Source organism: Martes martes, assembly GCF_963455335.1.
Source record: "Martes martes genome assembly, chromosome: 4".
In the NCBI taxonomy this organism is placed as follows: domain Eukaryota; kingdom Metazoa; phylum Chordata; class Mammalia; order Carnivora; family Mustelidae; genus Martes; species Martes martes.
In genome coordinates this window covers 39,876,745-40,019,980 of record NC_137891.1, presented here as the reverse complement: position 1 = coordinate 40,019,980, position 143,236 = coordinate 39,876,745, and the positions used below count along the sequence as shown (strand labels likewise).

Genomic DNA, 143,236 nt, shown 5'->3' with positions numbered 1-143,236 from the left:
CCTCTTCTGTAGAAAGATTCTCTCACACTGTTTAGCTAGAATATAAGAAACGTCTTGCTAGAAAATAAGAAACCAGTGAGGAATAACAACCTCCTTAATTCTTTTGGAATAAATGGCTCCATCAGCAAAGGCCCTTTCTGTTCACCCCACAACAGCGTGTCCACCTCCCGCAGTGACGTCAGTCCCTCCCAGCGGAAGAACCGGGAGAAAGCTGGAGCAAAGGAACAGTGGCTGCAGGACAGGGTGCACTGGTTACATAATTGACGGCTGAAGAAATATGAAAGGCATCAGCTCAGATGGAAGAGAGATTAAAAGCTGAAGTCGATGGTTCCGATGGCAGAGCTCACGCAAGGAAGCCCGTTAAACACGCGGATGCTCCCTGAAAAGTTGTCTGCAAAATGTGCAAAGTGACAAAGTGTTTACAGAATCCCTAGTACCACCAGCTCGGTTTATCTTTAACAAATCACTCCGATTAGTCTATAATTACCACAGTCCTGTGGTTATCTTTCTTACATGGCTGGAGATTTAAAAAAAAAAAAAAAAAACCACTCTGAAACTGACCGCTTAATTCAAGCTGCCATTCTCCCCCACAAAGAGAACTTCACGGCCACTGTTCAGTGCAATTATTCCATTTGAGAACTCTCTTTCATGAAACTCAAATACATAGACAGCAAACTCAACTCGATGATTCCTCACCCTCTCCCTCGCTCCTGTCAGATCAGTTTTTGAAATTTATTAGTTTAGAAAAAACTCAATCCATGCCATTTATTCTCATGGGACACCAACGTGCTTCAGAACCAAGTAGTTGAATATTTATAAGGAAATGAATTAAAAAGCCCATAGGAAACCCTAGCAGAGAGTCTGAGAGATGGTGGGGGTGTGACTCACAGACCAGCCATCTGGGTGCTGGTTCACCTTGCAGCCGTGTGGGGACGTCCTTTCTTTTCTTTCTTTCTTTTTTAAGATTTTATTTTTTTGAGAATGAGAAGAGAGTGAGCACAAGCTAGGGGAGCAGCAGAAGGAAAGGGAGAAGCAGACTCCTCGCTGAGCAGAGAGCCTGATGTGGGGCTCAATCCCAGGACCGTGGGATCATGACCCGACCTGAAGGCAGACACTTAACCCACCGAGCCACCCAGGTGCCCCGGGCATCCTTTCTTTAGTAATTAACCTTAAAACATTTAGAACCTGCATCTTACATAGGAAAACCAGCACTGTTCCTGTTCCTGACATTTCTGGGGGTCTTGGAGGAGTATGTCACCCCCAGCTTTCTCTCGTTCCAATACCCTGTTTATGCTGAGGTCTCAGTTTTCTGGCGTCCTGTGACTGTCTCTTGCCATCTTGAGTTGAATAGTGTCCTGTGACCTCTGCTTCCCCACAGCACATAAGGATACCACATCTAGCAGCTGGTACTAAAGGTGCAGAGATGGCCCACGAGACAACCTATAAGGCATCAGATGTCTTTGTTCTTAAAGGGTCCTCTTTGGGGCTTACCTCGGAGATCTTCCTGCTGGCCCTCTCTCCTTGTCATCCCCCTGACTTCCTGCCACTTTCCTCACCCACCTTCCCCCTTTCCCCACAGACTGTCTTGGGAATCTCAGGATCCCACTTTATTATATAAATCAAATCACCTCCTGTTTCTTCCCTTCCTGGTGCTCGAAAGACATGAGGCCCATTACAATGCCTTGCAAACAAAGTCACCCATGATGGTCAGCCCCCATTCGTTACACAGAGAAGCCTGCAGACATGTGGACGCTGAAGCTTATGCTTTCTTTGAATCAGGCTACATTCCTGGGTGAGGCATCCTTACCCTGACCTGAAACACGCTGCCCAAACTTTAAAGGCAGAAATGATATAGATATCATACTGCAAAAATTGGCTTCTAATTGCATATTTCCTCTCCTCACTACTATGCAAGAAGAGGAATAAATTTCATCTATTAAATTTTCTTGACTCAGAAACTGATTTTTTAAAAAGATTTATCTATTTATTTATTTATCGTAGAAAGTGAGACAAAGATAGCAACAGAGATATCGAGGGAGAGCACGAGTGGAGAGGAGAGGGGGAAACAGACTCCCCGCTGAGCAGAGAGCCCAGTGAGGGGCTCCATCCCAGGACCATGGGATCATGACCTGAGCTGAAGGCAGACACTTAACCCACTGAGCCACCCCAGGCGCACCAGAAACTGGGTTTTAAAACATGTGACACTTAGAGTTTGTATAAACCGACCAGGCTGAAGGAGTTTGCTGAGCAAGGCAAAATGTGCTCAGAGTTCCAGGCCTCTTCTGAGCCGCATTTTGATGTTAATCCCATTGGTGGTACATAGAATCAGAGCGTGCCAGCTCCTGCAGGTGGAAAGAGTCTCCCAGAAGTTTCTCCTCGCTGTGAGCCTCATCCTACACAAGAGCCTTGGCTGCTTACTGTCCAGATTTCAGACCCCAATTGCTCCAGGCTATGGGAACCTTGTACTGGAAGACTTTGCATGTGCCTACAGTTCTTCGCTGCCTCACAGTGCCTGGCCGGTCCCTGGACGCCTCGTGATGAATCCGTGGGGAATGAACGGGTACACGGCCAGGTACGGAACTATCGGTAACTATCGAAGGAGAAACCACCTTGAAACCTCCTTAGGTTTGCTTCTTAGGTTCCTGGGACACTGTTAAATCCCAGTCCTTATCCATGAGACAGCAATGAACATTTACATGTATTTATCTCCCACAAGACAACAAACAGCCCCAGGGCAAAGGGCCACCCTGAATTTATCTCCCTGTGGGGCACCTGTGGGACCCGGTGGCAAATAGCTGTAACGAGCCCAACGATGAACGAATACACAGAGTCTGAATTATGATTTTTGTCTTTTCTCTTTTTTATTTTAGTTCCATTGTACTAAACGTACAATGTGATATTAGTTTCAAGTGTACAGTAGGGTGATTCAGCCCTTCCGTACATCACTCAGTGCTCATCAGGACAGGTGCACTTCTTACAATTCACACATTTTTGAAATTGCATTTTTATTATTTTCAAAACCATATTTGGTTTTGGTATTTTCAAAACCATAACCACTACCAGTGTTTCCAAGTGAATGCCCTGTTGAGACCAGCTTTTATGGCCCCATGAGACTCATTTTTAAGTTCAGTCTATTTACACACAGCAAAAAAAAGCCATGGACCAAAAGCTTTGATCACAAACACCCCCCCCCACCCCAAAATATTCAGTTTTCATTTGCTTACCAAGCACTTTCTCCATAAGCCTACTCTGGCTCAGGCCAGATTCAAAAAGGTGACAGACTGCCCGTGGAAGACCCAGATGGCTGTATACTGTCCCCGTATGATGGCTGCTTGCCCGTGGAAGCTCTGGGGAAAACACTGGACAAGGGGAGACCTGATGGGAGCTGTGGCTCTACCGAGTGAGAAAGGAAGATCTCCCGCTTGGTTTTAAGATGAATGAGTGCAGAACCTGGAAAGGCTTCTCACTGAAATTAGTTAAAAGATCTCTACTTATGCGGTCCACCTTCAGGTGTACAGTGACATACGCCGTGCTTTATGTCAATTATATGGCAATTAAATGGGAAAAAAAGCCTTTTTCATCCTTCATAGAATGCCCCATGCTTCTCATGCCCAGAATCACTATTACTTGCCCCTGTGCTTGGAATTATCATTCCCTTGGAAACCATTTAAACCATAACTTACACCATAGTTACTTACTCATCTTGAGGCTAGGCAGAAAGGAATGGAGGAGGTTCTGTCCTACTTTATTGTTGGTAATCTATTACTGGTTCTAAAATGAATCTAGAGTCGCCTTGGGTGGCTCAGTTGGTGAAGCGTCTGCCTTCGCCTCAGGTCATGATCTCCAGGTCCTGGGAGCCGGGCCGCCGTCTATCTCCCTGCTCAGCGAGGGAGTCCGCTTCCTCGTCTCCCTCTGCCCCCTCCTTCCGGCTTGGGCTCTCTCTCTTGCTCACTCACGCAAATAAATAAATAAAATCTAAAAAAATTGAGATGGAATAAAATGGATCTAAAATACTGGGTGTTACTTTACCACCACACACCGGTCAGGTCCTTACTCGGGTCCGCACAGCGACAGGAATCCAGAAACCGGGCTAATGGCGCCCTCTGGTGTCAGACAGCATCGTGAGCCTTTTGCATCCCGGGAGCTCCAGGGAGGGACAAGGGCACGTGACACCCCCCCCCCCCCCCGCCCCCAGAGCAACCGTCTTTGGTCGTTCTGTTCCTGCCTGGAGTGGGGAGGGCTCGCCCACTGCTGACCTGGAAACTCGGCCCGGTAGCCGTGGGACTCTGCCGGCTGTGAGGAGTCTGGTCAAACCAGCCTCCCCTTGTGTTTAAAAACAGAGACTGTCCCCCTCTTCTTCCCACTGGGCAGGCCAGTGCCGGCTGTCCCACACTCAGTGTGTCCCCCACACGCAGATGGAGCAGAAGGCGAAGAGAACGTGTGACGGGGCGCCACTCTGTTGGGTAGAAGACGGCCGAACATGGGGACACTGGGACCAGGGTGGGGTGGGGAGAGAAGACCGCACCACGGAGGTGCCACCACCGTGTTCCGGGCTCCGTGGGCTTGAACAGCCTGACTTCCTCCCACCCGGAGGGGATCCTACCCTCAGATGGATGGAAGATAACTTGTGCTTTCACCTCAGAGAGACCCAGCTACCAGCCAAGGCAGCCCAGGGGCTCGGCCCAGAGAGTGACTGTTACAGGGAGAACCGCCCACCCCAGTGAGCGCCTGGGCAGAGGGACTAGGACATCTCCATGGCAACCACAAGGGTTCTCCCCAGAGAATGGATGCCACCCTCAGTTTTTCTGAGAATATGACTCCTGGACTCTGGTGGTCGAAGAAATGAGAAAGGAGCCATGATCAGTAACTGACACTGAACTTCTCACAGACATTGGAAAATGGCGCCCCCTGCGGGTTTTCATTTACAAAAGCAAGGAAGTGAAAGGCTTCTTTCACCTTTTGGCCTGGATCAATTCACATCTATTTTATGTATTTATTGATATCCTCCTATCCCACTTTATTCCACAAAGGTTTTGAAGTATATGAGAAAAAAAATCATCCAAACAAAAACAAACTCTAGTGAATATTTATTGGGGGGGGGGCGCAGGGTAGTTATCTAAGATCTGAACCCCTCTGCCATGTTTGAGGAATCCCCTACTGTTGGAGTCTGGCAGGGAGGCAGGGCCATGCCTCATACAGATGCCTAGAAGGCCAGCGACTCACTTAGCCCTGCTCCCCTGGCTGTGAGCGTCTCCACCAGGGACTAATCTTGTCCAAGCAAGGGTTCCCACTCAGGATTCTGCATCCACAGTGGCAGAGACCCACATCTGGGGGCTCTGGCAGCAGTGTCCTCCCCAAGTTGTCCCTTTCTTATGTTTAGGCTGTAGTTCTGACAGCCCAGCCTCGTTGATACCTGCCCTTTTCTAAGCCAAATTTTTTCTCTTCTCAGAGATTAAACATAGGGAAGATGAATATAAAGCAAGAAGACAAGACTGAGGACAAAGAGAAAGGCAAATATGCAGACGAGGAAAGCTTACATAGCTGCTATAAAAGAGTTGAAAATTTGGCCCTGAGCTTCCTGGCAGCTGAAGTGAAAAGGGAAACCTGGCCTGCTACTCAACTCTTGAAGACAAAATACATACTAGTTCCCCAAAGGGTTGAAATTTGAAAGGAATTTCTCACACTGGGGTTTCTCATAGTGACTCCTAGGGCTGTAATGTATTCTCTCTCTTGTATTATTCAAACAGCTGATGATTCTTAAGGTAGTTTCTCAAAGCATTCTTCAGAGAAAGCCCTGGGCAGAGCATAAACATTTAACCCAGTTTAAACCACTCTTTTGAATGGGGCAAGTTTAGAGTTTTCCTGAGGGCGTAGCATCTGGAATATTTAGGAAAATAACAGAACAGCATGCCTCTAGAGGTAATTTTCATCCAAGATGGGTTTTTAGAAAGAATACGTAGTTTGAAGTTATTGTCCACAATAAAAACCTAGAGAATTTTGATTGTCAGAAATAAAACAAAAGAGAACGGTAGAACTGACGCCTTTTCCTGGGAAAATCAAGATAACAAGAATAACATCAGAGTTTTAGGTGCTGGATATACAGGTGCTTATAATAAATGATTTACCAATCTGGTGTACCCAGCATGTGGCCCACGGCAGTGAGTGTGCATTTGTGGGACTTAACACATTAGTCTGGGGAGACAGCTGCTAGCCCAGTAAGCAAACAAATGTAAATAATAAAGTGAAGTCATGATAAGGTTGTCAGGTCAGGGTCAGACATGATGAGGTTGTAGGTGCGATTATTATCATTTTGCATATTTTAGCTAACAAAAGGCTTATTCAGCACCATGTGCCAGAAACCATTCCAGTGCTTTCCACAGAATGACTCATTTAATCCTCAAAGCCCTTTTATGTGGCAGGCATTCTCAGTAACCCCATTTTGTGGATGTGAAAACTGAGGCCGGAAGTTGAGTAACTTGCCTGAGGCACAGGGCTAGTAATTAAGAGCAGCAGATTTAAGCCTAGGCCACCTCCAATGCCAACGTCATTCTCAGTCTGCTTACAGCCATTCTGAGGAGTCTCCCATTCAAGAGACTGCATGGGGGGGTGGTAGGGTAGGGCTGAGTGGGGAGGATTCTCATCTGCCATTCCTGTGGCCTTCAGCAGTCTGCCACACACAGGCGTGGGCAGGGCCTTGCCACAACCCTCCCATCTCCTCCCAGGGCAGGACAGCAAGAGTTCTCCCCCAGGGTCTCCCTTCCTCTGTCTCCCTTCCTCAGCCCAACCTTCCCGAAGCTTCCGGAGACTTTTTTCTGCTCTAACCCTCCAACCTTCTCACCACCGTGACTGACTCCCCTGATGCTCTGGGCGGAGCCCACACCCCTCGGAGCACCCCCAGGGATTGTCAAGGTCTGGCCCCACTTGTCTCTGCAGGCCAGTTCCCCATGCTCCCCCTACACATCTCAGGTCCCTGACTGCTGCCATGTCCTTTAGACCCGACCCCAGACACCCCATTCCCTTTCTGTACTTCTGCCTTCCCTTCATCGATGCCTAGAATGCTGTCCCAGCCTCTCCGCTCTTTCTGAAAACCCCCTCTTTATCGTTCAGTTAAGAATAAAAGATGAAGGCTGGCATTTCCTGTGTTCCAGTCACCATTCTGACCGTGTCGCCTGTATTATCTTACTTCTCACCTATGGGGACACACTATCAACATCCCCATTTGTCAGATGAAGTTCCAGTGCTCCACGGCTCGTGAGGAGCAGAGCCTTGGTTCAGGCTAGCTCTGCGACTCCAAAGCTCATGGCTCCCAAAGGCCAGACCGCACTGTTCCCAGCATCAGACTCTCCAGACATCCCATAGCTTTGTTGCAGGGCAGGGCTCACCTCCGGGAGGCTTCCGCGGCAGAGTTAGACATTTCCTGCACTCCTCGCCTGTGCACCCTTTTGCGTGTACCTCTACAAGAGCCTTGTGGCCGCCATTTGTCTCCCGCAGTAATGCTCTTCTCCTCGCAACCCTAAGCTTAGCTCCTCCCGCACTGGCACCAAGTGGGTCTTCGGTAAATGCTGGCCTTGCTAACTTCTCAAAGGCCTGGGAAGCTCAGGTGGGTCGCCTCGCTCCCACATTGTCAGTGCCCTAGTGTGAGCGCAGACTCACGCCGCCAATTCTCCATAGTATGTTTTTGCCACCTCCCTGGCCCAGCGGCTCTCCCCTCCTGGACCTCTGTATAGACCCGCATGTGGGGGGAAGACGGTTCCTGTCTCAGGGGCAGAGGGCAGTGTGCCCACGAGGATTTGTGAAATTCTAAAAAAATCTTCTTTTCTTAAAAAAGTATCTTCAATTGTTTGTGGTTGTCCTAATGACAGACACCTAAAATTCTAAATTTCTTTCCCGGGGCGCCTGGGTGGCTCAGTGGGTTAAGCCTCTGCCTTCGGCTCAGGTCATGATCTCGGGGTCCTGGGATCGAGCCCCGCATCAGGCTCTCTGCTCAGCGGGGAGCCTGCTTCCTCCTCTCTCTCTCTCTGCCTGCCTCTGCCTACTTGTGATCTCCCTCTCTTTCTGTCAAATAAATAAATAAAATCTTTAAAAAATTTTCTTTCCCTGTAATATACTTATTTCCCTGTAAAGTAAAAATTTCTTTCCCTGTAATATACTTCCACAAAATGCAAATGCTTTAAGGGGAAGAGGAACATGCTAAGCATTTCTAAGTTAGTTACACTGTGGAGTAAACGAGTTTATCCACCCTTTCCCAACAGGAAACCTGGATAACTTCTTGTATTTGATGGGCTGGAGGAGGGAGCAGGGAATCTTGAACAAGGGCACAGAGTGGACGGGGCAGCCCCTGGTCATGGGTCCTGACTGGGGCAAGGGCAAGAGTGGTTCATAAGAGGAAGGTGCACTGGGAAGGAAGAGAGGCGGGAAGTTGTAACTTAAACTCCAGAATGATCAAATGTCCATTGGCCAGACTCCAAGAGATCGAAGGACTGATAAAATCACCAGCTTCAGCTACCTGATGTGTCCAGGGTTTCAAGAGGCAAATAATTTGTAATAGATACATGGGCAATGATAATTGTCCACTTTCCTCTGGCCCCTGCTTCCCTTACAAACGAAGGCCTGTTGACCCATTTTATCAGAACTGCTCCAAGGCCCTTCCTGTTTCTCCAGCTCCTCTGACGCCCTGTTCCCTGTCTTTCTGGTATCACAATACCCTTTTTGGACTCCATACCTTGACTCTCGCTCCAGAAAGCCAGACTGGTTCTGCTGCCCCAGCTTCAGCTCCCCACTCCTCAAGGACACAAGGCTGAGTCTCTTTTCCCCAGCTGGACACATCACTTTGAGACATCCGCTCAACCTTGTGAGGTCTGGTCAAGCCAGGCTGGCCCTACCCAGCCCATGCTGTGCAACTCCCAGTAGAGAGGAGATCATGTTTTGATAAATAATGGCCATAAATCCTGAGGTAGACTCCACCAGCACTGTCAGACAGAAGGCCATTAGCTAGACGTGCGATGTGGGGCACCTGGTGGCTCAGAACAACCTCAAGGCTCTCTCAAGATCATGGTCATCTGGGGTGCCCGGGTGGCACAGTCGGTTAAGCGTCTGTCTTCAGGTCAGGTCATGATCTCAGGGTCCTGGGATTAAACCCATGTCAGGCTCCCTGCTCAGTAGGGGGTCCACTTCTCCCTCTCCCTCTGCCCCTTTCCCCACTCATGTGCATGCCCCCTTGCACCCTCTCTCTCTCCCCCTCTAAAATAAATAAACAAAATTGCCTTTAAAAAAAAAAGAGCATGATCATCCTCCTATGCAATATTCAAATGTGTTGAATATAATTACATACAGGAGAATCTGAAATTGATTGTAATGATTCCACTTACAAATACAGACACGCATGCATGCACGCACACACATTTTGAGATCTCGTGGCTATTCTAGGATAACATGCTTCTACGCATACAGGGGCCCACATGTAGGCACACTTTTTGCTTACGGGTTAGCCTCTGACAGTTGGGTGCAGGGAAAGGCCCCCACAGAGAGCACAAGGTTGGTGGATCCCAAGTGAAGAGGTAACCAGCTGCTTGTTTCCTTTCTAGATGCCCGGCAAGGGGAACTGAGTTCACATCCTCTCAGTCTTTTAACAGCAGGTAATTTGGAGGCCAGGTCTGCTGGCCTTCCTCTCTGGGGGCACCAGAGCCTGATCCTGGCTTGACCATTGCTACTGAAGTGCAAGCCACAAGAGGTTCCCCTGCACCAATGGTTCTTCAGCCTGGCTATACATGAAAATTCCCAGGAAGGGTTATTAAAAATCCCATCACCCGGGCTGCACTCCAAACCATTTAAACCAGAATCTTTGGGAGTGAAACGCAGGTCTTTTCTAAACTACTCAGATGATTCCAGTATGTGACCTAGGATGAGAACCACTACTCTAAAGAAAGCTGGGGTTCAAATGACCACCGTCATTGCTAGCATCATCATCATCATCATCATCTCCACCCTCGTTGAACTTCTTGCCCAATCTTTTCCCAAAGCTACATATTTTGACATAATAGAAAAAATCACTTGGCTGGAAATAAGGCAACTAGGGATTTTTAAGATTCCATTGCAAACTAGCTGGGCGATCTTAATACCACAATCACTAATGTTACCGATGGTGATGATGATAATGTTGACGACGTAACGGCTTCTATTTATCGCATGCCTGCTATGTACCAGAAACTGTGCTAAGAGCTTAACACCCTTTATTTCACTTAATCATTGCAACCACCCAGTAAAGCATTAGTTCACAGAAGAAGAGACTGAGGTTCAGGGAGGTAAAGTCGATAGTCCAAGATCAGAGAATAAGTAGCAGGAAAAAGATTTAAACTCAGGCTGTCAGACCTAGAAGCCCATCTTCGTAGCTCCTCTTCAATCCCACCTCTCTCAATAACTTGCCCTGATGGTGGAACTAGTGATGGAGAGAATACAAGATTTCCCTTCCCTGTCTGCCCAACTTCAAAGCTCACCCTAGGAAGTTGTATTGCCCTTGTCATCACCGCAAAAGTTATGTCAGGTTAGTATCCTTTCCTGACCTACTCGCTTTCCAGAAAGAAACCTGGAGGACCACGAAAAAAAATTTTCAAGGCTAGAGGGATTTAAACAATCTAATCCAGTGAAAAGGGTCTCTGCGTTGAACTGCAAGCCAAGGCACAAGCAAGTGAGTCCTCTATTTAAATGTTCAGGGATTTCCATTTGTAAGAAGAAAAACACGATTCATAGGTAAGATTTAAGACCAGAAACTGCACGTTTGCAGGCTGGTAAATTTTTCTCGCACTATATTCCATATGGCAATCGCAAATGGAGTCTCTGATTTCCTCCATTTCTTTAGGGACTGTAAAAAAAGTATGCATTTGCAAAATCAATATATGTTTCCTTTTCTGCCATTTCTTATGATAGACAAACACAAGCCCCGTCCCATAATAGAAATTACATTGTGCTTTCAGATCACCCCCAGCAATACGTACATTGCAATGTCTAAATTCATCAGGCAGTTTAATTTCAAGGTTCTCTGGTGTCCTGGGCCAGAATCTCATGGGAATGCACGTTCAGAGGGTTCCTGCGAAGTATCGAGGACATCTAAGGCAATGTCTGAAATTGATTAGAGCAATATATTCCAGGAGAAACGTTCTGCATGACCTTCCTGGAGGAGACTGTCATCACACAGGGATGAGACCTGTGAGCCCACAGTAACTCACACCTGACAGCAGGACCTGGTAGGCGGGAATGGGCGAGAGGCCCACCGTCATCCCAGTGGTGTGTGACCAAGTGATACAACCAGGTGAAGAAAGCGCTTTCAAAGGCTGTATGCGTAGGAAATTGCAGGAGGCTCGTTCTGAGCAGGGCAGAGGGAGAGAAGAGGTAGGAGGGACTCTCTCTGGAGATTTACCCCCTCAGCGTCCTGGACCATATCAGCTGTTGGTAACGTGAAAAGTGTGAAACAGAACAAGAGAGGGAAGGAGGGGGGTAGGAAAACACACGAGAGAAAGAGATGTCTGTTACCTCTGGGTGCTTCACTACCCCTCGCAAGTAGAAAGGTCGCCTAAAGCAGTGAATGAGACACGTTCAGGCTGTGCTCCACCTAAGCCACAGCTCTGTGATTTATCCATGTGTTCAATTACACATTCAACAAAAACCGAGTCTCTGTTTTGGAGATAAAGTAGTAAACAAGAGCACGTTTACAATCTAATGAGGGAGATGCACAGTAAACCAAGTAACCAAATATAAGTATAATGTTGGGGGGGGGGATAGGTATCACACATTAAAACAAAGGAAGAAGAGGGTTCAGAGTGTGGGGACGAGCCCGGTGTGCACTCTGACGACATGAACTCTGAGCAGAGCCTGAACCAAACGAGCGAGTGAGCCGGGTTCTCGCAGCCGGAGGGAACCCCGAGAGCAACAGCCTTGAGACGAGTACGTGCTTGGCTTGTTGAGGAACATGAGAAACATGGAAGCGAAGCACGGCCGTCAGGAATTCACGGGACCAGGTCACGAAAGCTGTGTCACACGAATCTGAGAGCCAAGCTCTGCCTACCACTTCGTACTCCCCCCATCTAAGGTACCATGTGGTTCTGCTGACCACAGCATAGACGCGGACCCAGTGTCACAACAACATGACTGACTTGCGGCCATCCTTTTTGACTGGCCTGTCCTGTGCACAATCAGAACGTGGTATTTCAACAACGCAGATACACGGTTTTCTGTATGTATATATTATACACAGTACACACATACTATAGCATATATGGCATATAATGCCATGTGTACATTGAAAAAGCACAAGCCTTTTTTTTTAATGGAATCCAAGCTTTAGGGGAATAAACAAATTGTTGAATTTTAAAGTGAAACTAAAAATTAAAGAGCTATTAATATTTAACAGACCTACACTTGCTCAGTAGCTTTTAATGTCATTTACTTAAGTAAACTTTAATGTATAAAATCACATATGTGAATCAGTGACTTGTATAAATATATAAAAATAATAGCAATGTAATCAAATTTTTAAAAAATTCCTCAATTATTCAAGATTCAACAAAATTATTTTCCAGCAAAAGAAACAACTGGGAAATTAAATTAATTTCTTTTTTTTAAGATTTTATTTATTTATTTATTTATTTATTTGTTTGTTTATTTTAGGGAGAGGGAGAGCAGGGTGAGGAGCAGAGGGGAGAGAATCTTAAGCAGACTCTGTGAGCTGAGTGCAAAGCTGGTCGTGGGGCTCGACCCCATGATCCTGAGATCATAACCTGAGCAAAATCAAGGGTCAGACACTTAAATGACTGAGCCGCCCAGGCACCCCAGGAAATTAAATTAATTTCTTAAATTATTTCTAGTGGGGGCGCCTGGGTAACTCAGTGGGTTAAGCCTCTGCCTTCGGCTCTGGTCATGGTCTCAGGGTCCTGGGATCGAGCCCCGCATCGGGCTCTCTGCTGAACAAGGAGCCTGCTTCCTCCTCTCTCTCTGCCTGCCTCTCAGCCTACTTGTGATCTCTGTCTGTCAAATAAATAAATAAAATATTTTAAAAAATTATTTCTAGTGAACTTAACTTTTCATTTTAATTTGATCTGAGAAGGTAGGTTTTGCTTTAACTAGGAGATGGATATTCATTTGATATTGTGGACATTTTTTTTTTCCAGCACCGGACATGATTATTGGTGGAATAGCTCTTGTAGAGTTTAACAGTAAACATACTTTTATTCTAGCAGTTATTTGTTAATTAATTAGTTTTACTTAATTCTCAAAGACAGAGGCTCTGAGGAGCAAATGCAAACAGCTCACAGAGCAGCTAATGTTAGCCTCCTCTCCAGACAGGACTCCAGGATTGCACAACCAATTGAGAGAAACACCTCTGATCACACTTACTTACCGTAGTTTTGTAGCATTTTGTGTATTTTCCATGAACTTAATGTCAGTGGTGAAATTATTGACAACAGTTAAATTTAGGGGAGGACGTGGGAGTAGGTAGCTAACAGGGCTTCAGGAAAGGGTCACCGGAAATGATGAGGTCAAGGGATTGAGTTCAGAGTGTTGGGGGAATTATCTGTGTGGCTGCCAAAGTTTCCACGTGTGGTGACAGGAGTGACAACTCACCAGCTTCAGAGCTGCTCTGAGACATCTTCTGCCTTCGTGTTTGTGATCCCTAAGATGTTCAGTGGCCTTCATTACAGGAATCCTCATTTCTGGAGATGAACAGGGAGAGTTTCCACTCCTTATAACTGTAAAGCCACAATCAGAGTTCACCAGGAGTTCTCCTATTTTCTATTTCAAAAATCAAGTTTCTATCTTATTTCCACTGAACTAGAATGAAAGACTCTGGGAGCTAGCAAGAGAGATGAAATGACTTTGGGTCCTGGGGCGGGTAAGAGGAGGGAAGACTGCATATACTTCGGTTGGTTTATTTTTTATAATAGACTGGCCAGGTTCCTCTAAAAGAGCCCTGGACTCTGCTGTTGCGGGACACATGAAACCTCCTTCTTTGCACCCTCTGCCCATGGTGGGTATTGACCTGCTCTCTACATGCAGGCCAGCCCCACTGTGCTTTGTAAATTCTACTTTTAAACTCTGATCCATGTCCCAGATTGCTAAACATCATCTTTTGTAGAGAAATGACAAAAATTTCTGATCAGATCATGCATTTTATTGGACATTCTTGACTCTGGGACACGACTTATGGTGAGTTAAAACTCGGTTGAATCACCTAGAAAGATTCATTTTTGAAAGAGAGAAGAGAGAAAGAAAGAAGGAAAGAAAGAAAAAGAGAGAGGGAGAGAGGAAGGATGGGAGGAGGGAGGGGAGGAAGGGAGGAAGGAAGGAAGGAAAAGGAGAGGAAAGGAGAAAAGAAAGGAAAGAAAAGAAAACAGGGAGAGGAAGGAAGGAAGGGAGAAGGAACAAATGAAAAAATATACACAATGATGCCACTGGACAGATCCTGCTTTATTAAAACTCATTGGCGCATCATTGAAAGTGATTGAAATTCTCAACAGCTCCCGAGTTTGGGCTGCCTTTGATAGACCCTAACTCGCAGGGAGACACAGCTCTAGCTGTCCTTCTAAAATGAAGAAAAATCATTCTCAGAAATGAGTCCCTAAAGCGTATTTAATATGTGGCAGATGTGCCCCCCAGTCTAGACTCTCATCAGAATGCTGGTTTTTTCCTTGTTTCTCTGCAGGAAAACCAGGTAACGCCAATGGATTTATCAGGTGTCTTATCACTAATGTCCTCTAGATACACAAGTGTCCCTGGGGGTTGGCCCAGATAACTTACAAACAGCTGCTGCCTGACCGTGAGAACGCATGGAACGGATGAACGAGGATAGCACATCACAAGAAAGAAAAAATCCTAAGGGAATCCCGCATCCCATCACAATCATCAAAAGGCACTTGGCATGTGGAATGCTCACCTCCCTCCCCAGTGACTGCACCAACCTTTGGGAGAACCCAAGGCCCCTATGAATTCATCTGCCTTTTCCTCACCAAGGAGCCATAAGGGGATTCTGGACACAAGCCAGAAGATTTGCTTACGGATTTCTACTCCTCAGCTCATGCTCTGACCTATAGCTCTGTGAGCCACAGCACCGCCAGTGCCAGCCCAGCGCGAATCTGGATGTGAGGAGGTTTTGTTTGTTATTTCCAGACTGTGTGCTTAATGCCACACCGTGTGTGTGTGTGTGTGTGTGTGTGTGTGTGTGTGTGTGTGTATTTAAGTTCTTTTAAGTCCAGAGACTTTCTGGGGAGAAAGGAAGGAAGGGAAGAAAACTAACCTCATTTCCTGAGTGAGAAACTGAAACATGAAACTAGAAATTTCTATCTGTAATTATCAGAAGAAACCTAGCACTTGGCAGAGAGTTCTTGAAGATGCAAACTGTGTCTTACTCATCTTTGAATCTTCAGTGCTCTGAGGATTCCGAAACAGTATATGACTTGAATACAGATGGCACGTTCGAGGAATGTTCGTTGAAATGAAATGTGTTCTACCTGCAATACTCCGGGCACATCTATGATCTTATGAGATCCTGGAAACTAGTCTGTTAAAGAGATGTCATTGTCCCCATGTCCCAGATAGGAAAATGAACTTGGAGAGGGTCAATAACTTTGTCAAGGTCACACAGAGCTCATAATACAGTGTATAAAATCAAGTCTTGGCTCCCCGTGGCCTTGCGACCTCTTTTTCAATTGCAAATTAGCGGCCTCCCCACCACCCTGCTCCCTGCAAACCTTGATGACTGTGCTGAAATCCTGTTTCCTCCTCTGTCTTTGCCACCAGAGCATGACTCACATGAGGCCAGGGACCCCTCTTCCGCCAGACCTTTCGAAGAAAACACTCCACACTTGGGCTGGTGTCTTATTTTTTTATCCTGAGTGTCTGGCTCAAGGCATGGCACATTGTAGGTAATAATGAAAGGAAGAAAAACTGAGAATATCAGTAAGCAAAGGGACAGTCAGTCTAAACTACACAGAAAACAAGCCCTTGCTATGAACCGTGTTCAGGAACTTCATGTCCATTGTTTAATGACTCTGTGAGTCTTACCATGTAAATGATTTCTCAGTGATTCATTCCTCCATTCCTCCCACAGTGTATTGTTATGTAGCCAGGACTGGAAGGAAACAGACTCTCTTTTGGGCCCTTGTTCACTTCTCAGCCGCATCTCCCCCACTGGCTGCCACCTACTTTGCCATTTTAGATACCCCAAAGGACCTGTAGCCCTCCACCCCACCTCTCAACCCCGTAGCGTCATTATCCTACCCCCTTGCCTCTTTACCTTTGCTCACAGTTGCCCTGGATTCCTTCTCCCTACTCCCCACTCTGCCTACCCACCCCTACTCCCAATTGTATCTTAGGACTCAATTTAGATGCCACCTTTTTTTTTTTTGGAGGCCTTCTGGGATTTCCTGCCAGGCTGAGATAGAACTTTATTTGGAGTTTCTGTGTATCTCTGAGCACCACGTTTCCACCTCCCCCCGGCTGGGTTTCTCAAGGACAAAAACTGTGTGGTTCATCTTTGTGTCGCCATTTCCATGGGAGCTTAAAAAAGGGGGGAAAAGAGGGAGAGATGTTTTCCATAGATGGAAAAAGAGGTTGGGACAGCAAAACGTAAGGAAAAAGGGTAGTGGTTCCCAAAATTGGGGGACAGCTTAATGAAAGACTAAGTTGGCTGGAACACTTTAAAATACCAGAGAAAAGGATATAATTGCAATAGGACCAACAGAGGGGAAAAGCAGGAGAGGACAGAATGAACTTCTTGGTATTCGCTGCCCACAGCAAGGGGACAGGCAACAGCAGAAGCAACCCAATTCTCTAGGTATATAGACATTGTCAGGGTTTGTGTTCTCACTACTTCAGTGATGCTTACAGTATGTGCTGGCCTTTTCTAAGCTTATATGTCTGGGCCAACTTTGCATAGTGTGCATATTCTGGAGAAATGAATATTTATGCTGAGTTAGTTGGACAAATACACACCTCGTTGTAGATTCTTTCCACAAAAGCTATCAAACGGAAAGAAAAGTCGAGCCCATGGTATAATGGGATTTGCTGAATGTTCATCCCAGGGCTGTGCCAGTGCGGGACCGGTAAGAAAGTAATTCTGTGTCTATTAGGTGGTTAAAAACCAGTTGCATAAAATCATTTACCAAGTATCATTTTCATAGGGCCCCAAATCACTCTCACCAAGTAATTCTAGAGTTAGGAACCTTTCCAAAGAATTCCTGCAGAGCTATACCGGGATAAAATCTGGCCCATTGTGAATATAAAATGGCAATTTTAATTTAAACAGTTGTAGCTCCTTGGGTCTCTTCTGGCTGACTCTAGTATTGCTCCTTGTCTATATACTTTGGACACATTTTCACTTTCTTCTAAAAAGAGTTTTACTGCTTCATCATCTTCCTCTTGCCCCCTCTCCCTTCCAGCGAGTTCTGTGTCAGGACAACGGAATAATTTATACTTGGCGGTGGTCTATTGATGAATTTCATCACTAGTGACCCTCCATACATGTCCCTGAATCTGGCACCTGACGGGGGCCACTTAACCTTGCTATGCCATCATTTTTCCAGCTGTAAAATTCAGCTGATGAGTCCTAATGCCTCCAGTTTCTCAGCAGCTGAGGGTTGCGTGGTGTCCCTATGGTTTCTTTGCCAGCCTGAGTCAAGACTTCCGATTTAAAAAGCTGACTTCCCTTATTAGTGTCACTTCTCTGGCAAACAGGGGCCAGTAAAATGGATGTGACCTGGAAAAGCTTTAGTGGTTTTTTTGGCAAGGTATTTCTAGTTTATGACCATACAACGGAATTGACTGTGCATGGGCACAAGAATCGCGTCATCAGACTTCGCCCCCAGGATGGCTTCGAGCTTCATCCAGTAACAGATTATTATTTAATGTTGGATTTGAGGGAAGCATAGATTGGTTGATGCACAAGAAGGAGTTATTTGATATGTAGTATGACCCAGGCGTGGTGAAGGATGGGGAGGGGGTGGGTGGGTTGGTTGGTTGGTTAGTTGGTTTTTTTACCCCCAGTGGTGGGAATGCGCTAACCGAAGAGTAAAAAGTCATATGCTTAGGGGTTATGGAAAGCAGTTTCCATAAGAACAGGGGTTGACAGAGGTGTTTATCAGTTCCTGACAGTGTCTGAGTAAGGGCTCTGTCCTGGTTCCATTCTGCCCATACCAGCTGGGTATGGCCATGACTTTATGCTTTTCTCTACCAACCCGGTGACCGGAGTAAAGGAACACATCCACCTCCGTGGGAGTGAATGATACCTGTGGTAGGGCGCAACCATCAGCTCTGAATCCGAGCCCTTCCCTAAAATCTATCCTAAAACCTATCCCTTCAGGTTATCAGTTTTCCTTTCCTTTGCAACCCAATGTCTTGAAAGAGACCCATCTTTGCTGTCTTATTATATTATTCTTTTTTATTCCACGTTGTCCCCTCTCCAGTTAATCTTCAGTACCACGTACATTGAATATACAATTGCGTGACAGCTGGAAGAGCTTTTCTGGCTCCCAGGTTCGTTTCTACCCTCTCATGAGATGTACTGCAATGAGAAAAATATTGGAACTATTTTTGGAATTATTTGGAATATATTGGAAATAAGGAAATATTCCTTATTGGAAACCCGATAGGTGCCAGGCATTGTGCTAAAAGTTTAAGAACTTGTTTTGTTCTCACAGCAGTGTGAAACTGATGCAAGCATTAGCCCAGTTTACGGATGAGCAAAATAAAGCCCAGAGAGGGTTAGTGACCAGCCCAAAGTCAGCTGCTCAGGGTGGGAGAGACTATCAGACCCAGATCCACCTGATTCACCTGGAGCCATCGATGCCTGCTGCTTCTCGTGACTTTCCCAGAGGCCCATTAAATAAGCCCTTCCTCCTCCCCATCTCCCATCTTCACAGGATGGCCCAGGGCAAGAGGACAAGTGGTCATCCCCTGAAACATTGTCCTTTTCCTTATATTTCCTTATAATTCTTGGGCCTGCTGACCAGCCTCCCAAGTGGAAGCCAGAATCACATGGGAACACAACTGTGGTTTAGAAAAGGAAGCCCTGGGTTTCTGGAAGACATCGACAGCCGCTCTCCTGCTACAAGACATGGCCTATGTATATTGTGTCATGTTGGCAAAGACCTTCTTCGGACAGAGGAGAAGAAGTATATCTTTGAATTAATTTCAGCAAATTTCTATATTTTTTACCCCACCTTGTCTTCTCTCCATCTTCAACATCACTATGAGATCCAAATACATTCCTGTTCCAAGAGCCTTCCAGACTCCCATAAGTCTGCCATCTGCTGTGACCCCATGTCCTACACACACCACACACCACCAATCTCTCCTTCAGTGGGGCTCTAATGTGCCATGTGCAGACTTCCAGGTCAAGTGTTTGCTTGTTTATGTTTTTTTTATTTGAGTATAATTGACACACAATGTAACATTCGTTTCGGGTGTGCAACATAGTGATTCAACAAGTGTATACCTTATGCCCACTGCAAGTGTCACTACCATCTGTCCCCATCAAGTCAAGCATTTTGTTTCATAATCTCAGTAGATTGCAAATCCCTTAAAGACAAATACCTTGTCTTGTTGTCTTTGTCCCTGGCATTCAACAGATGCTGAGCATGTGTTGAGTGGCTCAGCTCCATTTCTGGCTCTCTGAGAAGTGTTCCCTCACAAAGACCCCAGGCAATCTCTCATTCCTGAGCAGAATTAGCAGAGCCTTCTGTGTTCTCAAGGCACTACATTTGCACCCCAACAAACCACTTGTGTTACAGAGTCACATGTCTATCTGTTCCCTGCCACCTGACTCCTGGTGATCTCTCCAACCTCACCCCCTTGTCCCCTTGTTTCTCCTGCTCCTTCCGGAATGACCTTCTGCCCACTTCTCTGCCAAGGGCATTCCCACATCAGAGCTTTGTACTTTCTGGGAACTCACTCCCTCACTTCTTCCAGGTCTCTTTTCAAGGGTCACCTTCTCCGAGAGTCTGTCCCCAAACACACTACCAAAATATCCACCCTACCGTTATTTCTAGGCCACTCTTCTCAGAGCACTGATGCCAACCTGGTTGATATTATCTACTTCTTCACGTGAGTGATTACGGTCACCTACAGTAAAATGTAAGCTCCTCAAAGACAGGGACTTTGTCTCTTCTCTCTTAGGACAGAACCTGACACATAATAACCCCTTAATGACTATCTGCTGAATACATAAATTCCCTAGGGGACTGTGACACCTGCCCCCCCCCCACCCCAGGAGCCAGGATTGTGTCATTCTTCAACCTCTAGCATCTGGTAATGGTGGGCCTAGGACAAAACGTGAGCTTGTTACTTGATTTATGATACAAACAAGGGGTGTGTGCAGAAAAGCAACTACACAGTGTCTACCCAGGGACAGGAGTCTGCTGCGGGCTCAGGCGTATGCTTCATTCCATCCTCACAACTTTATGAGGTGGTTGCTACCGTCCCCACGTAGGAGGGGAGGAGACTTGGCATCAGAGAGCTGAGGTGACTTGTCTCGAGTCATGGATAGTGTAGGGCAGACTGGGATTCAAATCCACTTCTCCCACCAATGCCTGTTTCTCTCTTCCACCTTGTTGACTCTCCTGATGCCCTACCTACACTTAAACAAGTAGATATTTGATTCAGATACAGTCCTGTAATCAATGAAGTAAATCAAGATAGAAAATTTAGAAAAAAAATTTTCTAAGCAATTTAGTTTCCTTTCTGTGATTTCTAAATTTCTTTTCCCCCTAGGTCAGTGATATTTTCAGCTTCCTTTCCAGAGGAGGGAGAATGGGCCTGGATACAATAATGAACATGGCAGTCACTGAAACCCATTCTGAATACAAAGTGCTGTATAAAGCATACCAGTTAGAAGGCTAATCATCATCACTTTCAATTGAGCCACATCTCTCTCAGAAAAATTAAATAACTCATTCTTGCAGCTCTTCCAATTTAACCTAAAGAAATGCATAAACTTTTCATTAAAAAAATCCCAAGGGATTTGTAAATACACTCCACTCCCCGTGTCTCAAGGAAACACTCTGTTTTCTTATAGGTGAGCTGGTTGGGGGTCTGCCCTTCTTCGGTGGGAGGGAGAACCCAGCACCACGCAGAGGTCTTGTTCAAACTGTGTTCAGGGAGGACTGTCTGGAGACTGGGGGTGGGGGGATAGTATTTTGCAAGAGAACTGAAGCTTGGACTGATTTTATGAAATTACTGATTTTTAAATATTTTGCATTTTCCTAAGTCTGGAGGCAGTGGCTTTGCCAGATGACGCCATTATCCCGGTGTTGCGCTCCATGCGCTCGGAGTCGATTAAGGACACATCAAAAGCAACCGTTATGAGTTTAGACATCTAGAGGCGATCAAGGCTTTGCAGTGCGGGGATCCTGTCCGTTAAAACACAACACCACCAAATGGAACAAACACTTGCTCCCACTTGAACAGCTAACATGTCTAGGCTTTAACTACGCCCAGTGTGCTGTTGACGCCACGATTTACACTGCCAGCACAACCCCTCTCAGGGACTCTGTGCCATATAGTCCCCTGCTGGTCAGTGTCCGCGTCTGCAGGTCTCATAGGCATCTCAGAGGTAACACTGAGTCCCAGACCGAGCCCTTCACTGACCCTTCGCCTCACCCACCAAAACCAGGTCCTACTGCCAAGGGCCCATCAGAGCAGCAGCATCTCAACTCTTAGATCCTGTTGGCTTTACCTTTGAAATATATCCAGAACCCGAGCCTTCTCACCACCTTCACTCTGCCTTCCTGGTCCTAGCCCCCATCTTTGCTCACTTGAAGTCTAGCAGAGGTCTCCTAACTGGGGCCCTGACCTCTGCCCCCTTGGGCCCCGCACCCCAACACAGTCCCCAAGGCAATTTTTTTAAACAGAGCCAGATCATGCTGTTCCACTCCTCAGAACCCTCCAGTGGTCCTGCTGACACTCAAAAAATATCTCAAGTTCCTTAATATGAGCTCTCAGGCCTGTATTACCTTCCTAGGCCTTCTGTAACAAACTATCACAATCTTAGAAGCTGAAAACAATAGAAATGTATTATCTTGCAATTCTGGAGGTTAGATGTCTGAAATGAGGGTGTTGGCAGGGCCCCTCACCCTCTGGAAGCTCTGGGAGAGAAGGCACCCCTGGCCTCTTCCAGCTTCTGGTGCAGGCACTCTGGCTTATGGTGCACCTCTCTGTACCTCCCTGCTCCGTCTGCCCATCACCCTCCTCGCTGTGTGTCTACCTTAGAAGGATACATGGGACTGCATTTAGGAACCACCCAGATCATCCTCAATAAGCTCCACCTCTCATGATCCTTAATCGTATTTTTTGCCATATGAAGTACTAGTCACCATATGCCATATAAGGGAAACTTCACAAATGCCAGGGATTAGGGCATAGACATGTATTTTAGGGGCTACCATTCCATCACCACAGGGCCCTCCATGATCTGATCCTGTCACCTCTCTGGCCTCACCTCCTGCTCCTTTTACCTTTGTTCTCTTCATACTCACTGACTTCCTTGCTGTGCCTTATATAAACCAAGCTCATTCCTGCCACAGGCCCTTTGCATTTGCTGTTTCCTCTGCCAGAGTGCTGGCTCCTTCACTTCCTTCAGGTCTTAACTCAAAAACTACCTAGTCAGTGAGGTTTTCTCTGGTCACCTTATTTAAAATTTCAGTACCTCCTAGCATTTCACTTATCCCTTCCATGTTTTACTTTTCTCTTTACCCCTTATATTATAGATTTAACCATTTCATCTAACTTTCTGTAGATTTTACATAATTGTTTATTATCTGTCTTCCCCCACCAGAATAAAAGCCAGCAGAGGGCAGGGGTTTTTGTCTAATTCACGGATATGTCTCCAGCTCCTAGAACAATGCCTGGCACATAGTCTTTCAGTAAGCACTCATTGAAGGAATAAAGGCATCAAGCACTTAACTCCTTGCTAGACACTGTGCTAAGGGTCTTACATGCATTGCCGCATTTCAACCCTCACAACGATACAGGTGTAAACCATTACTCCCATTTTGCAGAGGGGAAAACTAAGGCTTCCAGGTTTACTAAATCCATCAAGATCCCACAGCCAGAAAGAAGACCAACCAGGACTCAAGCCCACACCGGCAGTCCCCAAAGCCTATACACACTGTGATTACAAATACCCATTGTATTGGTGAGCTAGAGCTGCCGTAACAAAGCACCCCTGACCAGGGGGCTTGCACAGCAGAAATTTGTGCTCCCATAATTCTGAAGGCTATGAGTCTGAAATCGAGCTGTCAGCAGAGCTGGTTTCTCCCGGGCCTCTCTCCTTGTCTTGTGGATGACTGTGTCCTCGCTCATCTTCCCATGGTCTTCCTGCTGGGCAGGCCCGTGCCAACCTGTTCTTACAAAGACACCAGTCATATTGAACTAGGGCCCACCCACATGGCCTCATTTTACCTTATTACCTCTTCAAAGAGCCTGTCTCCAAATACCGTGGCATTCGGAGGTACTGGGGGTTAGGACTTCACCACACGGCCACACGCGATTCAGCCCGTAACACTGCTTCATCAGACACCTGGCAACAGAAAGAAAGGGACATCCATATTAAATCTTTGGTTCATAGTTCCTCTTCCTATCTTTAGTGGTTCCTACTTCTCAGCCCACAAATACCTATAAATTTATCCAATTAAAAAAAAAGAAAACTCCTAAGTTTCCATCTCCTTCGGTTCCAGTACACTCTTTCCCTTCACGGCCAAATTCAACAGAACCTCTGCGGGTCTTGTTCCATCCCTTGAAATCATTGTCCCCCTCCCGACATCCGCTGGCATCACTCTTCCAAAAGTCACAAAGCCAAAGCCTGTGCCTTCCTCGCCATCTTCATCGTCTCTCTGCTCACCACTGCACGTCAACCGCCATCCCTTTGGACCTCGCTGCACACCACACGTTTATCTCTGACAACTATGACGCTCTCTACTTGACAAAAGGGAAAAGGAGATCGGTGGGTAATTTCTGCAGCTAGTGTAAGAACAGAGATGTCTGTTTAGGGTCTCAGTATGTAGGATTGCCAGGTGAAAGGCAGGTTACTGTGTACTAGTTGGGATGTGCGCATATTAAAACATTCCCCATTGTTTATCTGAAATTCAGGTTTAATTGAGAGTCTTCTATTTGCTAAATCTAGCAACCCTGTTGGTATTCAGTTTTGGTGAATGGGTTCTCCTCATCCTGAACTTTCAGTAAAGTCTGCTATTTCCAGTCAGGGGTGGTTTGGGGAGTAAGGGAACTAAGGTAGCATTCTAAAGAAGCAAAAGTTTGAGGAAGGGAGAACACTCACAAGAGACTGTAAATTAAGAGAGCAGGAGAGAGGTGAGCCCAGACATGTCCAGAGTCCTGGAAAGGTATATTAGTTACCAACTTTATGTGAAAAAAAAAACTCAAGCCAATTTTTCAACACTAAAGGAAACAACCGTTCATATTGTCTATAATGTCACTTAGAATACCTCAGCACTGTGCACCTGGATGGCTCAGTCTGTTAAGTGTCTGCCTGTGGCTTGAGTCATGATCCTGGGGTCCTGGGATCGAGGACCATGTCCAGCTCCCTGCTCAGCGGGGAGCCTGTTTCTGTCTCTCCTCCCTGCTCATGCTCTCTCTCACTATCTCTGTCTCTCTCTCTCTCTCTCTCTCTCTCAAATAAATAAATAAAGTATTTTTAAAAAGAGAACACGGGGACGCCTGGGTGGCTCAGTTGGTTAAGCGGCTGTCTTCGGCTAAGGTCATGATCCCAGCGTCCTGGGATCGAGTCCCACATCGGGCTCCTTGCTTGGCGGGGAGCCTGCTTCTCTCTCTGTCTCTGCCTGCCACTCTGTCTGCCTGTGCTCACTCTCTCTCTCTCTCTCTGACAAATAAATAAATAAAATCTTTAAAAAAATAAAAAAAAGAGAACACCTCAGCCTAGATAGAGTGGTACACGTGTCATCCACACCCTAGGCATACCCTATCAGAAATAGAGTTAGCATTTTGGAAGACACTATTAGGCACCCCTGCTCTAGAAACAGCAAGAGTTTCAGTGCCACAATCGGTTCTGTCAACTAGCACTAAGAGTGTTATAAAAATATCTTACAATGGAAGGGAGCGGTGCCAAAGGTACGGGTATTGGCTGGAAATGCTGTGTAGGTACTTTGCATGAACGGGATATTGGATCTGGTGAATCCGGCTACTTATTGCCTTTGGAGAGGTCTATTTTAATCATGTCCTATTCACCCTATTGGTGAAGGAAGCATTCCTGTCCTGGGGTTCTGGAGATGATCGAACATGTCTGTCCAGCATGGACAGGTAAATTGGACAGCCCTTGATACGTCATGTACACTCACAGCCTGAGGAAAGACGATCCAGAATGTCCCAGAGGGGCTGTCCTCAGGAACAGAGTACACAACCAGGGACTGTGGGAGGCAGTCTTTTTAGTACCAAGAGGGGGAAGTTGCCCTTGGCTCTTTTGGCAGGATGTGATCAGCTTGTTTGAATAATTCCGTGCACCGGCGGGAACAGAAGACTACTACTAGGGATAAGCAGGAACTGTGTCTGGTTCTTGTAATAAGGTTCGTTTTTTTCTTTCTTTCTTTTTTTTTAAGATTTTATTTACTTATTTGACAGATGGAGATCACAGAGAAGCAGGCAGAGAGAGAGGAGGAAGCAGGCTCCCTGCCGAGCAGAGAGCCCGATGCGGGGCTCGATCCCAGGACGCTGGGATCATGACCTGAGCCGAAGGCAGAGGCTTTAACCCGCTGAGCCACCCAGGCGCCCCGGGTTCTTGTAATAAGGTTTGTTTGGCCAGAGGACCTTATCTGCAGGAGCAGAGTGGGGAGAGTAATTTGTGGCTAGGCCATCTGTGGCCTTCCTGATGTTACAAGATGTCAAGGGAGCTTAAAATATCAGGCCTTGATTCTAGACCACATGGCGCTTGGTTTCAGGTTCCACTTGGTCCTGTGTGTCCCTACTTCAGAGAGGATTCATGCCATCAGCCTAGGACAAAAGCTGATCCTACCACTATTGTCACATTTGTGCAGAATCGAACTTCAGATACAGAGAACAAACTGATGTTTGCCAGAGTGGAGGAGAGTGAGAAACGGACAACATGGGTGAAGGTGAGTGGTAGATACCAGCTTTTAGTTATGGAAGGAATAAGTCATGGGAGTAAAAGATACAGCATAAGGAATATACTCAATTACATTGTAATAGCGTTGTACGGTGACAGTCGGTAGCTCCAATTACTATGTTGTACACCTGAAGTTAAGCTAACATTGTATGTCAACTAGACTTCAATAAAGAAAACCATATTTTTTTTTTTTAAAAAGAGAGAACATTGAATGCAAAGTGTTGCTGGACATCTAGGACCTCACCAAACCTAAAAGAAAAGGTCGGGTGAACGCCCTTTGCTGCACGTGCTGATCAATGTGTGTGGCATAAATCCTGTAAGACTTGCTTTTTCCATTGCAACATACCTCCCTCCTGATGGAGACATTTTGGGGGGAAGACCATATACTTCTCATGTCTGTCTAACCCTCAGACTTCTGCTCAAACCAGTCTGGTTATTGTGAAAGGCCAACAGAGACCTAGTAGTCTGGAAGGCTGCGGGGATGCCCAGGGAAACACAGGCCACCCCCCTGAACCTGGGTTCAGTGCCTTCTCTTCTCATTCATACTCTCCACTGTACCTGCTCCCAGAGCTGTCAATCACATTCTCTGCAGATTTTCCCAGGACAGTTAGACCCTGGTCTTCACCGGAGCACCAGATTTACTTTCCCACAGTACAGTGTACATCTCCGTATGCTGCCATTAACTCATCAGTTCAAGCACTTGTCAGTTATCCGTAGTAAGTGCTACCCATACAAAACACGTGACAGGTCCCGCTGTCTTCCTGGGGTTTATGGTTGGGTGGGAGACGTCATGCGGGCCCATAAGCTCAACACACCCAAGATATTGTTACTTTCTTCTATCCCTACATTGACTCCTTCTTTTTCAGCTAAAGACATCATCATCCCACCCCCTGCTAAAATTCACAGCTCCTCAGTCATGCCTGTTTTCTCTCGCCCTCCCTCATCCCACGATTCCCTGTTACCTTTCTGCCTGTGACCTGATTCCCTGCCCATTCGCTAGGCAAGCACATGGCAATATCATGGCCAGAAAGTTTGGTCAGGCCGAACCAAGTTTTACTGGGCCCCAAAGCCCCCACCTGCACACTCACTATGTTAATATTTTACGAAGTTATCACTCTTAAGGTCCCCCTTACCATAGACAGTTGCCTACAAAGAGTAGTGTTTTGTACATGGGTAGCACCTGCCTTATATCCTTACCACATATTTTTAAATCAAGGTTCTCATTACTTTTAAGGTAACATTTCTGAGACTCCAAAAAGTCTGAAAACTCCATTGTCTGAGCGACCCAAACCCACCAGCAGCCGCGGTCTGGTTTTTTAAGGCCAGATCCAAGGCACGGAGAGAAACATCTTCGCAGCTTGCAAAGATGCTGATGATGCTTTTCAGAAAAGGACCCCGAGGATTCCAGTTTTAAACAGACTCTAATAACAAAGCACTTCCAGCCAAAAGAGAAAGCTGAGCTCCTGACCCAAAGATGCCAGCAACACCACCTTCCCCCCTCGGTGGGGCCGCTGACGCATCTTCTATCCTGTTTGTGGGAGAGCCAATCAGTTCCCTTTGAATGAAATCTTTCTTCGGCTGTTGAAACAGTCCTGGGGGAAAGGAGGGAGAGGACAAGAGGAGCATTTCAGAAACAATCGGGGACCCAAACGCCAAGTTTCTGTTCTTGTTACTGTTCGGCTTTTGGCCCCGTCGAGACGGTCTCAATTCCATGTTTTTCGCTAAGCTGGTTTGTTTGGCAAAATCACTGATAAATACAGAACTCTGAGGTCAGTCTCACCTTACTCAGAAGGCTCGAGCTGGGAAGTTGAGCTTTCTGTGGTCGGGGAAACTTTGGAAGACGTGGATCTGCCGTTGACAACGGGAGGCCAAGATATGGGCCAGATAGTTTTTTCTTTACAAGTGTATGAATCTGGGACGTTTCACTCTTAAAAACCCAGCAGACAAGCAGCCCTTTGTTGATAGTTCAGAACTAGTTGCTGGGTGGGGGGTGGGGGCTGGGAGAAGGCAAGGGTGGGTGTTCGGATCCAGTAAGCACATGGCATTCACAGATAGGCCAAGATCTGTTCTTCAGGGGTTCCAAAGCACCACAACCAACCCGTGCCTCTTCCCCTGCTTTCTTATCCTCAGCTACTCAGGGACAATCACACCCCTACCAGGGCCAGACATTCAGGGTAAATGGGAGGGAGAGCAGGGCCTGGGCACGGAGAGGCGAGCTGGTCCACTTGGAGGAGGAGATGCTGACTCCCTGGGACCCCGATCTGTTTCCCCGGGCATTTCCCTCCAGGTTATGTGTCCCTAGGGGGCAACTTTTCTCCAGGTTTGTTAAAGAAGCCCTTTTTAGGGGCACCTGGGTGGCTCAGTGGGTTAAGCCTCTGCCTTCGGCTCAGGTCGTGATCCCAGAGTCCTGGGATCGAGCCCCACATCGGGCTCTCTGCTCAGCAGGGAGCCTGCTTCCCCCTCTCTCTTTGCCTGCCTCTCTGCCTACTTGTGATCTCTCTGTCTGTCCAATAAATAAATATGATCTTTTTTTAAAAATCCCTTTTTATAAATTCCTGCCACATCAGTACCTGTCACTTAAAAACAAAGGAGTCTAAACAGGAAGAAATAATCTGCTTTCGTGCTGGAAATACGAAGCCCAAGGCAAATGTTTCGACTTGTTCACAGCCTGTGAAATCATAATGGGCAACATGTAGTAAGTGCTTACTAAGTTCGAGGGGATGGGCTTCGTGCTGACCCCCTTCACCAAGCAATCTTGTGATCATCATCCCACTGTTTAGAGATGAGGGAATGGGGGCACAGAGAGGCTAAGTCACTGGTCTAAGGTCACACAGTTGGGATTTGAACCCAGGCAGTCTGACTTCAGATCCGTGGCTCTTAACCACCCCCACATGAACCTGGCCTGTCCCCTAAGTAAAGGTATGTGACCAACGGCCCAAGTGGCCAAGTGGCCTGGACAGCACTTCTCTCCTGCATTTATTTTCATAGGTAAAGGGCAGCAAATGAGGGTTGCTTGGAAGGGCAGGGAGAACCACACAGGGACAGGGCAGCAGCATCATGATTCCGTGTACTGGGCTCTTCCAAGAAGGCGGGTCTCACAGCGCGGAGCCAGGCGCGGCGTCCCTGTGGGCCAGCACGCCAGCCGACCAGGCAGGGAGAACTGAGAGGGGCCTCACCACCGCCTTGGTGTGGGTGGATGTACACCCTGATGGGAGAAAAGGCAGAGCCAGCAAACTGCCCCCTACTCTGGGGGAGACTGAAGAGCCATATACATATACATATACATATACAATACATATATAAGATATATGTATTTTATATGTATATAAAATACATATATATTTACATACATATGTATTTTTATATTATATTCTATTATTATAGCAAGTATAGAATGGTATATTATGTATTAGTCATTCAGTGATCCACCAAAAGTACGTAGCTTGGATTCAGTTTGTGGACTAGAAAATAAACACCTCAGTAATCATAATACAACCAAAAGATCTCTTAGTTGATGCCTTGGTCAGTTTGCACTGCTGTAACAGAATATGGCAACCCAGACTCTGTGGCTTAGTCAACAACTGACTCCTCACTGTTCTAAGGGAGGAGACGTCCACGATCAAGGAGGCAGCAGGATGGCGTCTGGCGAGGGAACACTTCCTGGTTGATGGACACTTGCTTTCTCGTACACTCACGTGGTGGAGAGCAGAGAGAGAGGAGGCAAGCTCTCCCGGGTCTGTTCTTTTTCTTTTTCTTTTCTTTTTTTTTTTAAGATTTTATTTATTTAGTTGACACAGAGAGATCACAAGTAGGCAGAGAGGCAGGCAAAGAGAGAGGGGGAAGCAGGCTCCTTTCTGAGCAGAGAGCTGGATGCGGGGCTCGATCCCAGGACCCTGGGATCATGACCTGAGCTGAAGGCAGAGGTTTTAACACACTGAGCCACCCAGGTGCCCCTCTCAGGTCTATTCTTACCCCCAATGGCTCCACCTTCATTACTGAATCACCTTCCAAAACTCCATCTCCAAATGCCTTCACACAAGGGTTTCAACATACGAATTTGGGGGGGGACACAAACGTCGGTCCATGGTGAACGCTATTCTATAAGACTTGGCAAACACCATAAAAAATCAGACACTCATGCACAAGAAACTGTGCAGGCCTGGACCAAGCTCAGAGATTTAATTGCCCCATTGTTCCCAAGTGGCTTATTTAATGTCACTGTGTCACTAGGGCAGAAAGCTTATCAGTTTTGCTCATCACGTACACCCAACATTCATCGCCTGGAACCCAGCTAGAATTATTGAATTCAGTTACTGAGATTTTCCCATTCCTCCATGTCATTATAGTCTGTCTATACTTTTATATCTTCTTCCCGAAGCTTCAGTTTCTTAAGATTCTGATGAGACTAATCTGTTGACTCACGGCAGAGATGGCCACACTTTGTAGTTATGGTCCATATTTTCATAACTAAAAGAAAGCAAAGATTCTAGGGTAAAGGAAATAGTGGGTCAAGATTAACTCAAAGATTTTCCAGACTATCAGAGAGAAACCTAAACACACTGGCTGTCTATTGTAGTTTAACTCGTGTACAACCCCTACGCTTAAAAAACAGATTTGTTTGTCCAGTGACAGATTCTCTTCAGACATTTGAACAGCTGCTGTCATCAGTCCCTATCCTCTAAGATCCCCTGTCTTAAATTTCTGAACCAAAGTCCACAGACCCTTCTCTCCCAGGAATGACGGAGTTATGGAATTGAGGTTATAAATTCAGTCAAGCCCCAAGACCACGTTCCAAGTTGGAGTGTTAGGGTCTAATGTTGATATTTTGCTTTTTTAAGTCAAAGTCATAATTTGAAACAGTTGTTCATCAGCAAATCAGTTTTCTTACTTTTTCCCAATCTTTAGATAACATCACAACAGTTAAAAGATTATAATATGGGTCAGTGAGCTAAGCTGTGTTTTTAGTTCTCAATACTCAAGTTAGTTAACTTACAACATCTTATACCAAAATTTCAATATGGATTGGAAAGAAAAGCAATTTGGCGAGAAAAAAGAAAAATGAACCATTGCCCCAAAATGTCTATTTCTTCTTTTGGCTCACCCATTTGTGCCATAAATATTTGAGTAAGGTAAAGACATGAGCCACTCTCTTTAACCCCAGGGACAATTTCCAGCACATGGATCAGCGTGTTCTTTGCCTTCTCACTCGGTTTCCAGTAAGAAGCTCACCCCTGGGGGGGAGAAAAAAAAAAAAAGACATCGTACTGTGTTGTTTTTAAACAAAGTTTTGCTCACTAAGTCAGTCAGTCTTGCAATTTTCCAGTTAAGGACATTAGGATTTGAGGGGCGCCTGGGTGGCTCAGTGGGTTAAGCCTCTTCTTTCGGCTCAGGTCATGCTCTCAGGGTTCTGGGATCGAGCCCCGCATTGGGCTCCCTGCTCAGCGGGGAGCCTGCTTCCCCCTCTCTCTCTGCCTGCCTCTCTGCCTACTTGTGATCTCTTTCTCTGTGTCAAATAAATAAATAAAATCTTAAAAAAAAAAAAAGGATGTTGGGGTTTGACCCTTGTTGTGTGGGCGATTTAGGACTTATTCTTTCTGCTGACTGCAAAGTGCTGTCCAACTTCAAAGGATGGGCTCGTAGCTGGGTATTTAACACAATTGAAATGGCAGCAAAGCAGCCATGGCTTGCTGTACCAGAGGGCTCTGCCAGCAAATTCAATCCACAACACTTTATAGATGATAATAGAGACACGAGACGTATCAAAGGGGACGGCATTTCCAAGGAATAAGTTAGAATAGTGCTTTCTGGTAAGATACACGCTATGAAGAAGACAGAGGGGGAGAAGTGAAGGAGGCTGAAGAACCAGCAAACGTCTTAGCAAGAAATGGAGAGAGAGAAGGCGTCTGTGCCCAGGAAGGTTGGATTTTGTTTTTCCGTATGAGAAATGCATACGTGTTTGGAATTGGAGATCCTTAACCAGGGGCACACAGATGAATCCAATAGGTCTTATTTTTTTCTTCTTCTGCACACCGAATCAGGATCTCTGGGGGGAGTGTATCATGGAAAAGGCCCCCAGGTGGTTCTAACATACACCCCTGGCAGAGAAAAGGTGTGCTGTGTGATATTTTTCTGTCTTTATTTTCTCGTAGTATCACAGCTTAATTTTTCAATGTCATTAATTTTTTTTAAATGCCCAGATGATAAAAACAATTCACTGAAAATCTGAAAAAGTACACCTAAAAAGGCTAAAACCATCTCTCAACTGATTAGCCAGACGTACCTTTCTTAGTCCAGGGAGTCTAAATTGAGAAGCCCTGATTGGATTTCAAGGGGGGGCACAGCCTAAACCTCTGAAAACTTACAGAGAATTCCTGTTGCCTTTTCCCCCCTTTATAATATTAACATCATCTGTTTTCATTTGAAACTGCTTTTGTTTCTTAGTTAACAAGACGTATCTTTAATATTGCTGTATCTTTAAGTACCTCTCACAAATACCACTTTTTAAGAGTGAGTATATTCCAGGGCGCCTGGGTGGCTCAGTTGGTTAAGCCTCTGCCTTCGGCTCAGGTCATGGTCTCAGGGTCCTGGTATCGAGACCTGCATCGGGCTCTCTGCTGAGCGGGGAGCCTGCTTCCTCCTCTCTCTCTGCCTGCCTCTCTGCCTGCTTGTGATCTCTGTCTGTCAAATAAATAAGTAAATAAAAATGAAAAAAAGAGTGAGTATATTCCAACCGCCACCCCCCCTCGTTGACAGTAAAATTACCCATGTGTGTCACAATAAACAATGCTGGGACAAACCACCAAGTACATAAATCTCTGCATTTTGGTTTGTTTTCTTCTTTCCCATTCCGACATGCAGAATTACTGGACCGGATGGTATGTCCTTTTAAAGACTCTTGGCATTTATTGCTTTTTTTTTCTTTTTAAGATTTTATTCATTTATTTATTCATGAGAGAGAGAAGAGGAGGAGGAGGCAGAGGGAGAAGCAGACTCCCCACTGAGCAGGGAGCCCGATGTAGGGCTCGATCCCAGGACCCTGAGATCATGACCTGAGCTAAAGACAGAGGCTTAACCAACTGAGCCACCCAGGCCTCCGGGCATTCACTGTTTTTGAGAGAGATCTTGCCAGTCTGCACACCCACCAGGGCCGTATTAAAGAGAGGGGCTCCCGTGTTCTGCCTGTGGCTTTTAGAACAGACTCTGGGTCTCAGATTTCTTTGCAGATACCTTTTATTCATATTAGAATTAGTCCTCTTTCTTGGGGAAATGACAGCCTGATACAGGGCCCAAGTGTCCTGAAATGAGCCACCCGAAGGAGGACAGACAAGCTCTCGTGAGTTACTCTAACAGTCTTCTTCAGGCCGCTGGCCCCAGCATCTCCGTCCAGGGTGACGCCCCTGGTGACTGTTCCTTCCTGGGGCGTAGATGTGTTCGTGTGTCCGCATCAGAGCTGCCAGCATCTGGACGTGCTCCTGGCAGGGCACGGGAGGGAAGTCTCCAGTATGAGTCCCGCGGGGAGGCAATCGCTCCCCTCTTGTTACCGGAGCTTGGGGAGCAGGACACCTTCTCCCAGAAGTCAGCATGGGTTTCCTGAGCCAGAGCCCCCACCTGGATGTTCCAGCTCACGATTCTGTTTCGTGGGAACAACACAGGTGCAGGGAGAGCTGGGAAATGACGCAGGCCGGTAGCGGGGGCCGGTAGCGGGGGCCAGCAGCTGCCACAGCCAGTACTGGGCTTTAGTCTGTCAGTCCTGGACAGGAACTTGGCAGGGCCTGAGCCCGTCCATCCCTTTCTGGGGGCCTCTCTTTTGCCTTCCATGGTAGGTGGAATAATGGCCTCCTGTCCCCAAAGAGGTCCTCACTTTAATCCTTGGCACCTGTGAGTATGTGACCTTACATGGCAAGAGGGACTTCGCAGATGGGACTTAGTGAAGAATCTTGAGATGAGGAAATTATCCTGGATCATCCGGGTGGTCCCAATGTACTCACAAGGGTTCTTAGAAGAGGGAAGCAGGGAGGTTGAAGATAGCAGTAAGCCCTGTGCTAATAGCACCAGAAATCAGAGAGCTGTGGCCACAAGCCAGGCGATGCTGGCAGCCTCTAGAAGCTGGAGAAGCAGAGGAACAGATTCTCCCTCAGAGCCTCCAGAAGGAACCAGCCCTGAAGACCCCTTGGTTTTAGCTCCATAAGACTTATTATGGGTTTCTGCCCTCCAGGACGGTCAGACAATAAATTTGCGTGGTTTTATGCTAAGTCTATGGTGACTTGTTACAGCAGCCATGCGAAATTAAAACGACTTGCCCTGATTCCACGATAGTCTCCCAGTACAGATGCCTGCTTAATGTAGCCACAATCTATTCCATTTGCTTATCACCAAATGAACATCACCCACCTCCAGCCCTCACCTGGCGTTGCTTGGTTCCTATCCTCCATGCTCCCTCCCCATCCCCTGCTTCGTGCAAAGAAACCCTGTGGATCCCAGGTTGTGGCTGCACGTTCCCGGGGCTAGCTCCCCTCCAGGCCACAGACCCAGGGAGGACAAGGATTCGGTGCAGCTCATCTTTGGAAGCCAGCTCACCTAGCACAATGCAGGAGTAAATATTAGTTAAGTTACACATTAAAACTGACTTGTGCACACACGGACACAGAAGGTGGACATGCCTTAAGAAAGAAAAAGCTTTTGAATAGATGGAGAAACACTCACATTAGGCACCTTTTCTTTAGACAATGGGAATTATTATTTTTTTAAAGTATACTTATCTACCTAAAAGGAAAATTCTGTCCTGATTTACGACAGGATTTTTAAAAGCTGACTTTTACGTGAACGTAAAATATTAAACATACGATATGTTCACGAAATCGCTTGGATAGAACTGGAAGTGAGCAAATGTAATCAATTTATGATATTATTAAAACCTAAGGGGAAATGCAGTGTCCGTTTCAGTAACACTGGGTGTGTCCATGTTCCTCACACTTCAGTGTCATTGTAGGACACTCGCAAAATGCCGATGGTCTGCTAAACCTGGCTTTATCCCGGCTGGTGTGGAACACACGTTTCAGACCCTTGGGCTTAAGAGATCTGTCTCTCTTGCATGACGGGGAGTTTTAAAGGATTTTCTCCCCTCCCCACCAACTATGTCCCCTGTCTAAATTTTTTAAGCCTCTGGACTCTCTCCTACAAAAATGCGAAAGCACAAGTGCAGAGGGATATCCACTGCTGCTCTGTTTTGTAATAGCATTCTGCTGGAAGCAGCCCAAATGTCAATCAATGAGCAAGTGGCTGAATAAATTATTAGACACCCATAAGCTGGAGAGCTCTGCTTTCCTGAAAAAGAATGAGGTAGTTTTATACAAACTGCTTGCTTTCAAATCAGAGTTCACTGCTCTGCTTAAAACCCTCCCGGGCTTATGGTTGCGTTTAAATAAAATTCAAACTCCTTCCCCTGGTCTAAAATGTCCTCCACTGGGTGACTGTGCCTGCCTCTCTGACTTCAGGTTTGCCTTCTCCCATCCTCTGTTCAGGGTCAGCAGGATGGCCTTCTCCATCAGCTCAGGGTCAGCAGGATGGCTTTCTCCATCAGCTTCTCCTCAGGGGCTCCCAGCCAGCTACTACCACAGGTCCTTTGCACTTGCTGTTTTCTCTGCCAGGAGTGTTCTTCCCCAAACCAGCGTTTCTCTGCCTTAGTTGTATATATATTTTTTTTAAAGATTTATTTATTTATTTATTTGTCAGAGAGAGAGAGAGAGAGGAGCGAGAGTGAGCAGAAGCAGACAGAGTGGCAGGCAGAGGGAGAAGCAGGCTCCCTGCCGAGCAAGGAGCCCGATGTGGGACTCGATCCCAGGACGCTGGGATCATGACCTGAGCCGAAGGCAGCTGCTTAACCAACTGAGCCACCCAGGTGTCCCACTGCCTTAGTTGTATATTAAACCCATCTGCATTACAGGCTGCATCCTAACCCAGTCAATTCAGAATCACAGGGGTGGCTCCCAGGCATTAGGTTGTTTTGGTTTGGGTTGCTTGTTTGTTTCTAAAGTTCCCTGGGGATTCTCTGCACAGCTCACTCAACTTGAGAATCAAGGCGGCTTCCCATGGGGGTTCCTCTCCAACAGGACGTAGTTCAAATGTCACCTCCTCAGAGAGAGTATGATTATGCTACTTTTAAAACTAAAGATTTCATTTGACAGGGAAGCTTTTTAAAAAGAAAAGCATAAGCAAAGAATGAAATAGAATTGAATTTGTAAATGTTGAGGTGGTAAACACAAGATGGCAGATATTGAAAAGACAGCATGCCATTTCAAGGCCTACAGAATTTAAATTTCAGTTTGCTCACTTGCCATGATCTTGGATCTGTTACCTAAGCTCTCTGAGCACTTAGGAAAATGTGCCCAGCTTGAAGTCTTTTTTTTAAGGAATAACAACACTGCTATTAGCACACAGTGGACACTAGGTAAATAGTATTAGCTAATTTTAAATAACAAATGATTGGCTGAAACAGTGCTTCAGAAATCAAAGAAAATAGACAAGTCAGGTACCTTGGGATCAGTGAGGACTTCTCTGAGTAGGTAGAATTTCATTTTTGTCCGAAAATAAAGCTAGAATGTGGGCAAGTGGAGACAATGGTGAGGGTTGCGAGTGGCACCCCAGGAGACAGAAGAGAAGAGACAAAGACTAGAGGCAGAATTTTAAAGTATGTTTGGGGAAGAGGGAGTTAAACAAGAAGAAAGAGCTTGCCCAGAAAGACAGCGCAGCAGTATGTCAGGTTGGGTGAACCTTCTGTTTTCTGTCATACAGCATCTTTTTAGCACTAGCATTTCCCTGAATTAAATTGTGTGGAAGAGTAAGTCTCTGATTGGAAGCAGATCCATCAGGCTTAGAGGCAGAGAGGTGGGAGTGGTAGGAGACAGAGTTTGGAAAGTCATTCCCTTCGACAGGAACTTGTGTGGTCTCTTGGAGGCTGACTCTGGGCCATAAGTTGGCCAACTTCAAAGAAGCAAGCTTGTAAAGTTTTCCAGTGATGGACCACAAACCACTTCCAAGGGGCAGCACTTGGTACTCTCATGGGGAAACCCAACGACTCTTGAGGGGAGCCCGACTCTGTATGAGTCAGGGTCCTTGGTTGCCAGTCAGATTCCCGCAAGCAAAGAACATCCAGTGAAGAAATCACTACCAAAGGGCAGACAGGGTTAAAGGAAACCAACAAAGGATGTGTGTGGAGAGGGGGAGAGCTGCAGGAATCCTGAGAGGGACTGCCAACCCATAGCCCAGCAGAAGGTGGACTGGGGAAGTACATCCTAGTCTGTCTTCTTGTCTGCCTTCTCCTACTGGTGACTTTCCATTGGCCAACCTCAAGCCAGAAGCCAGAGGTCAAGATGCCTATTGATGTAGTCCATGCAGGTCAGCCTCCCAAGTGCAAAGCAGGGTGGAGAAGTACTGAGAGTGGATCTGGAATATTCTGCAGGGCGAAAAATCCTACAGAATGACAAGCTCATAGATGGGGCTGATTACCACCTGCCTCCCCCCTAAAGCATTCCCTTTAGTGGATCCCCTCCATGCCTCCCTCTCTACCTCCCACCTCCATTCCCTGCATGTATAATTGATCATCCAGTCTTGCCAACCGAACCTCCTAGTATCTCTCAAAAACATACTCTGCTCATACCATATACCTAAATTCCTTGGAGACTAAAGATTCATGGTTTTACTTCTTCTAGCTAAAAGTACTGGATGAAAACCTCACTGGATATTTATATAACTTTGGAGTAAAGGGAGGACTTCTCAAAGCATGACCTCAAAGGCAAAACCACAGAGGAGAAGACTGATAGATAAATAAAATAGATTTTATTTCCAATAAAAATTGGAAACTTCCATTCAACAAAAACCACCATGAACAAAGTTGAAAAGGCATCAAAAATTACCAAAACAAAACTCAGACAATGAAGTAAGAAAATATCATCTCAGCAAATTTAAGTAAAAGGAGTACTGTCTAAATACATAAAGGTCTCATACAAATAGATAAGAAATGACCCTAATTTTGGGGGGGGGTAGTACTAAGAAGAAAACAAAACAAAACAAAAAACCCTGTAAAAATAAAAAATAGAGGCATAGGAAAAGGACATGAACAAGACTGACTAAGGAGGAAAAACAACTTGGGGCACCTGGGTGGCTCAGTGGGTTAAGCCTCTGCCTTCGGCTCAGGTCATGATCTCGGGGTCCTGGGATCGAGCCCCGCAATAGGCTCTCTGCTCAGCGGGGAGCCTGCTTCCTCCTCTCTCTCTCTCTGCCTGCCTCTCTGCCTACTTGTGTTCTCTCTGTCAAATAAATTAAAAAATGAAATCTTTTTTTAAAAAAGGAGGAAAAACAACTTAATAATAGCTTATGGAAGAATGTTTAACTACTCAATCCAAGAAATGCAAATTTAAACAAGAAACTATCCAACCAAGTTCACAAAGATTGTTCTTTTTTTTTTTTTTAAGATTTTATTTATTTATTTGACACAGAGAGAGAGAGAGAGAGATCACAAGTAGGCAGAGAGGCAGGCAGAGAGAGAGGGGGAAGCAGGCTCCCTGCTGAGCAGAGAACCCGATGCGGGGCTCGATCCAAGGACCCCAGGATCACAACCTGAGCCAAAGGCAAAGGCTTTAACCCACTGAGCCACCCAGGTGCCCCCACAAAGATTGTTCTTAAGGGGAGCACACAGTGCAGGCAGGGGTGTTAATGGATTGCTTAGAGGCATATAAATCATTACAAAGTTTTGAAAAGCAAATTGGCAGTTTGGTATTGAGAAACTTTAAAATTCATCCCCCTTGACCCAACTTGAAAATTCCGGGAATTCTGGGAAAGATTTTCAGAATCTTTTCAAAGACTTTTCCTGCTCACAAAGTCCAAGCAGGTCAATATGAAGTGCCCTTCCGAGTTTCATCTCGCACGTCTCCCAGCTGACATCTGCCACTCCATTAAAGCAAGACTGTTCTTCCCAAGACATACGCCTTGCACTTTGTGCGTCCTCTTTGTTTCCCTCCGCTTACAAAGTCCTCCACCACCTTCTTGGCTTGGCTGACTTCGCCTACTCTTCTGGAATCAGCTAAGTTGTCGGAAGGTCTTCCCTGAATATCCTCCAGGCTGAGTGAGTTTGCCTTTTCCATGTTTCCATAACACCCGGTACATACATTTTTACAGATAATTTACATATTCGTGAATCTACTTACATATCTGTCTCCACCCTCTTGGTTTCTCTCTTTGTATCCCTATCCTGAAGGTTTTCAGCTGGGGGGCAGTTCTGTCTCCCACGGGACATTGGGCGAGGTGTGGGGACATTTTTGGTAGCCACAACTGGGGGGAAACCAGGGATGCTACTAAACACCTACAATGTACAGGAAAGCCCCCACAACGAAGAATTATCCAGCCCCAAATGTCAGTAGTGCCGATATTGAGGAAACCCTGTCCTATCCCTAGTTCCCACCTAGTATAAAGCACATAAAAAGCATATACCAAAAAAAAATTTTTAACTATGTAATGAACAATAGTTAAATGACCTTCTCAAGCTCAACTTCTTCTTCCATACAGTAGATGTAATAATATCTATCTCAGAGGGTTGAAGGGAGGATAAAAAGAGGCAATGTACGAACAATGCCTAGGACAAAGCTGACGCTCCATCGATGACAGTTTATCCTAACAATAAAGTGCATAGATTAAATCACAGACCCAGATTGTGTTGGTGCTGAAATGAGTCTTACAGACTTGGCAGCTAAGCCCCTCATCTCATGGCTGAGAAACCCCAATCAATAAAGGCTAATGGCTTGCCTAAATTGTTGGCTTCAGATCTGAGTTTCCAGTTTAGTAGCAAACCACATTTTAAATGCATGCATAAGAAAGGAATTATAAACTGACTCTTTTGTAAACCAAACAATTATCTTTGGGGGGGGTGGCTTGTAAATATAGTTTTCATATATATGTATAAAACTTTCTTTAAGATAGTTAGAATACTAACAGAGCAATGACTCAACTGAATACTGTTACCAGAAGTTTCACAGGGATTTATTTTGAAATTACATTTTTGGCATTTATGCAAAAATAGGCAAGTGTATTAAAATACAAAGTAAAACAAATAATACATACTTTTGACTGTAGGAGAGATACAGTCAGAATCCAGAATAACAATTTAAATAGTTTGTCATAATACATAAACCCCTCAAATATTAACAGACTTTCTGGAATCTATGCTAAAAATTAACTGCCTTGTAATGATTCCATTCTTCTTCCCTGCTCAATTGCTAGTACATACAATGACATTTCTTAGCAAAATATAATTCAGAGGCACCGTCCAATCTGAGATCTCAGATTCTAACATGTTATGACTTTTAATATGAACACCGGTATAACCAGAATTTAAACAAATTATGGCAAATAAATTAAAACATTTATACTTTAACATCTATAGACTTTATTAGGTGTTCCTTATACAGTCATCTGGTATGTTTAAAGAGTGAGCAATCATATAAAAGGAAATATGGTCATAACTGATTGAAGTAATAAAATCCTGAAACTAAATAACATCTCATAATTCATTGCACAGCATATATTAGATTTCATTACATCAGTATATAGCTTAGTTGTAAATTCTCCTGATGGCCATAAACCTCTAAGGTGCTGTCATCCTGAAAAATGAAGGGAAGGGAGTTGGTGGGGCACAGAATGGATAAATCTTCAATCACACTGGTGTGGTGTACCTTGAAGTTGTAAAGTTGTAGTGCATCGCCACCTAGTGGCAGAATTTAGTACCTTATTCTAACAAGGGACCCTTTCCTTGTACTTTGTAAAATAACGTGATTCAGTTCACCCTTCAACTCTGTTCATCTCTGATACCATAGTTCCTAAAATTCCTGTCACCCATACAGAGTAAACTCAATTCCCTCCATCCTCCAGGTTGTCCCGGATTGGCTTCGTACAGTTTTTATGTTCGCCTAACTTTGAAATTCCTAGTACTTTGGTTATTTTCAAAGCCACGCACAGGATGTCTATAGTACCAAACCCCAACATGTTTGTGAATATAAGAGGATTATGATGGCTGTAGGAACTTTGGGCTTTGGCCCAGTCTTTATTCTTATTAATGAGTCTTTTAGAAAGTCAGAATTAGTAAAGAATTAATGCCTTAAAAGGGAGTCCTTAAAGTAAACATAAAATCTTTATCAAAATCTACACTTGGGATTTTATTAAGATATTAAGATTTTATTAAGATCCTCGAGTTTTAAAACAGGCAATGGTGCTTCTGGTGAAGAGTCCTTCACTAACACGTTGGCCCCATTTGTAGAGCTGTGAGGTTGTGAGAACTCCGTTTGGGAACGTTACCAACATTGCTGCGCAGTTTGGGAATACCAGAATCAGAATCTGGGGTCCTAAGACCCCACCATACCTTACTCTGTTTCCTACACCTGGACACCGTGAAGGCTGAGTGATCCATGACAACAGGGAGCATAAGCCAAGTGTTGGACGGAATTGCAAAGAAATGAAAAACAAAGTAGGCCACTTGAGAGTAAGCAAATCTATCTTTCTTCAAGGTCTAGGAAGCCATATACTCAAAACCTAAATCAGCCTCAAACTTTGAACAATAAAAGCTATCAAACATTTTACACTGTACAAAGTAAACTAGCAGGATGTGAAATATTGAAAGTTTGAAAAACACTGCCAATCCAAAAAGCAAAACAAGGAGACAGGAAAGTCTTGGCTGGGCTCCTTCCTAATTAAGCTATCATACGGGTCTGATTCCACCTGTCCTCATCTTGGGCAATGGGTACTTCATTCAAGGCCAGACATCCCATGGAGGCAGATGGGCCAGAAATGAGAGTGTCACATAGGAGGTAGAAGAAAGGAGCCCAGGACCTGGGCCTCCACTCGGCCACTACCAGACTTAATGGCCCTCAGCATTTCCCCAGAATATTTATTCCCCCTTCTATTCACGTAAAGGAGCACAGAAGCTGACTCTCTTAGTGTTTGCCATGTCCAGGAACTATTCTAGGTATTTGGCATGTAACGAAGTCAGGCAATTTTCACAATAACCCTGTAAAGTGGGTCCTACCATGACCCCCACTTTAGAGCTGAGAAAACCAAGGTATGGAGCCGTTAGATCAGAGTCCTATAGTCACAGAGTAAGTGGATTCATGTCTGGGCATCTCTGAATCTTACTATTCCATGAGCCTGTATTTCAGATTTTCCCATGCTGATTTTTCAAATTTTTCATAGTACGCTTTTGGTAACAAAATGACCCTCTCTTCAAATGAAAGGATTTCATGGGCCAATTAACAAAATTCTCACCCCTTCAACTATTCTTCCAGTGGGCCAAATACGGTTCCTATTTCCTGTCTTATTCTGCATAACAAGCAGAACAATACTGATAATTATGATTAATAGTAAAAACATTGATACAGTGTTCTATGGTTTTCAAAGAACTTTTGCATACTTTTTCCATTTAGAAGAATAAGGTCACTAAGTGATGTGGGAAATCCTTACAGTTTGGCTAGAAAGAGCTCTCACAAAGTAACAGACCAGACTACCGTCATGCCTCATTTTCTGCTTGGAGCAGGTGGATGACCCAGCTCCTCCCGTTACACCTTAACCTTGGTCAGCGGATTGCCCCGTCTTTCAGTGGAGCCCTTAGGCTTGCTTTAAATGTCAAGAGCATTTACAAGCATAGTTCCCAAGTTTAGTGCCCCGGCCTCCCTCCACCCCACCCTTCACCCCACACACCTTTGTAGGAGTCCAGTTGGAGGTGCTTCAGCTCTGGTCTCCTTATAAAGATGCGCACTGGATGCTTAGTTGAATGACTATCAGACTCCTGCAAGAGTGATCTGGAAGTTAAAGGAGCCTCTGGAGAGTCCTGGTCAAGGAAATTCTCTGAGGATACAAACGCTTTTTTGGGGGGGCACGTGCACCCAAATGTTTACAGCAGCAATGTCCACAATAGCCAAACTATGGAAAAAACCTAGATGTCCATCCACAGATGAATGGATAAAGAAGATGTGGTATATACATACAATGGAATACTATGCAGCCATCAAAAGAAATGAAATCTTCCCATTTGCGACGCCGTGGATGGAACTAGAGGGTATGATGCTTAGCGAAATAAGTCAATTGGAGAAAGACAACTATCATATGATCTCCCTGATATGAGGAAGTAGAGATACAATGTGGGGGGCTTGGGGGGTAGGAAAAGAATAAATGAAACAAGATGGAATCAGGAGGGAGACAAACCATGAGACTCTTAATCTCACAAAACAAAGTGAGGGTTGCCGGGGGGAGGGGGGACGGAAGAGGGTGGTGGGGTTATGGACATTGGGGAAGGTATGTGCTATGGTGAGTGCTGTGAAGTTTGTAAACCTGGCGATTCACAGACCTGTACCCCTGGGGCTAATAATACATTATATGTTAACAAAAAAATTTTTTTTTAATTTTAAAAATGGGGGTTCTGGACAGTCCATTTCCTCAACCTTCTTCTGCCAAGCAGGACTATGTTGAAACCTCCTCCAGTGTGACCTGATCTTTTTGTTAAGAACCTCCAGGGAGCCTTGCTCTTCCCTGGTTGGTTTTCAGTCCTCACCACAGTAGCGAATTCACTGGTAACAAGGGAAATACAAGGGCACAGCCTGCTCACTGTTCTTCAGTCCGGTCTTCTTTATTTAGTCTGAACATGTTTTAGAAAAATTGTTCATTCTTATTGCTGGTTACCGTTTCACCCATAAGATCCCCTGGGGCAGGGGGCTCAAGCAAGGCGAGAGATCCTACCACCTACAGCTTTTGTGCCAAGAACACAAATATCTGCTATTGCCTTTTCTACTGTAAAAGTGATTGCTATTCAATTATAAAAAATTAACTGTCAGAGAAAAGGGAGAATATTAAACCACCCTTACTCACAAAAAGAAAACTTCCGCTATCACCTTACTGTTTCCCATCTTTCCTTAACAAACGGTTGGGGATTTTGTTTCACCTGGTTACATCTTTCTTCATAATATCACAAGAAGTTTCTGAGTTTTAAAACTATCTTCATAAATATACTTTCCCCACTCAGTACAGCTTACATAAGCATGTCCTATTATTGAAAACTTGCAATTGCTTGGTTTTTCACTCTGATAAGCAGCACTGCAGCACAGTTCTGGAGTCACATACTATTTCTGCAGATGCATGACTTTGGGCAGGGTGCTTGACCTCTGTAAAATAAGCCTTAGTTTGCTTATTTGCAAAGGTGTAATAATCTGATCTCATCGCATTATTGTGAGACCAATGATTGTAAAGGACACAGTGCCTCACGTAAAACAATCATAATCATCAATCATAATCATAATCATCAATATAATGACTGCTATTGGAATCACTTAGATTTTGTAATTCTTGATTCATATTGCCAAAATGCTATCCAAAGGGTCATAGGCTTATAACACCCATCAGCCACGTATGAGATTCAAATTTATTCGAGAAAACATGAGAGGAAAGAAAATGAATCACTGAAACACTGGGTGGTTCTTGGTTGTCTGAGAATTTATCTTAGTTGCCTCATTATCCCTCTATTAGGAAGCATCTTGACACAAAAAATTTAATAATCAATTCACTAATGATATATAGCATCTACTGCTATCTTCATCTGTTTCTCTGTGATTTGTGATACTGTCCCAAAAACGTAACTCAAACGGACTGCAAAATCAAATCACAAATCTTATAAAATATTAAGTATGTTACAGAAGACCTTTTATCGTGACCAAGACCATTATCAAATGGAGATCCAGGCAACTCAGACCAGACTAAAGAAAATTGGCAAGAATGATTAGGCATTTCAGAAAATAACTCTGTGAAAGAGAAGGCTCTTTGAGAATTTAATGAGGTTTTCTAATATTTTAGATATTTAAGCAAAAAAATTAAGACACTCATGTTCATGTTGTAGAAGTCAAACATAAATGACTATCAAACATCGTAACCCATTTTGTGAAAAAAAACTTTGCTTTAGGAATTTTAAATAGAACCCCAAACTTGTTTTTTACACTGTTGTTCTGTTCTCCGAGGGAAGATCCCACTCAGAGCTCTCTCTGCACACAGCAGAGGCTCGTAGAACCCCACAGAGGTTGCAGGTCCTATACAGATCCTTCCACTGAAGCATTTTAGAACTCAGGGGTAGGAAAGACATTATTGAATGGTTCTAATTTGTATTTAAAATTATAACCTTATCACTTTTACTTTGTACTTTTGTCCATTTTTTTACTATCTAGTTTTTGTTTGCTAATACACATATTAACACAAGATCACATATATGTATCCTACATAGAGCGATACTGCAACCATATACGTAAGTTTTTTAAAAAGGATAGGATGTAACATCAATAATATTCAGAGGCCAATGGTTGGACAGGGCTATTTACCAATCCTGCCCGAAGGGGTGAATCCTCTCTTTTCATCGGGTAACTTGTGACGTCTGAGAGGCAATCAGTTAGAGTGCTATTTGTTTCACATACAGTAAAGTCACGGGCACTAGTTTCTTGCTCTACTCCATCCCAGCCAAGTAAGGCCCTGAGGGGGCTTCTACATATCTTGGTAATCTACAAAGACAATATAAAGGTGATTACTCTACTTGAAAGAATGTTATATCCTTCATAAAATAAGATGTTGTCCAACCAGTGAGGAAAGTTGATTAAAGGGGCCTCTCTGGGCTCCAGGAAGCAGTAAAATCCTAACTAAAAAATATCTTAGAAGTCTAGAAAGAATCGTTAACAGGTAAGGAAATTCAATAGTTATTCAGAATAAGATTTAGAATGCAAACACTCCAATAGTAATAATAATAGATATTTATTTAAAGCAATACATTTGCAGCTCAGATAGTTCTAAATTGTACATTTCAGGTTTATTCAACTTCTTAAAAATACTTGAGGGGAGCTGCAACCACAGTTTTCAACTCCATGATTACTTCTTTGCCCATTCTTCTCTCTCTTTCCTTTCCCGAATCACTTCTTTCAGATATGGTTCAAGGTAGAATTTATCCTAAAGAACGAATAAAAGAAAAATATTATATACAGCCATCACATACTGATATACCCCAAACACTTAACAGGTCTTCAACAAAAGTCATTCATCAAAATTAATTTTATTTCCAACTTAAGAAAATGTATTTTCAAGCAGTCTAAGAACTGTCTGCTTTTCTAAAATGTAAAAACCCACAAAGATACTGTAGTAAGTTGCTTTGATAGGTTGAGAGGGGAAAGTCTGCCAAAGAAGAAGAAGTGAGGTTAGAAGCTTTTGCCTAGCTTCAAGGGGTGGGGGTTTACTTCAGAGTCCTTCCTGGGAGCCAGAGGGTTACCCCAAGAGCTGATCACACAGACACCACCATTTTTTCATCAAGCAGGAAACAGAGTGTAGAAGGAGAATGACCCAGAAGACAGTGGATCTGGACTGTACCCCTGGATCTCTACATTAGAGACTTGCTTAGTGATTTTGGAACAGTCACATCACCTCTAAGTCACAAAGTATTTATCTCTAAAATGGAGTTAACATTTGCTCTATTAACCTCACTGGACTGCCATGAGGGTATTTATTTGACACAACTTTAAGAACTCTAAAGAACAGTACCAAAGAATGTGTTTGTTTCTAATGCTCAACGCTTAGTGGCCAACACTGTCCCATACATAAAAGCTAAGCTACCTCTTCGTATTTTGTCCATTGCTCTTTAGGCAAGATCTGATGCCTCATGGTCAGGTCCAGTGCCCTCTTAATGCGAAACACCCTGTCATTATAAAGGTTCTCAGGAAGCCTTCTTATGGCTTCTTTCACATCATCATTCTCATGTATCGTATCATCTCGCATTAACCCTGTGACAGAAAACAAGAGTCAGATTGAATACACATCTCAAAAATCAGATATTTTAAAAAAATGAGTGAAACAGGTTTATGACATAACTTAAGACTCAGGTGAACCATGTATGCATTTCATACATAATAATGGGTTATTTCTTTTTTTTAATTTAAAAATCAATTAATTAACATATAGTGTATTATTAGCTTCAGAGGTACAATTTAGTGATTTATGAGTTGTATATAACATCCGGTGCTCGTTACATTAAGTCCACTCCTTAACGTCCATCACCTGCTTACCCCACCCCCCCACCTTCCCTCCAGGAACCCTCAGTTTTGTTTACTAGCATTTCCCATGGTTTGTCTCCCTCTCTGATTTTCTTATTTTATTTTTTCCTTTCCTTCATAATGGGTTATTTCTTAAATGGTACTCTAGAAACAATGAGTCTTTTAAAACCCACTGTCACAAAATTCACATTTTTTCTAAAACAATTTTAAAAATATCTAAAATAACTACTTTGTTTTTAAACACACATCAGTAAATCACATCTCTATTTTCTTATACTTTGAATCTGAGATCAAGGTAATAAAGAACCTTAACCTAACAGTGTACTAAGGAACCAGTAACATTTAATGATGCTTCTGTCAAGCTTCAATTTAAAAAAGCTGAAATTCTAAGTGTTCAGGTATCTGATGATTTAGGGGCGCCTGGGTGGCTCAGTGGATTAAAACCTCTGCCTTCGGCTCAGGTCATGATCCCAGGGCCCTGGGATCGAGCCGTGTATTGGGCTCTCTGCTCTGCTCGGCAGGAAGCCTGCTTCCCTTCCTCTCTCTCTGCCTACCTGTGATCTCTGTCAAATAAATAAATAAAAATCTTTTAAAAAAAGATATCTGATGATTTGGACATTTGGCCATTTTAACACCTGTGAAATCTCTTACTTTCAAAGTTCATATAACTTAAATTTTCAAACGCCAAATGGAGGAGTCAGGAGAGGGAGCATATAATAAGGATAATGTACTGCTACCATACTTTAAGAACATAAGTTATATGCACCTCAAACAACTGAGATGACTGATTCTATTACTCTCTTCTCAGAGTAATAAAAAGGAAATGACTGAATAATAAAATGTGACCTAATTTTAAAATATTCTAATATACAGAGGTACAATTAGTTAAGCTATTTTTGGGAATCCTAACAACCCTTGCAAAAGCACTACTCTCAGAAAAAGCAAAAAAAAAAAAAAAAAAAAAAGAAAGAAAGAAAAAGAAAAAACAGATACTCACCCAGTTTATTGAACCCTGCAGCATTGTAGTACCATTTTCGAATACCCTCCAGCCACTGGCTTGATGCTGCAACTAATATTGTCACACTGTTAGTTTCTCTGATACAATTATTACTTATTATACTATATGAACACCTGGAGAGGTAAGTAACCAGTACTCTTAGAGTTACCTTGTTAGAGAATGCAAACATAGGAAGGAAATTTCCTTTTCAAAGTGTATATTCTGTACAACTTGGATAAAAACTGCTTATTTTATCTATGAGCAAGAGTGATTACAAGTTCAAAAAAACTGGATAGCAAGTCATGGGAAAAAAGGGTAAACTCAAACACATGATGAACAAAAGATCTCTAGCCTCTTCACATCAAGTATCCTATCTTTTATGTACCCCCTGCTACCATCAGAACTAAAGGGGCAGGGTGTGGGAATGAACTCTTTCATCTTCTGTAGTTTCAGAAATAAACTACAGGAAATATGTGTAAACTTTTCTTATCAAGGGAACTGGACTTATACGTAAAGAAGGTAAGAGTTCAGAATAGGCTGGCAGGTCTCAATGACCTTAATTCTACATTAAATCTTAATTCTACATTACCTTTAATTCACTTGACTACCCTCTTTAAAAATGTATGTATTTCTGGGAGGATTTTGACACTATTAGTCAATCATTTAATATTAATATGGATTAGCAGAAGAAGCCCATTTTCCCCCTCCCAAGTAGCTAACTTTCCAACAAGGAAATGGATATTTGAAAATGGATGAGGAGAAATAGCTAACTTAAAAGCTCTTTGGGGGCGCAGGACTGAAACTGATGGGATAACTCAGTAGGGGCTAAGGGCAACATGAAAGTGCCTGATGTTCATAAGACAGATGTGGTTAAGAAGGGGAGACGGAGCAAATTTAAATTTTCTTTTTAAAATTTTGGCTGGGGCTAGCCTCTCACCAAGAGCAAACTCTTTTATTCCAACCCCTCCTCATCCCTTCTCCTTAGTGTATCACAGATTACACGCTTTGGCAAAGCTCCTTAAAAATGAAGCACCATCTAAAAGATTGCTTCTAGAAAAACAAGTACCAAAGAGTCAACAATCTACAACCGTATTTGTAGAAAACAAATGATCTGTATATATATTTGTCATTGATGGTGATGATTAATATTCATTTAACACTTGTGTGCTAGACACTATCTTATCTGCTTTATCCACATTAGCTCGGTTTATTTACAACATGCCTGTCCTACCAGAAGAGTAATGTTTAGGGAACTTATCCTATCCAAGATCAGAGCCTTCCAGGGATAGGGTTGAGACCAGGTCTATCTAGTTCTCAAACACAGGACAGAGCACAGTGCCTTCTATATTTGTCAAGTCAATGAAACAATGAATTCTTAAATGTCCCCCCACCCCTAAAAAAGTCCAATGTCATTTAGAGTAATGGATTTTTCCGGCAATCTGCTCTTTCTAATAGGTTCATCATTGCTGAGAGCAAGGAGAAAGGGACTAAGAGCATTTAAAGGTTACTCCAATTTATACCTCCAGAGGGCAGAGACCTGCAAAAAAGGTGCGGGGGAGGGAAAATCCTTGGTGTTCACGCTCTGTTTTAAATATTCCGGTAATCTGTATATTCTATTGGATAGTACGTATGTTTGTTTTAGTGCCTACAGTAAATACAAACTTCTCCAAATCTGCAGACGGAGCTGACGTTCCAGATAAGCCTAAATTATTCTGAAGCTTCGCAGAAACCCTGGCTCAGCTATCCCGAATGCCGTTGGAGAAGCGCGAGGGGTGAAAGGAAGTTTGCAGACCTATTTCCTCCAGTCATTTTGCCTCGGCTACCAGACCAGCATTAAGAGGCAAACCATTATCTCCGTCGTCACACTGGCAGAAGTGATCGCACACGCCAGGGCTTGACTCACGGCAAGCACTCGGTTTTAGTTGAAAGTCATGCACTAATTATCTCTTTGTGCCCCCTGAACACTTCAAGGCCGAGGGGAGGCCTGCCCGCCTACGGGCAGTTGGAATGGCAGGGCTACCGGAGCCACCGCGGGCACCTTCACCGACCGTAGATCCACCTTCAACCCTTCGGTGAGCCCGGCCTGGGGACAGTAAGAGGGTGGGGGGAAAAGCGCCCTTTAGGCTGGAGCGGAGCCTCCACCGTCCCTGACATCGCACACCTAGCCACTTAGGCAGAGGAAGCGGAGCAAAGTGCTGCAAGAAAAGGCTGAATATGGCAATGCCTGTCTGAGAGGTCACCCGTAACTTACCGGCAGGCCTGCTCGCCATTTTGCCCCGAGACTGCAGCGTTGCCTGCTGGGTAAGTCCTGGAGGACGCTCTAGGCCCAATGCGCAGGCGCCTCACGTCGCGTCGCCTGGCGAGGAAGGACGCCCGCGCAGGCGCAGTTTCTGGCAGCGGAGTTGGGGCATCTGCGGCTGCCGTTTTTTCTGCTTGGGTCATGCCAGTGTAGTCGGGTTGGCATCTTGCGCGCCCCGTTCCATGAAACGTTTCATGTGACCTGATGGGAAGAACATTAGTCAAGGAATAAGGGGCTTCAGACTGGGTTCTGTGTTGGATGAGCTGTGAGAATTTAGGGACTATTTATTGCGCCCTTTGTGCCAAGCAACTCGCTAAACCTTTTACTTTGTATTCTCATTTTAATGTTCTCATTTAGTTCTAAATCCATGAGGTAAATACTGGGATTATCCCCATTGTAGAGAGGAAACGCGCTCAGAAAAGTTGAATAAATTGTCAAAGGCTACACAGTTACGAAGAATCCAGATTTATCTTCTAGTATCAGAGGATCCGGGTAAAACTTTGGGACTCTTAATTCTAGGGCCATATACCACACTACTAATCCAGGAGACACTAAACCTCTCTGGCCTTCCATTTTCCAGCTTGGCTACACCAAGCCATTTTAGTGGAAGTTTTAGGTCAGAACAAAAAAAAAACAAAAACAAACAAAAAAGTTTTTTTTAATACTAAATCTAAGATTTATAGCAGAATTTGTGATTTTAAGATGAAAATATACTCTTAAGGTCTCAGCCCCAACATGTTAAGTCTCTAGGGACAGAAACGATTATAGTGTGACTGACTCAGTTCCTAGCGACCTACCACCATTACTGCCATGGTCAGCTTGAATTGCCAAAACAAAACACCACAGACTGGATAGTTTGACAAACAAAATGTATTTCTCACTGTTCTGGAGGCTGGAATCCCTAGATCAGGTGCAAGAATGGGCACTTTCAGGTGATAGCTTTTCCTGTGCATTTTAGAGGGCTGCCTTCTCACTGTGTCTTCACATGGCAAAAACAGAGCAGGCTCTTTTGTATCTTACAAGAACAGTATTCGCATTATGAGGGCCCTATCTCTAAATGCCATCACATTGTGGGTTAGGGTTTCAACAGGACTTCTGGAGAGACACAATGCAATCCATAACAAGTACCTACAGATACCTACTTTTGTTTTCTTCAGGCTTAAGCAGAGAACTGGGACCATATAGAACTCCATCTCATGGTAAATTCAGGTTAGATTCAGTGGTCTTAGTCACATTCCAGTTCTAAACTTTTGTTGCCTTCCCCTTTTTTCTTCTTTGTGCCACCAGATTCTCACATTTACCTAGTCCTGTGTGCAGCACAAAAAACTGATGAATGTCTGCTCCCAGACTACACTAGCCAAAGTGAAGTCTGAAAGATGTGAAGTGTGATACGTTTAAACACTGGCACATTGCTTTGCAAGAAGTACTCAGTAAACTCTTATTTCCTCGTTACCCTTAAGTTTCAGCTTGCTGGTTACACAGTGAAGGTGGTCAGAGAGGGAAGGCCTTGTCAAGAGATCAGATGCCCAAGACTGTCCCAAACTCCAACTCCTAGTGGTATTGAGCCTACAGCTCCTGGATGTTTGCTGGCAGTCTTTAAATTTGGTTCAAAATTCTGTTTTATTTCCCTCTGGACACATGGGTAGGATTGTATTTCTCTGTTGCCTTAAGGCAGGCATGGTCATGTGACACTTTGGCAAAGAAAAATGTGATTAGTTTTTAAGAGCAATTCACATTCCTTTCCCTTTCATAGACTGGCTACACTTAAGACATAGTAGAGGCTCCATCAACCTCTATCACCAAAGATGATATGGAGCAGAGCTTTTTTGGTCCCAAGTAAGACATGTATGAGATTAAAAAAACAAAAAGCAAAACAAAAAAAACTCCTGTGGTTTTAAACCATTTATGGTTTGGGGTGCCTGGGTGGCTCAGTCGCTTAAGCATCTGCCATGGGCTCAGATCATGATCTCAGAGTCCTGGGATGGAGTCCCACACCAGGCTCGCTGGCCAGTGGAGAGTCGGCTTCTCCTTATCTCTCTGCCCCTCCCTGCCAGCGATCTCTCTCTGCCCCTCCCCGCCAGCGATCGTGCTTGCTCTCTCTCTCTCTAAATAAATACAATCTTTAGAAAACCACTTAAGGTTTTAGAACTGTTCATTATAGCCTATTCTGGCTGATGTAAGTGGTTTGTTAATAAAGGCAAAATGAGGTTTGGAGCCATAAAAAGATCAGTTGGGATGGTTCCATGCTTTTTTAGCTGAATCTTGTTTCCTGTGTATTGATCTCATCCATTATTAGGCCCGTATCTATGTCACACTCACCACTGCATTTTAGGAACTCAAATGTCTGTTGGGCAAATGAATAAAATACCTAACAGGAAGACCCTGACCAATTACAGATTCAGTTTATGAGGCTTCCCAACCTACAGCACACCACAGAACCCCAGTGTACAACAAACTACCCCCGGTTAGTGTTTTAAAACACTTTTTTGTCCCAGTTCTGAATTCAGCTGGATAGATCTGCTCCATGTTGTTGTATCTGCTGAGGCTGAAATGTCTAAGATAGCTTCTTCCCCCACCTGTCTGGTGCTCCGTTGGGATGGCTGGAATAGCTGAGGTCTGGCCAGGCACCTCTTTCTCTCCACCTCATTTCTCTGAGGGTCACCCGACCTCTTTACGTAGTGGCTCAGGGTTCTGACAGCAAATGTTTCAAGAGGACAAGTCTCAATGTGCAAGAACGTATCTAGCCTCTACTTGATAATGTTTCAGGGACCAGATCCCATTGGCCCAGAGTCAATGTGGAAGGGGACAAGGAGTACAAACACTGGGGTGGTTCACTGGAAGCCACCACTGTTAACTACCCACCCAAGCTTGTGATCCCAAGGCAGATAGCTGAAGTCACAAGGCCTTGTTTTACAAATAAGGATCTGACCCAGAGGTTAAATTATTGGCCCAGGATTACATGTCTAAATGGCCCAGGATTACAAGTCTGTATCAGTTCATGCTGTGTATCTTTGCATACTGGCAATAAGTCAGAGGTTTGTTATGACTGTTTGCTATATCTCATTGCCCTTTATTTATCTTCACACTGCTGCCCAGCCCCCTGCCCCCCCAATCCCTTTTCTTTTCCCGATTCTCAGTAGCCAACTGTGAGCAACTCTGAGTATCTATGCTCAGGAAGATACAGTACAGATCATCCAAAATGGAATGCATTTTGTAGCATAATCTACATGGACAGTAACTATTAGGTAAATAATAATACAGGATGCTCCAGAAACTCATAAGCTTTCAAAGCAAATAAAGAGGTCTTGTGACGAAACCACTTTAGAAGGCCTGAAACTACAGAGGGAAACCTCTGTCCTCATCCTCACCAGCAGGACAGTGTGCCCACCCACAGGAAAGTGACTCCTTCTCTCACTTGCTGTGGTTTAAGTTTTGTCCTCCTTGAGAAGGAAGGAAATGGTCAAGCTGAAGAAAAATTAAGTCACTAGGAACTTGTTTTTTTTTTGTTTTTAAAGATTTTATTTATTTGACAGACAGAGATAACGAGTAGGCAGAGAGGCAGGCAGAGAGAGAGGGAAGCAGGCTCCCTGGTGAGCAGAGAGCCTGATGCGGGGCTCGATCCCAGGATCCTGGGACCATGACCTGAGCTGAAAGCAGAGGCTTTAACCCACTGAGCCACCCAGGCGCCCCAAGTCACTAGGAACTTGTAAGAAAGATCTGCCACAAGCATACCCAAATTCACAATATTAAGAAATTGTTTCCAGGATCAGTGGAGGCCTGAGGCATTTATTTAAAAATATGTATCATTCATTCATATATACATTCATTTTACATTATTATATCTTAACATTCATCAAAAACTAGAGAGTTTTTAAGAATTTTTCAAAGTCTTGTACTGAGGCTTTGGCAATCTCTTCACAAAATATCTCATCAGGTACAGACACTAACTTGTCCAAAGAGATGTAGTTAGGTTTTACTGGATCATATTGTGCTCTTCCTAAATAGGTAAGAAACAAATGCCTTTCTTTGACTTTAAACAACCTTGTATTAAATACCTAAAAAATAAAAAAAAAAGTTTTTAACAAAAACATTGTGCACTGAAAGATGAACTATTAAAATGTTTATTTGGCTAAAAATTTTAATTAGGCTAACAACTATAAAGCATTGACCACATGCTCTGTAACTATGATAAAGCTTCTGCTAAGAAATTATGATTAAAAAGAACAGAACAATTATAAAGTAATTAAGGGCTATATTGTAGGCAAAGAACATTGGCTAATCCAGATGGAGGAGATGTTAAGACAGCAAATCCTCAGGCCCTGCCCCCAAAATACTCAATCGGAAATTTTGAATGGGGCCCACAGGTTCTCCAGGTGATTCTAATGACTGCCGAATTTGAGAACCAAAGTTAGAAATCAAGGTCTATTGGCACCAAAAAGTTTGCAAGATTTCCCAATCTGTGAAGCTTCCTTATTTTGGTAAAATTCCCACCTGCTCCCTCTGACATTCATTTCAGAATAAAATGAACCAGGGCAGGCCCCTAGGGGAGCAACTAGGGAAAAAGCATGTCTTACCCGTCTTGGGGTTAAAACTCCTAAGGGTATCATGAGCGGCAGCAACTTTAAAAAGGAGTCAGAAACAGGCCAACCAGAATTGTTATTTGCAAGAGAAAATTCATTTCATACCACTAAGTTTTTGAAGCACCAGCCAAAAATTTAAATTCTATCAGTTGCCCCACAGTCCTGTCAGTTAATGTATTTTTCCATTAGTTTTTTTTTTTTTTTTTTTTTTATAATATTAGCCAGACCCCTACAAGTCTGAGAATCCCAATAAGGAAGTCACAGTTCTATAACTGGGCTTCCCAGAAGCTAGGGTTTGGGGTGCCTAAGAGTCTGTGTTTCTAAAAGAAATGAGGGGCACCTGGGTGGCTCAGTGGGTTAAAGCCTCTGCCTTCGGCTCAGGTCATGATCCCAGGGTCCTGGGATCGAGCCCCACATAGGGCTCTCTGCTCAGCAGGGAGCCTGTTTCCTCCTCTCTCTCTCTCTGCCTGTCTCTCTGCCTACTTGTGATCTCTGTCTGTCCAATAAATAACTAAAAAAAAAATAAAATAAAATAAAATAAAAGAAATGATTTTGATCCATCTGGTCAAGTTTATAGTTTCCTCTATTTAGAAAGTTTCTGTCCATCTTTGAGACCCCACTCATTCTACTGACCACTCCAATGTCGGTTCTTAGAGTGGTAGCATATCCTTGTTTAGAGCATGGATTTTTATTTTTTATTATTATTATTATTATTATTGTTATTATTTTACCTTTTTTTTTTTTTAAGATTTTATTTATTTATTTGACAGAGAGAGATCACAAGTAGGCAGAGAGGCAGGCAGAGAGAGGGAGAGGGGAGCAGGCTCCATGCTGAGCAGAGAGTCCGATGTGGGACTCGATCCCAGGACCCCGAGATCATGACCTGAGCCGAAGGCAGTGGCTCAACCCACTGAGCCACCCAGGCGCCCTAGAGCATGGATTTTTAAACTCAACTGACAAGTTCTAATCTTGGCTTTGTCTCTTGTTACCTGGGTAACCTTTGGACAATCCTTTTATGTTTTCTTCACTTGTAAAATCAGGATAATAATAGTACCCATCTCATATGGTGGTTGTGAGGATTTAAGTGAATTAATACAAGTAAAGCAGTAAAGGCAGAGCTAGTACACAGTGATCACTTAGTAGCTTCCATTATTTCTATGATTTTTTCCTACCTCTTCTAAATTAAATTAATAAGCTCTATAAGGTTAAGACTTATCTAAGTCTAGGTTAAGGTAGACTTAGACTTAACTAAGTCTATCTGGTTAAGACTCTAACATTATGTAAATCAATTACATTTTAGAAACTTGTCTCCCACACTAGATTACAAATCCCACAAGAATACAGACCATGTCTGATTGATTTTTGTATCCCCAAATCAGATTATTTTATCATGCTCTGTCGCTGAATTATCTAACAACCCAGAGGAAAACTAATTGTTACTGCTTTTTAGTTGAAGACCGCTTACTTTACAATTGTTCCAAAAAGCCACATCTGTACCACTGCACTTTTAATAACGAATACATATACATTTAATGAAACAGAAAAACTCTCTATTAAGGGCCTATTCATAGTGAAGTATGATAGGTAAATAAACATTGCTATTTATGAAGGAACTGTACCAAATTCAATCTAGTTCTGAGTTATATTAAAGTCGTATTTCTTTTGCCTATCTGTATATCAAGAACACATGTAGCAAACAGAGTAGGGGGATCACTCTAATGAAATTCAATCTTTCATTTATCCAGTGAATATGGAATGTCTATTCACATGGCAAACAGGAAAGAAAAGATGACTTTGATGAAATTCAATCATTCATTTGTTCAGCAAATATCTACTAAATGTGCCAGTATAGTTCTAGGCACTGGAAATCCAGCAGTGTATAAATCAGACAGGATCTCTGCTTTCAAAGAATTAACATATTGTGAACAAGCGGATAATGTCACTTGCTAAAGAACAGCAAAGTCTGATGAGCTTGGAAAATATAAATGTGGCTTGGCACAATGGCAAACGAACTGTTTCATGCCTTTGTAGGAGATCATTACAATATGGCTCATTAACTCATGGTTTTATTTATTTATTTTAAAAGATTTATTTATTCATTTGAGAGACAGTGAGAGGACTGTGATGGGGGGGGGGGGGGACAGAAGGAGAGAATCCCAAGCAAACTCCCTGCTGACTGCAGAGCCCAGTGGGGCTCACTCTCAGGACCCATGAGATGATGACTTGAGCCAAAAACCAAGAGTCGGACACTTTAACCAACTGAGCCACCCAGGCAGCCCTAACGAATGGATATAGATAGACTGTGAATAAAAAGTACAAATAGAATTGAAAGGACCTTTAAGGGAAGTGATGTATTTCAAATTTAAATGGAGAAAAACACAATTGGGAATATGTTACATTCCAATAGGCAGGATGAGCAGTAGGTAACAACTATCAGGCAACAGACTCAACACTTGTGTCTCTGACGGAGATGTACACGTGTGCCCTAGAAGTTGTGAACTTTTCACAAGTGATCCCTCAACTTCGTCTGCTAGATGTGTTCTTGATTTAAAAGATGGGCAAAAGAAATACAACCTTACTACAACTGTCAGCCTCAGAACCAGACTATCTTTGGTCCAGTTCCTTCCCAAATAGCAAGTCATTTTCTCAGTGGAACAGCATGATGCCCATAGAGAGCAGTTCTGGATGAAGGGCAATGAGAGCTCCCAGAGAGAGCCATGCACCTGTTACCTGTGGGAACCTGACAATGAGGTGGTGGGGAATATTCATCACATTGTGCACGTAGTCAAAAGTCTCGGTCAGTTTCCTTTTATTTGCAGTCAACATCTTTGGGACTTTGGTGATCATATGTTGGATTTCATTACGTTTAAAACCTAGTTCAAGACGATAAACCTACAAGAAAGTAGAGTTACTTGAATCACAAATGGAAACAGTTATTTTGGTAATATGCCAGAGAACACACTGATTCTTTCAAAATTGGAATGAGGACTTTAAAATTTGGAGAGGGCTATGCCAGTGCCCTCAAGGGTCCCAATGGGCACCCCAGTGCTTCTGGAGTAACTTGAATTTCAAGTCCCTCTCCTGAGATGAACTCTCGTAGCATGGTGATCATCATGAAGATCACCAAAAGGAGCTATCATTAACGATGAAACAGAATGATGGTGGACGTGGAAGGCCTGGTCGGGCTATCTGTATGGGCCCTACACCACAGACCAGCCGTTAAGACTGTCAGCATGTTTTCTGAGCCTCTGCTCCCAAGAACACTTACATACATGTTATCTGGAAAAACATGTCAAAATTCCAGACAAAGATGGTAAAACTAAACACCCAAATGCGTAGTTTGGTCTCTGCTCCCCTACCAATCCACTGCTCTCACCACTCCGCACGCTGTGCCCCCGCTGGATGATAAGACCCACAAGAGCACAGTGCACAGCCAGATGCTCAACAAAAACTTCTTCAACAATTGGACATGAAATACTTCAAGCACCTCAGAAAAACAGGCCTTCTATCATAATTTCAAATACCACTACAGCTTTGTATACTAACTAGTCAGCTGCCTTTGGCTTTATACTATTCTCTTGGAGGAAGGACAGTAACAAGTGTCTGGTACATCCTGTGAGGGAACTAGAGCGGGCAGTGGGCACAGTTCTAAGGAGAGCAATGTGCTGGCCACTAGTCTCTTCTCAGGTCTTCTGGATCCAACCTCTAAATCTCCTCTCCCACCGAGGTGACATAAAGCCAGGATCTCACACTGGGTAACAGACGCGGTTCCCACACATCGCCCACATACCTAATGCATTACTTCAGGATTACTGGTATCGGTGTCTACAAGGTGATTTCCACACCTAACACCTGCTCAACACATGAACATACTAACTAAAATAAACTGCTTGCTTGATATTTATTTATTTCCTAGGTCCATCTTTCCAGAAATAACTTCTTTCACAATCTAGTGTTCTTTAAGAAGACAGTAGCAAAATCTATCCTCTTAAGCACTTAAAGAAAGAAGCTGATTTCTGAAAATCTTAAAGTTGACCTACCTTCATGTTTTCTTTCACGGGCTCCAGACTTCCAGTTAGTAGCCTTGGGAGACGAACTACCAGGTCTCTAGTCTATAGTTATTAAAAAAAACCCTATTATTACTATACATGTACATTCAACTAGTTTGGGAAAGCAAGCCATTATTAGGAACACAAATCTAAAACACAAAATATGAGCAATTCTGAAAGATGCTAGGAACCCTGAAAATACATAAACTTAAAACTGTTTGAGGAAAAAACAAATACTGAAAACAAAACTTGAGGCACCAACTTGATGGAATATTATAAAATGATACAGTTATATATTTGACCTAGTAGGGTAATTCATTCTTATACAAAAATACAAAGCATTTATAGAATTCATATGGGCCAGGGATCTGTGAGAAACGTGAGATTTAAATTACTAAATGGAGCACACATGGAAAAATATAAATTCTCCTGTTTTCTTTACCTTCTTCACGCTAAGTTCAAGTTCTTTCTGAAAAAATCCCAATCTGTTATCCAATCTTTCCACTGAAAAACTCAGCAAAAACGGCGCATTTCTAACCATCTGTGCAATATGTGCCTTACTGAAATTTTTTGACTGCAGATAAGCCACTCTAGAGAAACAAACAAAAAGTATATGTACATATGATTAACATTTACTAAAGTCATGCTCCTTTCCAAAGTAACAAACAAAAAAAGGATAAGTAAAAACATTCTATAGTAATGGCCCAAATATGGTTAAAGCAAAACAAGCACCCAACCAACTCTAGAATGGTTCCCATTTCTACTTAGAAACCAAATAATTCTGAAATCTACGAATAGGTTCTCTTTTCAGTTAATCTGACTCATTTTATTACTTGGTAGAAAAAAAAAATAGCTTCTGTTTAAGAATTTTTTGCTTAGAACAAAAAAAATCCACAAATTAGAAAATAAGAGATTCCAAACTCTTTTTATAAACACCCTCAAGCCTGGCTGAAATGGAGAGGGCAATTTTTTAGTTTAGCAAATTTACTGAGTATGTATATTCGTCAATAATTTTTACTATGATTTTCAATACGCCTTTTGTTAACAACTGAGAAATTTCCTGCTAAGTTTCTGGGAACCAAAATAAGGTAGTAAAATAGAAAGTTTGACTATGAAATAACATTATTGGTTTTTAAAACCTTATAAACATAGTAAAAGGCAGTTTTATTAAATGTCTAAAATATACAAGGACATTGTCTTGTTTAATTCTTACCAGAAAAACAAAAACAAAAACAATAACCTGTGAACCAGGTAAATTTTCTACATTGTATATGAAAAAAATACAGATTCAGAGAAGTTACATAACTCCTCTTAGACCACCAGCTAATTAACGACCAAGCTGAGATGTGAACTCAGGCATGCCTACACTGAAGGCCTATAATATTTCTATACCATGTACCACCAGAGCTTATATTTTATAAGTGACTACTACTCCTTTAAGGGACTCCCTTAGAGGACATGAGAGAAAAGACCAATAAATTTAACTATATAAAAATTTAAAATGCAAGGCAACCTCCTCCAACCACTGACAAAGTCAAAACAAGTGTTCAGTATTTACAACATGTCACAGAGAAATAACTAATTTTGTTAAAATATATAAGAATGCTTACAAAAGAAAGAAAAATATTTTAATTTTAAAATGGCAAAGGATAAAGGTGATTTATAGAAAAGGCCATGTAGATAGAAATTCAGCATTGGAAAAGACCCTCCAAATGTTATTTCTGAAACAACACTGAAGCATTATGTTTTTGTTTGTTCGGTTGGTTTTTGAGGCATTGTTTTTAATCTATAAAATGAACTGAAACCATAAATTCTGATGACTCTGTTATTAGTGAGGGCAACAGAGAAACTGGCACTTCTGTACGATGCTGGTGGGAGCCTAAACTGGAAAATAACCTTACAAAGGACAACTTGTCGGTATCTATAAGATTGTAAATGCTCATACCCTTTCACCTAGCAATTCCACTCCTAGAAATCTGTCCTACAGATACATAGCAGTATGTGAGATATATATGATAAATATATGTATTTCACACACACACACACACACACACACACACACACACACACACACACACACACAAACACACACGGAGAGTCACTGCAGCCTCATTATGATAGTAGTGACTGGAAACACCCCAGCATGTTTGTCATGAGGGACTGGACAATCCACAGTATGAACTATACAAGCATTAAAAAGAAGAAGAAGAAGAAGTCCTTACAAAACTCTCTAACATACAGTTAAGGTAAGAAAGTGGAGAGCAGAATAGTATGTATAAATGCTACCAGGTTGTATGTACATGTGTTCATGTGTATTTGTACACACATTTACACATATGCTTGCATATGATAGAACATTCTTAGGTCAAACAAAAAACCTGATCATAGTTGCTGCCTCCACAGTTGGTCTCAGAAAGTTGATGAGGGATAGGAAGGAGTAGGTGGGAAAGAGGATTACTTTTTCCTCCCCTGACCCTTTTTTTGGGTCAGAGCAAAAATCAATATTTGACTAAAACTTTGTCAAAACTGTTGCTACCTTCTGATAATTTTTTTTAAGATTTTATTTTTTTAACTGAGAAAGAGAGACAGCAAGAGAGGGAACACAAGCAGGGGGAGTGGGAGAGGGAGAGGCAGGCTTTCCCACGGAACAGGGAGCCTGATGTGGGGCTCGATTCCAGGACCCTGGGATCATGACCTGAGCCGAAGGCAGATAGTTAACGACTGAGCCACCCAGGTGCTCCTGTCATAATTTTTCTAATAAAAAATTAAGATATAAGGCCCAGTCAAAAAATTTTTAAATAATTAAATGCAGATTATTCTTTTGAATAACCTTACAAAGAACCAAGTAACTTTTTTATACATTTGAAATTTTCTTCATTCAAAGGAAAATAAGTATATGAAATCAATGCTATTACAGAAATCCTAGAAAATAAGACTACTGTACATACCAGAAGAAAAGCTAAATTCAATTAAGTAAAGATTATAATACTCTTGCCTCTTACAGTAGAAGCTTATTTTTTGCTGTATGTGGATAAACCTATTAAAAATTGCAAGCAATTAAAACAACGTTCCAGAGTTTGAGTCGGCCAGGCTTAGGAACCATTAGACTATGCTGTCTATGAGGGAATATCCTGTCGTTGTTAGGAGCCTGTGTGTGATCTTTAGCAAGTAACTTCAGCTTCCCTTCAACTTAGGTTTCCATTACAGGATTAAGAGTAGGGAGACAGCGTGGTGCAGTACCCCGAACTCTGCAGTTAGTCTAACTGGGCCTGAATCCCAGCTCCGTCATGTACACCATCCACGTCATCTTGGACAAATTATTAAGCCTTTCTGTGCGTCCCCTGGAAAATGGGGATATTAATAGTAGTAGTGAAGTAGTCAATGGTACTGAAATAGTGCTGTATGGTGACAGATGGTATCTACACTTGTGGTGAGCGTAGCATAACAGATAGCCTTGCAGAGACTTGTTCAATCACTCCTTTGTACACCTGGAACTAATGTAGCATTGCATGTCAACTATACTCAATTAAAAAAAATATTAGCAGAGTAGGCAGTCTCTGAAATGGCTCCCAATAATCCCCCACCTCCTGGTATGCACACTTCCTTTGAATAAATCTTGAACAATAGGGCAAACTGGTTTTTGAATGGAAAGGGATCAGTGTTCCAGACAGAAGAAGCAGAACTGGATATGACAGACTGAGTTCCCTGGAATCATTTGTTCTCTCCCCTGTAATAGTCTGTCTATATTATACCAGAAGGTAAGTCCCATAAAGAGAGAGGGTGTGCGTATCTATCTTTTGTGGTTCAAGTCTAGCTCAGGGCCTTGCATATACAGGAGTTCAAATTGTTCAACACAAGGAATCAGTTTCTTGTTTAGTTTTTTTTCACTAATTCAGACAAGGCATTGGGTTCTGATGTTGTTCAAGGAACTGTAAAATCCTCTGAAATGCAGTAAGGCTCACCATCAGTATAAGAAGAATCTGGGGGTGAAGACTAGAGGCAGACCAGTTAGGAAACTGTTAAAGCCATCTTCTTGTGAAATGGGGACCCAAGGTGATCTTCACAGTGAAGATTAAGAGAAATGTATTGACCGATTTGAGAAATTAAAAAAAAAAAATTGGTAGGTGATTTATTAGCTGTGGATACTAAAAGAAGAGAAGCCAAAATTACTACCAACATTTCTGATTTGGTCAACAAGGTGAACCATGCTCCCATTCAGTCAGTCTGGGAATAGAGGTGAGAAGTAGGGAGGATGATAAATTCAAAAGGTGAACTTAGGGACAGGGGCTCTGTCTTGTTCTCTTTGGTGTTCCCAATGCCTAGCAGGATTCTTATGTCACAGATCAATATAATCTCATCTCACTGTATTGATTCTCACAGATTTAATAAATTCTTTGAATGCTGAATGAAGTACAAAGATGTTTATCGAAGTGCTTTTTAAAGAAGAAGAAAAAGGAACAACCAAAATAGCCAACTTACGGAAATGATTAAGCAAATTATAGAGTAATGAGCCAAGAGGACGTCAGATGTCTACCAACAAAAATTGCCCAGAAATTGGGGCGCATGGGTGGCTCAGTGGGTTAAAGCCTCTGCCTTCGGCTCAGGTCATGATTCCAGGGTCCTGGGATCGAGCCCTGCATCGGGCTTTCTGCTCCGCAGGGAGCCTGCTTCCCTTCCTCTCTCTCTGCCTGCCTTTCTGCCTCCTTGTGATCTCTCTCTCTCTGTCAAATAAATAAATAAATAAGAAAAAAAAATTGCCCAGAAATTAAAACAACCCACAAAAGTTCAGGTTTTCATGACTCTTAAGTTCACTGTCAGTAATCTAGCCATTTGTTAATGGATGAAAAAAATTTTTATTTCAGTTTCTGAAGAGAACCCTTTAAGTATTGACTCAGCAGTAAGTTGAACACATAAAATGAGAAGTCAAATAAAAGAACTGTTTTAGATACTTAATCTTGATCAAAGAAAGTCCATGACAACAACAAACTTTCATATTATCAGCAGATTCTTATACAGTTAAGATTTAAAAATAACTTACACATACATTTCCTTCATAACCACTTCTTGGATTATGTGGAAATCACTGTAAAAGTCCTACCTGGTCTTAAGATTTTCAAGGTCTTCAGAGAAAATAGCATAGTTTTTAGTCAGGTATGTTCCCAGCTGGTTATCCTCTATACCCAAATCCTTAAGAAACATGAGTATTTGCTTAATGTCTTTTTCAAAATCCAGTCTCAGAAGGAGGTTGGCTGCATCGTGATGTTTTTCTATCTTTGAGAGATCCACTCCTATAATAAATTACAAATAGTGCTTGAAGATAACTGTTTAGCTAGCTCGTTAAACTTCATACATAAAAATACAAGGAATTACTGGAGAAGATCAACAACCTGTCCAAAACAGAACTGAGATAGGCCAACAGAAACTTCTAAACATATTTAAACTAAACTAGTTGAAGAAATAAAATTACATTAAAATGAAAACGTAGTACTTCTGTCAAAGTCACATATAGAGAAAAACAATTTATTTGGGGCTAAATTTCTGCCCAAAACAAATTCACCAAGTCATACTGACCTAGCTAGGATCATCATTTTTATCTATGGTTTCTTGAATATTGTTTGAAGGATGCCTATGAGCTCCAAGGGATCTCCACAGTAATTGCTTAACTGGTAATTCTACAGTGTAAAAAACCCCTTCAAATAAATTGTTACTTTCTTTGACATTTGTCATTTCCTTAGTTATAAGCATTATTTTCAAAATGTGTTTATGATCTCCTCCGGGTGGGGAAATAAAAATAACCCTATGTCTCACTCATTGTAATCTCCAGGTTTTCAGCGTGGAGACAAGTACCTTGAAGGACCTCAAGAAATGTGTGTGTGAGAACAGGTGAGCCTATACAGACAACAAAGCAAAAAGTATAGAAACTTTGACCTTCAGATAGTCTTATAATCTTAGAAAGTCTAAGTAAATGAGACAAGGCACAGGAGAAAGAAAGAGGAAGAAAGCAAGTTCTTAAAGTATTCTCTGGTTATGGATATAATTAGATGGCAAAGTTAATTTAGGCAGGGAATCAAAGTAACCTGTAATTCAAAATTCTCATTAAAACTGAGCATTTTTAAAAAAATATATTTTATTTATTTATTTGAGAGAGAGAGAATGAGAAAGTGAGTATGAGAAGGGAGAGGTCAGAGGGAGAAGCAGACTCCCTGCCGAGCAGGAAGCCTGATGTGGGATTCGATCCCGGGACTCGATCCCGGGACTCCAGGATCATGACCTAAGCCGAAGGCAGTTGCTTAACCAACTGAGTCAACCAGGTGCCCCAAAACTGAGTGTTTTATTCTCTCACTTTTCCCCCTTTCATCTGATTAAAAAAATAACCATGAACAGGAAAGGCGTATTCTTTACCTGTAAACATTTGAAGATAATCTAAAACCTAAAGGTTAGACTTAAATTTTATATTCCTAAAAATATTTCTTCACATGAAAAATAACTCTCAAACTGATTTCCAGATGCAGCTTTCAAGTCTTAAGTATAAAAGCAATTAAATAAAACCACTCTTTCTTTAATGGTAATGAGAAAAGTAAATTATAATTTCTTACATTATTATATCCATCTATTATCATCAAAACATAATTCTAAACCCAAATTTCTTTTTTTTTTTAAGATTTTATTTATTTATTGGACAAACAGAGATCACAAGTAGGCAGAGAGGCAGGCAGAGAGAGAGGAGGAAACAGGCTCCCTGCTAAGCAGAGTGCCCGACGTGGGGCTCGATCCCAGGACCCTGGGATCATGACCTGAGCCGAAGGCAGAGGCTTTAACCCATTGAGCCACCCAGGTGCCCCACAAACCCAAATTTCTTGATATTAAACAGGCACTGATTTAAGATGATTATGACTATGAAACCAGATTACACAAAGACATAGAATGAAGACCAGAAACAGATCCAGGATCAACTAAATGAATAAAATAAAAAATTAGCATATAATAATAATGGCATTTCAAATTAATGGTGAAAAGATACACATTCATTACAATATAAGAGGACCACTAGCTATACATTTGAAAAATAATTGTTTCAATTACTACGCTTATCATGGTGAGCATGATGTAATGTACAGAACTATTGAATCACTATGTTGTGTATCTGAAACTATATAACATGTCAATTTTACTTAAATAAAAAAAATTCCTTCTATATCTGAAACAAAATTTCAGAAACATTAAGCCTCTAAATGTGTACTAACTCCAAAACTACTAGAAGAAAACCGTTTGTCAGTTATTAAGCTTGACTGCATACAAACGTAAAAACCATGTATGGCTTTCTGTAATAAGTATATATGCACAGAAAAAGGTGGGGAAAGCTATTCAACAAACTGGTGATAGGGTTACCTCTGGAAAGTGGAAATGGGTATGTAGAGAAGGTGAGTGTTCCTTCTCTTATAGTCCTTGATGGATAGATACATAAATCAGAAGGAAACTAGTTCCCAATCTTTGTGATAAATGTGGGAAAGGGTGTTTTAAAAATAACACACAGGGTCCGGACTTGGAATTTCACTTCCTGTTAAGCTGACATGTGCTGCAGTGCCCTGCTCGGCATGAGCCGTCACACCCCAACTGCGCTCAAACAGAAATCCTGAAAAGCTGCCTTTTTAACAGCTATCGGAGAGCAGAATCTCATCAGGAGAGCGCACCGCTGCCAGCACAAATCACTTGTGCTTACTCAAGATTTCTTTAACTTGAAAAGAGAGTCCCTGAATTCCCAGTACAGACCAGGCACTTCTGTTAGGCTCTGGGGATATAAAAAATGAGTAATCCACGCCTCTAATTTCTGGGTGGACACCGTCCGAGTTGCTTTCATCCCTTCAGTAACTACGATGATTACCACTGTATTCAGTTATGGTTACACATATTTCCGTCAAGGTCTGGCAGGCAGCAGATTGTGCCCTAAAAAGTGCGAACCAAAAGAACTTTAATGAAGGGACTTTACACAGTGGTGTGACAGCGTGAACAAGGGCTCCCCTAGTGCTAAACAGACAAGGAGCAGAAAGTATTACCCGGACCCAGAGGGAACCGCAAGCTATTAAGAAAGGGGTGCTCGGTAGGAGCCGTTGTCATGGAGCGAGGCAGTTACAGGGCCCAATGCAGGGAGGGAACGGGAGAAAAATAAACTCCCACCTGCCTTCCCTCTCCTCCTGCAAGTGCCTCCCACTGGCTGAAGCTGCCCAGGAGCCAGCTGGCAAAGGAGCTCCAGTGCATGGAGGCTGACCTGCTGGGAGAGAGAACAGGCAGAGAAAGGCGGAAAATAGATCTGAGAAGCAGACAGGCACTGGGACATGTGGGTCCTCAAAAACACTATCTGACAAGGCAATCAGGCTCCTCCACGGTCCTGTCATTTAAGTTACTTCCAAGATGTGCTGCTGACTTATCTACATACAAAGAAGGAATGGCTGAAACATATATTCCAGAACTCTTAAGTATGCTATAACTTACTTAAAGGCAGGGGCCATGTCTTCTGTTTATCTTGTATTTGCCATGGCACCTATCGTAAGGCTGGCAAAGCTGTTCCAGAAGGAAGGTGACTGGCTCTCCTCTTTGTAGCAGATATCATCTTTCTCTCCTCTCTGAAGCCACAGAACACTTATTTGGATGTCTTATGTAGCACTTCTCACTTTCCCTTTCATCCCTGCAGACCACCTATTCTTAAAAATGTGTATTTAGATGCTTCTGAAGACTTGAAGCTTCTTGAGAACAAAGGCCATTCCCTGCACATTTGGGTAACTTGCACAGGAACAGGGAAGTAGACAACTGTAATGTTGTTATTAGTGCTAGTATGGAACTAAGCCGTGGTGATTGTGAGGGTCTAGAGGAGGGTCTAGAGGAGGGTAAAATGTCTAGAAGACATTTTAGAAGTTACTTGAACTAAGTTTTCCAGTAGTCAGAGCTGGCCAAACCGAAGGAGGGAAGGGGCAAGCAGTAGAGCTGAAAAGGTAAGCAGGGGCCAGACTAAGCAGAGCTCTGACGTCCCGGGAAGCTTCTGAAGGATTTCCAGCAGGTCACTGACATAGTCAGATCGGCATTTTAGAAAGAGAACTGGTATTTGAGAGATCATCAAGGCAAAACTGCTGATAAAACGACTATCAAGTTAGGACACTCCTAACCTTCCAGTGAAAAATGAGAGCGTAAAGTATAGCTGTGAGTGGAGAATGAGAGAAGCAGATGAATTTGAGAAAGAATCCCTCACCTACCCTCTTCCTCTCAATCCCCTGGGAGAAAGGAGGTTTATCATCTGGGAGAATGAAGTCAGAGATGTGCCAGACCCAGGGATGAGAGAAGCAGATGGCTCCAACGGGGTATTGGACTGAACAGGACAGGACTAAGTAAAAAGTCTGCAGTGAGATCCCTTGCCTGTCTTCAACTATCCAGACCCAAGTGCATGCTCCCAGCCAACAAGCTAAAATAGCTATGGAGCAGGCCTAGATAGAAACCATCCACATTAGGGGGACGACGGGCTCCAAGAGGAAGGGTGGTGGGTGGTAGCGAAAAGGAGGGAATTCCTCATCTGGCAGTGTTTGTAGCAGGAAACACTGTCCTGACAGGCTACTGGAAGATGTGGGAAAATTTGGCCCTAGAAATAAAGAAAACTAACCAAAGGAAAAACAAGAATTATTAACAACTGTGGAAAAATGGAAAGTTGTACAGGAAGGAAAACAATCCCAGAGAGCAACAAGCAATATTTACAGTCCTAATATCATCGCTGACTGAGGATTCATCTAAAAATTTTTACCATCGCTATACTGGGCAAACCGAATAGGGGGAAAGTGTGTGTGTACATACACGAGATCAACCAATGTCTAAAACCGATGAAGCAAGCAACAGCACTATAAACAGTTACATAAACAGAGATTAACTGCAAACAGAAAGAGCTGTAAAAGTTAAGTAGATACCTCTGAGGAACAGCATGAAGGTCAGGAAGGATGAAGCAGAGAGTATGGTTTTTCACTAGAAGCCTTTTCACACTACTTGACTTCTATTCATCTTGATAAAAGTTTAGAAATGCTGATTTGAACAAAGCAAGGCAAAAAAGCAAATGAGGGATACCCTCAATAAGTCCTTGTAGGTTACTGAGACTTACCTAGCAGCACTAATTTCTGCAGAGTCTCAGAATGATCCACGTAGTCTCGGAGTGTGTACGTGTCTGGGGGCAGTGCCGGGTCTGCAATAATCTGAATGGCCTCCTCCTCGGAAACTGGCTGCAACGGAGACACTGGAGGCAGGTCATCCAGTGCTTCCAGGCCGGCCATGTAGAAAGACAGGCAGTCAGCTCTCCAGTCTGTATGCCCAATGCTAAACCTCTTCTCTAGTTTGCTTCTTTTTAAGGCCTGGGATCACTGCAGAACTAAGTATCTGCCTTCACATATTTTCTGCCTTTGGAGAGGTAAGGCTAAGACTGTTTAGAGAAACTATTCCTCCACGATAACCTATCTGTTGGTACGTTTCTATTCGTAAGGAGAAGGTCCTACACTAAATTCCTTTCCTTTATTTCACTTTTAATCAACAGGTAAGAGCTCTAAAAAGATCAACTGACCTTCAAATACATTTTGAGATAGATTCTACCCCAGCCTGTTAAAGTGGCCCAAAGTACAACATATTCTACCAGCCTGATTTGTTTGTATGATTAGAGTCATTATATCCTGAAATGTCTTTTGATGCAATCCCCTCTCCTCCAAGTTATTCTCAAGTATGCTTTAAAAGGACTTCTATGATTCTGTTTCTACCACCTGTAGTCCTTCGCTATGGACATGACCCTCTCTAGCAGGGCCTTGATTTTGAGATTTTGTTTTTTTTAAACCAAACGTGGTATGGGAGACACTGGTAACTGTAACCTACCTTGAGCTAAAGAATCAAGACTATGATTTTTTTTTTGTTCTATTTTTTGCTTCTAATTACTACCCTTTCTTATTTCTTAGAGCCAGTCTTTCCTCACTGCCTTCCTTGACCCTGCTATCTTTTATATTCTACTTAACCTAATATTATCTCATTGTGGTGAAATATTCCTTGCATGGCAATATTCCTAGAATAGGAAGCATAGGAGAGAGAGGACTGACTAAAAAGTGACAAAGGAGATTTTTGGGGTGCTCTATTTGTGTTCTTTTGGGTTTGTAAGTTGTGGAGGCTGTTACACTGCTAGATGTGTTTGTCAAAATTCATAAGCTGTACACTCAAAACTGATGAATTTTACTTGGATAAAATTATATCCTAATCAGGAATATTATATTAGGATAAATTATACCCTAGTAAACCTAATTACCACCTGAAAAATTTTTTTATAAATAATTTAAATAATAAAGTATTTAGAAAGCAACTGTTACATGTATATCTAGAACACAGTATTTTATATAGTAATCTACAAACCTTTTTTTCTCAGTCAGGTAAGTAAATGAATAGAACAGACATTGTTCTTTGTCTTACTTGGTACAAAGTAAGACTTGAAATGGGCTAACAGACTATCAACCGTTGACCTGCTCAAACTACCAAAGTGGGGCAAGAGGGACTCTTCTACAAGTCCAGAATTACCTTCTAGAGACAGCTCAGAATCAAAACTGGGTATCTTTTCTGTCTTCTGTGTCTGTTCACTCATGGAAGGAAGCAGAGTACCTTGGGCAGAACCAATCTCTTGCCTACTTGAGTTTGTAGACTGGGAACTATTCCATAGGGAGGAAGTCCTGTAAGTCTTGAATCCCCACTGGAGAAAGTAATTGTCAGAGGACATCTGTGGCTGAGCAGAAAAGCCATGCAACAATGTTTTTCCTGGTCTCAGAAAATGTTTTTGAAGTTGTGTAGCTGTAATGAAGCTACTCAATTTAATTGAATTGAACCATCTGGGTATCTGTTGGGCTGACAAAGCCATTTTTCTTAAAGTAGCCTACAAAGGAAATATATTACCATCAAAAAAGAGAAACTTATTTGACTTAAATGTTTAGAACAGTATTCAAACAACAAAATAATAAACTGGAAAATCTTTTTTTCTAATTCAAAGATGTTTAAGAGACTTAGATGACTGGAGTAGTCCCATGTTACTTAACCACAGGAAAAGCCAAAAACAAGGCAATCCCAGTTACAAACCAAAAGACGGGAACTTTTGAACTGGAAAAATAAAGATTCTTTAAAATGAGAAAAAAAGCAAAGCCAATGGTATAAGAAAACCATTTAAAACAAAAATCTGGGGGCGCCTGGGTGGCTCAGTGGGTTGGAGCCTCCGCCTTCGGCTCGGGTCATGATCTCGGGGTCCTGGGATCGAGCCCCGCATTGGGCTCTCTGCTCAGCAGGGAGCCTGCTTCCCTTCCTCTCTCTCTGCCTGCCTCTCTGCCTACTTGTGATCTCTGTCTGTCAAATAAATAAATAAAATCTTAAAAAAAAAATCTGTTAATATTAAAATTACAGCTGAACCCAATCATCTCTGTTAGTTTAATATTTAAAGGAAATAAGGTGATGCAATTAAGTATTCTTGGTTTGTAGGACATTTAAGAAGCAAACTGTTGATCAAGACACTGAATTATGCAAATGAATTTTACATCTATGCATTACTCACAAAATAACAAACAAGAAGAAATCTACTTTGTCCTAAGTGAATTATCACTGTCCTAAATATTATTATCACTGTTAATCTGGAAGATTGTTTCTTGGTTAATCCTCAGGGCTGAACATGTTGATTATTTCAGATAAAGCAGTTCCTCAAAAGGGAATTGAACAAAACCAATTCTGTCAAATTCTGTTTTTTGGCTGTAGAAAAAAAGAAAAAGAAAAAGCCTTCAAAAACAAAAGGTCAAAACTAGCACAGAAATACATAAGCAACCAGTAAAGAATACATGAATATTTTGACCAAAAATGCAGTTGTTTTTAAAAAGATTTTTATAAGGAAAGGCTGTTAATACTTCAAGCTCCAAGATTGTGAAGAAACTATATTTACACAGCTTAATTATAAGATTAGATTTGATGCATATAATTTTATGTTAAATAAAATAATCCATAAAACACAGAGCATGGAATCCAGCATATGGAAAAATCCTCCACAAATGTTAGCCATTGGGGCGCCTGGGTGGCTCAGTGGGTTAAAGCCTCTGCCTTCGGCTCAGGTCATGATCCCAGGGTCCTGGGATCGAGCCCCGCATCGGGCTCTCTGCTCAGCAGGGAGCCTGCTTCCTCCTCTCTCTCTCTGCCTGCCTCTCTGCCTACTTGTGTCTGTCAAATAAATAAATAAAATCTTTAAAAAAAAAAAAAAAAAAAAAAAAACAAATGTTAGCCATTAGTATTATTATTGATTAGACATCCATATATAACTGAATTCTGCTGAATTAGTTGTAACATACAACTTTTTTATTTTTCTACAGATTTGAATTCAGCTTGTTTTATGCTCAGAATTAGACCGGATATTGAAGGTCTAACCTCCTCCCAGAGATCTGTAGTTTAGGGAAGCCTCCTGAAAGAGTTTATAAAAGTGAAAGTCTCACCATCATTCTGAAATTATTTCAGAGAGGAAATAGGTATGCACAACAGCCTTCTGGGATAGGTGCTTTTTGTTAAATTCTGGCAGGAAATGACCTGCCAAATCAGTCAGGTTTTCCCTCAAACCTGTAACATTCATTCTCTACACAAGGTCATGAGAGAGCAAACTGAAAGCTAGAAGACCTCAGTTGTACTAGTTGACAAGACTATTTCTTGTGGTGGTGGGCAAACTGGCCCATGATGGGGGTTCAATAACTATTCTTTAAATAACATTTTTTGAAAAGGTTATGGATACAATAATATGACTCTTAAGGTCCCTATCAGCTTTAAAATATTTTGACTCAAGTTTGTCTAGACATTGCATCCTACTTCAAAGCAAACTTCTGAAATCCCACATTCACCGTGAAGCCTTTCCACGCTCAAATTAATACTCTTCTTATCATATAGCGGAAATTAACTTTTCAATTCTGCCATATTCATTAAAAGACCTTTCTGCATTCAACTAATGTTTATCCTGTTTGAATTTACAAGGGCAGTATCCTCCCTACATCATCATTTCATTGCTGTATATACCTCTTAACAATTGATGAATTGTTCGTTCACGGGAGCAGGGCTGGGTCCTATCTCCGGACCCACCCTCCCAGGGGACTATTCCCCATTAGCCCAGGGATTTGCACTGCTCCAAAGTCTGTTGGATGGAAATGAATCAATTGCAACTATGATTAAATCATTTGTCTACTCAGTATTCAAAAGCGGGTAAGGCATTTGCAGACGTGCACAAAAGCCCTGCGTAGTGGTCACAGTAAATCTAACACGGTTCCATCAGGAAGATTAAAGAAAAAAGTCCTAAAGGATCTGTCAAGTCCATTAAAATATCATATACTAGGTTCTTGCTCTAGTCCTTCGCTAGGTATAGGAACTGTCACTTAAGTCCTGTTTTTCCAGAGTTCAAGATTTCTACTTCTGTAAGGCTGGTAACTGAAGTCAAGAGATGGGGGGAGGGGTGGATGGGAAGATGGCTCCGTAATCAGGGGCCCCTGGTGAATGCCACACGCCCCTCCTAGGCCATTTTAACAAGTCCCCACAGCGAACTTCCGCAGGAAGCCAGCTGACACTCTAGGCTTCCTTCCGCGTCCTTCGCAAAAAGAGCTAACAAACAAGCATGGTTGAGTTTTCGTCTCGTTGGCCAGGGAAAAAAAAATACTTAACTAAACTAATCGCTCCCGACTGGGCCGCGGAGACCCAAGGGCCATGAGGTCCCGGTCGCGGCCTGGACGCGGGTGGGTCCGGACCCGACCCCCCCCGGGAGCGCGCCCCGCGTGCTCCCGCGGCTCCGCTTTACCTGTGGCGAGGCCCACGCTCTCGGTTTGTTTGGGGGTGGCTGCCAAGCTGGCCCGGCCCGGCGGACAGTCCCGCAGCGTCTCAAGCGCGCCGGCCGGCGCCGCCGCGCTCCCTCGCCCACGTGGACTGCGGCCGGAGTGGGCGAGACCATCTGCGAGACTGCGCGGGGGGAGAGCGGGCGGCGTGCGGAGGGAAAGGAGTCGGCTAGGGGGTCACAGCTTCCCTTCTGCCGCACGCTGCTTCCCTTAGACCTCGTCCGCCGGGAATGTGAAGACACCGCTAGTCCGCAGAGATGCGGCTCACGGAAGACCGGCGGCGGCAAGGCCGGCGGCGCTCCCCCCCGGCTCGAGGCCGCGTTGGCGGCGCCGCGACCCCGCCCTCCCGCGCCGGTCCTTCGCTCGGCTTCCAGCGGGTGCTCCGCGCCAGACCCGGCCCCGCCGTCCGGCCGCTCGCCCGCAGCGGCTCGTCACCTCCGGGGTCCCAGCCTCCACGGGCCGGGACCGCTGCCGCCGCCGCAGGACGGGGAGGCGGGCCATGGCGTCCTGCGTGGGGAGTCGGACCCTGAGCAAAGATGATGTGAACTACAAGATGCATTTCCGGATGATCAACGAGCAGCAAGTGGAGGACATCACCATCGACTTCTTCTACCGGCCTCACACCATCACCCTGCTCAGCTTCACTATCGTCAGCCTCATGTATTTCGCCTTCACCCGGTGAGACGGGCCGGGCCGCGTGGAGGGAGCGCCCTTGGGCGAAGGGAAGGGGCTGGCGGGAGGCGGTGGTGAGGAGCGTGGGCCGGTGGAGCTCTGGATGAGGATTCGGGCTGGCTGTTCCACGCACACACTCGCAGACCCACCGCCCATCAGCTCCTCCAGCGGCGCAGTGTGTCACAGCACACCTAGCTTCCTGCCCTAGAGCTCTCGGGACTGGCATTCGCCCCTACCCTCCAACCCCCACCCTGTGCTACCTCCTCCCATACAGCGATTCGGGCCACACCAGGAGCACTCGAGGGTCACCTAGAGCGATGCCCACCTCTCCTGTCTTACTGAGCATCGCTCCCCAAACACATCACGACGCGGCCCCCTCCTCTCCAGCCCTCGTCCCTACCGAGCACACCATATGAATCATCTCCTATGCACCACTTTCAGCACAGACCGCTACACGCCGAAAGCACCCCGGTCCACGGCGTTTTCACGCACCCTACACAGGCCCAGGGCACAACCAGCACCCTTCCTGTGGATCTCCTTCAGTATTCACTACCGGCCATGCCCAAAATGCACATGTGAGTTGCACTACACGGTCTTTTCCATGCAGCCCCTCCGGTATGCGTGGCACACAAACCATCTAGCATAACCCTTCCCCCAGCCTCAAACAGGACCACAACACAAATGATGTAGATAGATGTCAAAGCTGATCCTTCCCCTTCCAGCACAGCTACCTACCACATCTTGTGCACACTGCTGCACGAGATATTGTCAAGCAATTGTAGCAGTGCCTGGTGCATAATATATGCTGTGGAAGTGATAAGTAAAACACATAAACCTCAGCATAGCACAACTCTTTTCTTCCTGAACACACACACACACTCACACTTGCTCAAAGCTCTTCTGATATATACTTGTGCACAGAAGCTATCCAGCCCAACTCTTGATACCTACATCATATAACTAGTCACTGAACATGTGGCCCCTCACCCCCAACCCAAGGAAATATTCCACCCCCGGTTCAGAATGATGTGCACACTATGGGTCCTACTTACAAGGATTCTTTTTTTTTTTTTCTGAATAAACTTCTTTAAAGGAAAGGCATGCCTACCACACTCTTATGGCTTAAAAGATTAACCCAGAGAGGTGTAGTTTTGGAGCCACACTGTTGGCTTCAAATGTCTTTGTGCCCATGGTTGAGTTCCTTCCCCTTTCTCTGAGCCTCAGGATCCGCCCTTGTAAAATGGAGATAAAATATGTACTTACCTCATACGGGTTTATGAGTAATAAATGAGTATGTGTGAATGCACTTAGCAGAGTATCTCATTCACAATGCACAATTAATGTCAGTTACTTCTCTCCATGTTTTTATCCAGCAATCAATCTCGTTCCAGGTCAGCAGAAATTGTGTAGAAGTATATTGAGTGGTCCCAAGCATTGGAACTTCTGGAATTTCGTGGGTGGGGATTAAGGACGCTAGATGTGTTATGACACATGGGACAGCATTGTACAACAGAGAATGAACTGTCCCCTGTATAAATGCTTGTGGGTGCACATTTCCTGCAAGAGATACACATACGTACACGTGCCCACGTGCACACATGGAAGTGACAGGGGTGCCTCCATTGGGAATCACTGCCATCTTTCAGATTTTTGTAAAACTAAGCATCTTCCCACAACACACTTGTTTCTTACCTCCACAATCCATTTGACTCTTGGGTCTCATTTTGTGTTTATCTGTGTGCATAAACCTACCTTAAACTGTAAGGCATATGTAACAATTACTCGTAATGATTAAGGGATACAGCTACTATGATTGTAAAGTCTTCAGCTAATTCTATGTAGTGGGACTAGACCAGACCTTCCCATAGAATCTAACCAAGAACATATTTCTAGCCCGGGAGGAAAAGCATTCTTGTTTCTAATTATGGTTACTCTCAAATACTTCATTTGTCATGTCATCTGATTTTACCACCTAATAGCAATGTGGCCACTTCATTTTGCTAAGCCTCAGTTTCCTTATTTATATGTAAAATGGAAATATTTATTAATACGCCATTGGATTATCTGTCAGGATTCAGTTCATTTTTTTTAGATAATCTGTGTTTAGATCAGTGCATGCAAAATATTGAGTGCTCAGTAAACATTAGCCGTAACTATTACATCGTTTCATTGTATGCTAATGTCTTCTAAATTATATTTGTGAAGGAGTGAGGATGAAGTGTGCTTTGTTATTGAGAAAAAGGATGAAGGCATTGAAATAGTAGACATTGCTTTGCTTGGATAACGTATATGTCTGTTTAGTATTGATTTCGGTTTAACTTCATCTCCTGTGTGGGTTGACAATGATGGGATTAGTGCAGGGAGTTTCTTTGGAAATAAGAAAAGTAATTATGGTATTTTATTCTAAATAATGAGAAAAAGAATGAGCCGTTTGTTTGAGCCTTTTATCTTTCATATTATCTAGACCCTCTAAGAATAGATCTCTCTTCCTCTTTTCTTTTTCTTTTCTTTTTCTTTTTTTTTTAGATTTTATTTATTCATCTGACAGACAGAGATCACAAGTAGGCAGAGAGGCAGGCAGAGAGAGAGGAAGGGAAGCAGGCTCCCTGCCAAGCAGAGAGCCCTATGCAGGGCTCGATCCCAGGACCCTGGGATCATGACCCAAGCCGAAGGCAGAGGCTTTAACCCACTGAGCCACCCAGGCATCCCATCTCTTCCTCTTTTCTAATACAGAAATACAAATTCTTTTGTAATTTCCCTTTTACAGCATATTCTGCCAAAGCAGTCGATAAATTGCTGCAGAGAATATGAATTTTAACAGCTTGTCAGAAGTAATAGAAAAGACATAATCTGAACCTCAGTCTATGGCCTTTTCGAAAAATAATAATCATTTTATTTCTTCCAATAATTTCATGAAGAGAAACTGTGTATCGAAGAACTCATAAATAACAAGTTTCACCTTTTATAAAATCATAAGCCCCATTAATGCAGATGGTACTTACTACCTTTTACTCATTTTTGTAATGATTTGTGACCCTTTAAAGTGGGGCATTACAGTGATCATTCTATCATTCTCTGTAAAGATGGAAAGTAATGACTTCTTAAATGAAAATTATTCATTCTGTCCTCTTTTGTAATGATTGTCTCCAGCACTTTATACTTATTTTTTAACAGGATTTTAGTTGGATGACTATTGAATACAGTTCCTTTAGGGAAAGTGGAAAAAATGTGTTTTTCAAAGACACGTGATGTAAGAGAACAGGAGATTGAATACTTTTGGGGTGCCAATGACCAGGAGGTGAGCCACGGTAGCTGGGTCCTGTCCTATGCTTCAGAGACACAGCAAGAATTTAGGATCATGCAGGAACAGATACCACAGATGGAAGTCTGAGACAGGTTTGGATTTGTCAAGTAGTTCTTTTGTTAAATAGCAACTAGGCCAACTCACTGTTAAATCATAGTGTTTAAATCTCCTGTCTCTTTCACTATCATTAAAAGTAAACCCAGGGGCGCCTGGGTGGCTCAATGGGTTAAGCCTCTGCCTTCGGCTCAGGTGAGGGTCTTGGGGTCCTGGGATCGAGCCCTGCATCCAGAGAGCCTGCTTCCCCCTTGCTCTCTGCCTGCCTCTTTGCTTACTTGTGATCTCTCTCTCTGTCAAATAAATAAATAAGATCTTAAAAAACAAAAAACAAAACAAAACCAAAAAAACAGATAAAGCCAGATACCATCAAATCATTCTCCCCAAGCTCATTTTGCCACATTTGAGAAGTTTTCTTATACGATAAATGCTTTGGCATAAGTCTTGGAAGTTCGTTCAGCCAAAGTGGGGCAAGGAGAACGTTTGTCTCAAGTTCAGAGTAGAGTTACTGAGGTGCTTCGTGTTTATTCTGCTTGCAGAGATTAGCAAACTTGGACTTAGTGCATGGCCCTCATGGCAAAAGCTCGAACATCAGATGTGAAAACACCCAGATCTGCTAAGTCCCCTTCACAGCAGCCCACCCTCTCCTTAAGAGGCACTTGGCAATAAGACTGTGGAATCTGTCTCTCTCGTCCAGTCGTCACTTAACCCAGAAGAGACTGCCTTCCTGCAGCCTGCTGTCCCCAAGTCCTTCTCAGTCTGTCGGTGCTGGCTCTCTCCTTGATGGAGACTCAGGAGACAGGAGGGCAGGGACGTGGACAGACTTTTGGTTGATTTGTTCTTATTTACTTGTTAAGAGTGGTTTTTATTTCATTTTCCTGAGTGGGCTTGGAGCTCCAGTTCTTCCTCAGGTCCCCAAGCCTTACGTAGTCCTGCCTTCTTTGTCACCCCCCTCATGGAGACCTGCCAGCTTTCCCCTTTCTTTCCCCTTTAGCCCATATAAATCCCATTAGAAAATGTCTCCTGATACTGCTGATTCAGTTGTCTCGGTTCTGTTTCTTTTATGTACATCATGTTCTTTCTCTCCCATTAACAGAAGACCTGGATGTCCTTGTTCTCTGACACCAGCTCCGTTAAGTGATGGCGCACAGCGGCCGTGTGCTGGGGTTCAACCAGCCCTGGGGGGGAACAGAGCACACTGTCAGGAGGTGCCCTCTGATGAGGTCCGGTTACCAGAGATAACCACGTTTCTCTTTCCTACTTCCTATTTGAATCATATTTCTCCTTGGATTTCAGTAAGCATCTTCTATATCCTTTCTTATATTTACATCTGCTGTCTTAGCTCCCTAATACGATTATAAGCTTACTGGAGGGGAAAATGTATCCTCTATTTCCTTGGGGTCTTCTGTAGGAAATAGGTTCCTGGGTGACCTCAGATGTTTATTTGGTTTAAATGCTGCCTTACGTCAGAGGGATTGCATGCTACTAATGGCTACCTGGTGTTTAGCATTTTAGCTAGAATTCTGTTACCGAGGGTCATTCAATGAGTCTTATGATAATAATCCTCAGATTTTTAGCCTCAGATTTTTGTAGGGAAGTTAGCAGTTTTTTTAGTCTCCCTGAATCCAGACACCGGGCCTTATCTGGTCAGCCATGACTGCTTCCCGAGCCCTTGGCCCTGGCATCCTGTTTAATTCAGTTCATCTATTCGAAAGTCCAGGTATGTGTTCACGTGGAATAGACCTGGTCTGTCTTCACCAGGTCTCACTGGGCCTTCCCAGCTCTCAGAGCTGTTCTCCTCTCCCCAGGCCCAGGCCTTGACTCAGCAATCCCCTTATCCTTTGGGGTGGTGTGTTCCCAAACCTTTACTGCACCTCCCTCCCATCTGTCTTCCACACTGCTGCCCTCATGACCTTCTAAGACAAAGTTATGACCCCATCTTTCCCTGCATACAGTCTGTCACTGCATCCGCATCACCTATAGGGGATGCTGGCTGGACTCTGAGGTCTTTCATTGTGGGGGATTCTGCTTCTCTAGCCTTGCCCACCCCCTGACACCTGCACACAGGGCACACAACAGGCCCAGTTGGCTCACCAACCCCACACCAAGTGCCAGGCTGGTGGCTCTCTGCTCCTGGAGAGCACCTCCTGGAGCCTTCTCTCTAACCACGAGCCCATGGCATCCTCCACAGTCACCTGGATGATGAGCTCCTTCCTGGACCTTTCTAGGTTGTTTGAGGAAGACATGTTTATATACTTCCAAATATCTTTTATTCTTCTATGCCTCTTACTGGCATTATAATATTTGTTACTATATTGATTTCTTGAGGCCAAATACCTTAATCATCCCAAGATACACACCCAGTAAATGCTAAATGCATGAGATACCAGAAATCATTTATCCAATAAAAACTTAAAAAGCCACTCTTCTCCTTTGGTTGACAGATCTAAGAAGTTACAGTTCTTGACAATGACTGTAACTTACTGTAAAATGAAATGAATGTAGTCTTTAAAGACAATACCAAAGCTAGTCAACATCAATCCACTTTGTAACCTGGGACTAGGTTTTCCATCCGGACAGAGGATCCTTATCAGGGACCTTATCAACGTGACCCTACCTGTGTGTCTCAATTTCAAGGACTCCTATTAAAGGGACGGGAAGGAGAAGATTAGAGGAGGGAGGACAACCCTTTGGCACCTTAGGAGTCTTGGTAAAAGGTTCCTGTCTGCCTGGCCCTGGGGAGGAAGCCTTGTCGAGGGGGCATGTGGGCATGTGAGCAAGTGCATGGAGTTTGCTTCAATTTCCTGCAGTTGGCCTCCCCCACTGCCTATAGTCAGACACTCAACAGACACAGACTCTGAGTCCAGAATTTTTTCCTGGTGTAAAGTTTTTTTAGTTCAGGACTTTCCTTCCACTTTCCTGCTTTTAGGACATTCCCTGTTCTCTGGACAGTTAGTTCCTTATACTGGTTGGAACAACATTCAACAGAAGGAGCTGAACTGTTAGACTATTTGACTGGCCATCCCCACTGGGACCGGAAAGCCACTGTCGGTGCCCTCCGTGGGCTCAGGCTGTGGTTTACCCTCACATGACCTCTGAGTCGCTGGGCCCACTCAGCCGTAGCATCTTGCTCATTCCGGCACCCACCGTATTGAGAAAGCCTGCTGGGTGCCAAGGATTATGCTGGGCGCTGGAGGTAGCTCAGAGGAATGAGATGGGACCTGTGCCCTCTGGAGCTTAAATTACAATTTTATTGTTATCTGCCCATTCAGTATTTTCACTGTATGTAGTCTTGGCTACCCCCACACACTTCCCAAGCACCTCCTAAATTTGGCAGAGAGGGAAAAGGACTTCGCCTGCCCCCCCACCCCACCCCCAGCTCGTCTGTCTGTATCATTTTGTTAAATGTAGCAGTCTTGACCTAGAGCCAGTGTTCCAGAAGCCTTGGCTCCTCCTTCCACTCAGCCTCTTATTTGTGTGTAACTGTGGGCCAGAGAAAGCCAAGAGCTTTATCTCCCTCATCCTTCATGGCAAGATAATCCTCCACAGAACTGTGGAGCAGTTAAAATAAAATGCCAGCTGCAGAAGTTACTTGGCAAGTTTAGAGCACCAGAAGAGGAGACATTTGTGGCCATGGCTGCAGTAGACCTTGGGAGGAAGTCAGGGCTGTGGTCAAGGTTGTCAGAGCTGGGCGAGCTGGCGGGGTGGGGTGCAGGCAAGAGTGTTGGGCCATGCATTTCATTCTCTCCGTGCACCTACCTCTCGTGAGGGACCTATCTAGCTGTGGCGGGAACACCCTTGCCACTCTCAAGCCGCGTGCGGGGCTGGGCGCTGATGGTGCTCACGTTCCTTCTTATGCTCACCTGCTCGCCCTCCCATCTTTGATCATAGAAGTCTGATCTTGACTGTGTGTTTTCCATTTACCTAACAACACTGCTGTCTGTCTTTGATAGGCTTCCCCCACCCCCCCATTAGATAAAAAAAACTACCAACTTTCAGACCCCACTGCTGCTTTATTTTAGGTTTAGTCAGCCTTTTTTTCCCCTACTGAAACTAAGCCATCTGTTTGATCTTTTCTAATAAAATCAGTTAAAATATTTACAAAATTGCAGTGTCCTTGGTTTTATGTCTTTTTTTATAGCTGACCTTAAGTTTTTTTGTTTTTTTTTTTTTTTGACCTTAAGTTTTTATACATTTAATGTTGAGGTATATTTTCAAGCATTTTTGACTAGTGAGTGAATCTTAAATAGAGACTGGTTTGCTATTGCCCTTGGTTTAGGTCAAGTTTTAATTAACTGTTTTGAAAAGAGTAATGTATCACATTGCTTGAAAGCCAAGATATACCTAAGGGTATGGGGAGGAAAGGTATGGGGAGAGAAGTCTCGCTCCCACTCATGCCCCCCAACCCTTAGAGGAAACCAGTGTTGCCACTTCTTGGGTAGATTTCCAGAAACACAGTGTGCATACACATGCCTACTTTTTTGAGCAGAATATTTGCTTCCTATGCGCACTGTTCTACAACTTGCTTTATCTCACCATGTCTCTTATTCTGTAGCAGGCAACTTAAAAAGATCTTCTTCATTCCTTTTCTGATTGCCTAGTATTCCATTATGAATAAATAAACTCTGTAATTTATTTCATCAGTTCCCATTCAGTAGACATTGATTTAGCTTGTTTCTGTCCTTTTGCTAATACATATAATGCCCCAGTGCCACAACTTTGTACCCATGCGATTTTCAAATGAGGGTATGTTTGTGGCATAAGTTCCCATTCGCGGAATTGCTGAGTCACAGGGTATGTGCATTCATAAAGTTAATATGTTGCCAAATTGCCCTACATTAAGGTGGCGGTTCAATTTATACTACCCCGGCAATGTGAAAGACTACCTGTTTGTATTTTTCTCTATATCCTCTCCAGCTCAGTCATTCAATTTTACCTTTGTCGTAGGCACATTTAAAAAATGATCTCCCAGTGTTGTTTTAATTTGTCTCTTATCATGGGTGAAAGTGAGCATCTTTTCACTTGCCTGAGAGACACTGGATTTCCTGCTCTGAACTGTCTCTTCATATCCTTCGACAATTTTTCTGTTTTTTTTTTCTTTGTCCATTTGTCGTTCTTTCTATTAATTGATTTTGCAGTGAGTGCTTTGTGTATTTGGGAAGTTAATTAACTCTTTCCCTTGATCTAAGTTCCAAGTTTATCACTTGTCCTTTACTGATTTCTTTGTTGTGCAGATTAACCAGCTTTTTTCCCTTAGTGATTTCTGGGTTGTGTCATACTGTAGGAAGGTCCCTACTCTGGAATTCGTGTGTTTTGGTTTTGGTTCTTTAACTCATTCATTGTTTCTTCCAGAACGTTTCTGGGTCTTTGTTTTAGGGTTTTGGGTTTGGGGGTTTTTTTGTTGCTGTTTTTGTTACTGGTTTTTTTTTTTTTAAACTTTTATTCTTTGAATCATCCAGAGTATATTTTAATATAAAGGTTGAGTTACAGAATCAACCTTCTTTTCCCAGGTTAATTTATTTCAGCCTTGCTTTTTTTTTTCTTTTTTTTTCTTTATTTATTTGTTTGACAGACAGACCACAAGTAGGCAGAGAGGCAGGCAGAGAGAGAGAGAGGAGGAGGCGGGCTCCCCACTGAGCAGGGAGCCCAATGCGGGGCTCGATCCCAGGACCCTGGGACAATGACCTGAGCTGAAGGCAGAGGCTTTAATCCACTGAGCCACCCAGGTGCCCCCTTGCTTTTATTTGTAATGTACAGGTGTGTGCCCTGTCAAACTTTTATACCATCCCTGTACATCTAACATGAGTCAGATAGATTTAGGATGATATAATTTTTAGGAGACGGCTTGGCATCATCTTCAGAGCCTAAGAGACCTGGTTTCAAATGGGAACTCTGCAACTTCTTAGGTATGTAGGCTTGGGCAAATTAAAATTATGTAACCTTTCTGAGCCTTTGTTACCTCATTTGTAAATATGGTTGATAGTACCCCATTTCATAGATGGGTTGTGACAGTTAGAGATGATGTTTAAAAACTGCCTGTCCTGTGCCTGGTACACAGTAAATACTTGATAATGGGGAGCTGTTATTATTGTCATTATTGTTACCAATATGGGTAGTGCGATGTTGGCTTGAATGAGGACAGTCCCTGTGTGTAGCCATTCTTCAATAAAAGTGCATCCTGGAAATTGGATATAGGGCTTCCCTGCCTAAGCCAGAAGCCGTGGCAGGTGCCCTAATAAATGATTGGGCCAGCATTTTCAGGGCCATGTTCATAACCTCTGGGCAGATGTTTCATCATTGGGGTATACATTAAAATACGATTGCACTTTGCTGCAAGAGGAAGACCGTCTGATCGTGTAATTTGGTTTTATAGGCAGATCTATGAAGTTAACTGTGAAGCATTGTTTCCTCACCATTAGTGTTAGTGCTCTTGGGCCAGATGATGATTTAAAGAATGGGATCTGTATGCTTTCTTACCTCAGAACCTTATGTTCAGTCCTGTTATGAATCTGGAAATTACTTAATTGGGTGCAGTTACCCGAACAGAAGTTGTTATCTAAGTTAACTTCTCGTTTGAAGCCCAATACCCCAGGACCTAGTCTTTAACTGGGTAATTGATTACTGTTTCATTCCACACCTCTTCATGTATGCCGATGCTCAAGATTTTTTAATATGTTAACGTGATTGTCCTGTAAGGTTTTTTTTTTAACCTCTTTCTTTTCCTCCAGTAATATTTAATCTTAATTTAATATCTGTCTTTTGAAAGACCTTTTGCTGCAGCCCTTGCGCAGATAAAAACTCAACTTCCAAAAATCAATTTTAAAATTATTGCTACTAGTCTCATTATGTCTGAATATCTCCTTCCGTTCTGTTCTCCTATTTTCTGTCTTCTCATCCTGCACCTTTTTAAACTGAAATGCTGGACTTCCCTCTCTCAAGCTTCTTAATAATTATCAATAATTCAGAAAATCTTACAGTCTGAGACTTCTGTTTTCCCTCTTTTGCTTGCTTCTCTTGAGTCCCAAGGATGTTACTAGACTTTCCTCTTTTTTTTTTTTTTTTTTTTAAATATAAACTGTCAGAACCTAATTTTTCTCTGCCATCAGTGTTGTTAAAATTTCCATTTGGTGGAGAGAAGAAGGGAGTTGAGGGAAATTGGAAGGGGAGATGAACCATGAGAGACTATGGACTATGAAAAACAATCTGAGGGTTTTGAAGGGGCGGGGGTGTGGGAGGTCGGGGGAGCCAGGTGGTGGGTATTATAGAGGGCACGTATTGCATGGAGCACTGGGTGTGGTGCATAAACAATGAATTCTGTTACACTGAAAAGAAATTAAAAAAAAAAAAAAGAAAATTTCCGTTTGGGAAATTTTACATGGTTTTATACAATAGATTTTCTTCCTGATCAGTAATCAGTCCACAAATATCCATTGAGGGCTTATTGTGTGCCAGCCTTTGAGGATACCATGAGTGAATAATGCCCTGACTTTATTTTCTATATTTATTTTGTTTTGGCAGGAGAGGGGGGCAGAAGGTGGGGTAGAGAGAGAGTCCTAAGCAAGTCCGTGCCCAACGTGGAGCCAATGTGGGGCTCGATCTCACAACCCTAAGATCATGACCTGGGCTGAAATCAAGAGTTGGATACTTAACCGACTGAGCCACCCACGTGCTTCAGGAGTGTACCTTCTATATTGAAGACAGACAACACATCAACTAAAAAATGGGATCATTTCAGTTATTAAGGTTATAAAGGAGATAAATAGAAGCAATAGATTAGAAGTGACCAGGCACAGAGGGAACAAACTCATCCCCTTTCTTTATAGTTCTTTTGCTTCTGGTCTGACTGTAAATCTTGTATTCTATTTTATCATGATTTTGCTTTTAGTACTGTTTTCTGGTGCTTTCTTATTACCCAACATTTTGCCCTTTTCATTCATCCCTTAGATGACCAACTGCCCGTTTTTAAGAACTGGTAGATAATCTCATTGCATTGTGCTTTTCTTCCTTATAATCTTATGCTTTCTTTCTGACTTCTAAAAATTTCTTTGCCACGGTGTACATGATAAAGGTTATCTTTAGTCATTCTTGAAATCAAAAGACATTTCTCCAAAATAAACCTTATTTTTTGACATCCTGGGTATATATATATTTTTTTGAAGAAGAAGAAGAAGAAGAAGAGTGATTCTCAAATGTTTGTCTCAGTGGAATGTGTGTCAGTATGTAAGGATGCCAACTGCATTTCTCCTAAGACTGGATTTTACTGTAAGATTATTATTTTAGGAAAGGACAGTGAGGAGTAAGTAGCATGTGTAAAGACTTTGCTTGCAAAATGAAGTTAACAATCTTTGGTTTTTAGTTTTTAGAACATGGAACTCTTATGCCTTCCGGATTGACTGTTTAGGTCTGAAAATGAATACTCAGCGTTTTCTTTTCTGTTTTCAGGGATGACTCTGTCCCAGAGGACAACATCTGGAGGGGCATCCTCTCTGTCATTTTCTTCTTCCTTATCATCAGTGTGTTAGCTTTTCCCAATGGTAAGTGATGTCACGCTTTACCACATTTCTTCTGTGCATTGTGCCTTTTTGGTGTTTTTTGAGAGGCATGCCATCTAGAAGATGAAACCAGAAGATGGGAATAAAAACCTAATCTGTGGTGGTTAGGCTCTGCCTAACCAGGCTCTGCCACTGGCTAACTCTGTGGCCCTGGGGAAGACACCCAGCTTCTTCCCGAGTGCTTGAGTCTCTCTCTTCTATAAATGGAGATTGTCAGGTAGGTGCTCTTGAAAGGGTTAACTAAGTTACTACATGTTAAATTCTCTGAGTAGTGACTGACAGATTGTAAGCTCTCCATAAGTGTCAGCTGTTCTTACTGTTGCTATCTTTACTGTATCAGCTGAGTCATAAAATACTCAATTATTATTTAGTCCTTTTTGCTAAGGACAGGGTCAAAGCTGTAATGAATATTACTTAAATAATGTGTTGTCCCAGGTGATCTTTAATCATGGTGAACTCTGCTGACCATGCATTTGGGATATGACTTTTCATGATCAAGTATAAAAAAAGACAATTAGTACTGTGAATTTTACCCCCCATCATGATTATAGTGTGAGGAAAAGTCTTTTGGTTTTTTTGTGTGTATTTTGGGGTTTTTTGTTTGTTTGTTTGTTTTTTAAAGATTTTATTTATTTATTTGACAGACAGAGATCACAAGTAGGCAGAGAGAGAGGGGGAAGCAGGCTCCCTGCTGAGCGGAGAGGCCCATGCAGGGCTTGATCCCAGGACCCTGAGATCATGACCTGAGCCGAAGGCAGAGGCTTTAACCCACTGAGCCACCCAGGTGCCCCTGTTTGTTTATTTTTTTAAAGGGGGATACTTGGGTGGCTCAGTCAGTTAAGGATCTGCCTTCAGTTCAGGTCGTGATCCCAGGGTCCTGGTATCGAGCCCCGGGTCGGGTTCTCTGCTCACCAGGGGGCCTGCTTTCCCCTCTCCCTCTGCCAGTCCCCCTGCTTCTACTCGCTCTCTCTTGCTCTCTCTCGCTCTCTCTGTTAAATAAAATAAAATCTTAAAAAAAAAAAGGTATCTTACTTAAGATTCATTCCTTTCCTCTGGATTGTCCCTTACTTCGTTTTTTCAGTAACTTCTCCCTAGAATATTCTGTACTTATTCCCTGTAACCATTTTTAAATGCTTCTTTTTTTATATCCCTGTTAAGTAATTACTCTTAAGATATTTTGAAGTTGTTCAGTCTTACCTACGCATTTAGCTCCATGGGTCCTCCTTGGGTTTAAACTTCACACTTGAGGGTGTGTTTCTTCTCTATCCTCCCATTTATTCAATAGAATGTAACGTGTAATATAAGAAGCCCATTGTGAATGTTACTCATCGCGACTTGGAAATCTACCATGGTGACAAAGTTCTAATACCAATTCCAAGTTATGTGTGTTGTAGGGGGCAGGTAGCAGCAGGAATGGGGTGTTCCCCCATCAATAAGTAATTTTTAGACACCAGCTGGCAGCCCTCTAGTTCAACTCAGTTCTGACACTGTCTACCCAGAATTAGCATCAGATCCCACAGGTTAAGGACTCATAGAGGCCACTGCAGATGCCATTTGCAAGTCCGAGGTTTTCACCTGTGCTTCTGACCAAATGGTTATAAATCAAAGGTTCCCATGACCCCTCGACTGATTTGCTAACATGGTTCACTGGATGTAGGAAATGCTTTTACTCACTAGCTGACTGTACCAGTTTATTATAAAGGGTACTCATCAACAGATGAGAGATGAGTATAGGATAAGGTATGTGGGAAGGGTCTAGGAGCTTCTATGTACTCTCCACAGTGTGTCACTCTTCTGTTGTCAGAAGAGTGTTCAGCAACCCAGGAACTCTCCCAAACCCCCACCTTTTGGGTTTTTTTGGAAGCCCCATTTACATAGGCATGATCGATCCATCATCGGCCATTGGGAATTGAACTCAACCTCCAGCCTCTCACCCTTCCCTGGAGGTCTTAGGGATGGGATTGAAAGTTCCAACTCTGTAATCATTGTTTGGCTCCACTGGCAACCAGCCCCATCCTTAGGCACTTTGCTAAGGTCTCATTAACATAGCAAAAAATATTCATTATTCTCATCACTTGAAGTTGCAAGGGCTTTAGGAGCTCTATGCCAGAAAAGGGCACAAAGACCCAATCTATAGTTCTTATTGTAAATCACAGTATCACACATGGCATGGCCTTCAGTATTTCCAAGATGATGGCAATGGCATTCTGTTCTGTATTTTTGCTTAATCTAATGCAGCGCTATGTGCTTTTTGCTGGGAGCGTAACAATCCAACCAGTAAAAAGCATGACTGAATCCTTACGAGAATGAGTTGTTTTAGACAACCAAGTTCTTTTACAGCTGAGTTTAACTCTCCAACCACTCAAGCTTCTAGATTAAATGTTTAGTGGAAACCTTTCAAGATGTGAAAACCTGCTCTCAGTCAGTGCAGGCTGCTGTTGCAGAATACAGGTACCGGAGAGTTTAAACAGCACAAGATTCATCCTGCGGCAGAATTCCTCTCCAGCTGGGAACCTATGAAACCAAACATGTGTTTACAAAGTCCAGTAGCAGGACAGGCACAGGATACACACTCCCATTCCAAAAGGGAGAAATGGGAAAGAAGGGAGGGTGACAAGTCCCAAGCAAGTTCAAAACCAGGAAGGCAAACTCGGTGAGACTTTAAGGGTCAAGAATAAACAATCCTGGGAGCACCTGACTGGCTCAGTCGGTAGAGCATGTGACTTGATCTCCATGTCGTGAGTTCCAGTCCCATGTGGGAGGTAGTGTCAACTTAAAAAAAGGAAGAAAAAGAAGAATCAGAGCTCTTTGGCTCAATGCTCTGCCTTCCAGATCCACTGGGGTAATAATAGTCTGCTTCCATAGCTCTGCCCAGCTAGGATTTGGCCTGCCTGCATGACTCTGCTGGGTGTTGTCTTGCAGTTTGAAACGCAGATGGAGATATTCTCCCCACTTTTCATCCTCCCAGTGGCCCATGCACTCTAAGGCCTGTGGAAATGACAGCCCAGATAATCTCCCAATCACATTTAAGGTCCTTCATCCTGTGTCTTAAAGAACAGCAAATGTTCATAGCCAAATAGCTCTATGGTCCTGTAGGGTCAGAGAAGTCCAACAGAAGTCTTCACTGTAGTGGTTAGGATTATCACATCATGAATGTCGTCAGGGGACACAAACATCCGGTCTGTCACACCTGCATACCTTACACAGATCTGACAAACATAGTTTGGTCTTTCCGTGATGATTGAGAGTTCTGGAAACGCACAATTATGATGTAAGTATGAGTATGATGACTTGATGTCCGTGGTATGGCTAGGTCATGGAATGAAGGGGTACTGACCCTGCTATAGAATTTTCTAGAAAAAGTTCCTGATGGCAAAGAGCTTTTTTGGCTAATTGCCAACTTACTTTTCCTCTGTCTTCCAATACACAGAACCTCAGAATTTGGAATTTTTGGTTAAGAGGAGAGCTTGGATATTACGCAGCCCATCCATTCTTTCAACGGTCCTGCATTGTAGGACACCTAAGTGGCCGCTTGCTGCATGAAACATTCTATACACACGAACCACCTGAGTCTGTAGGTGGTCCCCTAAGCTCCGGAACCTGGCCTTTTCCTCTAAACATGGCATAGAAATACAGCTCAAAGCAAAGAGACGCTGAGCCCGGAAGGAGGGTGAGCAGGTGACCATTAAAGTGGTGGTGACAGGGCACCTGGGTGGCTCAGTCGTTGAGCATTTGCCTTCAGCTCAGGTCATGATCCTAGAGTCCCAGGGTCGAGTCCCACATCGCGCTCCCAGCTCTGCGGGGAGTCTGCTTTTCCCTCTCACCTTCTCCCCCTCATGCTTTCTCTCATTCTCTCTCTCAAATAAATAAAATCTTTAAGAAAAAAAAAAGGTGGTGGAGACAACCACTCCTCCTTTAGCCATCCTGCTGTTCCTATCCTGTGAGAGCCTGCTGCTTACTCCAATGTCCTCAGGCAGTGGCATGACCATTACTGCTCTGTGCCCTTTATTCTTACTTCTTATCTAGTCCATACCTATCCTATTAGCTTTTTTTTTTTTTTTTTTTTTGAACATCAGTCAAGGCATAAGGCATGCTAGGTGCTCAGGGAACTGGTCAGTCCAGAGTCTGTTCTGCAAGCCTTCAGCTTTTCTTGGCTGCGTGTTCACTGTTGCTGAGTTCTCAGAGGTAGCTTTTCCACGGCGCTGAAGATTTCTTTTCTGCCTTTGTTTTTTTTTTCTTCTTAAACTTGCCTTTTCTTTTTCCAGTGCCATTTTTGAAGTCTGAGGATTCTCAAAGATTAGTCACTCAGTAGCCATCATTCTATGTTTTTCTAGCCATCCCTTCCATGGGGCTTTCCAAGAGAGGGCTTGGGGGTTCATTAGCAGATGGTTTTCTGCGGGCACCCAGGGTGCCAAAGGTCGGGAGAGGGAGTCGATCGGATGTAACATTTTGCATGCTTTCTGCTGGTTTTTTCTTCTGTTCCCTAATGAAGTCCTCCAGTCTTCAAAGTCCACTTAACCCACTCAGTCTATCACTGTGGGACTGTGCTCTTGTTTGCCTTCTGGGAAGATTAAAGTTAAGTTTGTTTTATGCTCTTCTTATCCTGGCTTGTGACTTCGTGACACATACAAAGTGGGGAGGAGCCATAGGCCCGTTCAGCCTGCTCAGTTAACAGGTGCGAAAGCTGAGACGCTCGGCCCTCACTGAGCCCCGAGAGGTCACCCGACCACTCCACTCGATGTCAGCCTGGTGAGACAGCCTCGTCTCCTTTAGTCTGTCTTGTTCTGGTTAATTCTCTTACTAGGTCCACTGTGATGTGTTTTTGTCTCCTTTTTCTTCTGTTCCTCTCTATCAGTGCTGGCTTTTCTTTTTTCCCAGGAATATAATCTTAGGGTCTTAGTTGGTCTGTACCTCATGGGTGATTGTGTCCATGATCCTCCATTGCCCACGTGTCACCTGTGACCAGAGGGGCTAGCAAATCACCCGGAGCCTTCCTTCTCTCTCTCAATCTCTCTCTCTCTTTTTTTTTTAAGATTTTTAAAATTTATTTGTCAGAGAAAGAGAGAGAGAGAGAGCGCGAGCGCGCAAGCAAGGGGGGCGGAAGGCAGAGAGAGGAACAAACTCCCTGCTGAGCAGAGAGGCCAATGCGGGGCTTTTTCCCAGGACCCTGGGATCATGACCTGAGCTGAAGGCAGACGCTTAACCAACTGAGCACCCAGGTGTGCCTCCTTCTCTCTCTTTTATCTCGTCTCTTTCCACCACATCCTTCCCCTGCCATCTTGTGTGTGCCTGCACGCACACCACTCCCCTGTAGGCAGAACGTGCTAGAAAGGTTTTTCAATAGATACAGAAAAGGACAATAGCAATTCAGTATTCTATGTAGGGAAAGATTAGACTGTTAGGACAGCACCTAGTGAGAGGGATTGTCTTGAAGCCGTGTATGCATAGCAAACACACTGTGTCTGCCTTGTTTTCTCAAGATTTCTTTGTCTACTCTTTACATAAGATCAGTAAAACTAAGTTTTCCACAGTGAAGAATGTTCTTATTGAATATTTTAAATATTATTATTAAGATTTATTATACATTATATTAATAGTAATTATTAATATTATTAATGTTACTATTATTGAATATTATTATTGAATACTTTTAAGTTAGGGGTGGCTTTAGAAGGTGCCAGTGTGGATGATGGGGGAGCTGGCCAGGCCCTTGGGAAAGGGTGCTCCGAAGCTATGTGGGGGTCCTCTCCCAGAGCCAGCACTCAGACTTCAGGCCTTCCCAGGAGGCTCCGATGCTGGGGGGCTGCTTCTCTGAGCAGAGTGTACATACCTCTTCTTGTTCCAGTCTTGTCAACTTACTTTCTCGTCTCCCCCACCCTTGGCACAGTCTCAGATTAAGTAATGAAAATGGACAGGAGAAACAGAGCCCAACGTTAGCCTTCTCCTTGAAAGGCAGTTTTGGGGGAGTGCCTGCAGTGGATGGCATGCCCAGAATGGCTGTGTTTTGGCAACTTCGAATGCGTTTCTCCTTGACCTAGCAAAGGCTACCCTGCATGTTTGAGTGCACGCCTAGATTCGATTGTGTCCATATGTCTTGTCTGTGTGAGCTCATCTATGCTAGGTGGTAGACTCAGTCTTCTCCTTCAGGAAGCCGGCGGGGGGTGGTGGTGGGGAAGCATGATGCTTTTTGTAGGGTCTAAATAACCAAGGAAGCCCTTAACTTTCTCCATAGGGTTTTATAACGGGATGCTTTTGGCCACAAGTAAGAGGAAACCCATTTCAAAATGGCTTGAAGCATAAAGGGAATGTTTGCTTTCCCACATGTCAGAAAGTTCTGAGATCCAGTGGTTCCAGGGTTGGCTAATTGAGCCGCTTGGTGACATGAGAAGACCCAAGCTCCTTACCTTGTTCTGCTGCGCCATCCTCAGCCAATGGTGCTGTTTTGGCTCCCCTGAGGACCCCGGGAGAGCCGCTGCAGTGTGGATAGACAGCCTCCGGTGGCATCCAGCGCAGGGGGAGGGTGCTTCTTCTGTCTGTCTCTTTAAGGGAGAAGAAATCCTTTCTAGAAACCCTCCAGCACACTTGTCCTCAATTCTCTTTGACTCGAATTGGGCCCTGTGCCTCTCCTCCATCCAGACCTGAGACAGGAACCTTCCTGCTAGTGCCCTAAGGAGGAGACACATGACAGATCTGCCCTGACCAGAAGAAGGAAAGAAAAAGGATGGCTTCTGTGGGCTTAGATTTTTACCACTGCATTATCTGGGAGAGGATTGGACTCTCGAAGAGAATTTCATCCCCAGGGTGAGCGACTGGGGTAGGTGCTAGAATTGCTTCCTTCGGGCCTGTGAGCAGACGTGGAGGGAGAGACCCCAGGGTGAGGCCAGGGACAGAGGACCTGATAATCTACACCATGCTGCTTCTTTCTTCTTCTCTCTCACTCTCTATCACTTACCTTACCTTTTTTTTTTTTTTTTAAAGATTTTATTTATTTGACAGAGAGAGAAATAGACCACATGCAGGGGGAGAGGCAAGCAGAGGGAAAGGGAGAAGCAGGCTCTCGCTGAGCAGGGAACCCGATACAGGGCTCACTCCTAGCACCGTGGGATCATGACCTGAGCCGAAGGCAGATGCTTAATTGACTGAGCCACCCAGGTATCCCTCCCTTAAGATTTTTTTAAATGCTACCTCCATTCCATTATAGCAACTGGCACTCAAGCAGAAGTGTGATTTTAACTATACCACTGCATCATTAGGGTATAGTTACAATTGTATCACTCTGTCGCTGCAGTGAAATTTAGAAATCTGTTTGGCTGTGAAATTTCTGTTCATTTCAGGTGACCTTCAGGTGTACTTGTCCAGCCTCTGGGGGCTTCCTTGAACCGTTCCTTCCCCTTGCACCCTGCCCTCCCCAAACCGCCCAAGCCATTTCTGTACCCTCAGCGCGTGGCTCACGGGGGCCTCTCAGGAACTATATGTGGGATCAAGTCTGCCCGAGAAAAAGTTCACAGAATCAGCCCTCCCTTTTCCATTCCTTGTCTGCAAGAGGAACACCATTCAGCACTTCTTTAAGGTATTTTGAGGAGAGTGAAATACTAGTATGTCTTGATTTTCCTGATATCATCCTTTGGTTTGTCCTTTGGCCTCATTTGACTTCTCTGAGCTAAGACAGTGTTAGTCACATCTCTTTGAGGTTCGAAGGTGATCCAGAAGATTGCTGTTCCCCAAATTTGAAACAAAATGCCTGTCCTTCCCCCATCCTGTTTCCCACTCCACTACTTTTTCTTAAAAAAAAAAAAAAAAAATTCTTTCTTAGGTTTGAAATTTGCTTAAAGATCATTTTATCCACCTTTTCTAGGTTTTTCCTAGAGGAATTTAAACTTGCAAATAGTAATAATCATTGTTAATCACACCTCATCAAAGCCAAAAAACAGTGACAATCAAGGGAAGAAGCAGGCAAAAAGGGCACAGACTCGTAGCTTTTGGAAATTCTGTCCCTCGAACTTAGTTATTCATGGGAATCATGACAGGCTGCCGGCGAGTCAAGCTGTGATCTTATTTGCTTTTTAAATTTTTTTTTTTTATTCTTATTTTTTGTGTGTGATCTTACGTTCTAATTTCTGAGGCAGTTTTTGAAGTGCTAGCTCTTGTCATGGCAAAGCCATTTGATTTCTGTTTCCTTTGAAATCAAACTCACTCTTAATATCTGATTGAAAATTAATGTGTCCTAGATGGAGGGACTGATAAAGTAAACCGAGCCATGTTTAAGCATGGTCCGGGAAGAAAACCCAGCCCGGAACAAACCAGCACTGGTTCTGCATGGCCGCCTGGAGAAGCCCTTCCCCGTGCCTCCCACGTGATCAAGAAGAGCCGTTCTTGCAGGCATCTATTATCAAGTACGAAATAAAGCCTAGAGAAGCTGCAGACCCTGAGATGGAGTGCCCCTGACTTCTGGACCTGAACATGGGGCAGAGGAGGACAAGGCGCCCTGCCCTGGCCTGCCTGCTGAGAAAGTAGTCTGCTGGGAAGCGGGATCTGTTAACATGAATGTTCGGGAAAGGCTGGGCAGTGGGAACATGCCCAGGCGGATGAGTGCTGCGGGAAGCACAGCTCCAAAGGTGACCTGACCGGGGCAGTCAAGTGTGGGTGATCTGGCGAGCGTCAGTGTCAGGGTTTATGACAGAGAAAAACACACCGGCCGCCTCCCTCCATTTGTTTTAAAAGAGTTTATTTATTTATTTGTCAGACAGAGATCACAAGTAGGCAGAGAGGCAGGCAGAGAGAGGTGGGGGGGAAGCAGGCTCCCTGCTGAGCAGAGAGCCCGATGCGGGGCTCGATCCCAGGACCCTGGGACCATGACCCAAGCCGAAGGCAGAGGCTTTAACCCACTGAGTCACCCAGGCGCCCCCCTCCATTTGTTTTAAAAAGCAAAATGATACAAGTAATATTTTTAGCCGTATTCCCTTCTTTGATGGTAAAGTTGGTAATCTTAGTGAGTAATGCTGCTAGAATGTACTCCTTGAAATACTGCACCAAAACATTTAGAGTGCCTTTTCAGGAAGAAGCAGGCAGATGTGATTACTGAAATAAAGCCTGGAATGGGTTTTGCAGATAGCTGCTGAAAGTCTCACCTTACATTTCAGGGTCTTATCTACACCTTTTGTAACAAAAGGCACCAAGACTTCCCACCTACCTGGTTCAGGGTTGAGCACCTTTGTCTCTGAAACATATCCTGTCAGATTGCTGAAGCCTTTCTTAGATCCATCCAGTACATTTCAATTTGCAAAGCTAAAGGACATATTAATTTTTTTTTAAGATTTTATTTATTTGAGAGGGAGAGAGAGAGAGCACAAGTAGGGGGAGGGATAGAAGGAGAGGGAGAAGCAGGCTCCTCGCTGAGTAGGGAGCCTGAGGCAGGGCTCGATCCCAAGACCCTAAGACCATGACCTGAACTGAAACCCAAGATCAGATGCTTAACCGACTGAGTCACTGAGGCACCCCAAAGGACCTTTTAAAAAACTGTATTCATTGAACACTACATCGAAAACTAATGAGGTACTGTATGTTGGCTAACTGAACATAAAAAGAAAAAAGGGTATTTTTTCAGAACCATTGTGATGTGATGTTATGAAGTATAAGTGTGAAATGTGGAGAAAAGAGGAGAAGATTCAATAGGGAGCAGTCAAGACAAGACTTAGAACCAACAACAGACTGCACTGTAGTAAGAGGAAAATTCTCCTCCTGAGTCTGGAGCCACACGCACCTTTTCGCAGGCATCACAGACGGAGGGAGGGAAATACCCTGAGGCTGAAGCAGCCCCCGGGCGGGTCAGGGAAGAGCCGCAAGGCCCCGTCAACCCCAGATTCCTCAGCCACCCTGTCCTCTTCTTTACACTGGACATGGGGCACAGGGTCGGAAGAGAGGGCTGAGTTCTGTTTTCCGAAGGCTGCTCTTCAGGTCATCATGGGCTGAAGATGACCTCAGAGGCCCTTCTATTAGTTGATATGAGGGACCTTACATCAGTTTCCCGTCCTGCCCCTTGTCTTTCCTGACCTTGCGTACCAGTTCCACATGGCAGCACCTCTAAACCCCGCTCACTAGCTTGCTTCTCTCCCCTTGTTCTGCTGGCCCTGCGACAGTCCTGTTTAAGTCCTCGAGGTCTCCCTACCCACCACCCCCACTCTGTCCTCCTGAGCTGGCCCTGGCATGACTGAATGGATCAGAAAGCACAAAATCTTCTCAGACCAGAGGTGGGGTCCTGTGGGCCGTGTGACCTTGCAAAGTACCTGTGCCTCAGTGTCCTGAGCGATAAAATGGATGCAATGATACCCTCTCACCGCCAATCTGTCACGACAATGAGGAGACATTGGGGGTGGGGGGGTGTCTCCCCGCCATCTGCCTCATGCTAAGTGCCCAGCAAAGTACTATTATAATAGTGATTCCTCTTGAGAAGACCCTGATTTATGTGATTCTGAGAGTTGATTGGGCATGGAATTGTGTTGCAAGCCAAAGAATCATACCTTTTTCGAGTTTTACCTCGTGAGAGGAAGCCTAGAGAAAGCTGGGGTCCCGTGTTCTAAGAGGTGAATGCACGGGTTTGGATGACGTGACACTTGCACGCCGGGCAGCTACCATAACACAGAAGACACTCGTGGTAACAAACAGTGGTGATGAGAGCATTGGGAAGAGGAAATTTAAAAACCACTTTAGCCATCCGTTTTCCAGTGATTTGAAGAGAGTTAGCCGTGTTGTTACCTGGAAGGGGACCCTGGTTTCTGTGCCTCACTGTGCCTTTCTGAAAAAAAAGCAGCCAGTTAGAGAGAAAACACGGATTCCTTGCTGTGTGAGCCTGCACTACCAGAACGTAGAAGTGGAACAGATTGGGAGATGCTTTATTTAAATCCCTCAATCTGAGCCGTCACTCCTTGCCATTCTACAACTCAGACACCATATAAATTTGGACGAAGCAGAGGCCCGCACGAACCACACTCACCTTCTGAACTGCCCGTCTAGGCTCAAGAACTGACTAGATTTGGATGGCAGGGGATACTTGTAACTGATTTCCCTACTATGAACCTGATCCATCAACAGAAAGCAGTTAAAATATGTTTCAAAGTTGTCTTTTTAAGATGAGGTAGGTGATTGAGGATGGGTCTAGAATAAAAATTACAATGGACTATTTCCTGCAGACAGGATTCTAGGTTGCCAGCACCGGATGCTGATTAAGAAGACTTGCAGGGTGTTGGCTGGAGGACTGGGAAGTGGGCGGGGTGGGGGGTTGGTTAGGAGGCTGGGTCCCCGGCTAAGCTTCTAGGAGCTGGCAGGTCACCCAGAACTGGTCTGTTGAGGGAACCCCAGGGAGCACTGGCTATAGTCTGTCCCACTGTCCCCTCTGCAGGGAACTGCCCCGATCACCAGTGCCACCTCCCTGCTACTGTCCTTGCTGGTCCAGGCAGAGGGAAAGGGAAGTGGAGGAGAGCTCTGCATACTTAGGTCTGTGTCGGCAGCTTCTGAGATCGAGTCTGGCACAGGCTAAGCCCCGGTTGGGAAGGGGGCTGGGCAGCCAGCTCCAGCATCTCCCCAGGAGACATGGGATCCTGATGTTGGATATCCTCCAGGAGTGTGTAGGTAGGCTGTTGTCCCACAGGGGTGGGCGGCCCCAAATAGGTCAAATGCCCACAAGAGCAGTGTGCAGTATTCAGGAACTGTAACTCTTCCCTTGATGGTGTGTCAGTTTAGTAGATGGAGGCCTGGCTTGCTTGCTTCCTTTTGTTTTGTTTTGTTTTGTTTTGTTTTGTTTTTAAAGAGATACACAAGGAGAGAAAGTATTGATGGGTCACTTGTAGTCAGAGTGAGTTTTGTCCTGTGAAGCCTGTGTTTTCATGGTGTGGAAGCTGCATCTGGGCATCTGGTCGGGGTTGCCGTGTCAGAGGTATTTTGTTACCACGGTTCATGATCAAAAGCCACTGCGTTAGCACGTTCCAGTGCTCAAAGGATTTATTTTCAGTTTCCTACCCCACCTCAGGAGTTCTCAAAGCAGTGTCTCTCCAGTTTAATTTCCAGAGCGCCTACACCGCCGTCTCTCTCTCTCTCTCTGTCTCTCTCTCTCACACACACACACACACACACACACAGTGGCTGGGCTGGGAGATTTCACTTGTTAAACTTGTTAAACTTCCGTATGTTTTAAGAAACCTGCTCACTATTGTAACATCGTTTCCCTGGGAAACAAGGGTCTGAATCCTAAAGACAAAGCTTGGAAAACAAAGGTCTGTTGTGGAGACTGGTACCTATTACAGTTGTGGTGACAGTTGCTACAGTTTGAATAAAACATTTCAACCTAGACTTGATCTCAAAATATTTATGTGGAAAAAAATTTTGACAGTAGAGAGCTTTTTTTTTTTTTTTTTTTTTAATCTCTGTAGAGATCAGCAATTTGCTTTTAGTTTTACTTTGAAACCAGTTTTTTTCTAACTGTACGTTTTCTCTCTGCAGGCCCATTTACTCGACCTCATCCGGCCTTATGGAGAATGGTTTTTGGTGAGTTGCCCATTAGTAGATTTAGAAATAGATTCTACTTAAAATCCCCTTTCTGTACATCATTATAGCAGTTTTACAGTAAAACTTAATAGCCTTTTACTTTTCGGTGTTCCTAATACAAATTTTTATGAAAATTCTTTGATGCAAAACATACAGGTGATAACTTTAGATTCTCATGCCTGTGAGCTGTTCCAACTCCACTCACCCCCCGCGTATGCTGTTGTCTCTAAACATGCACGGGGTCTGACATGAGGACGCGTGGATTGTCCTTCTTGATGTATCTTGATGTTGCTCTTCACGGGGCCTGTGAGCATGTTTGCCTTGGCAGCATCCAGAACTGGCTGAAAACCCAGCAGTCTCCTGGATTGTGGATGGGAAAGATCCTGGAAAGGGTGAAGCCTTTAGACAGAGAGCCCTGATTTTTCAACAAGGGTTAGCAATAAGCATATCCATGAATATTGGATGTCTTGTTTTTACGTGATTTCGAGTCCACATATAGTCCAATCCCCTGCATGGACTTAAAACGCATCTTTCAAGTGTTGGCTCTTGGCTTTGTCTTGCCTAAATAAGACACTAAGTCAATTATTTTAGGTTCAAAAAATGTAATGTTACCAGAAGGACCCTAAAAATGGGTATTTTGCTCAAGGTCACCTGTTTTTTTTTTCAACTTGAAGAGATCATAGGTGAGTCCCTTTGAATGAACTGACTTCCTTCCTTCAGCAGGTGTTCACTGAGCGCCCATGTGTGGAGGGCTGTGCCCCCAAGCTGCAGGGGAGGGCCGGACAGACAGGAGGCTCCCCTTGGGAGGGAGGACACCTATCGCAAACACACTATTAAACAAATCAATAATCAAAAATATCCCATGCCGTCGAGTGTTTGGAAGTTAAGTAAAACCATATGGGGTGATGTTGATCGAGTGACTGCTTTCACGTGCACAGGCAAGGAAGGATGCTTCCTGGAAATGTGCTTGCAAAGTAGGGTCTGGCAAGGATTGAGGTCACCGGAAGCCAAGCAAAGGGAAAGGCTACTAAAGTCGTCCCCAGCCAGAAAGAGCGTGGTGTGTTGCAGGCCCAAGTGGTGGAGCAGAGCAGGCCCTAGGGGAGTAGTGGGAGAGAGGCCAGAGTCGGGCAGGGACAGAGCCCCACTGGACTTGCAGGCCAGTAAAGAGCGCAGACAGGAAGGGTGGTGGGAAGTCCCGGGAGGATTTTTCGCAGAAAAGTGGTGTGATTCATATCCATTTTTTTTTTTTAAGATTTAATTTATTTTTTTATTTGACAGAGAGAGAGATCACAAGTAGGCAGAGGCAGGCAGAGAAAGAGGGGGAAGCAGGCTCCCCGCTGAGCAGAGAGAGCCTAATGTGGGGCTCAATCCCAAGACCCTGGGATCATGACCTGAGCCGAAGGCAGAGGCTTAACCCTCTGAGCCACCCAGGTGCCCCTCGTTTCTATTTTTAGATTGTCCTGGTTGCATCATACTTACGTCTCATGGACTTAATGTTGCTGTTTGAAATTATGAGTTATTTTCAACTGGTTGGCTACATTTGAGTTTTTCCTATTTCAAATGATCCATTATTGGTCATTAGCAGCTGTTTTCTTACTTAAGATCTCTTGGGGATCACGGAGCCCTTTGAGGATCTGATGAGAACTAACTCTCTCAGCGCACACGCATGTGCACACACACATTTGTGCATATTATGTCTGGAGTTTCACGGACTTTGAAGCTCAACCATGAAATCTGGAAGCCCTGCTCCACACAGATGGTTTCTTTCTGTCTTAAAATAATTATTTTGAAAGGATTATAGTAAAAAGTTGTAGTGGGGGACATGTGAGATGAAAATGTATAAAAGCAGCTGATAATAAACTTGAGGTCCTTAGACTAACAAAACATGTGGCCCTGTGGCCCTAGGGTGCACAGCCAGGTCCGTCCTGCTGTGCACAAGTCCCCTGAGCTCCCCGAGGACTGGGAGGGGTGCTTTTGGATAGGCTGGAGCTGTAGGTATTCCAGAGGATTTCATTCCAGCGGTGGACGTTGTCTCCTCTGGAACAGCTCATGGGAGATTAGCACTGAGCCAAGTTCCCACTTGTGATCCAAGGTCATTTGTACTACAGTATCTAGGTGACCTGCACCAGTGTTTTAATTCTAGCAGGTTCGAGAGAAAGAGTAGTGGTAGAGTCACCAGTGGTTGGTTTCCAAACCTTTCCAAAAGGCTTTTGCTGTTTTAAAAACAGACGATTGTTTTTGTTTTGTTTTGTTTTGTTTTGTTTTGTTTTCAGACGATTGACTTTATTTTTAAACGGCATGGGGTGATTATTAGGACGCCAATTATGATGCGATGCAACGAAACATAATGTCCACAGGGCTGATGTGGGATCTGAGACGTGGATATGTGGCCCTGGGCCACCTCTGGGCCCTTCACACCTGTCTCTGCCGAATGTTGCCAGTCCCTCAAGACTCCATTTGAGCCTCGTTTTCTCAGACACTATTACCAGCCCTCTCAGTGTGAATTAGGACTGTGTATCAGACTCCCTCATCAGAGGAAGCGACAGACATTGCAATATCCATGTCTGACTTGAGTCTAACGTGTGTTGTGCATCTGACCCCCAGATCTCTCCTAAATGTGAGAATGTTTCTGTTTCCCTCAGGACTCAGTGTGCTCTACTTCCTGTTCCTGGTGTTCCTCCTCTTCCTGAACTTCGATCAGGTTAAATCCCTGATGTACTGGCTGGATCCAAATCTTCGCTATGCCACAAGGGAAGCCGACGTCATGGTATGGACTTGTCAGTGGTCTCTCAGAGAAATCGGTAGACTCGTGGGTATAAGAGACAGTCAGCTTCACTAACGTGAAGTTCTAAATTGTTACTTCTGCATATTTCCCATGTAGATAACATAAAAGCCAGGTCTCTGGGAAGGTGAGGTGTGTGGTTTCCATGAGTGATAGAGTCTGGGGAAATGATATCCCCTCTTGGAGCAAAGGGGGATAGTGGGAAGAGGACGACCGGTTGTCAGCCAGCCTTGGGTGTGAATTCTGCCTCTGTCACTTGTTAGCTGTATGACTTTGGGCAGTGTAATTGTTAGCTAGCCTATTCCTTTCTTTGTAAAGTGAAATAATAGTACTTATTTGGGGAGTTTTATTGTGAGCAAAACAGAGTAACCTTATCTCCAAGACCTAGATTGGTGCCTTGCACACAGCAGGTCCTCGGTGGTGGGGGTGGCTGCCCTCTAGCAGTGTGACCCTCAACACCTCTGCTTCCCACTCTGGCCTCGAAGTCATGATCCTTCACTATAAAGGGGCCAATGTGAATGACCCAGGCACTTCGTTCATTTTTTTTTTAACCCACAAAAATAATTTTATTCTTGGGTAAAACAACTCTGTACTTCAGTTTTAGGGAAGAGACTATTTTATACTCTAATGCTGTTTCTTTCCTTTTTAATTTTATTTTTCTTAAATAATACCTGACATTTGGTACAGACTAAGGAAAAACCTAGTAATGCTCAGAAAAGGAGAACAAGCATCTAGGCCACAGGCAGGACCTTCCATAAGAAACAATAAAAAGGGGTGCCTGGGTGGCTCAGTTGGTTAAGCATCTGCCTTTGGCTCAGGTCATGATCCTAGGGTCCTTCTCCCTCTCTCTGTTTCTCTCTCTGCCTCTCCCCCCGCTCATGTTCTGTCTCTCTCTCTCTCAAAATAAATGAATAAAATCTTAAAACAAAAAACAAAAAAAAAAAGAAACAATACAGAGGGACCTAATAAAAGGTCTAAGAAGTGATTGTTCTACTGGATTTGAGATTGGTCAGCTCCTTCTTCATTGGTGTTTCAACACTTTATCTTTAACTTTTATAAAGGAGCTGCTACAGGCAGAAATAAGAATGCCAAAGATTATTCAAAAGTCTCAGTAAGAAAAATCTGGAGGTTTCCTACTTTAGGGAACAGAGTGGCGTGGGGTGACTTGGAGCGTCTACTTATGCTGACAGCGACAGTGAGAGGTGTGGTGAGGGTGGTGGCAGTTACCGACTGTGGGTTGGCTGTTCTTCCAGGCACTTACATATATTCTGTGTAAGCCTCACACATGCGTGCCAGGCATTAATATCCCCCATTTTGTCAAGGAGGAAATGGGAATTAAAAATGGATGAATATCTCATTCAAAGCACAAAGCTGGTGAGATCCCTCTGACTTCAGGACCTCTCCTTTTCCTCTGGATGATGCCTGAAGTACACAGTTGTTATAATAATGACAGTGCTTTGACACTCACAGAAGCCTTATGAAACAGAGATCAGGAGAAGGGTATTCTAGGCATGATATTTTCCCCCACCATTTTCTTGGGTTTTTGAGCAACAGGGATTATATCACCAAGCAACCCAACCTGCAAAATGAATAGGACTTGGTATTTGGTTAAGTGGTGGGCAAGCGAGGCAGAGGATGGGGCTGCCAGGATTAGCCCCGTGACCGCGTGGGAGGTGGGCACAGTTTGTCTTTACCAGCCGTTCACTCGTGTGTGCGCACACCTTCCCCGCCCTGCCCCTCTGGCTCCGGGATGCCCTCATTTAATGCCCCTTTCCCCCTGCTGCCCAGAGTTGTGGCCACATCCGGCTCCCTAGCAGCATTTAACTGCGGTGTCCCGCATTCCTCCCACGACCAGGACCTCGAGAGGTCTTCCTGGTGTGACCATTGGCAAATGGCAAATCTGTGCGTTAATGATTATAATGCTGAGTTGTAGTTGGCTCTTTGTGACTTTCAAAGGGCCTTTGTGTGTGTTGAAACCCGAAAAATTCTCATGGAGAGTTAGAAGGGCCTCCAAGGTCATCTTTAGCCCACGATGACCTGAAGAGCAGCCTTCGGAAAAACAGAACTCAGCCCTCCTTTCCGACCCTGTACCGCGTGACCAGTGTAAAGAAGAGGACAGGGTGGCCGAGGAATCTGGGATTGACGGGGCCTTGTGGCTCTTCCCTGACCTGCCGTGGGGCTGCTTCAGCCTTGGGGTCTATGATGCCTGCGACAGGCACGTGTGGTTCCAGACTCGGGAGGAGAATTTTCCTCATACTACAGTGCAGTTTCTTGTTGGTTTTAAGTCTTGTCTTGACTTCTCCCTGCTGGATTCTTCCCTCTTTTCTCCACTCTTCCCACTTACACATTGTAATATCCTATCATAACGTTTCTGAAAAAAAAAAAAAAAATGCAGTTTTTAAAAATGCCCTTTCAGCTTTACAGACCGAAATGTACTGGATGGATCTGAGAAAGGCTTCAGAAACCTGATGGTGGCAGGTTTTGGAAGAGAGAGAGGAATACCAAATTCCTCTTCTGCTCCCTTAGGAGACATCATTTCTAGAATTTAAAAATATTAATACTTTACAAGAATACTTTCAACTGCCTGATAATAGGTGGTTGTTTTCCAAATCTTACTCCATCCTGTCAGTTTAGTTTTGAGAAGAAAGAATGTCAAATGTAGAGGTCCCTAGAAATGTTATATTGTCATGTGATAATTACTTTCTTAATAAATACCAAAATATAAGGATGTTGATCTAAAATTTCTTTAAAATGCCCTATTAAAAACAAAAAGATATTAGAAACAAAACCAAAAGTCTTAAAAGCATTGTCATTTTTATTATGTATTTATTTTTAAAAGGTTTTATTTGTTTGAGAGAGAGAGAGAGAGAGATCACAAGCAGGGGGAGCATCAGGCAGAGGGAGAAGCAGGCTTCCCGCTGAGCAGGGATCCAGATGAGCAGGGAGCTCAATCCCAGGACCCTGGGATCATGACCTGAGCTCAAGGCAGACGCTCAACCAACTGAGCCACGCAGGTGCCCAGCTTTGTCATTTTTAAATATTTAAGTTGTGTAGCATGTGATAACATTTGGAGATGGGAGGTTTATTCTGTTTCTTTCTAATTTCTGAAATTGGATCCTTCAGCTTTGCCTCTTTTCTGACCTAAATATTTAAGGCTTTAGGTTTTCCTCTGAGTTCTACTTAGCTTCATTGCATCATTCTGATACATAGTATTTTCATTGCCATTTAATACTGAACATATTTTACATTTCTATTCTGATTCCTTCTCTACACGATATTTAGATGTGTCTTTAAATTTATAAACCTATTGGGATTCTACTTAATTCTTTATTAATTGGGATTCTATTTATGTTCTTATCACTGGCTTTAAGATAGCTGCCCTACAGTCAGGTGACATGGGCTGTGTGATTCCACTTCTTTAAGACGGGCTAATAAGCCTTTGTGGAATTATTTTGCTTCCCATTTTAACCAAACTTCTGCAATTCAGAGCAAAGCAATTCTGATTCATAAACTTTAATATTTGTCCATTTTTCCTAAAGGGTGTTCCACTATTAAAGCTTTTGGGGGGTATGGGGGCAGGACCGGTATTAGTTGTCAAGGTCATATTCATTCATTTCATTTATTGTCAGGATCCTGGAAGGAGGTTGATTGTGAGAGTATCCATTCATTATTTCTGTTTTTATTTTGAACAGGAGTATGCTGTCAACTGCCACGTTATCACCTGGGAGAGGATTATCAGCCATTTTGATATATTTGCGTTTGGACATTTCTGGGGCTGGGCCATGAAGGCCTTGTTGATCCGTAGTTATGGTCTCTGCTGGACAATCAGTATTACCTGGGAGCTAACCGAGGTAAGAAGGGGCTGTGATCAGATGGTTTACCTGTAGGAGGAAGGCAGTCTGTCCATTAACAGGCATAATAGTTCATCCATTCTCTGCCTCTTGGTACAAACTGTGTTTAAACAATCCCCTAGGAATACTTTATACCTTTGGTGGGGGGCAGGGCACAAGTTCCTCGTTAACTTAAAATGTGTCTCTTGCCTCACAAGTCTTAAAGAGAAACAAATGAAATGAAGCAAAAAGAATGAAGTAAAACCCCCAGGGAGACAAATACAAGGTAATGAGGAGATCTACTTAGAAATAAATAGGTAGTTTACCCACCAGCTAGTTTCCAGTTTGAGATGAATAGAATTTCGGTGTTTGGGAATTACAGGAGCCTCCAGGATATTTTGTAGCTGAAAAACGGGTTCTTAATATAGCTCTGATATCTCAGTAGTCAGGTTTGTCTCATTTAATGAATGAGAGAGAGTTTTTTGTGTGTTTTTTTTTAAGAGTTTATTTATTTATTTGACAGAAAGAACACAGGCGGGGGGAGCAGCAGACAGAGGGTGGAGAAGCAGGCTTCTCGCTGGGCAGGGAGCCCGATGGGGGGCTGGATCCCAGGACCCTGGGACCATAACCTGGGCCAAAGGCAGATGCTTAACTGACTGAGCCACCCAGGTGCTCCTGAAAGAGACATAGTCTTAAAAAACTATTAGGAAAATGAAATTTAAGGGACTTACTCATTTATCATTCAGTTACGATTTTATTCTTAGTTGATCACTCCTGAGGAGTAAAATTTGGCCATGTGTACAGTATCTTTCTTGATCCCAACTGTTGTCTTGACCCTAACTTAGGGAAGCATGCCAGTCACATCAGGCTTCTGTTAATGTGCTTTCTTATAGCCCCAGAGGCTAGACATCTGAGTTCTCAGTATTGGCAGGATTGGTGTCCTTTGAGGGCTGTGAAGGAGAATCTGGTGCAGGCCTCTCAGCTTCTAACGGCTTGCTGGCCATCTTCGGCATTTCTTGGCTTGTACGCGCATCACCCTGATCTCTGCCTTCACCTCCAAGTGGGTCTTTCCCTGTGTGCATTCCTGTGGCTTTCTTTTTGTAAGGACACCAGTCACTGGATTAGAAGCCCCCCCATTCCAGGATGACCTCATCTTTACTAATGACATCTGCAGCAACTTTCTTTCCAAATTGAATTCATGTCATGAAGAAGGAGGTTAGGGGCTCAACGTATGGGTTTTGAGGGGATACAATTCAACCCACAATAGTACCCAGCCCTCTATATGCATTATCCTAAATTGTCACCATAAACTGAAAAGGCAGTGTCTATACCTGGTAGACAGACAAAGGAACCAGAGCCTTGCTTCATGAGGTGAGCCAGGAGCGGACTCCAGCTGTGCTTGATTCCAGCTGCGCAGCCCACGTTCCTGCTCTCCCACTACGTTCCCCTTGGAATTCCAGGCATCTTCCTAACCTCACCGCTGTGGGACCCTGGGCCAGGCCCTGGGCCATTCTTGGCCTAACTCCTTCTCCTCCCTCACACTACAGATGGCCCCATGCCTTCCTTCCCTGCTCCTCAGCGTCCTCTCCGCTGTCATAAGCAGAGCTGCTCTGTCCAATTCTTTCACGCCACTGCTCGACGTGTCTCTAACCTCCTGAACTCTCCCGGATGAACCACTCACCTCCTCCCTTCATTGTCTCCTCCCAAAGTGATCTTTTTCACCTCTCAATCTGGTTATGTCCTTTTCCGACTGAAAACCCTTTAGTGGTTGTCCAAAATCCAAACTTCTGGACCAGCCTGTAAGGCCCGGTATTAACCTGTGGTGGCCCACCTACCCCGGCTGCAGGAGACCCTCCCACGCTGCTGTCTGTGTGGCAGCCATCTTTACTTTCTTCGTGTCAAAGATTCCGTGTCTTTTCCTACCCCAGAGCACACCTGCAGGTTCTTCCCTCCTTTCCCAGCTCCCTGTGCTGGCTGTGCTCCACATTTGTACACCTAGAAACGGAGCGCCGGCCCTTCTCCTTTGAAACGCTCATTGTATTTTAGATGCTTATAGTGTCTCTTTGCTGCCAGGTGTTAGGCCTCGAGAGGGCAGGGCCCATGTCTGCATAGTCCCAGATACTGTGTCTCACAAGTGGTGGTTGCTTCCCAGATTCCTAGTGAGTGAATGAATGAATCGAGCCCTCTCCAGCTCCCCCACTCAGGTCTGGACAAACAAGGGGACTAGAGCGCAGCACCTTGCTTCATTAGGTGAGCCCAGATTGGGTTCCAGATGTGCTCCGCTCTGGATGGGCAGCCCTCATTCCTTCTCTTTTCCCATGTCCCCCTCCCTGAGCTCCAGCCATTCCTCTGGACGGCCACCTCACCCCCAGGATCTGGCACTTTCTAGGAAAGCTCTTGAGGACGAAGCCTTTCCTCCACATCCTGGTCCCCTGCGTAGTCTCCTGTCAGCAAATATGTCATCAACTTGTGTTGACGTGTCTCTCTTCCCTGTCGAAAGGGACAGTTAGTGCTGCCTCTCGTGGCTGGGAACCTGGGATCACACTTCAGGGGCTGTGCCTGGCTCGCCTCAGGGAGGGACACAGCCCGCAGCCTTTGCACGCAGCAGCTGCGCTCCGTCTCCTCACTGGCCGGTACGCTAAACAGTCAGACTCCTCAGATACTTGCCCTGTTTACAGTCTCTGAAATGCTTCCATGAACAGTTTTACTTCATAGTATTGATCATATTCCCTCAGAGGTTTGAAATTATGGGGTTACCTCTTTCCAGAAATGCCCAGGTGCTGTCTTTGTCATTTCAGACCTTCTTAAAATGGGCCTTCACACAGCAGGGTGGGCTGCTCTGGACACAGCTGACCCACTCTTTGTTTTGGACAAAACTATTTCCATAGGTGATTTCTCCCCCCTCCCCACCCAATCCTGGTGTTCCTCCTTTCTGGAACGTCCTCAGTCTTCATCTCCTTCTCTTGAAACCAATCATTTCTGTCCTTAACGGTCCCAGTCCAGTACGTCATGCTCTGGGTGCCATCTGTCAGGAGGAATCTCCCTTTTGTCCCCACCGTGCTCCATTTATGTTGCCACGGAAACATTTGCTACAGCCTACCTTATTTTGTGGTTCTGGATAAGTGTCCGACTCCTGCCCTTGAGAGCAAGAATCTTGACTTCACTTTGCCTCCCCACTTGCACATCAGAAGCACTTAATAAGGTCATGATTGGGGGCGCCTGGGTGGCTCAGTGGGTTAAAGCCTCTGCCTTCGGCTCAGGTCATGGGTCCTGGAATCGAGCCCCACATCGGGCTCTCTGCTCAGCGGGGAGTCTGCTTCCTCCTCTCTCTCTGCCTGCCTCTCTGCCTCCTGTGATCTCTGTCTGTCAAATAAATAAATAAAATCTTAAAAAAAAAAATAAATAAGGTCATGATTGTGAATCGGTTACAGAATGTTTCCCATTAAGCTTCGGTTTTCTAAAAGATGTCATCAAAACCTAAACTTTCTACTTTTGCAGTTTCCTTGCTGTTTTACCTAAATATTTATGGGATATTTCTAAAATGTGCAGCTTGAACTCTCAAGCTGCTAATTTTGAGGATTATGCCAGCGCTCTGTTGGCAGGTACAAAGACTTCTCCTTCTCCCTTCCTAGATCCTTGTCTCATTGTCCTTAGCCAAGGTCATTCATCAGTAGTATTTTTTCTGGAGCAGTTAAGTTTCTTTAAAGCCCTATGTTTAAAAAAAAAAAAAAACTTTTTGGTTCTTGATATTCATAGAGCGTCCACAGCATAAAACACAAACCTGATCACAGACCTTGTTTTTATTTATTCTGTTCATACACTAGGAAAACCTGACACGTCAACAACCCTCCCTGACAGAATATGTTATTCATAGGAAATCTGTCGTTCTGCAGTTTTGTTTTTAAAACCGTGGCCTCTTGTGTTTCTCAGCTGTTCTTCATGCACCTGCTGCCCAATTTTGCCGAGTGCTGGTGGGATCAGGTCATCCTGGACATCCTGCTCTGCAACGGCGGCGGCATCTGGCTGGGCATGGTCGTCTGCCGCTTCCTAGAGATGAGGACCTACCACTGGGCCAGCTTCAAGTGAGTGGCCTTCTTTCTGGATGTGAGTCACAGGGTTTCACAATGCGTCCTTCACCACGTGAGAAGCACGCAACTTCAGTGTGGTCTTGGATGATAAGAAATTAATGACACGTTAGTAATTGAAACTCATGAGTGATTATAGACCTCATTTCAGGCATTCATCCAGAAAATGCTGAATCATTTATGATTTTCTCACATCCATTTTATTTTTATGCTTATGCCTCAGCCTGCATTCACCCTGCCGTCGCTGAATCAGTCAGTCTCCCATTCCCCGGTTACCCATTCCGAGTGATCTTTTTGAGAACGTCAGATTCATCCTGTCTTTCGTCTGTGATGTCTTCTCGTGGTCTTTAGGATGAAATGCACCGAGGGGGCTGGGCAGGTCCGCTTCTTTCCTCCACACCCTCTGGGGCACCCGAGGTTCTGAGCCAAAGCACATGTGCCCCTAGACTTGGGTTTGGCCCTTGTCCCCATGTGCCAGGGTCACGGGTCCTCTCCATGCCTGCCTGAACTCCCTCGATACCTCTCCAGGTGGTTGTCTCTGACTCTCTGATTCACGTCGCACATCCCTCCTCTGTGCCTAGCCCACCTCCGTCATTGTTCATCCTATGCCCCTGAACTCGCTCCTCAGTTTGACAGTCACAGGAACTGTGCCGCTGACAAGGAGGGCGAGAACCACAGTAGTGATCATGAAAGTGGTTGTTTTTATTCCATTTACACCTTCATTTATTTATCAAACAAAACATGAGCATTTTCCCACATCATTAGTCTCCTAAACCATGATTTTAAGGGCTTCTTCATATCCCAACCTATGAATAAATCATGAGGTATTTAACCCGTTCTCTTCTGTGGTCATTTAGTTGTTTCAGAGTTTTCAGTTTTTTTTCTTTTCTTTTTTTTATTTTTTATTTTTTAATTTTATTTATTTATTTGAGAGAGAGAGATGACAAGTAGGCAGAGAGGCAGGCAGAGAGAGAGGGGGCAGCAGGCTCCCCACTGAGCAGAGAGCCCGATGCGGGGCTCAATCCCAGGACCCTGAGATCATGACCTGGGCCGAAGGCAGAGGCTTAACCCACTGAGCCACCCAGGCGCCCCACAAAGTTTTCAGTTTTATGAAGAAAGCTAGAGCAGACATTCTTGACCATACATCTGTGTGTAAATTTCTAATTTTTTTCCTGTAAATAAATTTATTTACACCCTTTATATTCTCACCCGTGTTCACTAATGTATGTATGTGTCCATTTCAGTGTTCCTTTGAATTTTACCTTTAATCCTTTCTCTATGTTATCACACATAGAATTGTGTGATACTGAATTTCTTGAGTACTGACTTGATAACACACTTTTTAATATAGTTAAGACCGTGTGTAACAGAGCAAAAACCATAGCTGTGCCAGATGTTGGTGTAAGCAAGCTTTCTAAGCAGTAGCTCATTTGAGCCTGACCTCAATCCTAGGGATTGACACTACTTTTCTCTTCCTTCTAGGGATGGCAACAGTGAGAACTAGGTTTAGTATTTTGCCCAAGGACACACAAGTTGTCAGCCACTGAGTCCGAATTTACGACGGGCTCTTCCTGCCATAACACTTTTCCCCCTTTTCATATATTTATGCTTCCAATTCAACGTGAGAGTCATTTTGTCAGTTGACCAAAACACAAGCCCAACTCATAAGCGGAAATCCCACTATTGTATTTTTTATGTTACATCAAATATGTAAATGAATATAAAGTTGAATTAGTTTGTTTACAGACAATCCTGACTTACAGCGATGGTTTGACCTCATGATTTTTTGACTTTGCAATAGTGTGAAAGTGATACGCACTCAGTAGAAATCATACTTTGAGTTTTGAATTTGGATCTTTTCCCAGGCTAGGGATGCACGTAGGACCCTGTCCCATGATGCCGGGCAGTGGCCACACAGCTCCCCGTCGGCCACGTGATCATGAGTGTAAATGACCAGTATAGTCACAACCCCTTTGCCCCCAGACAGCCCTGGTTTTTCACTTTCAGTGCAGTATTCCGTAAGTTACACTTTGATAACACTTCGTTATCAAAGAGGCTTTGTGTTAGAAGATTTTGCCCAACCCCCATAGACAACTGTAAGTGTTCGGAGCAAGTTTAAGGTGGGTTGAACTAAACCATGATGTTTGGTGAGGTGTGTACTAAATGCATTGTCATTGTATGATATTTGCAATTTATGTCGGGCCTATCAGGACGGGACCCCATCATAAATTGAAGAAGATCTGTGTTAAACATTCCAATACTTAATCCCACTGTGTCATTCTCTTTATTCCCAGATTCCTCTTCCTCTTTCCATATAACTGGCTATTTTTTTTTAAATACAGTTCCTTCATAGTTTTTGTTTATTTTTGGATAATCTCTAATTTTTTGTTGTTGTTGCTCTTGTGCCTCAAATCTTTTTGCTGTGAGATTTTCTTTTTCTTTCTTTCTTTTTTTTTTTAGATTTTATTTATTTATTTGTCAGAGAGAGAGAGAGAGGGCACAAGCAGGGGGAGCAGCAGGCAGAGGGAGAAGCAGGCTCCCCACTGAGCAGGAGCCCGATGCCGGGCTCAGTCCCAGGACCCTGAGGTCACGACCTGAGCTGAAGGCAGATGCTTAACCAACTGAGCCACTCAGGTGTCCCGAGATCTTCTCAATACAAGTTTGTTGATGAGTTATATGAATGAAAGAAGGAACAAACACTCCCCTTTTCCCCCATAAGAATAAAAGGCCTGACCTGTTCTGTCATGGGAGTATTACATTTTTAACTGAGTTACTTCTAGGATTAAAACTAAGGAAGGTTAAAAATCACTGTGTGTCATCCCCAAGTGTTCACTTACCTTAGGAACACATAGGATGAAGAAACAGTGTGGGTGACCTCAAAGTCTGGAGCATGTTCTCTCTTTGACTAAAATGCCCTGACTAGGGAGATGATGCACAGCGGGTGGGATCATATCCTTGCCAGCACCCTCATTCTCCCTGGCTTGGTTCCAGGTGGTTGTCATTGATGTCTCAGGCTCTTTTGTCACCCATTCACAAGTAAAGGCCTCTTCTGGGTCTGCAGTGATCTGACCTCTGCCCTGTGCCTGTTATCACTGAAATGTCCCGTCGAGCTTACAGCTCTCCACACTTCGTATGGGTAGAGAGATCCTTGTGGGAAAGACAGTTCAACTAGAAAGGATTCTTTTTGTTCTGAGCATGTGTGTAAAATTGTCAGTGCAGATTTTGGTTTTGGGGTTTTTTTTTCTTGTCTTTGTGTTTTTTCTTCTTCCCCTTCTTTATCTCTCCAGATTTTCACTGGGGCCATTCTCTTCCTTACAGAGACATCCACACCACCACCGGGAAAATTAAAAGAGCTGTGCTCCAGTTCACTCCTGCTAGCTGGACCTACGTTCGATGGTTTGACCCCAAGTCATCTTTTCAGAGAGTGGCTGGAGTATACCTTTTCATGATCATCTGGCAGGTATTTTTTCGGATGCCCAGAATTCGGCAGGGATAGGGAGGGAAGGGGGTAGCGGAACGAAAGCAAAATAAGAACTGCCCAGGAATTTAGAGTTAATGCTAGTTGACAGTGCTTAGCAGCTGGCTGGTTCGGAAGATAGAAGATTCTGCAGCTGACATATAAAATAATTAAACAGAACAGTGTTACCACGCCTAAGGTCTTATTTCCTGGGGAAGACATTTTTAAGTATCTTTCTTTGAATTGCAAATTAGAAACAGCTTAAAATTCCCCGAAAGAAGCTTTTGGTCAGCATCTGTCACCCAGGGAGTTAGGCATTGGATAGCTTTTCAGAGCAATCATTTTTCAGGACCAGAGGAACAAATGCAAAGGCTTTTTCTTATGTTCTAGGTTTAATGTTTGATTTTTAGAATCATTCCTCAGCTGTTACCACTCTCGGTGATTTGTAAAGAGCTAAGTAAAGAAGCCCTCCCCACATGTGGGGTGCTGGCGCCCTTTGGGGACCTGGGTCCTCCAGGAGGGTGCCGTCGGTGGAGGAAAGGTCTCCTTCCATGCAGCCCACTATGTGACTGAAGTGAGTCAGACAGCCGAGGGTCTTGGAAAAAGATGACCAGACATCTCTGTCTTCTAGAGATAGCCTCTTGTGTTGATCCTCCCATCCCCAGGTTGATCTTAATCCCCAGGTTAATTATTTTACAACTTTGGGAGACTAGCTTTTGCCTGAAGAGTCTTTTAGAAGACTCTGTATTTTGAACACATGCAAAGAATATGCCCCGCATAAGGAAAAATAAGTGTGTGTCACCTTTAAGACCATGGTCTTGGTCCACACATGGAGAATACTAATGTTCATCTCTGTAAATGGACTTTCGAGAAACAGAAGTGTATGTGAATGTTTAAAATTGTCACCATGGTTTGGGGAAGTCCATATGTATAAAAATGGGAGTTTAAATGGATGGGGATTAAGTTTTACCTCATGAGAGTAATATCTAAGACGGTATAGGTTTTCCTTTAATCCAAGAACTGAGGAGGAGCTTTGATTTGTCTGGGAGAGATAGCAAGCTGTGCTTCTAGAAGAGCCACGCTCCACGGAGCGTGAGCATGAGCACCGAGCTGTGGCCAGCTTTCCATGTGTGGTGTTAACTAGTGGATCGTTTTTTTAATTTTATACCCTTGAAATCAGTGCTATGGGAAAAGACACAACGTCTTACGTCACTGAAATGAACCTGGTGATCCCTGGGTTTTTCAAGCGTTGACCTTCCCTGATCTCCACTCCTTGCTTAGTCTGGAAGGGAAATGCAGGAGGCAGGCTCGGCAGGGAACATATCCCCGTGCTGCCCCATGTGATGAGCTGCCCTGGGATGCTAACCTCAGGGAAGAGGACCACGGCCCGTAGATGAAACCTTGAACCAGTTCCTCACACCCACCTTTAAGAGCTGCCTTTGGCCAAGGCACATGCTAGGTGCATTCCCAGTCACTTCTCATTCTCAAGTTTCTTTTGGCGATTAAATAGCTCACTTTCCTGCAGTCCTACATCTCTTAGACCCGGCCTGGTTTCTGTAAGACTGCGTAAGTGTTCCGTGGCAAATACTTGTCTTCATGATTACCGCCGTTCTCAAAGCATCTCTCTCCCAACTCTTCCAGCACATCACTCGCATGACCCAAGTGACAGCCATGTCCCAGGAAACATGACAGATAGCCGATGCCACCGTGTACCCCTTCCCCGACCCTAGCACCTCTCCCATAAACCCCCGGTTGGTTGGTGTCAATATTGTACTGGCTGTTACTTAGTTTTAAAATAGCAACTATTCCAGTAGCAACTTGGAAGACCCCCTGTATTTTCTGAACATGCTGTGAACATACTAATTTTTTTTTAAAACATCCGTCATGAGGAATGTATTATTATGACTAAGCATACAGTATCAGGTTGACTAATGCTTCCTTCTTTTTCAGCTAACTGAGTTGAATACCTTCTTCTTGAAACATATCTTTGTGTTCCAAGCCAGTCATCCATTAAGTTGGTGTAGAATTCTCTTTATTGGTGGCATCACGGCTCCCACAGTGAGGTAATTCTATACAAGCGTGACTGTCATTTGAGCACGTTAGCCTGCTGTGTATTCTCCTGTTCAGCATAAGGAAAGTCATGTAAATGAGCAGATTTTCCATGAAAATATTAAAGGAATATACATTTGGATCTGAAGAAAATATTTTTCTCTCAGACCTCAGTCACATGAAGTGAGAACACCACACATGCCATTATCTTCAAACCTTTTTAGCGTCCTCCACTGCTGTTCCTTTTCTACCCACCTTGAAGATCTTTTAAATTAAAAAAAAGCTTTTTTTCTAAAAGGAGGTGATCAAAAAATACAAAAGTTTTCATGGTCGATCAGAAGTCATAAATGACGTTACTTTAGAACGATACTTTACTTGCTCTTTTAGAGCAATTAATTTCTGTCTAGCAGTGTCCTTTCTGTCGTCCTCCGGGACAGCTGAGATAAGCTTGGATGTTCATGCTGTTGTTCCTCCGATTTGGGTAGGGCCCCAGAGGTGAGGCGTTCTTTGGAAGCTGCCCCTCTATAGACTGATCCCCGTGAATATCAGACAGACTTAGTTTCCTCTGTTTCATTTTTCCTACTTAGAGCTAACGGTATTTGGGTTTTACAGTTAACGTTGCAGCACTGGCATTGAGCAGTAAGAAAGAGATCTGTGCAGTTGATTTAAATATAAACTAAGCAGTTACAAGTGTTAGTTTTCCAGAAGCTGTGGGATAATTTAATTAACCATTTTCAGTATGCATGCAAACCACACAAGCAGAGGGCCTCACTTGCCAAGAAGAGTGGGTGTTCTCCTCGGTCCAACAAACCTCCTTACTCTGTCCAGCACCTCTTCTGTTCCTCATTAATTAGTACAAAAAGGAAGCAAACATATATAGATATAGATATGCATTATATATAATCATTATAAACAGTTATTTATTTAAATATTTTTATTTTTTTATTTTATATATTATTTAATTTATATATATTTAATATGAAAATATTTTATTTTTAAATACTTTAAAAAATAATTATATATGCTATATATCTGTATAGATATTTATATATCTATCTATATATAGTTCCCCCCAGATCCTGGATTGAGCAAACCAAGTAAGATACAGCTGAGTCCTGCAGAATTAAGGGCCCAGAATTCCATCTCGGGCGTTCATTGTGAACCGAATGAGAAACCAGCAGTTGGGAGGCAGGCGACGTTCTGACGTGTCACAGACCAGTGGCCTGTTGAAGTACTTTTCTTGTAAATATGCTATTTTCCCTTGGTGGCTTGGAACCTCCGTCTCTCATTTAAAATTTAATCTCATTTGAGGCTCACAATGATCTTCAAGAAAGATTAGCAGCAGCTCCTTCGTAAAATTAGGAATAATCAACAAAGCCAGTAAGTGGGGAAAAGAAATCTCTTATAAAAGAGAGTCACAACCATATCTAATGGATTGTGAAATTTCAGTATCGTTAAACATCTCAAAACAAAAACCAGAGACTAAATGTCCAGTATTTTGAGGGTTTTTTTTGAGAGCATAACATTTTTGCCAAACCCTATGGATTTCTACACGATTCTTTTGTTGCTGTTGTTTAAAAATCAGCCACTTTTTCTATGCTTTTTACGAACCAGAGGCATTTCCTATGCAAGAAGATGCTGTGACAAGCTGCTTGGAAAGGTGGAGGTGTTCCTAGTGGGTCTTAACACAGCTGCTCCAAGTAACGAGTGCCAGGCCCCTAAAAGGAGAGGAAGCTTATAGGCTTCCAGATAAATACTACATACAGACCACATCTCCCATTTTCATCCATTTTGATTCGACACTCTTGCTTTGAGAAGATGTTTGACTGAACATTCTTTGATTCTGGTAGTAGAAAGCACAGTCTAGGGGGCTGGATACCATTGGAGGGTAGAGTCACTAAACTGGTAAAGCATATCAGGTCATGAAGATGAAATGAAGCAGACCTGGATTCTTTATGACTAGAACTCTCCAGTCAGGCCTTTGGGGTGAGGAGATGATAGTTCGTGGATGACCTCCAGGTGTCCATCCATGAATCCCCTGAGGCTTAATGCAAAATTGTGTGTGTGTGTGTGTGTTAACGTGTCTTTATCATAGCTTTCATTAAATCCTCAAAGGAGTCTGTGACCCCGAAAAGATGATGAGCTCCTGCTTCAGATGCTGCTTCTAAAGGGATAGATTGAGTTTTGGGGGTAGTTATAATGGTCTAAGTGTGTGCTGTCCTAAACAGCCACCCGTGGAGATGTCACTCGTCTGTGTTAAAATGTGCTCTATGAGGAAAGTACACACTTATTTTGTAGACTTAGTGCAAAAGCAATATAAAATACTTCATTATAGCCATTTTCCGTACATTGGATTAAATAACGTATGTTACTGGAACGAATGTTATCTATTCCTTTTTCTTTAACATGGCCGCTGGAAGATTTTAAATTACACTTGTGGCTTGTATTATATATGTACTGGACGGTCCTGGCCTAAGCCTTTCAGCTCCGTATCATTGCCTCTTTTTTTTCGGATCTCATCAGTAGCATTCAAAGTCGTTGGTATTCAGGGAACAGTGAGCTGCAGCCGGGGTCCCATTCTAGTTCCTGAGAGCCAAAAATGTGTGTGTGTCCAGCCTGGGTTACGATCAGCAACCTTTGTCCTGGAGAGTGCCGGAGGAGACAATTACTGACAGTGTACGTGACCCTCTGGAATGACTTGCATGCAGAGAGACTCGAAGCGCCCATTCTGTCCCCGAATCAAAACCGCCTTCGAGAATAATTGGCCCTTTACACCAGGCTCTCTCCTTCTTCCAAACCCAGCCCGAACTTTTAACCTTTTACAGGAATGTTTCAGCAGGCACCGGCTTCCTGTTCCCTTGATTAGAGGTAGACCAGGCAGCTGGAGTATGTAGAACAAGGCAGAATATCTTTTATATTGACTGTGTCAAAGTGATTTAATTCTATACTGACCTCTTGGTCTTCCAGAAGCTCTCAATGAATTCCACCTTTGTTCTTTCAGGCAATACTACGCTTACCTCACTGACACACAGTGCAAACGTGTAGGAACACAGTGCTGGGTGTTTGGGTGAGTAATCTCTGGGACGTTTCAAAACCGCTTGAGCCTTTAAGTTTCCTTGGTTATTTCTTGACCCTGAATTAAGTGTCTCTCGGTACAATTTTCCTATGGAGGCTTAACTGTTGTTTTTATAGGTCTTTTCATTTTTTAACATTTCTCCTTTCTGATTTAAGTTTAGAATATTGTAGTTGGCAATAATATAGAAAATAATCATAGAAAAGATGATAGACAAACTGCTTTTTAAGAAAAATAGGAAATCAAAAGATATTTTCTGCATAGAACTTGGGAGACATCATTCTTAACTATCGGGAACAAACTGAGGGTTTCTGGAGGGGAGGGGGGTGGGGGGATGGGGTAACTGGGTGATGGGCATTAAGGAGGGCTTGTTTTAATGAGCGCTGGGTGTTACATGCAACTGATGACTCACTAAATTCTGTACCTGAAACTAATCCCACACCTTATGTTAATTAACTTGAATTTAAATAAAATCTTGAAAGAAAAAAATAATGATTTGAAAGAGACCATAGGCTATCTAGTTTAGCCCTGCAGTGTGAAATGCGAGATCATCCTCAGTGTCTCAGGTAACTGGTTCTTTCGCGTAGATATCACCAACAGTTTATCCTTCCACTTAGCGGCCGAGGTTCCCAAGACGCCCGGCAAACCCGTGTGTGCAGTTCCGTCTCGGAGGAGCTTAGATCCAAGACCTAGTCTAGGTTCTAAATTGAGTGTGATGGCATTAAAAAAAATTCGATGAATACCCGTAGTAGGGAAGAAATTACTACTTTCAACAGATTTTTAAACAGAGTTAACTTTCTTTTTCGCAGTTAAAAAGACAGTACACAGGTACAGATTAAAAAGTGGCAAAAGAAGAAACTAAAGATGATCTAGAGAAGTCACCCGGCCAGAGATAATCGTGGTTAACATTTCTGTTACTCCTTCTGAACATTTTTCTCTGTGTGTGTGTGTGTGTGTGTGCATGCACGTCCACACGCACTCGCACATGCGTGTGTCCAGCTGTCCTTTCAGAGTCTGAGGGGTTACTTAAGTTAGCTGTAGGCAGGCTTTTCCTCCCTCCTAGAGCACAAAGGCTCATTGTCCTTATATCTCGTACATTCTGTGATATAAACTGATTTTCCTACCCTAAGAATAGCTTACCGGTGATAACATGGATTAGCCTTCCACCGTTGAGTGACGTGACAGGAGAGAGAACTACCATCCACCAAGCAGAGGCCACGTGGGGGCACATTTGTTGAGTCGTGTAAAAGAGGGACGTGGGCTCTCCTTCTCCCTGGCCTGCCCCAAGAGGACAAGAAGCATTGGTTTTGCATCTCCTTGTCCGCAGAGCTTCTCCACCGCTTACGGGAACCTTCCATCTACATGCAGTTTTCTCTCTGTATTTGCAAGTCCTTGCCAGAGTCTTCACTCTGCTGCCAGCGGACATATTTTCCACACAACCGTCCCTGTTTACCTGTTGAGGGAAAGGAGGTGCTGCTCTGAGAGAGAGGTAGTGTTACGGCAAAGTTGGTTTCTCATCGGGCACCCAAAAGATACAATCCCCAGTGGTGAGAGAAAAGGCAAAATCAGCAGGGCCCGAGCGACAGAAAACACTGCTACAGAAAGTCACATCTTGTTGAAGGAGACCAAATAAAATGAAGCAAAATGCGAAGGAGCGCTCCTGGGGCTTATTTACTATGCTTCTTGAAAATGGAGAGCTTCCAGAAGGGTGGTGTCAGGACTCGGGAATCTTGAGAACTAGTGGGCCATGCTGAAAATACCACAGGGCTCGCCAGCAGTCACACACAGCCGTCTGCTGGGGCGTGTGGACACTGGCAAGGGCCACCTCCCATCAGCTGGCGAAGGAGAAACAGCAGGGCTCGAGCCTTGTCTCTTCTCTCTGCAGCTTTGCCCCTCGGAGGCCATCATCCCTCCTCTTCTGCCCCACCCCTCCTCCTATCTCCTGCTGCCTTCATCTTGTGTTTTTCCATCCCCCATCACAACAGCAAATGTTGGGCCACCTGAGTGGCTCCGTCCGTTAAGCATCTGTCTCTTGATTTCAGTTCAGGTCATGATCTCAGGGTTGTGAGCTCGAGCCCTGCATCTGGCTCAGCACTGAGCATGGAGCCACCTTGAGGATTCTCTCTCCCCCCTCTGCCCCTCCTCTCGCTCGCTCACGCTCTGTCTCTCTCACAAAAACAAAAACAAAACAGCAAGTGTTTAAATGTCTCATTTCTTTTAATAACTAGGAGCTGCTTTATAGCTTCCTTTTCACTAATTTTAGAGTCATTTCAGGCTTTAGCACAGTGCAAAGATGTGGAGGAACAAAGTAGGAGCACCCCGTATTATAGTGACAGTGGAATTTGGCTTTGGGGGGGGTGGGCAGAGGAGGGGAAGAGGCAAACAGGACCACCTGAGGTGTCATTCCCACCATTCCACAATATTTTCTCCTGAAGGAGAGCACTTTTTTCTTCTGTAAATGGTATACCCAGAAAAAGTTTGTATTAGTTGCTCGCTGATGTAACTACAATGTGGTCTCCCACAGTCATGCCACAGATCTGAGCTTTTAAGCCTTTTATACTCAAATACCCTGTGCCCAGCAGAGAGATAGGACTCCATCCAGCTCCGGAATGGGAACCCCACCAAGGGGAAAGCGGCAGTGCGAAAAAGCCGGCCCCTTCTCTCTTTAGAAAGTCCCGTTACGCCATTTCCAGCTCTGGGGGGGCATTAGGGCCAGACCAATATGAACAGACTCCCCCTGGGATGCACTTTATACCATCTTTATCTTCCTCTTTCTCCCCACTCAGCCCTCATCATAACTGAGTTTCCAAACAACAGAAAAGTAGCCTGATGTATAAAGAAAAGATGTCTGATCACGTGGCCCTGAAGGAAGGTGTCCAACAAGCTTTTGGCTGTTGCAGGAGTGAACCGTCACTTTTCCTTCTGGAGAAAGTTCCAGGGTGGGGCCTTGGAGGGTTGGGTAAGAGTCTACAGAGCCCTGGGGGCTCCAGGACTGCCTTCGTCTCACTGTCAGAACTGCCCTTTGCTCCATATCACCCAAATGCTACTGGTAACGGGCCAAGGACGGTCCCAAATCAGCAGGTCCTTCCTCCATCTGCAACTCTCCTGTCTTCTCCCCAGCGTCTGCCATCTTGAAACTGCAGCGACTGGCCTGGTTTTCCTCCTGCTTTTTTGTTCCTTCTCAATTTCCTCTGTTGGCAGCCCATTCCACATCACTCCACTCCACAGTTTCTTATAATTGTGCTTGTTCTTCTAGCCGCCCCATCCCCCCCTTTTTAAAGATTTTATTTATTTATTTGGCAGAGAGACAGCAAGAGAGGGAACACAAGCAGGGAAAGTGGGAGAGGGAGAAGCAGGCTTCTCGTAGAGTGGGAAGCCTGATGTGGGGCTCAATCCCAGGACTCTGGGATCATGACCTGAGCTGAAGGCAGACACTTAACTGAGGCCCCCAGGCTCCCCATCTTCCAGCCTCCTGTGGGTCTCCCCCCCCCACCCCCACACCTCCCCTGGAAAGATGGACAACAGTTGTGAGGCACAGGGCCCTTCCAGGAGGAGGGTGTGTGCGAGGGGAACAGACCTCTGTGGGAGGTCTCATCCCATTCTGACCTCTCCCAGCACGGCTGGGTCCCCACCCCTGCTGCTAACCTTCGTTCCCAGCCTCCTGCATCCCTTAACTTCTTCCCCGTCCATCCACCTCCATTCACACTGCTAGGGTAGCTTCATAGCCGATTTCCCTTTCCCACTGTCTCTCCCTTCATCCCATCCTCCTTTATCCCACCATTCCCTGCTTCCTTCCTCAAAAACACCTCCACTGACAGCCCAAAACCTCTGGCAGTACGTACAAAAATTTTTTTAGCAGCTGAATCCTGTTCCCCAAATGATATCTTGCCCCAAATCCTAATAGAGAGCAAAAACAGTTGAGCAGAACTATCCTGGGTATGCCACCCAGAACCCTTTGCCCCTCTTCCCACCCTTCCCACCCTGACCTTGGGGTTCTTGGAAAGTCAGAAAGTTCCATGGAATACAGTCGAACCTTTTATTTCTATCTGGTAAAACCTAGCGCAGCTATCATTTCTTCTAAGAAGGTGTCTTTTCTCACCTGAAGCAGAACCGGAACCCAGTTCCTGGGCACCTGTGTGGTTGTGTGGTAGATGTGTCCTGTGTGTATGTGTCTCCTTTCCACTGCGAGAGGGTCCCACCATGAGCCACCACAGCAGCGTATTCTCGTGCCGCCAGGGGGCAGGATGTGCGGTAAATTCCAGTTGCACCCAGGCCATGGCATTCTCAGAATCCTGAAGTGGATTTTGTTGGCCAGCTGAAAACTTCCTCTGCTTCTCCCAGTTGGCTCGTACGCCCAGTGCTTTTGTGTCTCAAGTTTCTGTAGTGTACCTGCGTCCGTTCTTGTCCCACTCATTGAGGAGCTCCTTACCCCAGACTCTACGTTAATGACGTCTTTACTTTTACCACGTCTGGAAGGAACAGGCTCCACGGGGCAGGGGAGCTGAGAAGGTCCAAGTCAGCAGAACAGCCTCGTCCCCAGGCAGGAGCAGCTCCCACAGCCCAGGTGTTTGGCTGCCTTCTAACCTCGCTGATTAAAGATAAGGATGGGCTGAGGCATCAAAGGGAGTAGCAGCCCCACCTAATCCCATCAAACCGCAGTTTGGCCACCGAGTTCATTCTGGTGAAGATCAGAGAGATGGAATTTGGTGCCCCACCTGACCCCCTTGGCGAGGAGGTTGTGCAATCTCAGCTGACAGGCTCAGTAACAGCGGCTCCCTGTGTGTCCAGGCCTTTGGACCCAGCCCTAAAGGAGCCGCCACTTGGGTCTTCTATGAGGTAGTTAGCCTGCCATAAGGACTCCATCAGGATTCCCTCAGGGTCAGGGATAATGGGTGGGGGGCATGACTGGTGGTAAAAGGGTCCATGTGATTATTGTGTTTAATGCATCCCATTTCCCACCACTCCTCACACCTCCACAGCGACTCCCCTGGTCCTGTCCCCAAATTGGAAGCCCCCCGATCCTGCCCCCAGAATGACCATATTCAAATGGAATTGAGTCACATTCGCTTTGCCTTTCGTTTAAAATCCTTCCTCAGACTCAAAGCGAAGCCCTAGTGTGGTCCTCAAGACCCGTGTTGCCGTGTGCCTCATCCCTGCCCCCTTCCCCTCACTTCCTGCCAAGCCAGTTTACTCTGTGGTCACGTGCTCACTGCAGGGACCACGGCTTAGCTAAGATTCTTCAGCATGAAGGAGCCAGCAAATCCTAACCCTGAAGTCGTTGACTGAAACGCTCTGCTGTCTTTAACTTCGCATCATTATGAAGACCATTCTGAGTGGGTCCTGCCAGCATTTTCTTAGAGTAAAGGAACAAATTATTCTGTGGAACTTCTGTTTCAGTTTTGTGTGTGTGTATGTATGTGCATACAGGGTCGCAAAGAAAATGTGTTTCTTGCTATGGGTCTTGGGTCATAAAAGCTTGAGAATCACAGCCCTAGTTACTGTGTTTTTGAAAGGTGACTCGATGGAGTAGAAGACCCAGAACTCTCACAGGAAACTCTGGGTGTTCAGTCGGGCCTAAGGGCAGATGAGCACAGTGACTTCCCGGGCTAACCACTTGCTCTTGTAATTCTTCAAGAAGCTCCAGCCAAAGGTTAAGTGTTCTTTCCAAGTCTCCCCCCGCACCCCCACCCCGTGCCAGGCACCTGCCTGCACTGTGGTGCCATCTAGCGTCACCTCACAGTCCAGACTTGAGCATCCTGGTGACTCTCAGCCCTGCCCTGGATCCCAGCTAGAATGTACTTCGCTGGGGGTGGCGTGGGGCGGAGGTGGTCTTTAGAGATGCAGGCCAACCACTCCTAAACATTGTTTGGTCGGGGCTAAGGGAGAAGAGCCCCAAACTCTATAATGATACATTAAGATTTTCTGCTTTGGCAGATTTGAGGCATTCCGTTGTTCAGAGCCATCTGTACATTTGCCCACGGCAGTGATCTTTGTGTCTGCCCATGGGTAGGGACACTGAGGATCTCCTGAGCCCCTTCTTGCCTTTTGAGAGAATATCTGTGTGACTACACCGGTCCCTGAATGACCAGATTCCACCTGGAGTGAGGGGCACCTAACGTGGAGTCGTCTGAAATCAGCATTCTTGGGTCGTGTCTGGGATCATACAGCCAGCTCCTCCGTTCTTACCTTCAAGCTCTGAACCTTAGTAAAGTTCTGATCTTTATATTCATAAGTGAAGATGCAGAATGTAAGAGTGGCTTACCCCCCACCTTTGCTCTTTTAACTAAGGAATAAAACGAAATTGTTTTCTTTAAACTTTTTGTATTTGGAGGATAAAGGATTATTTATATGGTCAGCAAGAACGGGGAATATTGGATCTGGAAATGCTTAGAAGTCTGGGAGGGGAATGGGTTTGCTGTCTTCAAGTCATTGAAAGACAGCTTGGAAGGCTTGAACTTACCCTGTACGACTAGAGGACAGAGTTAGGATCCATGGGCAAAAGGGGGCAGATGCCCACCTGAGACAAGGCAGACTTGGCAACGGCTGAAGAGATTGAGTGGCAGAACAAGTGGGTTCCAACAGAGGCGGTGACAGTTCACCCCGAGGTGATAGGCTGAGTTGGAGGCTTCCAGCTATTAAGATCCAGGAGCTGAGGTTTCGGTCTGGGAGAAAGGAAGATGTGAAAAATACTTCATTACATCTGGGGAGGTGTGGAGAGACGAATAGGCAGAACACGGGGTTTTTAGGGCAGTGTGGCTCACCTGGAGGGTCCCGTAATGGTCCATGCACATCACTGAACATTAGTTCAAACCCACAGAACGCACGACGCCAAGAGCGAACGCTTATGTGAACTGTGGTCTTCGGGTGATGATGACATGTCCCTGTAGCCTCATGAGTTGTGACAAATGAACCCTTCCGGGGAGGGGTCGTGACCCTCGGGGAGGTAGATGGCAGATCTCTGTACTTTACCCTCAGTTTTACTATGAACCTAAAGCTGCTCTAAAAAAATTAAGTCTTAAGAAAAATAACAATAAATAAACTTTGTATGCCATCTAAATATGTATGTTATTTCTGAAGAAATTGCTGTGAAATAGAACGAGTATCATTTGTGGGGAGCCTGCTACCCACGTAGAATGATGGAATAATGCGTATTTCTGGTAATGCATATGCCCAGCCCTGCACTGTTGATATGCATATGTATAATGCATACGATAAGAAGAATTAATATTTAATCACTCATTCTGTCTGACTAGGGTCATCGGTTTCCTGGAAGCTATCGTGTGCATAAAATTTGGGCAAGATCTCTTCTCTAAGACCCAAATACTCTATGTTGTGCTCTGGCTTCTTTGTGTGGTAAGTCATTACTTTTTTACCCAAAAGTGACAGCAACACTCCCCATGGTGTCTCTTTAAAAAAACAAAACAACAATGATGAAAACCCTTGTACACCAAGTTCTTTTAGAAATTTGCAGACAGGACCTTCTACTTGTAATAACCCGAAACCGGCCACCAGTCTAAAGGTCAAGTTAAACACAAGAGACCACCCAGCATCCAAAACGGGTCACCTGGGCAGGTGCTAGTCAAATGCCTTCTGCAGGTGCACCGTACGTGCATTTATTCTGCTTTTGGGAATTCAGCTCCATGAAGGGACAAGGACAGTTACTGTGCCCTGTAGCATATGTATAGCTGTACAAGGGTTTATGTACCAGATAGTGGACTCTGGTTTATAGGTCATGTGAGATGTTCTTGAAGGTAATCAGACCATGCAGTTTCTGCCTCACAGCCTGACTCTGATGGGCCAAGCCCTGTGGGTTGAGCTTCCTCTCTGAAGGGTAAAGCCCTTGGGGGCCTCTAGCTCCACTGTCCTGGGACTTTTTCTTCTTCTTTAAAATGAAGTAAGATCTTCCCCCATGAGCCTCTGTCTCATTTCTTAAATTCCGCATATGAATGAAATCATAATTGTCTTTCTCTGATAAGGGAAGGGAGGGAAAAAGAAAATAAGACAAAATCAGAAAGGGAGACAAAGCATAGGAAACAATGGACTGTAGGAAACAGAGTGTTGCTGGAGGGGAGGGGCGTGAGGAGATGGGGTTACTGGGGGATGGGCATTAAGAGGGGCATGTGATATCATGAGCACTGGGTGTTATATGCAACTGACGAATCTCTAAACTTTACTTCTGAAACTAATAATACACTCTGTTAATTAATTGAATTTAAATTAAAACAAAACTGAACAAAGTGAAGTAAGATCTTAACCTACCATTCTGTGTCTACCGTTCTTAATTTGTTTTATTATTTTGGAGGAAAGTCTTATTTTACATTTAAGCTTAAGATTCTTCATTTTTCACTTACTTTGTTCAGAAAATGAACTCAGGCTTTCATTATAATCATAGAAAATTTCAAACATATGTGGAAGTAGACGACCCATCAGGCACCCATCCACTGTCCAGTTTCAACAGTGGTCACCTTATGGATTTCTTGTTTCCTTATATTCCCTACCCACCGTCCCCACGCTGAATTATTTTGAAGCAGATCCACCTTTAATAGTTCAGGATGCATCCCTAAAAGAAGGTCAAAATGTTTTTTTCTTTAATGCAATCACTGTACCCTTGTCACATCTGAAAAAGAATAATTTCATAATACTATGAAATATCTAACCAATGTTCAGACTTCTAATATTTTGTAAAATTTGGTATTTTTAGCAGTTTATTTGACAATCAATATCTACTTGTTAGAATTGGCTGGCATGCCTTTTAAGTCTCTTAATGTATGTTTTCCCTCTGTCTCTAACTATCTTTTACAGTTTGTCGAAGGACCTAGCTTTGTTGTCCTGTAGATTTGCCCAGAGTCAGGATTTCACTGATTTTATAGTGTACTCTGATTTAACACATGGCTTTGTCCTCTTTTTTTTTTTTTTCCTTGCAAATTAGTAGTTGAATCTAGAGGCTTAATCAGATTTGGGTCTTTTTTTTTTTTTTTTTGGCATGACTAAACTTTGTACTTTTAAGGTTTTTTTTATTGCCTTTCATTTCACAGCATCTATTTTTAGGGTCACTTGTTAGAAATTTGAGCTGTGCCGGAGCACCTTGAGCCTGTTCTGTCCTGTTCTATCTTGAACAATGAAAGGGAATGATGATCTCCTTTGTACCTGTACTCCAGAATTCATGTTCAAATGTATTTTTTCCATCCCAGTGAGACTAGATGTAAGAATCAGTTAGGAGAGCGCATCAGAGGAGCCTGGAGATTTTAACCATGTGCTTCTCACATGTCTCCTGGCACGTGCCTCAGGTGCGTGAACTGTAGAATGACCAAGTGCAGTACGGCAGGCGAAGATGGGTGCTGCCCCCACCTGGTGGCAGAACCCTGGGGACCGCCAGGAGCTTGAGGCAGGAGGAGAACTCCCGGGTCGGGGGCAGCACCCTTCTCACAGCACCCATGTACAGCCCCACCCTGGGGCACCAGTGGCCAGCAAAGCCTTCCCAAGGCCGTGTCCAGGAAGCCTTCTCTAGTCGCCTGCCCTGCAGGGGCTCCTCCAGCCTCTCTTTAAGTTTTAGAGACTTTTCTCTATTTTACTTATTTGACACTTAGCCTACGCTCCCTTACGTCGGTCACTTTTGGTTTGCCTTGGTGCCTGTGTGATTGTCACTTTATCGAGGACATGATGAACCACTTCTTGTCCACGCATTGGTCTGTCCTTCACCTAGCGTGGTCCTTGTAAGTCTGTCATTTGCTCACAACTAGTGAATGTTCCTCAAAGCAGTCTCTGACGCCACCCACAGACAGCTGGCGAGATAAGATTGTATTAATGCTCGCTGGGTGCCATTCACTTCTCATGAATGGCACGTTTGAGGATTTCTTGGAGGGGACGCACTTTATTAGCTCTCTTTTATAGATGAAATAAAGGCCCAGAGAGGCTCACGAGCTGGCTCAAGGTCACACAGATGGTGAGGGCAGAGCTGGGGCCAACATCCAGACAGTCTGGCAAGGGAGTTCTTGTTCCCCCTGCAAAGGCCCCCCCTTTCAAGGATCCCCAGGTCCAAATGGAAATGAGCCGTGCAAATGAACCATGTTCCTGTGTGACAAACAGTATGAAGGGTGTGTACCTAGAGCCGAGGGAGCACTGGAGGGAGAGCACCACACAAGCTGGGGAGCTGCCAAAGTCTCCCGGGATGTACCATGCGAGCAGGGTTTTGAAGGGTTACAGTGGATAGCCTCCCGGCCCTCAGGTGCCCCAGCTAAAAACCTCAGGGCTGCTTCTTCTCCTCTGCCCCTCTTGAAACCAGCGGGTCACCAGGTTCTGTCCACCCAGCTGCCTCCCCTCCCCCCATCCCCGCTGTCCCTGCAGCTGTCTGGACATGCACTTCCTCCGCATTCTGCCCCTCGGCCCCATTCTCTACGCTGCCGCCCCACCAGCTTCCGGGACTCAGACCTGACTCTCTTGCCCTCCTCAGAACCATTCCGTGTCATCAGGGGCTGGAGAAGGCCCAGTAATACATTTTTCAATTCAGAATAGTTCAAAGATAGGGTGAGAGAAGGCTGTGGAGATCAGCCTAGCATCTCCCTTACTGAGGATGCACATTTTTCAGCATCAGCTTTCAAAGCACTGCAACAAGGGGCTTCTGAAGAGTGAAGCCCAGAACGAGACGCACTCTCAGGCCCCAGGAAGCAGGTCTCCTCATGCGGTGTGGGCGGCCTCGCACCCATGGAAGGATAGGAAATGTCCAGCTTTCTTATCTCAGAAGCTCCTCCGTGTAGAAAGAAGGATTAAGAAGGAAGAAGAATCCCAGTCACAAGACCTCCCAGCTGCAGTGGGAACTCTTCCGTGTGTGTGTGGACGGTCGTCATCGGGAGCCCTCATCCTACCCACCCTCTTGGACTTGATTCTCAGGCTACCCCAGACGACTCTTAGTCACCTCAACGAGTCATCCTTCCAGACTTCTCTAACTTCACCCAGGGTGCTTGCTTTGCCTCATCTGAATGCTTTCCCCTGCTTTTTCTACCCAGCGACTAATGCCAACACCAAACTTCAGTTCCGCCCTCCATGAAATGCACTCCTGCCAGCGGGCTGGGCAACTCCCCTTGGGGAACTGGTCACACCTGTCACATACTTCTTTGAGTTCCAAACTCAGTGTCACATGATTTTGGGTTCTTTACATCGTCTCCTCAGCATTGTACCTCTTGCTTAAAAAGACTGTTTTTGTTGTCCTGTTGTCCCCACTGATTCTAGTACCTGCAGTCTCTGACGCATTGGACTGGGCAAATGCATGGAGAATGAAAGAGTGGGTTCGAGAGAGAGAGACCAGGAGAGACATCCAGGCAGGCTGAGAAACTGGCACGTGCAAAGATGTGCATCTGCACCTGTGCCCAGCATCTCAGGAAGACAGCTCCCTCGTGGGGGAGCGAGAGTGAGGAGAGTAAGGTGGGGGGAGGGGACAAGGGACCTCTGCTTCAGAAGGACGCTTGTGTGTCTGTAGTTGGAGATCCAAGGACAGTCATTCAGTAGGAAGACACTGGTTCTCAGAGAAAGGCTGTGTGGGGTGGGAGAGTCTGGAGGGAGGAGAGGTGCTGTCTGAGAGTACTGAGGGTCCCACGGGAGCAAGAAATGACAGAGGGTTGGATTTGAGAGCTGTTGACGAGGTCAGCTCCACAGGTCGCCACGCTCCTTGTGATAGCATGAGGGCAACTCTAGGGTTTCTAGTTTGTGCCCCTGGGTGGCTTTTGGGGTTAGTCACAGACTGGGGGATATCAGAGAAGCCCATTGAGGGAAAGATGAATTTGATGAGGGCTTTGGGGTTTGAGGGACCCTTAGAACTTACAGGCAAAAATGTCCTGTATCACTGGAAATTCCAGTCAGTCCAGTAACACGGGACAGTGGTGGAGGTGCGGGAGGTGAAGGCCACTGGTGCACAGGGCGCGGCTGGAGCCACTGGATTAGGTCAGGGGAACAGAGCAGGGGCAGGAAAACTGGCCGAGGATGGGATTCTTTGGAGCAGCAGCTGCATTTAGGAGGCCGGCCTGAGAAACAGCCCCAGGAGATCAGGCCTTTGAAGATGAAGAAGACTGCCCTGATGAGTGTTTTCAGTGTTAGTAGTGCCACAGAGGGGGACCTGGCCTGAACAGAGGCCATTGGCTTTGTTGGTTAGGGGTCCCCACTGCCCATATTCAGGGCCTTTATTAACCATCAAGATGGATCCGAAACTCAGGAAGGAGACGAACCTTATTCAGTAAGAGTTAAGTGTGGCCAGGCCTCCTTACTACTCAGAGAAACAAAGACCCTGATTATTACCCCTGCTTGGTAGGAGAACAGATCCAGACTTTGAGGTGAATGCAGACGCTGCTCCTAGGCAGTTGTCTGATCAGTCGTTGTCAATTTGCCTGCTCATTACTCTAACTGGAAGCCAAGCCAGGTCTATGCCCTGATTGACATCACGCCCCCCGGCTGTGTGCTGCTTTGGCCCTCATCCCACATGTTTTTGTCTTTTTTTCCTTGCCCTTTCTTTAAACAAAATCTGTACAATTGCTATTTTAAATCCAGGCCTTGGCATTTTAAGTGGATACACACCTAGATTTTCACAGGTGTGATTGCAAACCTATAAATTTCAAGCTTTGTCTCCTGGGACGACTGTGAAGTGGGCCTCCAAGTACCCAGGTGAAGTGATAAATTTGGCCACCACAGCAGGCCCTTTGTGTGGCGATTGTGATGATAAGCACCTGTCGTTCACCACCTGCCAGTGTTTGCCTGCCCGCAAATTGCTAAGCCCCCGCTACCCCTCCCCAGCCGCCCGCCGCCCTCCCCAGCAGGGACAGGACTGGGGAAGGCGGAGTACCACATTCCTGCCCTCTAGTGGGCAGAATTTGCAATGACCGCCATCCTCGTGCTCACTGCCCCTTAGGCTAGTGGAGTGAGGACAGCTATCTGGCCAAACTCCTGGTCTGGGGAGGTGGAACCTGCCCCCCCCCCAACTCCCCACTCCCACCCCAAACCTAGGACAGTCTGTTTTGCTCTTTGTAAAGGAGCAAACACATCCTTAAGCTTGACACTATGCAAATCCTCTAGGCTTCCCCACTCTTTCCATGCCCCCAAAATGGTACACTTAATGGTGGTATATATTAGAAATCTTGAGCAAGTCCTGGAATATGCTAAAGCTTGAGCGTTATTTTCATTTTATCATCTTAATATATTCATTCATTGTCTAACTTTTTGATGGGGGAGGATATGAGCTTCCTTTTCTTTAAATCCCTCACCTGTAGACGTATGCCCTCTTGCATACGGCTTTAAAATAAAATGAACCAGTGGGTCTTCCATTTCATGTTGTCTCCACCACACCAGTATTCCCACTTCATGGACGTAGATGCAGGCCCTCCAGAGCCCTGGCACTCCTGTCTTTTTTGCACTTAAGGTGATGCTATGTACCCAACAGATGCTCTGTAAATGTGGTTGACTGACAGGATCTGGGCCAGAGCCAGACTGCTCACTGCGGTGATGAGAACTGATGAGAGCTCAAAGCCCCCGCCTTCCTAGTGAGCTCAGCTCTGTTCTGGAGTTCAGGCTGTGCAGAGGGATGCTGCTGGTCCTGGCTGTTCCCTTGATGCTTTTCTTTCTCCAGGGGTGGATAAATGGATGGATGGATGGATAGAGATGTGAGGATGTATAGACATAAAATCAATATAGGATCCAGGAATACCAAGAGACCTGTGTCCAGGCCCCAGTTCGCCACATATTAGCTGTGTGCCTTTGAAAAAGCCATTCACCTCTCTGAACCTTCATTCCTCTTCTGTGAAATGAGAGGAGTGGAAATGAGTGCTATCTGAGGCAGCCCTTTGGGATCTAAAGTTACGATTCTCAGAAAGAATTAAACTTACTCAAGAAGAGAACGTTCTACTCTTATTTTACAACTGTTCTTATGGTTGGTTCAAGGTGACAGTCCCCAACAGGAAATGCAGGGGAAGAGACAGCAGTCAGACAATGAGGGTGCTCTGGTGTCAGTGAGTACCTAAGGCAAGGCATTCTGAAGAAACAGAACTGGGAGGGACAATCATTTTGTTTTGGTGATTCACTTACAGTGGGAAGGTCAGGCCGTGCTGGAGGGCCTGGCAGGAACTCATCTGTCCTCACTCTCCCCCTCTCCTTCGGGTGCTCCCAACAAGACAACCAGAAAGTTCTCCCTGGTTTTTAGTGGTTTGGCATATTTGAAGACGTTGGATTTCCGTAGGTGCTATTCTTTGCTTAAATTAGAGTATAATTTAGGGTGTGGTGCAAGGTGGGTGGGGAATTGTCTGGGGAAGTAGAGGTTATCCCTGCCTCTAGGTACCCAAAGACCGCTCCCTTCCCATTTCACTCGGGGGCTTGCTTCTAAAGCAGCTTCGTTTTCTCCGTGTTTTCCTGTGGACTTACAGAAGAAAAACAAAAACATCCAGAACTGGGGTTGAGGCAAGGCCATGGAGACAAAAAAGGAGCTGAGAAAGCGGTGCAGAGCCACGGGCAGAGTGTCCCGCTGTGCCTGCCCCCAACTCAGACACTGCGGACTCCATGCCCTCCGGAGCCACTGTGATCCCAGACCGAGTGCAACTCCTCTCTCATTTACAACTCCTCTTCCCCACAGAAGCCGACCAGCTGAGTCCTCGTAACTTCCCAGTGCTGGTGGCAGAGGAAGGGTCGTGAGAACCAGACAAAGTATATAAAAGTATATAAAATCCTATATGCTCTCTCAAGGAGCACCTGCAAAGCGTGCAGAGAATGCTTCCCATCTTACCCGCCATAGAGAAATTATCTTGCATTCTGATTATCAGCGTCATAAGTAGTCACTAGGACCTCTAGTGTCCTAGGAGAGATGGCAAAGCCACATCAAGCCGTCTTGTATGTGTTACAAGTTGAAACCCTGAAATCCCGGGAAATGGGATTTTTTTTTTTTTTTTTTTTTTTTTTTGTGCCACACTGTGTGCTTGTTTTTCTCTTCTAGGCTTTTACCACCTTCCTGTGTCTCTATGGCATGGTTTGGTATGCTGAGCACTATGGTCACCGAGAAAAGGTATGCAAAGGCCCCTCTTTAAAGTAATAATGTCCTGCTTGGAGCCTTGTGGGGCAGGGGCAGCGTTCATCTGAGAACATGGCGTGGCCAGCATGGGGAGCACGTGCCTTCTGTCCTGGCCACTGCAGAAACGTAACGGGTTCAGGATTCGTCCCCTATCAGTGGCTGCCCATGCTTGCGAGTATTATCCTCAGTCGGTCACTATTTCTATCCTCCTTTTGCAAGGGGTTTAAAACCCCGTTAATGGGTCTGTTTAAAAATAAAATTACACAGAGAGCCCTGGACTAGTGTTTGGAAGACTGGGTTTTTCTTCCCGGCTCTTGGACGTTGTATGTGTCTTTCTTTGATCCAGCCTTGGGCCCCCCCTCCTCAAATGCCTGCCCTGCCTGCCTCATAGAAGACACAGGGATTACAGTTAGCGGCCTGAAAACGCTATGCTACGTTGATAGTCTACCTCAAAGTGTCATATCTTCTTCAGTAAAATGCGGCTTTCATCCTTAACTTACACCCTAAGTCTGAGGAACTGACAGTACTTTCTAGAAGATTGACGCCGTAGCCCCTGGGAGACAGTCGTGGTTTTATAGCGAAGGAAAAGAAGCGTGAGGAGGTTCTGCTGCTTGCCGGGGACACAGGGGTGGAGCAGCCTGGCTTGCTGGCCCGCCCCCATCACTCCCCATCATCCCCTCACCCCCCTACCCTGGGGAGTACTTGAAGCTCCATCACTAAGTCCACTTCTCTCCCTAGACGTACTCAGAGTGTGAAGATGGCACCTACAGTCCAGACATCTCCTGGTCTCATGGGAAAGGCTCAAAAGGTATCTCTCTCTTACTCATTGTTTAAAAATTGTGTTGGGTTCTCTTCCTCCCCAAGGCCCAGTAAGGAGATTTGAAAGCAGTATTTATCCTCTGAATGTTGATAAATGTACGCCCCGAGGTCTCTCAGACCTGCCCATCACATGTCATCCATTACCTGTTCATGAAACCTGCAGAGTACTGGCGGGGTCTGCCCAAGAGACTGGCCTCCTGAGAAGAGGTGCCATGTGGTTCTGCCTCTTCTGAGATGGGAAGATGTCATGGGGCCTGCCCCCATCTCAGGCAGCCTGATGGGAATGTTCTTCCTCCTGGCTTTGGTCATGAGTGGAAAGGGTTAGGAAGAATTACGAACCAGGAGGTAAGGTCTCTCAGAAGAGGTGGATTGATTTAAGTGTATTTGTTCAAGAGGCACATGAGTATAAGAGAGATTTCGGGAGTGGAGCCAGGAATCTCCCACTGGCGTCTGCAGGGAGCCTTTGGGAAAGATTTGGGACCACCTGGCTGTTTTAAAGAATGAAACTTGTAGAAAGATGCCACTGGACAGTCATCTCTTGTCAGTTCTCATGAGCCGATTGGACGTCTTGGCCAAAGGGAGAGAACTATGTGTGCTGGAGACCCTGAATTCGAGCTCACAGAATTGCTCAGAGGAACCATGGTCCCACAGAGAGGAAAGTACTACCACTGGCATTGCTTTCCTGAGGTTTTTGGGGGCCAAGCTTTTCAGAGTTTTTTCCAGGGAAGAGGCAAGCATGCCCTCTGCTGAGTGGCCGGGCGCCCTTTCCGCGAGTCCTGAATCCATGTCGATGGGTACCCTGTTCTGGAATGCTAATAGTAGTGGGCCAAGGGGCTCCCTTAGGCTCCCTCATTCAGAACCATCTCCTCACAGATCAATTCTTGGCACTTTGAAGCCCTTCTCTGTTGAAAGGAAGACTGCAGGAAGGAAGCCGTGGTAGAGATATGTTTAAATGAAAGGTAGAATAGTTCAAAAAAAGAACTTGAGTGTGGTGAAAGAATCCGTTGGACTAAGCCAAACGGCCCTTGCCATGGAGACCAAAATCTGGGAACTTGTTATGTTTTTAGTGGCTGTCGTGGTGGAGGGCCTGGATCTGAGCCCTGGAGCAGAGAACTGTCTGCCTTGACTGCTAGGCTGGAGGGCGGCCATGCGCTCAGCCTTAGGACAGAGGCAGCCTGATGCCCAGCAGTTCTGCTTCTCTCCCAAGCCTCGCTCACACCCCACTCCCTGGGAGGCCCACCCCCAGCCTGCTCCCCTGCTTCCACCCTCCACCTGGCTGACCCCTGCTGGCTGCTCAGGCATCTGGCTGATGTGGAAGTTTCTCTCTGAGGCCCCAGACAAATAGTAAGCGTGCCAGGGTCGGTGCTGTCCCTGCAGCCCGAGAGCATCTCGAAGGTGTGTGGCATCTTCAGCGGGAGGCTCCAGAGGGATCCTAAGCGGCAGGGGCCCGGTTTTTAAAGCTGTTCAGTGGCTCAGACGATAGAGGGCATAAGAGCCTTAATTCTGTAGCGTCAGGAATCCTTTCAGGGGGGAGATGTAGAAACTCTAGCGCATCCACCGGTCAGGGCACGGAACTCTGGGCGATGCCTCCCTTGGTTGTGAGAGTAGACTCGACACCTGTGGGGTATCATTGCTCTTCCTTGTGCTTTGAGTTCGTTTGTCCTCTCCTTTTGTCGTGAGTGCAATCCACCTTACACGGTGAGAACGTAAAAGTTCTTCAGGGACTGCCCCCCCCCCCCCCAATCTCCTTGCACAGGCAGGCGGTACCAGCCTGGTGCTGGGCTTCTGGGCCTTGCCGTCCTGTGTTCACCAGGCCACTAGATGGAGTGCAAGTATCAGCAGAAGAGCCCGCACTTCACGCAGGCCCTGGACGGTCGATGGCCGGAGCAGGGAGAACCGCAAGTCTGAGGCGTGAGCCCGCAGCCCCCCACAGCCACAGTGACGGCGTGTTCTCCTTCCTTTGGCCAGGTTCTGAGGACAGCCCTCCCAAGCATCCAGGCAACAACGAGAGCCACTCTTCCAGAAGAAGGAATCGGCATTCCAAGTCAAAAGTCACCAACGGAGTGGGAAAGAAATGAAAAGAGCCTGGCTCCTTGCAGATGTCCCAGAGAGTGCCTAGAACTGAGAGGGGAAACGGGATGGTGTGGACCTCCCTGTGTGGAGGGCAAACACGCAGTGCCATCGGGATGAGGAGAGGGGGCTTGGGGGTCATTATTTGAGAGCGTGAGTCTTGTTTCCCATAGACCCGGCCACCCTGGGCAGCTCATTGCCCGGGATCCTTTGCCAATTCGGGGTCTCTTCCAACTTCAGCACTTGGCATGCAGTCACTGGGAGGCGTGCGGAGTGCTGGCGGGTGGGGGCCCCCTCCCCACCGCCTAGGGCAGCACTGCGTTGGTGTGTCCTGTGGTCGCGGGGCCAGAGACGGGCGTTCGCGGCACGTGCAGACTGGTGACCAGTCTTTATTTTTACGAATCTGCCTCTCCCTTTGGTCCGATGGGTCCAGGTTCAGGCCCCCATTCTGCCTTCTATTTTATCGTCGTTAGTATTTGGTTTTAAGTTAGAAGCCACTGCTGAAGTTGAGTTGAGGAGGGCGCTTCCCTCCTTGGAGGAGGGCGTCTGTGTCGCTCTCTCACCAACGCGTCCCCTCTTGAGGACCTTACACCACGCACGGTGGGAGGAAACCAGTCTGAGCAAAGGGTCGCTGCTCACAGAGGCTCCAAGGCTTCAGGTCAGAACCCATCCCGTTCGTTCCCAACATCGTCTGTCCTGACCGGCCACAGTGCACAGAAGCGGGGCTGCTCCCAGGCCGCGCACACCGGGCTTCTCTCCCAGCCAGGTGCCTTCTACATTGTGTTGGTTTCCCCCCATGCCACGTGGCTGACATTGTCTTTTAGTCCCATGTGAGGTGCTGGTGAGTATTACCTTCCATCCGTGCCATGCTCTAGAACATTTACTTACCCTGATAGTTCACCACCTCTGATGGATTCCTGTTTTAAATAAAATAATTCATGTGAAAGTCCATCAAAGATGAGTCTCTGTAAAGTGCTCATTTCTTCGCATTGTGTTGGTATTTTTCACCATTTGTAAGCAATCACGGTATTCTTCAGGTGACTTTAGGGAGACAGGAGTGCGGACGCACTTTCTGCAATGACAAGAGAAGAGAGGAAAGATGGTATTTTAGAGGGTGTACAGACCCACGTTCTATTTCCGCAGATCCCCGGATGAGCCGTAGGAGACCAACGGGATCGTCATTGTGTGTGCACGTGGTGATGGTTACCCCCACTGAGCTGGATTTTTTTTTTTTTTTTTTTTGCCTCTAACAAGGGGCTGGTACTCAGCTGATTGGCTTAGAGATCTAAATATTTGCCAAAAGAAATCCTCCTGTTCCTTCATTTCACAGAGCAGAGTTTTCAATGTCTTTTCCCCCTTTAAGGAAATCTTTCACCCTAGAAGTGTCATGTTTTTCTTTTCTGCAAAGGAATTCCAGGGCAGGGGTGAGGGGGTGAGATGAATCATGCAAGCCGGGGTCACATCCTGTGCTCTGGGCTGCCGGCGACCACTTGGTTGAGAGCGTCATCCAGACTTGGCTGCAGCGGCCGGGCGCCTTGCTGGTGGAGGGCTACTTGCATTCGTTCCGAGGGCACCGGGACTGGGGGAGACGGCTGTGATGGGCACCCCTGCCCCCCTCCACGTTCACATGGGGTCCACACAGCAGCTCTGTCCTTCTCAGAAAGGGCTGAGACAACAGAGGTGCTCCTTGCAAAAACCGCCTACACTTTGAGAGCCCATCAAAGAGGCATTTTTAAAACACAGGTAGACCATATATGTTCTTTGCAAGTAGGAGAGTTTGTTTCATTTCCCCATGTGTTTTGCTTTTCTGAGCACCAAGTGCCCAAGTATATCACAGTATCATAGACACAGTCTGCCTCATCTCTCCTTCCTGTGCACCTGGCCCACATCGCAGAGTGTTTCCACGTTCATTTTCAGGAGAACTGGGCCTGGCCCTTGAACGCTCCTAACTCATAGCTCAGTCAGACAGTTGCAGCGTGTTCCTTTCTCCAAGGCCGGCTTGGAAGGAGGCACCTATTAGCACGCGGCAGCTGACTGTCCTGTGGGACATCGAAAAACATAGAGCACATGAGACCATTTTTCCTCTGTGGCTTTGTCTGAACTTCCAGCAAAGTCCTCAGATACTGTCTGTGCCTGCTCTTTGAGTTTAAACTTTCTTTTTTTTTCCCCCTTTCAGTAAAAGCTCTTGACGTGGTGGTTACAAAACCAGTGCTTTCCGTGGCTGGCCTGAACCTCTGCTGCCTTTCCTCCTAGAAACCATACTGCTGGCTTTGGCCCACTTTTCCACTCGTTTCTATGGAAATGGACCTCTCATTGGGTAGATACAGATCTGAGGCATCATTTAATATCAGAACCGATTCATTTGCAAATCATCTCACATTTGCCATTTGCAAACCACCCTCTTAAAATACACTGTTGTTTTGGACATAATGCACAAAGAATGTTTCCTGTCTTTTTCTCCGTAAGTAGCACCGTGTGGGGTATTAGATACCTTTCCTTTTTTGTCATTCTTGGTTTTCCATGGCCTTTCCCTGCTTTCCTTGTGTCTACTTTCACCGTTTGAAAAAGACTTGGCCCAACCGCTCCCACAGCGACGCTAGAGCATTTTATTCACCTGCTAAGCATCGTGATGATAAAAGACATCCCATAAATGCGGCCTTATTTTCACTAGGACTTCTTCTGTAGTGAGCTCATGAGTATAGTACTCACCCAAGAGAAAGAAAACAAAATTCCTTACCAAACAAATCAGGTTCTGCCCTAGAGGTCTCCCCTCTGAAGCTGAGTCTCTGAGCGATAGCTCTTATTGTCCAGGATCTCCCTTTGGACGTGAACACTGGATTGTTTCATTTCTTTCTAGGAGTCCACTTGGCCAGGCCCTTACAGGAGGTGGGGGGGAGCTAAATGCAGGAATAGAACCACCTGTTCACCACTGGACACTGGACTGAAGTGAGCACGTTAAACACAGGGGATTGGACTTGTGTGCTCTTTGAATTATGCTCAGCTCCTCCTGCAGAATTCCCAGGCCCACCACGTTGTTCACCAGCTGGGCTTCATTTGTAGTATTCTTATTGTCAGAGAAAGTAGGAATCCCACAGGTAGGCCGTTGTCATCCTCTGTATATTCCCTACTTACATGATCTAAAATCAAGACGTAAGGAGAGCCAAGACTTCTGTCTATCAGTGAGTGTTTCATCAAAAATGCATGTCTTTCCTTCATATATAGGTGTGCCTTTGTAAGAGACATGTTTGAGACTTGGTGCTTCTCGAGGATCGGCATTGGCCATGGCTAAGACCGATGGGCTGCACAGTCTCGTTGCTAGCCCATAATAATTCAGTTTTTACAACATTTCCTTGGTCCCATTTTATTCTAAACATGATGCTAAGACTACCACAGGTAAAAGTCACAAAAAATTTGAATTGGAACTTTGGCATTATTTTTGGTGCAATACTTAGGCTTTTTTTACTTCCCTATCTTCTGTGAATTCAGAGGAATCATTTATGAATGTCAACCAAAGAAGGAGAAAAATAGTTGCATGTGATTTGGTGGCGGGGGGATTGTTAGAATGTTGAATTGTAAAAATCTTCCTTGTCTCCTCTGTTGACCAAAGACTGCCTTTAACCCATTTCAGAAATTCATCTGTGACTTTGTCTGTCTTGACATTCCCTTGCTTGCAGCTTTGTTGGGTAGATTTTGAAGCTGCCTATTATATAAGAAAATACTTGTTGTTAAAGTCTCACACAGGTCCGAGTAGCTCCAAGGCCTCCCAGGGCTATGCTTAGTTTTCATTATACATCATGATACTGTGGTTGGAAATCAGTCTCTATGTACAGCGCACCTGGCTGGCTGGCCGGGTGGGGGGGGGGTAGGGGGAGGGAAGTAAGGTGGGGGGGTAGCCAAGCTCCCTGCCTGTAGTGTTGGTAAAAGGGACTCCAAAGTCCCCAGCATTCTTGTCCTCCTGGAGCAAGGAGAAGAGCATTGGCAAATCCATCCCCTTCTCATAAATCCAGTGAGGACAGGAACATCATTCAAGAAAATAGAATTTGCCCAAGAGTTTTGCTTTCACGGCTGATGCAGTCATGTGTGGAACTCTTGTGCCCCAGGTATTAATTATTTTTTTTCTTTGTTATCGGAAGGCTCTGAAAACATGTTCAGAGGGCCTGCAAGTTGTGGGCACCGATAATGTCCCACAGTTTCTGGAAGGTTTTCTTAGATCTATCTGCATGGCCCCCGGGCCTCAGGTGCCGGTGTTTCTATGTAGGCCATGTCGCTGTTCTGGATGCTCAGGAAAGGCAACTCGTGATTCTACCAGCCACTGGAAATAAGGTTTGTTTGCCTTTAAAAGTAGACAAATTGGAGACTCAAGAACCAAAATACTGTATTTCCATATCTGAAGTATTCAAAGAATAGCCTTAATGATGGTGTCAAATCGCAGGCAGGTTTATGTAATAATCCATACTGGAAAATCCAGACTGTAAACCTCAACTCTTCCTGCTCACTTGGTGAAGGGCTCCATTGGCTCATTCTCGTCAGTCCGACTGCATACATCAAGGTTAGGTGTTGGGAATTTTATGGTTGCAACCCAGGAAAAGCTTAAGAAAGATCTCCAGCTTTCAAAATGTTTAGAATCCTCCACCTTCTTTTGGAGTGGACAAAATCCAGACCAGGAGCAAGGGGATGGATTTAATGGGCCACTGCTAGGTTATCTTCCAGACAGGCTTTCAGAGGACAGGGAACCATGGAAAGACTTCTAAGTGGGGCTCTTAGAACCCCTCGCTCCCCTGAATCTTCCTAGGACAGCAGTTGCACTCAGCTGGCTTTGCTCGTGAGCCAGACCCCAGGATGGCATTTTCAATTCCAGGGAGAAAGGGCCTCCCTAAAACTGCCCCTCACCCACCCCGTGGGTCCAGGTGTATGTATGTATGTATGTTCTTGAATCCAGTGAGTTTGGTGGTGTTATCACCATTTTCTGGGGTTATGGTGCTTAGGAAGGGTAAATATTTGACCCCAGAGCACACAGCCATTAGAGGCTGTCAGATCAGCCCAGAGCTAATGCTCCTTTTTCCACTCTAGGCTCCTTGACTCGATGGCTGTGCACAGGTCTTAGACCCCATTGCCAGACCAGAGCCTCCACAGACCTGCCCCCACCTTGCTTCCAGCCAGCACCCATGGCAGATACGTGGACAGTGAGAGGCCTGCTCAAATGGGGGAGCCCAGGCCCTTGTCTGCCCTCCCCCTGGAAGGCGATGGTGTGACTCCTCTCAGGTGCTCACTGTGTGAGGGATGGCCAAACCTCCAAGCCGCTCTCCACATGTTGGCTCCCCGTGGGATTTTGGCTGGTTGCATGCTGGGTGGAAGAAATAACCAGTGCTGTGTGAGGAGATGGACTCTGGCCTCATCTGCGCTCTGTGTGGCCTCAGATGAGTCAAGATGTGATTCCTTGAAGCAGGTCACATCTCTGGGTTCTCTTTCTCATGTTTTGACGCATTCTGCAAACTGTCGGAAGGCAGTTCCTCAGCCTGTAGCCGCTCCCTCTACCCTCAGGAATCTGATTTATGATCTGGTGGGGCCGTAAACCTCTGCTCTTCACTTCTGAAAAACAGCGAAGTATGGGAAAGAATGTAAATTATAAATACTGAATTCCTATGGTCAGCAATAATGGAATGGCCTGGGTTTTGTGTTTTTGTTGTTGTTGTTGTTGTTGTTAATATGGTATGCATATGGCTTTGATTTCTAAGGGTCTGGGTTCCCCTGCCCCACCACCACCATATTTCTAGGGAGAACAGAGAGCCGTGAGATACCCCACTGAGATATGGATGAGAGAGAGCAGTTTTCTGATGACTCACTGTCCAGAATACTTTGGAAACCACTCTTCACAGAGGGACAGGATGGTAGGTGACTGTCACATACCCACCCTTTTCCTGCCGACCCAGTGCCACACCACCTCACACCAAACCCTCGTGTTCTCACTTAGTAAGCCCGTGTCACCCCAGGTGTAACTCTCTAGAAAGAGGTTTTCCTGTAAGATTTTTGAAACTCTCCACCTGTGCCTGTTAACAGTCAAGGTTCTGTGCCCTCGCTGGGAACAGACTTCTTACTGCTGCCACTAGCAGTAAGGACAGCTGCAGAGTCATCGTGAAGACCAAAGGGTGGCGTGGGTTTGAATTTTCATTCCAATGGTAGGTCAACTCCGGCTTCAATTTCACAAGCTGGGCCGCCACAGCTCCCGGCTCTGCCGAGGCGGAAAGAAACCTCTCGGTGACCGTGTGAATTCCCCTTACCCATCTCAGACCACAGATGACAGCGCCTGGGATTGTTGTGCTGCCCTTCAGCACTTTTCCCCTTAAGCCTGACCTCAACCCAGCTCACAAGGCTGGGTGAAAGTTGAGAAAACACGCAGAGTCTCAGCATTCCCAAGCTACTGTTATCACAGCCCAAGTCTGCCAGGGTATCTATTAAAGTCATGGTCAGCAAGGAAGCTGACGGCAGAGCAGTGTGTGTGAGAGGACGGCACTTAAACTCACAGTCGTGTCCACCCGCGGAAACACATCCTCTCGCAAGCACCTATCCACCCCCACACTCGCCCTTCACATCTTCTTTGGACCTCACTGGATGCACAGAATGCCAAGCTCAGCTCGAGGGTGGGACCAGGCAGACCACACCTAGGACATGGACGAGAGGGCTAAGGTTCTCGAAAACACCCCAAGGGGAAGTGTACATTTTGGCCCCTTGGATCACCTCTGCTGTGGGTCTCAATCTTGTATCTCTGCCAGAAGTTTCCGTTTATGGACATCTAAGTAATTTCAACGAAAACTGAAGATAAGCCCAGCGGTGGCGGCCAAAGAAAATGTCTAGGTCAGTGGGGCGGTTAGTTTTACG

General features: G+C 44.6%; 3 protein-coding genes across 9 annotated transcripts; 1 reads left to right on the top strand and 2 right to left on the bottom strand.

Annotated features, from left to right (window-relative positions):
• Positions 1-45,928: 45,928 nt before the first annotated feature.
• On the bottom strand, positions 45,929-50,553 carry UQCRB (ubiquinol-cytochrome c reductase binding protein). The gene is made up of 4 exons (XM_080800287.1): positions 50,487-50,553; positions 48,236-48,307; positions 46,802-46,968; positions 45,929-46,144 (listed from the first exon to the last, which is right to left on the bottom strand). The coding sequence occupies exons 1-4, from the start codon at positions 50,503-50,505 to the stop codon at positions 46,067-46,069; spliced, it is 336 nt and encodes a 111-aa protein (XP_080656413.1). The 5' UTR covers positions 50,506-50,553; the 3' UTR covers positions 45,929-46,066.
• A 3,492-nt stretch (positions 50,554-54,045) lies between these two features.
• Positions 54,046-74,129, bottom strand: MTERF3 (mitochondrial transcription termination factor 3). Of its 5 annotated transcripts, XM_080800281.1 has the most exons (9): positions 74,009-74,126; positions 71,753-71,943; positions 70,738-71,086; positions 69,296-69,448; positions 64,262-64,451; positions 59,606-59,753; positions 59,155-59,226; positions 57,845-58,006; positions 54,046-54,589 (listed from the first exon to the last, which is right to left on the bottom strand). In XM_080800281.1, the coding sequence occupies exons 3-9, from the start codon at positions 71,069-71,071 to the stop codon at positions 54,395-54,397; spliced, it is 1,254 nt and encodes a 417-aa protein (XP_080656407.1). In that variant the 5' UTR covers positions 71,072-71,086; positions 71,753-71,943; positions 74,009-74,126; the 3' UTR covers positions 54,046-54,394. The 5 variants fall into 5 exon arrangements, with proteins under 5 accessions (XP_080656407.1, XP_080656406.1, XP_080656408.1 ...); XM_080800280.1 differs by lacking the exon at positions 71,753-71,943 and having other exon boundaries at positions 74,009-74,129; XM_080800282.1 differs by lacking the exons at positions 71,753-71,943; positions 74,009-74,126 and having other exon boundaries at positions 70,738-71,160.
• Positions 74,130-74,192: 63 nt separating this feature from the next.
• On the top strand, positions 74,193-137,313 carry PTDSS1 (phosphatidylserine synthase 1). 3 transcript variants are annotated; one of them, XM_080801558.1, is made up of 13 exons: positions 74,193-74,720; positions 86,515-86,606; positions 99,117-99,161; positions 101,804-101,928; positions 105,636-105,794; positions 109,704-109,855; positions 113,177-113,318; positions 115,266-115,378; positions 118,366-118,431; positions 125,691-125,790; positions 133,397-133,465; positions 134,210-134,279; positions 136,259-137,313. In XM_080801558.1, exons 1-13 carry the CDS (start codon positions 74,542-74,544, stop codon positions 136,366-136,368), a joined length of 1,422 nt encoding a protein of 473 aa, XP_080657684.1. In that variant the 5' UTR covers positions 74,193-74,541; the 3' UTR covers positions 136,369-137,313. The 3 variants fall into 3 exon arrangements, with proteins under 3 accessions (XP_080657684.1, XP_080657685.1, XP_080657686.1); XM_080801559.1 differs by lacking the exons at positions 74,193-74,720; positions 86,515-86,606 and adding an exon at positions 91,272-91,373; XM_080801560.1 differs by lacking the exons at positions 74,193-74,720; positions 86,515-86,606 and adding an exon at positions 94,952-95,017.
• The last annotated feature ends 5,923 nt before the right edge of the window (positions 137,314-143,236 follow it).

Bases quoted from the DNA above. Each gene is read 5' to 3' on its own strand.
- UQCRB (XM_080800287.1), bottom strand. The intron at 46,969-48,235 runs GTGAGTATCTGT...TTTCTGTCACAG, and splicing joins TGCAGGGTTCAATAAACTGG to GGTTAATGCGAGATGATACG. The intron at 46,145-46,801 runs GTAGCTTAGCTT...TTCGTTCTTTAG, and splicing joins AATGGACAAAATACGAAGAG to GATAAATTCTACCTTGAACC.
- MTERF3 (XM_080800280.1), bottom strand. From the start codon at position 71,071: ATGGCTTTGTCAGCCCAACAGATACCCAGATGGTTCAATTCAATTAAA. The intron at 69,449-70,737 runs GTAATTCTGGAC...CCGGCCTGGAAG, and splicing joins TTCTGAGCTGTCTCTAGAAG to CACTGGATGACCTGCCTCCA. The intron at 58,007-59,154 runs GTAGGTCAACTT...ACTTTCTTGTAG, and splicing joins CCGTGAAAGAAAACATGAAG to GTTTATCGTCTTGAACTAGG.
- PTDSS1 (XM_080801558.1), top strand. From the start codon at position 74,542: ATGGCGTCCTGCGTGGGGAGTCGGACCCTGAGCAAAGATGATGTGAAC. The intron at 109,856-113,176 runs GTGAGTGGCCTT...TCTTCCTTACAG, and splicing joins TACCACTGGGCCAGCTTCAA to AGACATCCACACCACCACCG. The intron at 118,432-125,690 runs GTGAGTAATCTC...CTGTCTGACTAG, and splicing joins ACACAGTGCTGGGTGTTTGG to GGTCATCGGTTTCCTGGAAG.